This window comes from Diuraphis noxia, unplaced genomic scaffold (assembly GCF_037042655.1).
Source record: "Diuraphis noxia isolate RWA-SAM2 unplaced genomic scaffold, SU_Dnox_SAM2 contig0002, whole genome shotgun sequence".
NCBI lineage: Eukaryota > Metazoa > Arthropoda > Insecta > Hemiptera > Aphididae > Diuraphis > Diuraphis noxia.
The window spans coordinates 42,291,328-42,435,506 of record NW_028301712.1 but is presented as its reverse complement, the minus strand read 5'-3'; the positions used below and the strand labels follow the sequence as shown (position 1 = coordinate 42,435,506).

At 28.5% G+C, this 144,179-nt stretch overlaps 7 protein-coding genes and 1 pseudogene across 9 annotated transcripts in view; 5 read left to right on the top strand and 3 right to left on the bottom strand.

Moving 5' to 3' along the window:
* Positions 1-31,250: 31,250 nt before the first annotated feature.
* Positions 31,251-39,293, bottom strand: LOC107167828 (putative peptidase C1-like protein F26E4.3). Of its 2 annotated transcripts, XM_089220860.1 has the most exons (9): positions 39,221-39,293; positions 39,030-39,066; positions 38,173-38,497; positions 37,657-37,720; positions 37,283-37,481; positions 33,144-33,442; positions 32,881-33,080; positions 32,562-32,713; positions 31,251-32,207 (listed from the first exon to the last, which is right to left on the bottom strand). In XM_089220860.1, the coding sequence occupies exons 2-9, from the start codon at positions 39,063-39,065 to the stop codon at positions 32,010-32,012; spliced, it is 1,473 nt and encodes a 490-aa protein (XP_089076986.1). In that variant the 5' UTR covers position 39,066; positions 39,221-39,293; the 3' UTR covers positions 31,251-32,009. The 2 variants fall into 2 exon arrangements, with proteins under 2 accessions (XP_089076986.1, XP_089076985.1); XM_089220859.1 differs by having other exon boundaries at positions 39,030-39,256.
* An 853-nt stretch (positions 39,294-40,146) lies between these two features.
* Positions 40,147-44,340, top strand: LOC149058477 (uncharacterized). Its single transcript, XM_089218378.1, has 4 exons — positions 40,147-40,195; positions 41,594-41,725; positions 42,224-42,361; positions 43,210-44,340. The coding sequence occupies exons 1-4, from the start codon at positions 40,147-40,149 to the stop codon at positions 43,383-43,385; spliced, it is 495 nt and encodes a 164-aa protein (XP_089074504.1). The 3' UTR covers positions 43,386-44,340.
* A 582-nt stretch (positions 44,341-44,922) lies between these two features.
* On the bottom strand, positions 44,923-46,756 carry LOC149058476 (methyl-CpG-binding domain protein 4-like). Its single transcript, XM_089220445.1, has 5 exons — positions 46,457-46,756; positions 46,280-46,379; positions 45,836-46,129; positions 45,299-45,448; positions 44,923-45,226 (listed from the first exon to the last, which is right to left on the bottom strand). The coding sequence occupies exons 3-5, from the start codon at positions 46,125-46,127 to the stop codon at positions 45,048-45,050; spliced, it is 621 nt and encodes a 206-aa protein (XP_089076571.1). The 5' UTR covers positions 46,128-46,129; positions 46,280-46,379; positions 46,457-46,756; the 3' UTR covers positions 44,923-45,047.
* A 2,780-nt stretch (positions 46,757-49,536) lies between these two features.
* On the bottom strand, positions 49,537-57,602 carry LOC149058475 (fanconi-associated nuclease 1-like). The gene is made up of 12 exons (XM_089220539.1): positions 56,106-57,602; positions 55,844-56,039; positions 55,113-55,340; positions 53,754-53,885; positions 53,386-53,620; positions 52,487-52,698; positions 51,993-52,108; positions 51,724-51,890; positions 51,505-51,642; positions 51,304-51,426; positions 49,947-50,058; positions 49,537-49,867 (listed from the first exon to the last, which is right to left on the bottom strand). Exons 1-12 carry the CDS (start codon positions 57,352-57,354, stop codon positions 49,806-49,808), a joined length of 2,970 nt encoding a protein of 989 aa, XP_089076665.1. The 5' UTR covers positions 57,355-57,602; the 3' UTR covers positions 49,537-49,805.
* Positions 57,603-59,573: 1,971 nt separating this feature from the next.
* LOC107167829 (dynein axonemal intermediate chain 1-like) lies at positions 59,574-68,453 on the top strand. Its single transcript, XM_089220444.1, has 11 exons — positions 59,574-59,686; positions 59,752-59,892; positions 61,916-62,072; positions 62,417-62,802; positions 62,864-63,143; positions 63,400-63,561; positions 64,322-64,584; positions 65,650-65,827; positions 65,916-66,144; positions 66,966-67,199; positions 67,284-68,453. Exons 1-11 carry the CDS (start codon positions 59,636-59,638, stop codon positions 67,462-67,464), a joined length of 2,262 nt encoding a protein of 753 aa, XP_089076570.1. The 5' UTR covers positions 59,574-59,635; the 3' UTR covers positions 67,465-68,453.
* Positions 68,454-72,791: 4,338 nt separating this feature from the next.
* On the top strand, positions 72,792-96,639 carry LOC107167833 (putative NADPH-dependent quinone oxidoreductase VAT1L). Its single transcript, XM_015517031.2, has 9 exons — positions 72,792-73,369; positions 82,512-82,641; positions 86,197-86,412; positions 91,700-91,839; positions 91,905-92,008; positions 92,101-92,156; positions 92,243-92,437; positions 92,535-92,730; positions 95,556-96,639. The coding sequence occupies exons 1-9, from the start codon at positions 73,104-73,106 to the stop codon at positions 95,588-95,590; spliced, it is 1,338 nt and encodes a 445-aa protein (XP_015372517.1). The 5' UTR covers positions 72,792-73,103; the 3' UTR covers positions 95,591-96,639.
* Positions 96,640-107,997: 11,358 nt separating this feature from the next.
* Positions 107,998-108,543, top strand: LOC149058474 (uncharacterized; annotated as a pseudogene).
* Positions 108,544-136,696: 28,153 nt separating this feature from the next.
* Positions 136,697-144,179, top strand: part of Dab (DAB adaptor protein) — a 10,794-nt gene continuing 3,311 nt past the window's right edge. Inside the window, exons 1-6 of one of the 2 annotated variants that reach the window (XM_015517032.2) lie at positions 136,697-137,044; positions 139,395-139,612; positions 139,668-139,811; positions 139,870-140,013; positions 140,104-140,493; positions 143,032-144,179. The exon at positions 143,032-144,179 is cut by the window's right edge and continues 3,311 nt beyond it. In XM_015517032.2, coding sequence (XP_015372518.2) covers positions 136,870-137,044; positions 139,395-139,612; positions 139,668-139,811; positions 139,870-140,013; positions 140,104-140,493; positions 143,032-144,179 — 2,219 coding nt within the window. In that variant the 5' untranslated portion in view covers positions 136,697-136,869. Of the gene's footprint in view, positions 137,045-138,796; positions 139,168-139,394; positions 139,613-139,667; positions 139,812-139,869; positions 140,014-140,103; positions 140,494-143,031 lie in introns of those variants that run through there. The other variant, XM_015517033.2, reaches the window with a different exon arrangement.

Below are 144,179 nucleotides of genomic sequence, written 5' to 3'. Positions count from 1 at the left end.
CACTATCGATTCGTTAAATACTTAGTGATTGTTCTTGTAATCTGGTATAAGTTTAACTCTATTAAACAATTAATACATTTTTAAACTGATAGCGCATTATAATTGGAATATTAGTTTGGAGTATTGTTTTTGAGCAGTTGATTATGATGACTGTTGCAAATTTTATATGCCATGGCAAAGAATAACCTAACCTAACCTAACTAAAATTTAATCGAGCATTCTGAGTATTCTGACCTTAAAATCGTATGCATGACATTCGGCCAACAGTTTAGCAGATTTATTAAATTACTTTTCAAGACGACTATTGATTAGGTGGAAAAAAATGAAATCAAGTAAAATGTATGTAAAATTAATTAACCATTGCTATAATAATTAATATATTCCATATATTAAAATGTAGAAAATGTGTACAATTTAATTATTCACTGGCTCAAAAACTAATTGGATGGCTATACTTATTTTTTTTTACACTTATTAGAATATATAAGTATACAACCTGTAAACATAATAATTACAATAAGTGTATGAGTGTAAGTGTAAAGATGTATTGGCAGTGAATGCTTGAGGGGAGTAGTTACCCAGCTGTAACACTCAACGAGATAAGGCTATTTTACAAATAAAATACATAAGTATTTTATTTTATTTTTTTGTTTTTTTAATTATTTTTTTTAAGTTACCAGATTGGCTTGTTAAGTACGACACCATCGCTTTGTCTTCTTAGTGGATTACTGTAAATGTTTACTGAGTTAAGTGCAAGAATAAGTAGATTCGGGTGTTTGTAAGGCGATAGGTAGCGGATACGCTTGTAAAAGGATGTGACCGCATTGATAACAGTCAGTAACTATTTTCTTCTAAGAATGATATTATTATGCATAATGTTTACAATCATAAAAATATGCAAAACGAATTTTAACCTCCCTAGATGCTTATAGTTTGAACTCCAAAATCGTTGTTTGTATATACTTAAATCGTCAAATTTTATGACGGAGCATTGTTGATTTTATTATTTTTTATATCTATTTCTTTGCACACATATATCGCCGCTAATCACTACGGATATGGGGTAAATTTACATTATAGTAAAACTGTGTGTACATTATACGAGTTATAGAATTAAAGTTAAGTTTAAAATTTTATTTTATTTTACTATTTAACTAAACTAATTTCTTTTGAGTTTTCGTTGATTTAACTACTAATTTAACTTTATTAAATTGTTTTTTATTTAACGTGAAATCGACTTAATTTTTCATTTTAAGCTAATTTATTTTATTTTATTACATTTAAATCAATTTCGTTTTCATGTTAAAAAAGAATTGGGTAATGTTTGAAGTGAATTGTTTTTTTAGTGATAAAAGTTTATGTTTTAGAAATAAATATTTATAATTACTGAATTAACTCTTAATAGTTTTACGTTGGTAAAAAATAAAGTGGGCTATTTTTATAAACAAAAAAAAGTTACTTTTTTCTAAACTTAAAAATAAGTTTCAAAAAATAGCGTTGTAACTTCTAACTAAACTAAGTTCACCAAAAATTTAATTCACTATTAACCTATACTTGATAAACTTAGCTGTTTTAAAAAAATCTTTAACTTAAGACATATAGTCATTCTCATTATAATATATAATTAACCAAATTCCAACTGCTACTGTTCACTGCTTTGGAAGAATCGTCATTTAAATATATATTACATAATAATTTACATATTTAAACACAAGTACGGACATTTTATTATTAATATCTATCATTTTAAAACCTATACGGCTATACGTTTCATCACTAATAGAATAACTGTGATGAAAAAATACTTCGATTTGCAACTGACAAATTCACAACCAATGTATTTGTACAAGATGGTGTCTACAAAATGTATACTACACCTTAAAAAATTTAAATACATTTGTCCGAAGAATATTTGGCGAACTCGCCAATGTGCGATGTAGTTTTAAAAAACCCAACCCTAGTCCATATTTATAATAAATTAAACAAAATAAATATCCAACGATCTCCGTCCGCAATAACACGTTTATTATTATTATTATGACATATCAATAGAGCGAGAAATACGCCACAGAATCATCAATGCGATCAGGACAATCAGTAAAAAAATACATTTCAGGCTGTTTGCATATACGACTACCGTATATTATGATGGCGGCGGTTTTAGCTACTCTTGACGCCAAACGTGACATACATTCACATAGTTTTCTTTTACTGCACCGGTCGACAATGGCTTTTTAATGGTCTTTAATAATAGTTATGATAGTTTTACTTAACACTCGTTGCAATTGAACAGTAAGTGTGACACTTTATTACTGTAATATTTGATAAACAATTATAAGTCCATTTATTTTAATTTTACCCTGCCGCGGATAGTAAATTCAAATACATTTTGTAATAATTTATGTTACTGTATACGTTGTTATATACTGCACATGATACGTATAATATTTATGTTATGACTAGTGAGTATGTGTTTTTTTTATTATTATTATTATTACAATGGCTCGTGGCAAATACAATTGTGAAATGAGAATATGAATATTATTATAATTAATTTAACAATATGCTAATTACGATTGAGCATTGCGCAGCCTCGTTTCATATAAAAGAAAAAAATAACAAATAAATAATAAACATATGCTCGTGATGTGATGTGTACATCGGTAGCACACGCTATATGCGTATAATTTTCTACACTTTTATTGTTTATAAATAAAGATCCCATGAACAAAATATAAAACCACTTGAACCCAATAAGACATATTTTTTAATGTTATTATATAACCTAAAGTATAAAATAATACTTTATTGTGGATTCAATAATATGATAGATTTCTATTCCAATTTCCAATCATTTAATTTACTTTTATTATTTTATAGACTTTACGTTTGCGAAACTATTATTATTTTTATCATCTCAAAAATAGTTCTATTCAACGACATATATTACACTTAGTAACCACATTGCACCGTAACAATGGTATAATATGTATCCTATTTTTATAGTAGGAGGTACTAACTATAATATTTTTATGGTGATTGGTTTTGAAACTTACAAGACTTTCAGCGATTCAAAACACTTTTGATGCATTTTTCACCAATTAGAAATTAATACTCATACTAACATATCAGCCAACTTCTTACTTTCTTAGAATTAATTTTAAACATAATATCGTTTTTCCTCGATATCGAAATATATATATTAATTCATCGTTATATCATAAAAATATATAACTGAATTATATAATTTTGTTCGTCATCCGCCAGTTGAAGAGCTCTGATGACCTGATATAAAATACAAGTATATTTTAGATATATCAAATTATTCGTATTATAATAGTATGGTCTACTTAATACCTATTATTATATAGCTAGCGTTGTACATTTTGGCACTTTGGCAGCGTCAACCAAAGATTGCAGTTTCCCGCATGAACAGTGTCCGGAATAATATGTCGCACCGCGACGACGTGCCTTCATAATTTACAACGTTCAGCCGGTCCAATAATATTGTTACATATTATTATAAATAATGTCATGCTATTAAAATCATGTAAATATTTGAACTCAAATCGTTAAATTTAAAAATTGCTGAGATATAATCGGGGTTTTTCAAATTTTAAATAATTCTACCACGGATCCGTAACTCGAGTTACGAGAATATAAAATTATACAAAGTGTATTTTATGTTAATATACGAGTGGTTTTAATGATTATGGGTAATAATAATATAGAATTTAAAAAAAAAACCGAAAAAATACGTATTTTATATATATATAGCTATAAATATTTTTACCAAAAATTCAAATTTTTTAAATGCGCAGTTATACCAACAACAAAATCAAGTTCCTTTTTTAAATTATGGTAACAATTAGGTATATTTTTAATAAATTCTGGAAAAAAATTTTTCTGTGAAAATATAAGAGGTTAAATTTTAGATTGAAAATTAACTCTGACGATCAAAAGAAATATATTATTGTCTCAATCTAATATTTTTCTCTAGTCTCTATGGTCAAACAAATAGTAATATAATTATTTATTACCAGTTTATAGGTTTGTGAATAAACGCGTGTTTTTGTTCATTACTGTCCATTTTTACGGTTCTTCGTCAGCAACAGTTACACTCTATACACTATACAGTTCATACAATATATATATCTCCGTCCACGGGATCAATATATAAGTATCATTTACTATTCTTATTTTGATTATTTGCAGATTCTGGCACGGTCACGCCAGTGAAAAAAAAGTTGTGTGTTTTAGATTTTTATTTCTTTGAGTAACATGATGATGACTAGTATTTTTTTTTTTATATATATATTGATCTGAAATATACATTGACAACTAGGCCATTAGTACACGAATTTTTGATTAAATTGTTAGTATTTTAGTATTTAAATAATTGCATTAAATTAATTTGTACAATTTTGTTTTTTTTAAGAATAAGATTAAGCTTTTAACGTCCTGTGGGTTTGGTCCTAGTGCTTGACAAATTTGTTCTGAGATGTGGTATTGATTTATTATTTTATTAATTGCATATAATATTATTATTACTAATATTTGTATTTTTATGGTCATTTCTATTAGAGTCAAAAATGTTGAAGTAATATATTATATTATTCTATTACTTAAAAAATCTTATCTAAGTATAATATTATTATCATTAAATTATTAATTATTAATAATATAATCATTGGTTACAAATTGTATAAATTGTTTTAGATTTTTCAATTTATTTTTTATTTTTTTTGTGCATGCATAATATTCTATTCAATATTTTTACCCCAGTTGATGTACTTTACGTTTGACATGCCTGCGTAGTATGTAGGCATAATAAAATAATTATTTTGGTATGCGTAATAAACTAATAACATATTTTATATCCCCGACTCTCACAAGTGTGTACTTGAAACTCGTTATCATTTGCAGTGTCTTGACAATCTTTTCAAAAATAAATATGCAAACTAATTGAAATCCTGACTCTAACAATTATGTTAATATTGACATGTTGTTATATATTCTATTTATATAAAACTTAATGATATACGTTTAGATGAGGACGGTGAGGTTATCTATAGACTTGGAAACTACTGAGCCAAATGGCTACCATTTGTAGCTTATAGATTTAAAAACCACCCAATTAATTTTGACGAAAATTTCAGAAACCGTTATTAGAAATATCAGAAAACTTAAAGTTAAGAGCGGAGATCGGAAACTAGTTTCGAAGGTGATAATATGAGAAAATAACTTTTAACTTAAACATTTTTCTTTTGTTTCACGAGTTATTTTAAGCTTATAGAGAGATAGGTACATAATAAATAAAAATCAGCATTGAATAAAAATATTTGTAATTACTATTATAAGTGATTTACCACTATCCGAAATTTAAGTTTAGACCATAGCCAGTTAATTATGGTCCCTAGATCTTGGATACCTATAGTTTGAACTACGATTGCAAATATACCAAGTCCTATATCCAGTCCAACACAATATGCAAACCACCCATGTCGATTGAATAAGTTCACATAGTGAAGTAGGTACATAAACGCCGATTTTCTCTAGAACGTATCTAAGATACACTAATATAGCATCCAGTTTTTTATTTATTAATTTTTTCCAGATGAAGTATAAAGAAGTAAGTAAGTATCCGGTTATCTAAAAGTCTACCGTATTAGAATTTCCATTATTCGACGCGATCACTGCGGGTTAGGTCAGAGCCCTCATAAGAGGGTCTGTGAGACCTGGAGTATACATATAATATAACCACGAAATTTAAGAGGCACGTTATCATCAATTGAAAATTTTTAAAATTTTGAAGTTTGTTTGGAATACTTTTGATATAAATGTATATTTTAGTATATTAAGTAGAAATCGTGTATCAGACACTCGTATTTTTTGTAATGGGTTGTATTTTATTGGAAGTTTTGTATAAGGTCCACGAAAAAATTTAGTGCAGGGTCCTAAAATTTGATGCGGGAAGATTGGGTTAGCGTTAGGTACAACTAAGATAGATGGTAAAAAGTTAGGTATATGACTATTATTTTATTTAGTACTAAATCATAGAAGAAAATTCCAAAATCCCAGCGAAAAAAAATAAATAACAATATAATTACAATTGGTAGGAATACAAGTGATCGGGCTGAGACAAAGTCGAAAGAGAGGATATAATACTATCAGTAGTAAAATATATCATCGTTGACGTTGTCGTTGTCGCCGTCGCCGAACAATAAACCAATCAAGCAAACACGACTTCACCCGTGGAAATGTGGAATGTATACGTTTACAATATACACTATTATAATAATATTATATATCTATGACAGTTGGTATACGTCGGTAATTTTAAAATATAGTATTATGATAATAATATGACATTTAGAAATTTATGGATATAATAATATACGAAATATACATTTTTTCAAAAATAATTTTGTTACAGCGTATAGAAACCGAAACACTGCAAGGTACAATATAGATATTATTGCTGCTACATTTTTTTTTACTGTCGTATCGCATTCGATGATGTCCAATTGTTTATTTTTTTCTTTTTAGCCAAAAAGCGCAAAATCGATTTGTTTACCTTAGTAATGCAAAATAAAAGCTTAAAATACATTTTGTAGCCTGGTACAATATCTCAATACTATATACATGATTGTACTTTATAGATTTCATTAGTTTCAGTTTAAATTTGATGAACGTATGGTATTTAGTTCTTAAATTTAATGTAATCCAAGCAATCAGTTTAAATTTAGTTTTATTACATCGTATTTTATCGTAACAAATTACGATGACGGTTGATAATCATTTAAGAAACGTAACTATACACTTTATCATGTAGTTTATTTCTACTTACGGTACCTATGAACTGTAAACTTACATTAAATGGGATTTTTGACAACTATAGTCATAAAACTGTATTGAAAATTACAACAGACATCCTATACACCTCTGGACTGAGTCACTTTCGAAAGAATGAAGGAATACCAAGGTGCAAAATAATACCACCGTCACCTGAAATATAAATTTATATTTTTATTAAATTGCTTAAAGAACACCAGATGTTAATTTACTTAAAACTGCAATCATAAATAGATGAGAAATGATGAAAGTTTATAAAGTTATCTTATATTATCAAAAGTTATTTCCAATATTACGGAATAATTTATATTATGCTTTCATGTATTGATGAGATCTAATCAGATTTTAAAAATAAAATTCTTAGATACCATTATTCAATTTTAATTTATAGATTTTATACCCACTTATTGGACTATAATTATTTATAACATTAATATTTAAAAACGACAACAATCTTTTTAAATTTATTTATCATCATATTTTAAAAATCAATAACAATTTTTCTCTCACGGTAAAGTAAAATTTGTATTTATGATATTACTAGCTGAACCCGTGCATTTCGTAGTCCGTTAAAAATCCTACCTATATATATGTCTCAAACTGTGTGTTAAATTCGTTTCCTGTGATTATGCTAGTAGTATATTTTCATACATATAGATATATAAAGGTTAAAATATACTAAGTAATAATCTTACAACGATATTCAATTTAGTTTATCATTATGTAATTTTATTCATTTTATCGAGAACAGTCTGACAATTCAAATCACTTTTTAATTTAGCCTATTTTCTGCCCATAGGTAATATATATCTCTGTACCAAATTTAATCGTAATCGGTCCAGTCGTTTAGGAATGCATAAAGGACAAACAGACAGAAATTCATTTATATATGTGTAGAAGATATTATAATTTAAATAAATACGTAATACCTACGAACAAATCATATAAATAAATAATTTCTAATAATTTTAATCTTGTTTTTTTCTCGTATTATTTTATATATTAATAATTCAAGATACATTGGTCAGTTGTTATATCTGATATAAAATTATTGTAATTGTTTACCACAGTGCCCTTACTTTTAATAAGGAAAATAATTATAAAAATAATTCATGTACCCTAGCTACAAATATTATTTATACCTCCTAACTTTTTAATGTACTTATAGTTTATAATGTTTGAGTAGTATGTTTTATAATATTACAAGACATACTATCAACATATTTTTATTGTATTTAAAACTTAAATTAGTGATAGCGAAACCTATTGGCTATAATAAGAAATTAATATTATATATAGATACTTTTTCAATTTTGTTTTTAATAAATTACGTTTCATAATGATTTAATTGATTAAAATTATACTGTGGTATTCAACCCTTTTATTTCACATTAATTATTTTCAAATTAAGATACGGATAAATGATTATTTTCAAACAATAATAATTAGATAATAACTACATTCAAGACCGCAATTCCATTGCTAATCAAACCTATTACTAATTTATTGGTTATTACTTATTTATTACTAGAATAAAAATGCACCACACCTACGCTACCTATACGTAATGGAATTTATTTTATAACACGATCATGTAGGTAGTGTAATAACAATAAATTCATCAAACTTGTAGGTATAGATGTTCGTATTTCGTAGGTATATAATATGACTAATATACGTTTAAATTGTATGTTAGAATGTCAAAGAGAAACTATAAAGTATCATTATCATTCAGATGACTCAATGCGATATTTAGCAGTTATAAGTATGTGTATACAAAGCCCACCTTATCGATAATATTACAATGGTTTTTTATCACTTTTATATCAGTTAATTTCAAAAAAAGAAGTAATATATTATACTTTATAGTCTCAACAGTACCTACTACTAGTTCCTAAATCCACCCCTGATAACTATCTTAACAAAGATATCGTTTCGTGGTTCGATTGATATAGTTTTTCAGGTAACGATCGTCATCTCGCAATCTCGTGAATCATCATTCTTCTGGGTGCTTTATTTTTCGGGTCCTGGCAAATAAACTTAGAGTACCTAATACAATAGTTCAAACTTCAAACGCGGTCGTCATATGTCGTCGTATGTAGATACATACCTTTTGCCTTATCTATTTATTAATTTAAATGGACAAACTTACAAACGTACATCCTAACGTATTTACTATTACGTATTTATTATTAGGTAACTAAAGCTTATAAGAACTTGAACGTTAATCTGCAATCCATATAATTGCAAAAAGAATGATTTGCCAAAATAATGCACTATATATTATCACACATCACAGATATTGGCAATAACTTATAAATGTTTATGTATATTTTTTAAGTATAACATGACGTGGTTCACTCACATTTAATTTGTTTATGTTCACATACGAATCTTCAATCATCACTATAAATTAAAGTGGTAATTAGCTGTTTGTTTGAAAAAAAAAAAATAAGTACCTTGTAATTTTAAAAACATTTCGTACATAATATTATACTGTGTAAAATGTGTAAAATCACATAACTAGTATAAATAATAAGCATAATCAGGGGGTCATTTTTTTCAAAGGCGGGTTTGCACTCCATAAATTCTTTAGGAACAGGAATTATTCTCGAGCACCCCCGGTCATGAGAACGAAATCGTTCCTAGAATACAAATCAAATTAAAACTATATTTTTATCAGTAGTATTATTTTATAGTTTATAATTTTCATTTAAATGATATCTATTTATTATAATAAAGTAACAGTATCTGTACTGAAATAAATTATTAGTAAGTACATAGCAAATAATGTGAATCGTTTCAATATTATATGGCTTAACTATTATTCTTGAACCATGTTCACTTACACTTACACTCTTATATATTTAATTTTTATGATAGGTAGTATGTAGGTACTTACAACGCTGTATACTGAATAACCGTTTAATATAATTTAACAGCTGTGATAAACACCACGTGAATATTGTAATTAACCATTTACCAATAATTAACTAGACATTTTTATTAGGTCTCTCGTTTCAACTTGTTATTGTATATTTAATTTACTAAATACTAAATCCCATACATCATACTTCATAGGAAAATATGTCCATCGTCCATTCTTTATATAGTTTCCACAGTGTAATCTATATATTAAATTGATTATTTTTATATATTTTATCATTTATAAGAATAATACTATAAAAAAAATTAAAACTTTTTAATGAATAAATATATTTTAGTAAAAACTATTTATTATTGAGATACACGATGGAAAACAAAACCATTAATAAGTACAAATTTATTATTGTGCATTTTTCAATATTCCCTGTTATACCTATCTGACATCCTCTGAAATTTTCACAAGGTTTCGTTACCGGAAATTATCAAACCCTTATAATTGTTCCACAGTTAGTAGTTACAAGTGTAATGGAAATTATGGATTTTCTAAATACTATTAAGTAAATAAATTCAACACAATTTAGATCCCCTCCATGCTATTTTCTTTCCTATAAAAGCGCATAACTAGGTCACAAAAATATTAGCTTTCATAAATTATTACATACTATGTTATTTAGATCACAAGAACACAAAGTATCTACGATCTGCCAAATTATATACAATGTTGTACCAAAGTGTGAGTGTGTGAATTCAAACATAAGTAAACAAGTTACCTATATAAGGCGCAAAAAAATTATGTCACCGATTAGGTGATATATCTTCCTCAATATGTAATTTATGTGTTAAAAAAATCCAATATTGCCAATAGTTATATTTAATACCACATACATATATTTATATTCATATTTGTATTCATAGACGTAGGTACGGTCGTCTGCAGTTGTAATTATTATTTAACCTATCAATAGAATAATTTCATATAATATATATATATATATATAAAGTATGACATTTTAAACAATATTTACAAAAACAGGTGTGAAAATAAAATAATGTAAAATCTTATTTAAATAAATCGGGCTGGTTTACTATTTACATTTTTACTGAATTAATTTTAATATATTATTAGAATATTATTGACACGATATTCATTCGAATATCTATTTTAATATTTAATATTGGAAATAAATACACGTAATATGAGCTTCTTTTTACTTTTTGCCTTCTTTAACATGTGTTTATATGTTGAAAAGTTGAATAGTTTTATGAGGAGAGAATTTTTTATTATATCCGTTTCGCTGATTAAATCTAATAAGACAGGTTCAAAACCAAAATTTAAAAAAAAACTAGTTTATAAAATGTTAATATTATATGTTTATTCAGTTTATTGTGTTATGTATTTATTATATACAAAAATATACTTCAAAGGTATTATACACGCAGTATAGTGTATTATTCATGATCGACGAGAAATTATATAAATTAGTTATGTATATAGTAATTCAATATAGGTGTTGAATATATTAAATAGTTACTATCAGGTTCGGGATACAGTTACATTACTTTGTTGAGGTGAAATATTTGGCATCTACGCCTAATAAACCTAATTTTCCGAATTTAATCACATTTTAGATTCTAAATAGAGCGATAATGAATTATATTGTATTGATTTTTCAATTATGCGAAGTGTTTTCCCCTGATTGTTATTACGTACACATTTCATAATAGAAAAAAGTTTCGATTTTAAATTTTGGCTAGTTTCAAATATGATCTGGTAGGTATTTTTGAGAGTCAATATTATTTTAATATTAATAAATTTATGTTTCAACAATTGTATTTGAAATACTATGAATAAAACGTATCTTTATTTTATATTATTGATTACAGTTTACGTTAAGTTCTTATGTCTTAAATACGTCTTTTCTTGTCATTTTTACTTATAATTTCCGACCAAACTTTACGGATTTAACGGTGGCTACATATATTATTAAGAATCGAGAGGAGCTATCCATAAAGACTGATTTTTAACCAATTAATATTTCACCTTCTGCCGTAAACGGTTATTTACCTATATATTTGTTTTTTTTTTTTTTTAATAATCTACTGGGCTGAAATATAACATTGTAAATACGTGTTCAAGTTGACGCACGTCTAATAAATAATAACATAACATAAATAATTATATACTTTTAAGTTCCAAGTCGTTTAAACATCATCAATCTTTTGAACGTAAAAACTAGGTTAATGTTGCATATTATTATAGCGCATTTGAACAAATTCAAAAATTATAGCGATACAACATTATCACAGCATATTTTTGGTCTTTGGACAAAATCCACTATATTATTATGTAAAATATTTTGATACATAAATAATACAATACGAGAAAAATATTTTGTCTCCGTAATACGGCCATCTGATCAAGTATTGAGGTATGTACCTATATATGTTTCTCTTGAAAGTTCATACCGATGTATTTAATCCCATATGGTGATGAGGTAAATCCACATTGTAATTACGTCGTACAAAACAGACGTTGCAATTATCTAAAAAGGCGTAACCCTTTTTCTTGTTTGATTTAGTTTTAAACATTTTTTTTTCTGATTTATGATTATCATTCATTAATATCTCGTAAAAATATCTTTGCTGGTCCGTTTCCTTCGGAATAAATTCAACAGACATTAATTCAAACGTCTTTGTAAATCAACGAAAAACATTAATTAATAATGTTGTGCGTATTACGAACTAAGTTCGTCGAACTTTATGAATAAAATGCGTTTATTCTCGTTCATACTTCATAGTTCATACTCTCTGCGTTTTCGACATTTCTTGCAGTGCGCAAAACAACATTCCGATACCGTCCATAAGTGTATTGCGTTGAGTATAATATGCAACTCGACGTGTTTACGAGTTTACGACCCATTAAAAACCATAAAAAACATCCTCATCAAAACACGCACGGAAACGGGACTGTTTCGACGAAACTTTTGCTCTTGAAAAGGTTCCGACTGAGACAAATTCTGTATTTTTACAAGGTACCGCGCCCTATGCCCTTATGGCTTATAGAATTTTGTGGTGTAATACGCATATGCCTAAGCTGCTCCTATAGTGAACTGCGATGAATATTAAATAGTAATGCACAACGTGTATAATTAAGCTATATAAGTAGTTAAGTTTGTTTTATCTATTTATTATGATTGTCAATTATTTCGTACGTAAAAACAAACCTGGCACTGACGGCACTATACGATATTATTCTAATACCGATGGTTGTAAAAATTTCAATTTGGCAAAAAAAATGGATTTCTTCAAATTTTCTGTTATGGCAGTTTTAAGTTTGGCAGCAACAATTATGATACCTAATCGTAAGACCGCAACGAATTCATCGGGTATACTAGATAGGCTGTAGTGTTATCTCATTTTCCCTGGTGCTCACACATGAAATTATAAGTACATAGTGATTCACTATCTCAAATAGATTTTGAGGGTGTAATTACTGTGAGTAGTAATTATCTCTTCTGGTCGATAACTCAGGGCAGCACTAACGATTCGATTTCTTAAATTTAATTCATTTATCCATACTCTAACTATATATAATAACATCTATAACCGAGAATAATATAGCCTATAGGAGACATGAAAATTGCGTGTCGTTTACAACTGAGACTTCGGTTTTGATGGATGGTGACTTGGCCGTTGAGTCTCCTGTGTACTGTATTAATAAGTTAACGTTGAAAAGTTATAATATTGTTTTCTGTGGTGGGCGTGGGACTGAGAGAAAGAGAGACTGGCGGATATAATAATATGTATCGCGTAAAAAGATTATTACGATGCAGCTACCACCTTTGGACGACATCCAAAAGTCGAATAGAGTTATGCGGTACAATATATTTTGTATTAAAATTATTGTTATTATGATCCGTTATAATATGGTTTGAGATATTTTTTTCTTACCGGTATAGACACTAATTTTAATGTTTATTATTATATTATGTGAAGTGGGATTTACATACACCAATGCACAATGCAATTTTGCTTCATTCATCTGAATATAACTTATATAAATCGTAGCCTTAATACATATTAAATTATTAGCTCAATATATCAACATTTTCTAAAAAAATTATTTTAAACACGTGGATTTTAAAATAAATATTATATTCATAAGTAAATAAAAAAAATATGAGGTGACTGAAATTATTTATAAAACATGTGATATCGTCATACAGATACAAACACAAATACAAATTATAATTTGATTTAATGCAAAATACTGTTTAAAATTGAAATTCATGTATTTTACTTGAACGTTCAATATAATATGATTAACAAGAATAAAGTTTTAAATAATGCGATAGTGATTATCATTGTTTTAAATTTTACAATTTTTATACATACATACACCACTTAGATGAGTAAAACGTATTTGTTAACTGCCAGTTACCACTAAGACCTATTTAGATTATTTCCTTACAATGTGTTTAATCTACTTGATCGAAATTAATGAATTTATGGTTTTAATTTTAATTTTTCGTTAACACGTTAACAAATATGCTTTCTCTTGATACTGTTTATACTGTTCATAGTTTATACTTAATGCAACTTAAACAGTTAAACGGTAGTTTTTGATAGTATTATATATTTATATAATACATTCTATATATTTCATAATTATTTTTTCTGTGTATAATAAATTAATAAGTACCTATAGTAGTATTTTATCAGTACTCCTTCGTCATTATTCATTTGGAGAATATTATTTATCCCTCGGGTGCCCGTTGTTTACAAGTTCATCTATATATATATTATGATGTTTACGCGATATCAAACTGAACTCTCTAATTTTAGATAAAAGTATAAAACGCCTTAACATTAACTAGTTTAAATTTACTGAACTAGGGTGTTAATTAGATACGCTTAACTAATAAGTACTCTTATACAGTTACACACGCCAGCGTCAACCTTTTCCTACGGTAACAAAACTATAAAATTATGTTCCACTGTTAATAATATATCTCATTAATATATTTATTATAGGTATGCCAAACGTATTATAATATTATAGTCTAATCTTCATTATATTTATAAATCAAACATGTAAACCATTGTAGGCTAATAAACCTTTGTATTTGAAGCCTTTAATTATTAATAAAAAAAAATTATAGTCAATGTTGTATTATAATTTCATATATAAATATAGAATAGTGATCAAAAGTAAAAACAAATCAAACTTAAGTAAACTACATAAACAATGTTATCTTAGTAATTTTACTGCTGAAATTGTGAAATCATAAGATTTTATGAGTACGTATATGTTAGTAGGTATCTGATAAAAGGTATCTGGTATAATATGTTGTATATTATTATAATATTGTGAAAACATTCAACCTCGAGAGAGAGAGAGAGAGAGAGAGGGCGGAGGAGTTAAGACAAATTGCTGATCCTTAACTTATTACCATTGTTTTATGTTTTAACTACTTATGTATAAAAATTTCCACATATATATTATAAGCAAACTAAAAATCATTTACAAAATACCATCATAGGTAAATAATATTGTAGTCGTAAGCCCGTAAACCGAAAATAATCTATGATTGTGATTTTCATATTATAATTAGTATAATTAATAATTATTATTACAAACTGTGCAGTATACATTATTATGACGTACAGGAATAATGTTTATAAAAGGCATCGATCCTGTCATTTTTATATTATTATACCGACGCAGCATTACAAATATCAATTAAAAGCAGATTATATTTTAAAATTACATTATTATTACGATTTGCAAGACAGTTTAATATAAAATAAAGCCGTAAATCATAATATAAGTATTATGATGATTGTGTAATAATGCATAGTTATCAATACATATTATATTGGCACGTAACATTTCAAATTTAATAATCAATATCAATAGCAAAATATTTCAATCTTTACAATAAAAAAGAAAATTTGTGTCAATAAAGCGTCTGCATGATGCACATTGCACAAATCATTAAAACGATAAGGGATAATTATATTATATATACCTAGTATAATATACTTTCACCGTTTTTCATATGCAACCTGTGGAGTTAACCAGTTGGCAGTAACCATAATATTGTATAATACCAAAAGGTGAAGAATATTAAAACTCCTTAATTGTGTCATTAGTGAATAATAAAATCGTAGTTTTAACTAAACATTATTTAGTTTGGCGAACATGAAGAAAATTCTGAACACTGACCACATCATAGGCGCACATAGGGGGGTGCTTGGGGGTGCTTAGCACTCCCAGGTTTAAAATTAGCACCGCATAAACTATTTAAAATATTAATTACATAGTCATATCTTTTGAAATATTATTATATAAATCTGTTTATGTATATCAGGATATTTTGAAAATATCAACAGTTAGTTTATCAGCAGAAATGATGGTTTTAATGAATAGTCTACCAGCCAGCTTTATATATGAAGGCATGAAAAATCAATGTTATAAAAGTTCGTTTCCAAATGACAGTAAGCTATTGGGAATAACAATTCCAATTTCTTCGTCAACGTGTGAACGCTCCTTCTCAGCTATGCGTAGATTGAAAAACTGGTTACGCACCAATATGGGCCAAGAAAGATAGAAAGATTTACCAAGCTATCTACGCTTAGCATTGAGAGTGATCTTACCAATAAAATAGAAGGGGAAATTATATTGCAAACATTTGCAATATCAAACAGAAAATTAAATCTTGTCTAACATTAATAATTAATGATTACCTACATGTTATTATAACTTGTAATATAATTACAAAATATTTATTTTTATTTTTAATAAAATTTATAATTATTGCAATGCAATTATTATAGTATTAGGGTGGTGTAGTGGGGGGCTTCGCTCCCCACGGGTATGTGTACTATAAATTATTTCAGCACCCCCTAAATTCACACCCTATGTGCGCCTATGGACCACATACGATTATAGGTACACAATACGATGACAGCATTACCTAACAGTGCCTTTATTACTGTATAGGATACAGTGTCATAGCCAGGACGGTTTCGGGTATTTAACTCCCTCCCGCCATATTGCTTCTCTTGATAAATGTATTATTGCTGTGCGAAAACTGTAAAAATGTATTTATACTTATCCACCAACCCCCCACTTTCAAATCACCATCGATGCGCCACTGACAACAAAATATTTCGTTTGAGCGTCATTCGAACGATAAACGATTGTTTTTAAAAACAACAATACACGATTACCCTAACCCAAATGTATGAGAAATTCGCCGTCAACCACCTATAATATCTCTTATGATTATTGCAGGTTATTCCGGTTTCACACAGCGCATACTGCAACAGTGCAACAGACGCCGTTTTAAACAATGACATCATTGTGTGCCTACGCGCGAGCATCAATAATAATAGTATTTAATCGCATTCAGTCACGCGGGTGTGAACCTACAACTTTTCAGTGCCCAGAGATACGAAACATTGTTGAGTGGATAATGTTAGTGTGAAGATTTGAAGGCTATTTTTAGATAGTAGCTAATAGCAATATACGATATTTTGAGACTTGTAATTTGAGAGCTCTGTACCTACTTACCTATAATTATTATTTGAAAATGCTAATAAACTATATCAATAAATCAAAACAAAACGATGACTTTTCAATAATATTTCTCAGTGCTGTCGTATTCGGTTCTTATTGTTCTTAATGAAAAAAGAATCGCTATCACAGAGTGCAAGATGTCATACCGTGTATTTGACGGGAGGTGTTATTTTTAAGCAGGATATTTTAATGTCCATCTAGCTCTCCTCAACCGTCTTTATGGTTATTTTTTTTTTTTTATAAGGACATCGAAAAAAGGTCTGCAAGCCACAAACCTTATACAACATTTAAATACAGTGGTTGAAAACAATAAAGTCAACCAAATCCCACAACAGATGCTAGTTAGCGCAATATTCGAAGCTTTATTAAAAGAAGCGTCCTTATAAGGACTACCCACTAAGCCACAGTGTACACAATAAATATAATTGATTTACATTGTGTTTATGTATGTATGTTTAATACTTGAATGTAATGTTTAAGTGATACTTTTCAAAAACATTTCTTGGAACACTGACATTCCTCTAGTACTTATGCAACATCGTGCAGTTAAGTACTTACAGCTACCTACCAAATGAATGTGTGGGTCACAACCGGACTGACATTAAAATAGTGTAAGCCCTATGAACATTACATATTATGACTTTTTATAATCCTAGAATATTCTAATTTTGGAGAATCATGGCAAGATTTTTTTGAGATTTCCAGCCTTTTTTAATTAAGGAGTAAAATGTATTGAAAGTATTTTTAGGTGTAAAATATAAAACTTGACATTCAATGATTAAATTGATAAGTATTCGTATCTCCTGTGGAGAGTAAGAAATATGTGAATAAAAAAAGTGAAAAAATGGCCATCTACCTCAGTTTGACGACCACTTAAGGATGTAAGTGTCAAAAAAAAGAAATCGGTGCACTCATCATTGCTGAAGTTTGTCGATCGCCAAACGAAATACATAACTATTTCTGAAGGTCGCGTGCCGACGATCACACCTACAACTGAGGGCACGTCATCGAAATACTCGACATTTTTACACCAGAGTTTTACGTGTACCAAGGTGGATTTATAAATAAATTGATTAAAATCCACCTTGACTATTACAAGATAATATTTCTCTGTGTTAGACCCGTCCGGGCGTATGATTATGATATTATATTTATGATCGGCAGAAAATCAATTTTTCACGACAATATAAAGCCGTCATAGGACAATCGTTGATTATTATTCCATCTATTTGCATACGAATATATTATGCGTCAACGTACAATTTATTGTGGCACCGAGTTATGTGAAAATTTCAATGAAACGCACGCGATAGCCGAGGATGACAATATTGAGACAACGATGGCGATTGATTTATTGTTTCCGTGTTCTGTCTGCATAACATTACTATCTAAATTTTACATACATAACAATAAAGTTAATAATTAATACCATTGAACGCAACACTTTATCATACAATGGAAAACTAAACATTTTTCAAATAATTTCGTTTCGATGAATTTATTATTTATATACTGACGGAATTTTAAGCATTTCTGAATTTTACAACGCAAAACTTTTTCACTGTTCTTTGTTTATATTTTGTTTTACTTTTAAGTAAAACCGTGCACTTGTATAAATTGTGTCTATATTATTATTTTATTAATACTTGTCAATTATATAAATGTATAAAAGATATAGAATTGATTTTTGTTATTTTTTTATATTTTTGCATATGGCATGATACCTATTGGTGTTTTCAGTGGCGTAATTATGGGAGGGGGGTATGGAGATATATCCTCTCCAGACCCTTTTTTTTTTTTAAATAACCATAATTTAATTTCCATAAGCACTTGGTTTTAAAACATTTTAAAATAAAAATAAAAATTCATGGAAATTATTAAAATTGAGGTTTTTTTTATTTTACTAATAAAACTACTATACCTCACTAGCCACCCACTAAGACGATGGTATAAAATTATATCCCACGCCAGAACCAATTACAAATTATGCCACTGGGTGATTTTATATAAAAAATTAAAAACGATAATAATCATCGACTTTTGTCTCTTTTTTACTTTTAAATCGTATAATATATAAATAGCATAATAGCACCTCACAGTTATTATTATTAAGTACTTTTTTTTATCACATTAAAAATCTTTAATTATATGCTTGAATTTAACAATAAAAATGTTTGAATAGTGAAATAACGTGAACGTTTAAAATACCTTGAAAAATGACATGCTATAATATAATGTTATCTAAGAATTTTTTTCTTACCAGTTTTATTATTTCTATATATTCTTATATTTATATAAATTAAAAATATTGCAAGGATACCAAATGCGATAGGCATTCAATGTGTTAATGAAATATTACATGTTTAGGTTAGTGCATAGTGTAGATTTAAAGTGTACCTGGTTCAAGTATGCACATTTTAGAATTCGGAGGTACTACATGAGAATATGCATTGCCAACATTTGACTCAGCTAACCATGCATGACTTAATCGCAATGTGCCAAGTCTTGTTGTCACTATTATTTGTGTGAAATTACGTTCAGAAAGGTGCCAAATATTTTAAATATTATCAAGTTGTTAATATTATGCTTAAACTCGGAAATATAAGTTATGAAGTTGATGGAGGAAGCAATTATATGTATACGAGTTATGAGTTACGACAAAAATGTAACTTTAACTTAATAATCAATAATATAAATATCAGTTTTTATCTTTAATCAAAAGATTATTAATACACTATATAATAATATGTATACCATTCATACGATTTTATTGACCATCATCAATTGCGACAGATCAAAATAAGATAATATTATTTAATTTCCAGAATACCTGATTATGTTGTATAGGTACCTAATGTATATAGAAACGTTTACGGATATCAAATATGTGAGAAAATTAAATTGGGCTTTATCAAAGAACTTCAAGAAATGTTTCACATTATCACACGAGTATAGGTGCTAAAAATTAATCGTCTCAAAAATACTGCAAGGAAGACTTAAGTATTATAACGTTATTTCAGTATATAAAGTGATCAAAAATAAATGCTCATAACGATATTATATTTCATAATTTCAGATGTTTCGCCTAGAGATACTTTTCAAAGTTTGACTTTTTTGTGTGGGTTTTCTAGGTCAACGTTTTGCCTTCTTTTCATACTCTCCAATTTTGTTTCTTGTGGTATGCCCGTGTATTTCCCGCAAAACCTTTTCTTCTAAACGGCTGTAGCCTTTTAATCTACTTGATATATTTTTTAAAAGCTATTGCTATTGTGTATATAATAGTATATACATTATATACGTAAAAATTTCAAATCCACAAAAAATATAGTTTTTGTTACAACACGCATTGGCTCCGAAAATGTAATTTTTGATTTGGTTAAAGAGTTTAAAAATGACCAGTTTCCGTATAGTGGCTAGCAGAGGGTAAATTATTTGTTCCTGACTGACAGTTGATAAGTGGGGATACCTAATACGCAGCGGCCTTAGTGTTTTTCTGTCCAAATCAGGTTAGAAAATATAAGTGTAAGGTACTAGTTGGTAAGTGGGTAATACTCTTACGCTGTTTTATATAATATGAAACAGAGGCGTGACAAATATAGTATGCGCGGATCATGCTAGAGTACAATAATTTTAATCTTTGGTGAATTTCAGCCTTCACCAGCGCAGCGACTCGTACCACAATCCTCGCCCGTAACTGAAATAGCTTCTATTTCACTTCTACCCTTGCCACACTATATATACTATTGAATTTCAACAAAATAAATAAAATCGATATTCGTCGTTTAAATACCTAATTTCTTCCAAATTTGAACTTTAACGTCTACCTGTAAAAAAATTGTATTAATAACTTGCATTTGATATATATTTGATTCCAGTATTAAGTATTAACTACTTACGAGGAACCTTAACTTTTAACTGAGCAAAAATGTTTCTATCGACCGTTAAAGAAAAAAAAATACAAAAATACAAAACAATGATAATAGATCAAAAAGAGTAAAACATTTTTTTTTTTTTTAATTATTCTACTTACAGAAAAATACTTATACAAAAATTTGAAACATTTAAAGGTAAACATTTCAATTTTCTACGGTTATTCGTTTTAAATTACAAGAAAATAAGAATATTGATTTTGTCAAAAACTTTTTTACGTAAAAATCCCGTGATCTTTACCTGATACATTTTCCTACAAATAAAAAAAAAAAAATAGAAATTATTTGAATAAATGGATAAATACCTACGATTAAAGGATTAAAGAATAAAATGGAGTAAAACATGCCTGGAGAATCACCATATTTATTGTGTTATACACGCACGTGTGCTCGTGTGTGTATGTGTATGGTGTGTGGGAACGGTTGAGGATAGGATATAACGCAAAATACAGTATTGATATAATCCGTCACGTTTGATTGCGTGCCAAAAGTATGGAAAGCAATCATTTAAGATTTATTCACTATTGTGTTATAGATTACTATTAGTGTCATCGTTATACATTTTAGATAACCTACCAGTGAATAACAAATAACAAAGCATAAATATAGGCATATTATAATAAATTACCATCATCATATGTAATATTATGCTCAATATGTCACACGCGAGAGAATGTTATAATAATTATAATTTATTTTGTAGGCCTATAATAGTGGTGGCAGATGATATCATACGATTGGAGACGAGAAGAATATCAAGTAATGATTTTTGACAGGGCGCTGCAATATAATAGTTTATGTGTATATAGTCGTCAAAGTGGCATATGCATAATATTATTATGTATTTTAAATACACAGGTATTATTATATTGAACGGCATGATCAGCGTGTATATTGTTGACGGCAAGGCGCCTACGTATAATAATAAGGATATATGTTTTAGAATAATAATTTATTATTTTATCGATTAAAAAATTAAAACTTTGTCAAAACCTTTTAACTCTAAATTTTAATTCGTATATATTCCCGTTAGGTATGAGTTAAGAATTTTTGAACCACGGCGCTCATTTGTCAGCCATCCATGGCTCCTTATAAAAATAAATTATACGTTTATTTCACGGCTGGTAAATAAAAGGGAAAATACCTCATGGAGAATTAATTATGGGGAGAGTGTATATCTCCTATGAAGCATACATATGACCAATTTTTATTTTTTTCAAAGCTTAACAAAACACTCGAGTAGGCATAATTTTTGTCGCAGGCCACTCAGAAGCCCTATCTTCATTTTTTTTACACTGGGCCTCTAAAATAATTTAATACCAGCACTGAGAAAACCTGCATTAGCGATGTCGAATTTTTGTTGACTATCAATGTCTCCGAAACCCGGATACATCATTTTAAGTACCTTTGCGGATGATTGTTTTCGTCGTCACTTTAGTGTCGTGTATGCACTGATTAAATTTTACCGCTCCGCGAGAATGTCATCGGATGGCACGGAAGAACGGCCACATAGCCCAAATATATTATACGCGTGCAGTACATCCTTCAACTCGAAATTAATTTATGCTATGATATATTATAGGGTTATAGAGATATAATAGTCCGGTAAGTATGAAAAGCGTGCCACTCGCCCACTTCTCGTATAGGTATATAATATAGTTACAACGTTTCGGATGGCTATTTTATTTATTATACCTACATATTCGATTAAAGCTTGCGGCCAATAATGCTAAATTATTACCATTATACTCAGCCGTGTTAATCGTATATATAAGCGTTACGTTTTTAGCGTAGAATTAATAACAAAAAAAAAAACAAAACAAAACCCCGGAGCTTGTAATATTACAATTATATACGCATAATATTAGGTATACATATATTTTACTATAATAAAAGGTATATTAATATATTATTATTATACGTTCGTATACGCGTGCATTACCACTGTCAAAAGTTATAAGAATACGGTAAATATAAATCACACTGTGAAACATGATAACGTCATTTTAATACTATATAATGTGCGAATGTTGTACGGCTTGTACAATATTATTGCGGTAATATTATATAAGTAATAGACAATTTACCTACCCGCTGGGGCTTTACAGTCATAATATCATATTAATATTATTATTATACATAAATATTGTTAATTCCTAAAATACATACTACGGCGTGTCGTCAATGTATGTACTTATATCTACATCATAGGTATTATCTGCATGATAAAAAATAATACTTTTATTATACGTATATATACTGGCTGACGGGTGAGAAGCAACGTGTGCGTGAAAAATTCAATCACACCATATAAATTATGTACAATTTACGTATTATCATTGTATATATATCGGTGAATTTTCTACACTTGTATTTTTCAACCCGAATAACCTCCCCCCACCAAATTTCGAGTCGTCCATAAGACTGACAATAGTATAATTCGAGTGTCCCATATATTAATGTGTCTAATCGTTGCTTGGTCAATATTATAAGAAAGATACACACGTGCATAGATTCATCTCTCATTATGTATTTTGTGGTTCTTTAAAAAAAAAAACAACCATCTATTAAGAGGACGATGTGACAAGTGCGGCGTAACATAACAAATTTATACTTAGCAGATTAAGTTAAGCTCCGTTAGTTTAAAAATAAGAATTAACACCGACTGACTACGAAATTTGACGGTAAAGACATTATCTATGTCTGTATGAGGGTTTTTACGATGATTCAGTGTTTATAAGTGAGCTATGAGCGTTTTTATTTTACGTTATATTATATACGCATATAACTTGCCAAAAGATTTAACAATCGTAAAAAAACCCATCATCGTACAAATACAGATAATGTTGCTATACCTACCATAAAGTTTCATACAGATCAATTCATTCTAATTTTTAAGCTAATGAAAGTAAACGTTATCTGCTGAGTGTAAATTTTTATGTTACGTACTTGTAAGACAAACAAAATAAATGATTGCAGTGTAGTGTCCTCTTAAGTCATTTTAATTCCATCTAGTATGTTGTAGGTGATTTAATATTATGTTATAATTTTTTATTTGTAAAATTATAAGCCTGTGAAACCAAATACATTTAAACCTATAAATCTGTTATTTATTATTGATGTATAATAATAATGTGTATATATTTAATTATAAATTATATATAATGCATTTTCTATAAGGTAATCAAAATTCAGAACGTAAATTTGTACAGATCTATATGATGTTTTCTCAACACACAAGCAATACGTCACAGTAATATTATAATATACATTAATGTTTTGTTTTGTTTAAATTCATAAATAAAACATACTTTACACTGTTTCCCGTTTACATAGTGCACGTGATAACTATAGTGCACTTTTAAACTAACTGTATAACTGCTATAACAACGATTTATAACTTTCAGAAATCATTCATGCCAGAGAATTTGATAAACAAAACATATTGTCAATGAAGAAAAATTAAATATAAATTATACTGCGAAAAGCTGTCGATTCAATCAAGTTTAACGTTATAGCTGGCAAGTTTTGAATTCCACTATACTGTAGTATGCTACGTTTTTTCCGAGAAAATTCATCATTAATCATTTAACGTCATATTGTGAATTGTGATGATGTGATATAGATATTTTATATTTATAGAATAATACAATAATATACGTAATCACAATTGAATTTTAATATTTGATCTACAACACTATACAATTTTGTTGGCAGTAAAAATAATACATTTATAGCACCTATGAGACTATGACGATTGTTTAATGTTGCGTTTAAAATGTTGCCACTTTAAACAACCATCGGCACTCCGCTGCAGTAACCACGCGTTCGCAATAATGCTTATCCTCTCTTTCTAATGCTAAAAAGCTTTTACTGTAGCCTTGCTATATATCATGATTATTACGTGGTAAACATTAAACACAACCAGACGTTTAGCACACTTGAGACATTTTGATAAAATAAAATTCCAATGTGGCAATAATAAAAACAACAAAACGATTCGCGTGCATACCAATCCCGATAAACAATTAATAATGTATTTTAATGCCAAAATAAAATGTTGAAACTCTCCTGGTGGACACGTGATATCGCAATGCCATAATTTATAAGCTATAATTTATAAAATAAAGTATCGAGTGTACAGTTATGCTGAAATTTAATCGACACTTACACATCGAAAAATTGAATTTTGCATTTCCGATGTTACGGCCAGTTACAGGTCACGATTGGTTATTGCACTCGGTTATTTGCGCTACAGAGCATTATTCTTGGTATCTATATTTTATTCGATCAATTAATCATTATATTATTATCGTGTATGCAAATCACAAACTACGTCAAACTCAAAATCGTATCGGTTCAAAAATATACAAAACACATTAAAATATTTTACTGGCACAAACATTATATATATATATGACCAGATAGTTTTTTAAATGCTATATCATATTATATTTAGCTATGTAGTCACTATAATTTAGACACAACTCAATATAATACACTTAGTATTAATAATTATTGTAATCGAAACGGGAACACTAAAATATAAGAATTGGAACATGACTGTAACGTGGTTATTTTTGTTATTCAGGCGGTTCTATAATTTAGTCCCTCTAGAATTTGTTTGATAATTAACGCTAAATGTTTTCATTCGGAATTCTCACTGTTTAATGTATCTATAATTTTTACGGTTTCGTAATACGGAAATAAAATACGTTGTTACACGAAATCGACAATGTCATATATAATTATAGACAAGTAGACAACTGTTATGCAGTACACTATATACATCATACCATTATCATACATACGTCGTTTGTATGCACTCAATTAACACGTTCAATAATTTATGTTTGCAATATCAATATATATTCCACTTGGTAATTCTACGAATAAAACTACGCTCGGACTTTTTTATTAACGTTTAGCTTCACCAATAATTTTCATAATATTGTTTAGCTTGCAGTCAGATTTTAAATTCAACTACAATTTAACGCCCCCCAAGGTTATAAGTTTCATAATTTTATAATTGATTTTCGACCTAAATTCTAAACACTTTTAATTCATTTACCGCACACTACAGGCGTCTAAATGTATTATATTGCGCTAGGTAATCAATATTTATACCTATAAATATAAAAATTTTCTTGAGCTTTAATCACCTATATTATAGATATGAAATAATATAGTAGGTATTTTTAAGATAATTAATAAACGATAAACAGCACTATATATTTATATAATAGGCGTTTTCACTCGAGAATAAAAATAATAACATTTTAAATGTGTTTGAGATGAAAATTAGAACATGTAAACAGAGTTACAATATTTGTAGTTTATTTCTAAAATTTAATACGTCGATAAATAATTTATTGGCAATTTGTATGAAATATTTGATTTTGGTTTTATTTTTAACATTTAAGTTATGCTTGAATCGATAGAATACACTTTTGACGAAATTATTTTGGACTACGTACTTTTTTGAAATTTATTTTTTATTTTTCTTAATTTATAAATTATAAACATGTACCTATATAAGCAGCTCAAACAAATGTTATGAAACACAATGAAATATATGAAAACTCACGAGTTTAATAAATGAATCACTATTTTTTTTATACATATAGCTTGTAATCAACATTCAAGTGTACGTGTTTGCCCGACCAAACGAAACTAAGAGTTATACTAATTTGAAATAGCCCATTTCTCTTGAGGCGTCAAGCATATAATATTATAGGTAATGATTAATACCGGGTATAATTTATTATTGGCTAATTAACATTGGGATAAATCTATAAAAATGACTAGATACGGCTATAGGTACTTATGTAATCTACATTTATTCTTAATTGTAAATCATTTTTTATAATATCCATTGACACCTTGCATAATACATATTTAACTGTTAAACTATAAATAATAGTAATACTATCTATATCTATTATACATTATACCTATACGTATTATTCGGGTCTTTGAATCCTTTTTTAGTATAAATCAATAAGACGAAACGAAACGAAACAAAACATCGCAAATGATGACAAGCGCGGCGATTTATCATTTCTGAAGTCATAGACATGTATTTTAGTCAGAACACGTGCAATATGTTGCACAAAAAACTAGCATGGACGTACCTATGGTACGCATTATTGTTACATGATGGAGACGAAATTAATTTGTACTATTCGTAATACAAAAATTCCGACGTTTTAATAACTGCGTGAAATTTGTTTATGTAAATACTGTATCTTAAGAAATTGTTAACCTTAAGACTCCTAGTATGCCATTGGCCATAGTCACCGAGAATTTTTTATTTAAATACAAAACAACTACGTGAAACCGTTACAAAAATGGGTCAAACGTGATACAATATTACATTATCAGCACATAGCGTGGTTAGAGAGAAGTTTATTGGAAACCACAAGCGACTATAATAGACTTTATAGTTTATAGTATACAGGCAACCTTAGATCATATAAAGTGATATCTGATTCCTCAGCTGATAAATATGCGACGGCCGACGAGTAACTTCGCGAATGTGCATATCGAGCACCTAATCAAGAGACTCGTCGACAATATCGGCAACAAAAAAAATACGCCATGGTTCCATCCATAGTATTTGATCTAAGGAGGCAACAATAGTGGAGTCATTTATGTGACCGGTTATACTTATAATAATACACTGTAAAGTTGTGCGTGGACGGGATTTTTCGCATTTATGTGAATATTTAATATTAGACTATAATTGTAATAAATGGATACACACGAACACGTACCGTGGTAAAAATGTCATAAAATTATCTAAACTACAGATGAACGGATGCGTAACACGAGTAGGTAAGCATAGGTACCTACCTATAATATATGTGCCTATATAATTAGGTGATGAATTTGATCGACCGAAACGGCTATTGTATTTAATTATGAAAATGCAAGACGTGTACTACTCACTATACTTGCATCTTAAAATTGCATATGCATAATATCATTATACCCGCACAGCACTCTGCAAATAGGATTTACGTAATGCTATGTAAAAATAGAAAAATAGCTATATTAATTAAATAAAATGTGCTTTGACATGATAGGGCAAAGTACAGATACTATTAACAATAATACGACTTGCGCGAGAGGACAATCATCGTATTAATATAATATTATGTAAAAAATAATGAGCTTAAACTTGAATATTCCATGGAAAATTGAAAATAACGCGCCTTATTATTCACGGAGCAATCAACCTAAGTTGCACGAGTGCAACGCAAAACGTAATCGTCTTACTAATTTAGTATATTATACTATTATGGTATGTAACGGAACTTTTTTTAATTAAATCCAATCCTCTCGAATTCTCAAATAATTATGACATTATGATTGCAACTGAATCAAAAGCAAACCTAAAAGCGACAACACTAAACCTGATATATTAGCTAAAGAAAGCAAAACAAAGTACTTATTAATATTATCTCGTCCTATTCACGTACGTTACCCCAGCCACTCCCCCCCCCATATACATTTTCACGGATTTAGAAATAGAATAAATGAGATTTGAGAAGGTGGAAACGTTTAAGTATATTAGATTAGAAATAGGCATAATTATGTGGTGGATATGATAAGATACAAAGAATGGTAAGTACAGCAAATAAATGCTTTAGACATACACACACATACACCTTTGAATTTATAGATAGATTTATTGGGTACTATCATCCAAAAACCTCTGATATTGAGAAGGTGTTTAAGTTTGTTTTTAAGTTTTTTTAAATCAAAATTCGGAAAAAATTAAATGTTTAAGAATTTTTAGTAATTTTGTTATACATACGAATATTTAAAAATTTCATGAATCAGGTTTTGAATAATTATATGTAGAACTATTATAAAAAAAATATTGGTTGAAATTCTTGTTGAATATCTCTTTGTACCTATAGTGTATATTATATTATAATAGAACAATATTTTTATACTTTTGACCACGGCGAATAAGCGAATTGACCTGCGAAGAGAAATCGTTTGTCGTCGTAGATGATAATATACCCAGGCGTAATAATAAATCGCAAAAAACATAACAACAATATACCTATGAATAACACAGAATATTATTATTTATCGTTGTAATGTATATTATAATTAATGTGCATGGAAAAAAAATATGCGCTCTGAAAGTATGATACGATACCATAGTGATACTACCATACTGAAGTTATAGAATATTATACAAAATATTATAATTTATAATTTATAATAAATAAACGTCGAGGCGACGGACGCCCGTGGCGCTCTTGCAGGTCGCGATTTTACAACGATACTGCAGCAAGTGCACATTACAATAATATGTATTATATACGTGAGATCCACAATAATAATATATAGCTACGAATTGTTCGCAATTTTTTTTCACGATTTTTATTATTATTATTTCCGCCGACTGTACGCGCTGCATAATAATATTATTATGCGTACGATTACGTTCACATTGTGTTTTATGCGCGCCATCCCGCAAATATTATAATAATTCAATATATTATTGTTATTATTATTATTTTAAATTATATTCAATAACTGCTTTAGTGTACGTATGACTTCTGAGTTCGAACCCATATCGCAATGAATTAAATTTTAAAACATCCCACGGCCAACGCGTTAGATTAAAACAAAACATCCTCTGAATAAATTAAACCATTTAAACCTACACATTATACAATTTTATATGTTAGTTCCTACTCATAACTTAAATAAGAGAAGTAAGTTCCTACACAACAATAAGTTCTATGTAAGTTCTTATTATTATAGGTACATTTGTTTACACACTTATGATATATGTATTTAATATAACAGATTATGATAGAATAAAAAGTGATTTATATTAATAATAATATTTAAAATAAGAATAATTATACGTTATCTACTTACCTAAAAGTTACATACAGTCGTTTATTTAGAGTTATTTATACTCTGGTGTTAAAAATAGTAATAAATATAGAATGAACGTTAAAAATTTAGTTCAAATTCGCATGATAATTCAGCAACACTGATAATAAACAGAAAATGGTTAAAAAAAATTGTCTTTATGTTTTCGGGAAACAGAAGACACGGAATAAAGCGCAACTTTAAGATAATATATTCAAGTAGGACTAGTACTAAAAATAGTGTTGGATTAATATTGGACGAAGAGATGAAAACTAAAGATAGTCAACGTAAGGAGAAAATGTGATGGAATTATTATATAATATATATAAGTAGGATGTGAAGAAATAGAAAATGAAGAGTTTTGGCGAGAGGTGGATGAGATGATGCAAGGAATACCAGGTGATGATGATGCTGTGATTGGTGGTGATATGAATGGACATGTAAATAGTGATAGGGTAGAGTATGAAAAATCATGGTTTTAGCAAGATAAATTAGGCTGGAGAAAAAGTTTTGTATTTTGCAGCATCGTGTGATATTGCAATAATCAATACGTATTTTAGAAAAAAAGAACATCATATAAGAAATAGCTTATTTTATGTGGTGATATAAAAATATTAAAAGATTGTAAAATAATTCTTAGAGAGAGTGTATTAACACAGTATAGATTGATGATAATGAAAGTATGGTGTAGTGGAAAGAGAGTGAGTGTATTAAATTTTAAAAAAGAAGACCGAAAAGGAGAGCAGAATTAGGTGGTGGAAATCAATACTAAATAAAGAAAAAAACATTTACAAAGAAAGTAAAATAAAAAGCTGGGTGAAATGTTGAGAGAGATATAAATGAGATTTGGAGATGGAAGGATGGCCACTTGTGTTGAAAATATCGGGTCACCTTAGTTGCGTCCCGTTAAAAAGGTATACATGAATATAGCAAAAAACAAAAATGGTTGTTGGTGAAATCAAAAATAGTTTACCAGAAAACAAAGAAACGTGGTGGGTGGGTGAAATGGAGAAAAATATCAGGCGTCTTATGTGATAAGAGAATTCCTATGAGGCTGAAAGCTAAATTTTAAAAAAGTTAGGCTAATATAATTTTTGAAAATCACTTGCGAGCCGCTTACATATTTTTTATTTTTGTCATACTTATTTTAATTAGTACAATCTTTATAAAATATTTGTATAATAAGCACAATAGATAGAGGGGTACATAAGAGGGATTGGTTGGCTTGGTTGAAAAAAACTATAGTAAAAACAATAAATAATAATAATAAAATGAGACAGAATATTTTGTTAAGAAAGGGTATTGTAGGAAAAGTTCATGAATGACACAAACGTTTTTTCTTGGAATTGGATTGGACTTGGGATTTTAGATTTTAGAATGTATAATTTAATTTTATAATTTTAGTGCTGGCCCCATTAAATTTGTTTAAGGGCCGCGTATTGGGGACCACTGCGTTAGAAGTAGTAATGGTGTAGCGTCGAAACTGGACAAGATGAGAAAAAATAGATTGAGATGGTTTGAGTATGTAATGAGGCAAGAGGAAACAAGACGGTATAATAGTAGTTATGAAAATGAACATTAAAAGGTAAAGAGGAAGAAGAAGACCAATAAATAGATGGGTAGATACTATTGAGAATGATGTGTGTGCATAGAGAATGTAGAAAATTGAAAAAAGTGGAGATGTAAGACAAAGATAGCCGACCCCAAATATTTAAGAGGAAGGCGAAGTTGCAGAAAAATAAGATATATATTTCGATAATATAATATTATGAATAATTGTTATTCCATTGTTCCATTTTTCCTGCTTTATGAATTTATTGAACTACTTTTTATGTATAAATTTATTCTTAAGAAATATCGATTTTGGTGCCATTTAATGTGTATGAAGCGTTTTCTCTGAATGGCCAATCCGCAACGTTACAGAAATTCCCGATGTCTGCCATCGCGGCTACAACAAAGTCTTCAATCTGACACTCGTTGGTTCCTTTCAGTATCCTGAAGTACCCATTTTCACCCCACCAAAGTCCCCATGAATTTGCAACGATCTAAATAATAAAAACAAGGACAACTTTTATTGGTAGGTAGTAACACATTTTAGTGTATACAATATACATGTAACTCATTTTTTTTTTTTAAGACAATGTAATGGATTTTTCGGTACAATTGTACCATAATTTTCGCGCCATTAAATTTTTTTCAAAAACAAAACTAAAATCTACTAGTGAAATATTGCTTTAACATGATAATATTTTGTCAGCCAACAAAATATAATGTTTTCATGTCAATTTATAATTAATTCTGTACACTCACATGATAAATGACAATGCAGATAATATTATTATAATCATGTGCCAATTTGACTATCATCATTATATCAGTATAATATATTATGTACCTACCCAATATTTGACTGTTTTTCCATTCTGTTGTTCTTCACCCCAACCAACAATCCTTACAGCATGGTATCCTGTTCTCGATCCTGAAGCCAACTTTGAACACTTGTATACTCCCGATTCGTACATGAAAAATTCTTTGGACACTTTTATCATGGCTATAAACATAACAATAATAATATTACTGTGAACTTAATAAGTACAAGGTTGCATGTACACATACGAATTCTAGTAAGCGTTTGATTGTGTCGGTTAATAATTTAAAATACGCAATAAAGTATGAAACTATCGTTATAAAAATGGCAAAATCAATTACAGTACGCACCTTGAACTGATCCCCAATTCATGATCTCATACATAATACCCTCTTCTGTGGCCACCCTGTACATCAGACCAACTCGTCTGAGTTGCGCAGTTTTGGCCGAACGTGGACATGACACGATCAAGTTATTGTTATTCCTTTGATTAGACACCGCACAACCTGTCGCCCTACCATCCCACGGATAACATTCTTCTGTGACAAGTCTACAAATCACATTTGTAACGAATAAATATAGGCATGTTATACACACTTTTCTTTTCACTCACCCAAATTTCCTAATCCAATTCCAAGCACTGGTTAAATGGCCGCCTTGGCATCCTCGTTGTAGGTCAAGATTGTTACAGGACAACAGGTGTTTCGGTGACAGCGCGTCGCCCATCAGTCCTTTTGTCATTATAACAAAACGGTCGGTGGCCACTTGAGCAGTACTAATAGCCCAGGACGCACCACACCAACCCTGATCGACAGGATCGGTAATATTATCACCAAAAACTTTGCGGAGATCGAAAGATGACTTTGGATATTCTCGGTGAAACACAGCTTTCAAAGGTATAATTTGTAAGATCTGAATAAAAAAACATTTAAAAATCACAATATAAAAACAATCTTTAGAAAAAAACTCAAGCCTACAATGATTGTATTATTTATTGTTTAATTAACAATCCTATCGTAATTTATTATTCAGCAAAATAACGTTTCAAAAAGTTTATTAAAATAGTTGTGATACTAACATATTGATACAATGTACATAGTTAAATAATATATGTTTTAAAAATATTTTATTATTTTACCGCCATAATGTAATTATTCTTAAAATATTTATATAGAACATAGTAATAATATGTAGGTAGTAACTACTAACTGCAGTCAAATTAAAAATTTTAATGGAAGTTCAATAATTTATATACAGGACGATCTTTTAACGTAAGACATTTATAATTTTAAAAACTATTAACATTTTTGAAAATACTTATTTAGCATATATATAATTTTTAGTCATTGAAAAACAACATTTTCTAAAATAAATATACAGGATAATTCACCAAGCATGCTCACTTCTTTTAGATTCTGAGCGGAGCGATGAATGTATTGATTTTACCATGATGTGTATTTTTTTTTTTTATTTTTTTTTTTGTGTCTGTCATCACGTTTTGGGGCAGTAAAAATTCTTCGATTTTTGACTTCAGTACCTCGTTCGATCAGAAAGTGAATCTAGTTGGTACTTTGGGGGGTCAAAAGTAAAAAATTCTTAATACTTTTCTAAATAATTGAGAAAAAAAAACTAAAAATTAAGGGAAAAACGGGAAATTTTACGCAAACTCATTTTTCGACAAAATCGATTTTGGTTTTTGATGTAACTTTAAAACAAAAGACCATAGATACATGAAATTTTCACCTAATGTTTATATAAGTATATTCTATCCACCATGCAATTTTCAAAAAATTTCGACTTAAGTTGAACTATTCATAGGCATTTCAAATTTTCGATCATTATTAGTTTTTTTTAAATTAATATCGATAAAAATTTATTTGTTGGGTAGAAAAGCTTGAAAATTTAATACAAGGCTCTTAACATATTGTTTCAATAGCAGTTGAAAAATAAAAGAAATTCATAGTCACAATTTTTTTTTATAAGCATTCAAAGTTTGAATTTTGACAAAATACGTAAAAATCACGAAAATTCACAAATTATTTTAAGCTAGAAATTCATAAAAAATTTTCTTTTTAAATCTAAGATTTAAAAATTTAATACAAGATTCCTTACAAGTTTTTCAATCTTTATCACAAATAAAAATTCCACCTGAAATTCAAATTAAATTTTTATGAGCATTTGAAATTTAAATTTTTACAACATTGGATTTTCACTTTTAGCGATTTCCTTATTTTGGTGTAACTCTAAAACAAATTACCACAGATACTTGAAATTTTGACTGAATGTTTATATAGGCGTGTTATATATTTGATAGAATTTTCAAAATATTTAGATTTGTTTTGAGCTGTTAATGGACATTTTAATTTTTCAACTTTATTAGTTTTTTTTTCTATAAATATCGATAAAAATTTATTTGTTCGGTAGAAAAGCTTGAAAATTTATTACAAAGCTTCTAATACATTGTAACAATAGAAGTTAAAAAATATTAAAACTTCGTAGGCACAATTTTTTTTTATAAGCATTTAAAGTTCAAATTTTGACTAAATACGTAAAAATCACGAAAATTCGCAAATTATTTCAAACTAGAAATTCATAAAAATTTTTCTTTTTAAAACTAAGATTTGAAAATTTTTAATAATCTATAATATATCCTAGACAGATAAACCGTCTTCGCTCAGAATCGTTTTTCGTATACAATGATATAATATCATTGGATTCAAATTTAATTCCATCCATTACAGTAACCCACTTGTAACCTACTGTACAGCAGAGCGACATACACGACTTACCCGCTTTTTTTTTTAATGATGAAGTTATTCAAAATCTGGTTTTTGTAATCTTTAAATATAGGTACTCAAAGACAATATTTTCAAATCATGGAAATCTTTTGTACCACTTAAGAGTCTTAAGAAGTGTCCTGTAGCGATGCAAACTTTCGTTTTTTCAAATTATAACCCTCCTTTTTTACTACAAATTATTTAGGAGATAATTTTTTTGAGAATTTTAATGTATTGAAATTAAAATTCTAATGATTACTGTTTGAGTTATTTAAATTTGTGTTCTAAGGATAAAAAATCCACGGTTCAGGTTTATAAAATATGTGATATATGGTGGATTTGAAAATATTAGTCATTAATATTAATCTATCAACATAAATAATTTGTAAAAAAAGACCTAAATATCATAAATACTAGTTCCAATAGTACGTGTATTTTATACTTTTGTAAAACGATTTTTAAAGACTAATATCCTCAGTACAAACATTTTAATAACTAGGAAATTACTAGTTCAAAATTTGATTTCGATACATTAAAATTCTCAACAAAAAAATATCCGCTCAATAATTTACAGTAAAAAAGGGGATATTCATTTGAAAAAAGTTTGTATCGCCATCACCTGACACTCCTTAAATGATACAAAAAATCTCGACAATTTCAAAATATGGTCTTCGAGTGTATTTAAAGATTCCAAAAATCAGACTTCAAACAACTTCAATATTAAAGAAAAAAGGGGATAAGCATGCTTGATGAATCTCTTGTTCCAAATTAGAATAGTTGAACATTCCGATTAAGTGACGGCGCTAGGGATAGGGCACTCTGTATAAATGTTTGGGCCTCATGTCTACTTATAGGTAAACAAATCATTAAAATTATGGAATGCAACTTTAGAAACAAATTTTGGACCTTATAAAAATGAGTTAAGTTTACTATTTAGAATTGGAAAATTGACCAAAATTGTCAAAACAGATCTTATGGGTATTATTTTATTTTATAACTGTAAAAAGTTAAATTATTAAAATTATTTTGTTTTGTATGATTTATATTTTGCTATAAGCTTCTTTTTTTAAAAAAAAACCAATTATATTCAATCACTTATTATTTTTAAAATATACTTAATTATGTATGTAATTCATGTAAAAAATCTATTTTATAAGCTGAAAAGTGGTAACGTCAATATAATTATGATAAAAAAATGTATTAATTGCAATAACTTCCAATAAGTATGTTTTAATTTTAATGATATGTAATAATTTAAATCTATTTAAATAAATTATCAATTAATAAAATATATAACTACTGTTAACTGGTAAATGAAATCTAAAAATTATCAGTTATTATATAAAACAAAATAACAAGTGTAAGCATTTACCATCTAGTTCTATAATCGTCAAAGGTTGTACCAAAAATATATCCCAAAATATGTAATGCTGTCACAACTTCGATTAATAAAAATCAAATTATTGGCAATATAGTTTATGCGTTACTTACAAGTTTTTAAAGTTTAAACTAATGGAGTGGTACAGAGGGATACCCCACGAAATTTTAACTACTCCATTCATCTAAACTTTAAACACTTATAATTCTAATAAATTACTTATCCAAAGTTTGATTTTTATAGATCGGTATACTCCAAATAATACTCTCAATTCTGCTTCAGAATATATAATTAAAAATGTATTTCATCATTCAAAAAGAAGTGAAAATGATACCAATAAAAAATATTAAAAAATATAATATTTTTTTCCAAAAAGTGTTTTATGCAATAATAAATGTTTTGCGTTATATAGATCACTCCGTTTAATAGGTAACAATCATATGTATATAGATTGGTTTTGCTTCTAAAAGTATTATATGAAACAAATATACTTCTCGAATTTTGACAATAACTTATACAGTTAAAAATTATACATAGGTACTTATATACTTATATACATCAGTGCCAAAATAAAATCGTGAATATAATTACACACACCTTTTCCGGTGATTGCAGTGTACCTAGCCGCCACTTAAGTCCATCGTCATACGTCTTACCCCAAAATTCACTGTAATTTTTGGCAGACCACCCTAGTTGACGACTTTGGTTTTTAATCACGTCCAAGAGTGAAGGATCGATAAGACATTCATTATGGTTACATATCAGCGTCGGGTTTTCATTGGTTTTTCGACATCGGCTACCATTAATAACAATATTTAAAACAATTAATATTGTAATATTACAAGAAAGTTTTTGTGAGTATAAATTTCAAATTATATGTTTTTTTTATTTCAACACTTTAAAAAAAAAAATTCTAAATATTAAACCATGTTTATTAAATTGTTAGGTAATGTTTATAAAAATATGCTCACCATTCATTGCAGTTTATATTCACCACTTCTCCGTGATTACAATTCGGTTTTTCAGTATATTTTGCTAGAAATAAAAGATAAGTAAAAAAATACGATTTTGGTTATAGGTATAACATAACTAATAGGTAAAGTTATGAATTCCTAAATCCTCTCTCTGACCTACAAATAACATGGGAAATTTGCATTCAATAGAACCAACCTATTGTGTTATTATAAGCTTTAAAAAATGCTATTAAAGTGAATTGACTTATCATCAAACTTAAAGTTAAGAACATTATCTTTGTCCATGTGTTGACTTTTTACGACATGTTTGGAGTTAAATGCTAGTTACGAGCATTTTAAATACAGTTACATTATCTTTAAGATTGATGCAGTAGGTCAAATCTCTCTAATACTAAAACTAACCACACATGATGGCTGTAGTACTTAGGTTCTGTTGATCGAACATTTTCGCGTGGGTCAGAATAAAAAAAAATTAGTACACAAACATCGTCTTATAAGGCGAAAACCTCTTACGTTTGGGGTTGTTTAGCAGTGGTTCCGGCGGAGGTGATTCGACGCCTTTGCAGAACGACATAAAGTCCGGACAACAGTCATTGGACCCGGTGCGGTTAAAGTAACAGAAATCGTCGCAATAGCACATCGTGCCCAATATTGGCGCAGAACAACCCTCGTCCCGCCTCTCAGTACAACATCCAACTTTTGCGCAATAATCTCCGGCTAAGTCGTCTGCGATGCCTTCGTTGGCCGCCACGATTTTCAGGGTGCTTGCCAACGTTACCATCGCTGCTGCAGCAACCACTACGGTCAGCTGACTGCAATTCTGGTGACTCTCCTTCATCTGATAAATAAAAAAGCGTAATTCAACGTTTTTGAAACGACACTGGATAAGAAGATATTTCAATAAAATTCCATACATTTTTGCAACTGATAAAATTGAAAACTACATGTTAAAATGATCGACTGCGTAGAGGGGATAGACTCCATTTCCGGTAGATAAAAGATATTTATCCGGATTTATAAAAGATAATATTTCATTGTTCAGTGAAATAAGTTTAAAAAAAAAAAACAAAATAAAAATTGTATAATATTCAAAGAAAAAATCATCAGAAGTTATATTATATTTTATACTTTTATAGTGCAAACCATCAAACTTCAAATAAAATTTAAAATAATACATTTCTATTTCATATTTGAAATCATTCGAATAATTCGTTAAAATTATTAAAAAATATTTTTACTCTACATTGATGTTTAGAGTGATGCAAACACTTGTGTTGCGACTTACGAATTCTAAAATAAAAATGTCTAAAATCTAAATAACACATCAAATATTTACTACGATATTATTAGGCACATATAATGTTACTTACATTATACTCAAAGTGAAACGTCCATCGATTCCACATGCTGCAAAATATATATTTCTAAATAATACTCTATGAGGGTATCTATTCTCTGAATCATGAACAAAATTATTTTTAAAATAGCATAATATAACGTCCGTCGAAAAATTTGTAATTATACGTTCTGCTCGTTATCATAGTGTTGATTTTAGACTTACCAACATCGACGATATACTTGTATCTACTGGACTACCTGAAGCAGTAGATCAACAGATTATATCATACAACCATTTAATATTCAACATATTTGTTTTGAAATTTTATTATATTATGCTAATAAAGTAATAAAACAGGTAATATAAATCAGACACTGCCACACTGGTGAATAATAATATAGTTATAATGCTCGTTATTAGGTGGGTAATGCGGGTATATAGAATCTCCCTCTGGCCTCGTTTGTTCAATTACGATGAGGATTTGATTTTTTTTAAATACCTAGAAAGAGTTTTTTTATTGCAATTTTATTACTATTCAATATTTATACGAAATAAATCGATAGGATTTTTGGCTCAGTACCTATTTTTAACATTACCATATTATATTTTATCCATTGAATAATAATAGGTAGATATTAGGTACAATAAATATATTAATATTCTGATAATAATCTACGATATTTTTTAGATTGTACAGGATAATTCATTTTTACTTTAAAACGTTGAGGCATCTTGTGAAATTTATATAGGTTAATCGGTTTAAAATCGCATGTAACTAAGTATTAAGGTTATCTGAATATTTCATATTTCTATTCTGTAACTCATAGTTATTACTTATTATTAATTGTTAACATTATTTTAATAACGTTTAAACGTTTTTAGAAAATATTGGCAGCTAATTTGATGTGAAGATATATAGAAGGACTTTTTTCGTATAAAATAAACCAACAAATTATGAAACCTTTTCGACGATTTCCGAAAACCCGCAATGAACAACTTTGGATAATTTTTAAAGTGTTGTTCGTTGGATGGACTTAACCTCGACGTTAAACGAGGACTTACGTCTTACTACTTAATTATATTATTTTGTTTTCATAATTGCATTATTTAATGAAAATATGAATATCTACCTACCTACTTTTGTTGCGATGAACTACGAAAATGATGGTATTGAGCATAGTGCATACAAAGTTGAAAGTATTTCAATTGTCGGAAACCGGAATTATACATTGTGTACATTTTTAATAATAATAATATATGGGTAGATAATAGTCAATTAATATATGGAAAGTATAAGCGCCAGGATGAGACCAGCTATACCTACCAAGGTGGTAAGATGGCACGTAGCCCCTCAATTCTCCCTTCTACATTATGTCCGTAAGCACTTATTTTTGTAATAAATGATTTCACTCTAACTTCTAAGATTACTCAAAAATTCAAAAAAATTTTTAAAAAAAACAAAAATTTCACGCGAGTACCTACGTTTGATTTTTTGATCCGTGTGGTTTTATGACTGTGAGAGAAAACAAATACTGCACTGACATCAACTTATTAACGTTTCGAAAAAATGGACCAACAGTAGTATGAAAAGTACAGTTCTGGACCTCCTCCCCCTTGAATTTTACATGTAAAAGCATAATATATAGACTCCTTTGTATAGGCAATTCGTAGTACAGGCTCCTCCGAATCTTATATAAATTACCAAGTAGGTATAGGCAACCCGCAACAAAAATATTATACCTGCCTACTATTTCCAGATTATAATCACATTCGAATACACATCTGGCTAAATCATACGTTCTACATCGAAATGTATCACACATACACACACAAGATTCCAGTATTCCATATAGTATTCAAATAAGCCGACCAGGCTTTTGTTCATTAAATTACATACAGACTCATACATAGTCACAATTATTATAAACATTGAAACATTCCAATCCAACAGAGTACCACCCTAAATTATATTTGATACCCTGCCACCCGTCCTCGGGCCCTAACAACATCATCCGACTACAGACCTGTATACAAGCCTGTAGTGTCACGTCCGAGTATTGTCGATGAATTCCAGCCATAAAGTATAGTGTACAGAGCAATATAATATCAGGCTGTTACTACCGTTCAAGTGTATACAAATATTTTACAAGTATTATAAAAATCAAATTATTTATTTTACTTTAATGAACACTGTAGTTCATTTTTCCACCACCACTAGTTTGATATTAACGCATTCGTCAATAATTCGCTTAGATAAAACCAGGGGCGAACGCAGGAAAAAATTTCGGTGGGGAGGGGGGGGGGGGGTTGAATTTTTTTTTTTTATTAAGAAAGACAATTTCTCTTAGACTTCGCTTAATCCGGACAGTTATGTAATATTACGAAAAATACGCAATATATTATGCCGTAAACTAAAATAAACATAATAGCTATCATATTTTAACAGAAGAAGAGATTTTTGAAAGCCTCATCGCTGCAGAAAACTCTGAAACGGATGAATATACGTACAAGATGAAGTAGATGATAGTATCAAGTCTAAGCTAAAACTTAGTGAAATTAAAGACTATTTGAATATTGTCCTTAAATATGTTGAAGATAACGACGATGAAAATATATCTGCATATTATTACGAATATTTGAGGCATCTACGTGAGTTATTAATACGAGAAATAAATGCAAAAGGATCACAACAAAAGACTAGCAGTTTTTTCAAACCAGTTAATGAAAGTGTGCCTAAATATATAATAATTATGATTATATACATTACGTTAATATGTAATGTTTTTGCTGGATCTAATTTTATGTTGCAATATATCATAATATATAGTAATTAGTTTAATATAATATTCATAAATCTATAATAGGGATATGTTTTTGTCCCTAACCGGACTTTCATTAAATCGGACAACCTAGCTAGAGCCCATATTAGTCCGGTTTAATAAGGTTCTACTGTGTTTCATTACTCATCTATTCGTTGAAGTGTGAAGTTTTGTTTCGCGAGTTCGACTAGTGTTTTATCAAAATCATGCTTTCGTGCAGTGTATGCGATAAAACCTTTGCATTGATTAAAAATCTACACAGACATGTAAAGTCACATAATATATCCACTAAAATCGTATGCAGTATATGCTCAGAAATATTCTGCAGACGAAGAGATAACCTCATCAGACATAGCAAAGAAAAACATCGTAAGTATTATTTTTTCACAATATAAAAATGTATTAGATAAAATATTCATAAACAAATTAATAATAATAATACTATTTTCCGGTTCAAATATTATAATCCAACAACAACCAACCATAACCAAGCGAGAACTTCAAGATTTTTTGAAACCGAATGAACAAATTTACAATTATGAAGGTAAATATCTTATTCATACTTTATAACTTACTTATATTACTCTGTAGAAACTAATAAAACACTTCGTGTAGGAATATAACTTTATCGACAAATTATTAAAACAAAATATTGCTGTAGGTATACAAAAATATTTTAAATAAAAATGATATTATCTTTTGTGTTCAAACCGTTAGGATACAATCCTTATACTATTAAAAGTATCTCAGTGTTTATACATAAAAATCATCACGTGTTAGTAAAAAATAGGAAAAAATAACCTAAATTGTATAAAATTATGGCAAAATATCATAATTTAGATAAAATCTTGTACAACTAGCATAGTTGGCCTCGTTAATAATATACCTACATACATATTAAAAATATTAGTAAAATAAATTGTTAAATAATTTCTGATAAACTTGTGTAATAATATATTAAAATAATTTTAATTTATTATATATATTCTTAAGTACAGACATAGATGTTTTGATAAATATATTTGATCTTATACATATTTAATAATGCAATAGGAATTTCTTATTTTTCTATGAAAACATATATACATTTAATATTATTCCTAATGAAAACATATTTGGGTAGTTATAATGGGTACATATTTAAAAATCTTGATAAAAATTACATAATTCAGACAAGAACATAAGTAAATATTAAACATTGCTATAAAATGATTTCATAAACCTATATTCTCATAGGTATCAGTTGTGTAAGACATATTATAATTTCATGTAACGTACTCAACTAATTATAATATTTGCATGTAGACATCGATGTTCAAGCCAAATAAAATACGAATTTATTTTTCCTAAACACTTTTTTTTTTTAATAGTAAAACATTTATCTGATTTCAGTTCCAGCTGATTCAAATCGCGATAGTCTTAAGCGTGGACATCATGTGGGAAATTCAAACGAAGCAGTAAATGTTAAAAAAACACGCATGGACATCGTCAATACCCGTGGTTTTGTTAAGCAGGCACATCGCTCTCAAATAAACTCAATTGGTATATTACATGAAAAATACAGATAATTTGACCAACTACAGCAGTTTTCTAGAAACATCAAAAAGAGACTTAATACAATTACTCAAATTGCTATCAACTAAACACCCAATTAAATATAATCTAAAATTGGAAGCTACATACAATAGACCACATGTCGACAATTCTGCAGAGAATAGTGCATTTAAAACCTCGGCCAAGGAAATTTTCATGGATACCAAATATCGAAGACAAGATTGATATAGATTTAGCCAATCTTATGTCCGAGGAAGACGAATATACTTCGAAAGGAAGTGGATTTACTTTACAATCTATAGATGGCTTGTTGTTAGGCGTATATAAATATACACCTATGGGTGGCTCGTCATATATTCCGTTACCAAATTACATTAAAAATAAAAAGCCGTAATCAACCCACAAACACAGACCAACAATGCTTCAAGTATCAAGTGGGCAATTCTAGCGAAATACGTTTTTGGTAATACCAAAAATCAAGTAGCCGAAAATTATAAGTCGCTCGAAGAAAAATACAATTTTAACGATTTAACGTTCCCAATACCCGTTACAGAAATAAAAATATTGATATCAAAATTGTTTTTTTCTCAATATTATAAATAATAACTATATAAATATCGATTTTAAAATTTTAATTTTCAAGTTAAAAACCTCGAAGTTATATTTTGACCTTGGTATAGGGGAGGCTGTTAGTCATAAATTTACTTTAAAAAATTGCACTAGAAAAACTAAATCTGCATTGCATTTTGAATTGGAGCTACTGACTTTCGAATTGATCAACATACCTATTGTATAATAGGTACCTATTATTAGAAGGCAATCTTGTTATTACAAGTAATTTATACTCTGTGGTAATTGGAACTTACTCTATTTTTATCTACTTATTGTAAAACTTAAATTAATACACTGCTGATTTAATTAGGTTAGAGTGAGTTGAAAAATACTGTTGTTATAACACATTAATCCTTTGTTTAGGTAGCCAGAAGTTATCTATATAATAATTATAAAGTTTATATTTTAATTATAAGTATGATAAATTGTAACAATATACCTATAAACAAAAAAAATATACCTATTATCAAAATAGAAAATATCATTATTTTAAATAACAGAAGAATTTAGGCATTAAGCTGTATAAATTTTGAGGGTATCTAATCATTGAGTTGATTGCTGTGATTACCAATACTATGGATGATAAAATTGGAATATTGTTGGGCATATACATATACAAGATACAATTCTAAAAACTTACTTTTGCCGAGTATTGGATAGTAGGTTTCAAATACAGCTCATTGATGAGTAGGAATATGACTTATGAGTATTATATTTGAGTAGATGTATAATAATTAATGGATGTATTAAATTTAAATTAAATTATCATAAGGTACCTACAAAAATCAAATCTAAACAAAGGTTACAAAGGATTTTTACTTAAAATCTCAAACCAGATATAAAATTTAAGTAGGTATGTAAAAACATTCTGATAATATTACATTTTAATACAGCACCAAATTATAGATAGAAAAAAATATGACATAAAAACGCGTAAAATTTAATAACTATACAAAAGTATTTAATGGTTACTATAAATGCAAGAACAAATCATTTATAATTCAATATACACAGTAGTAGTAGTATTAGTAGAAAAAAAAAAAAATTACACAATAATAAGAATTTTAAATTCCAAGTTGTTTCTCATTCAACGTTAGCCAGTCTTTATATTTTGATAGCAGAATATCATCAGGTTGTACATTTCTCCATTCATTCACACAAAATAGTCTGTATGAATCATTTCCATACTTGCCAATTCCATACAATTCTATTGGGTACTTCCAATTTTTGAATAAGAAATCCTCTGTAAATACAATATTTGTGTTGAGTGATGCAAAAAAAAAAAATATTTTTTTTGATTTATAATAATTATTACCTGTAAATCTTTTTATAGTTTTAACACGAGTATTTTCTAATCCTAAATTTTCTACAGAACAAAGTAAATCTTTGGGATCTGCTTTAATCACATCCTCTGGTGTTGGCCATTTTAGTAGAAATGTATGAATTTTTGGAACAGCGAGTTTTGCTGAAAATATTTAATAAATGATTAAGAAAAGTGTTATAAAAATGATCCAATATCAACAATTAAAAAATTTCTTGACACTAACACATTTTAGAAAAATATGAGAATAGTATTTATTTTCAATCTCAAAATAAAAACATGATAAAAATATAATATTTTATAGAAATACTGGTAAATCTAGTTCACAGTACTGGATATTTGGTAAATTAATTTAAACGAAATCTCGAATAAAATATAAAATTCAAAGAGCCATAAATAGTAGACCTATATGAGCCTAAATTCTAAAATCATACTGTGACAAATTTCTTTGTCTAACACCTATTTTATATTATTAAATATTAATTATTATGTTATTATTATTCTCAATTGACCAATCCAATAATAATTTACCCGTTACTTTGGTTAAAAATATAGTAGCAATCAACAGTTGCCAAGGATTGTGAAACAAGTCTTCTTGTATAAGAGCATAAGGAGATCTAGGTGGAACCCATTGACCACCACTTGTTGATTCAAAATAGTGACTGGTTTGTACAGCATTTTGGTTTTTTATATGACTCTTGTAAACCAAACCGGGACGCTTACAATAACTTGTCTTGCGGACATTCTTCTTTGGATATGGTGATGTACACTTCAGTTTGGAAGATTTATCTGTACTTTTCAGTTTTTCATGGTCTGTTTCCATATCTGCAGATAAAAATGAATTTCATATAATAGATATTTAAATCAGGTGGATTTAAAAAACTAATGATAACAATTAGATATTACTGAAAAGCAAATATAAATAAACTAAGAAACTATTTAAAATAACAAAAGATATTAAAATATAGTACTTACTAAGTTATTATAGTCAATTTGACACATGGGTGTAATGGCAATGTAGCAGTTTTAGAAATCACTTATATCAAAAAGAATAAGATCAATGATCATAATATATCTAAAGAAATACAAAATTGATATAATAATAACATATAAGATTATGATCGGTCGTGGCTGTTTACATCGAGTACTTACAGAACAACTAAATAGGGATGGAACTATTGACAATATTACGTTCCGCGATTCCCACAGTTCCGATACCACTGAATTAAAAACATTTTTTTCAGAGAAGGTTCAAGTCTTCAAGGTACCAAGAACATAACGTAGTCACCAGCCTAACCATTTTAATATATTATTATTATAAAATTGCAGTGTTTGAAAACTACAAAAAAAAAAAACCATTAAGTACTAGAACTTCTTAGGTTTACTGCAACCGCACAAAATTGAAAATACGAAATACGAATTAATGAATTATTATTTGAAATCGTGCGGCTTATTATTATGCGTAGATAACGTAATCACTATAATCACTGTTATCATAGCAATATAAAAAAGTGGAAGATGAGCAGCACAATATAGTAGACATAATATAAAACAATAACAATTTAAATTACAAATAACAACAATTTTTGTATGTGTATGGAGCAGCATGAGCGCACACCTGTAAGATAGGTATAAGGTATATTACAATCACTATGTACAGACTACCTATTAAAGTCTTTCTTAAATCGTAGTTACAATAATTAATTATTTATTTATTTTTATTGTTACATATATAGATACCTGCTTTATATTATTGTCATGTGCTTATATGTAAAATGGATTAGCCGGGTTCCACGTTCCAGTATATTAATATACTAGTTATAATTACACACTCACTTATTTAAAAATATCGGACAATATTATAATATAATACAACTTTGCAAAATCAGACAGGTCTGTCCAGTCTGTGTTTATACGATTTGTTCGTTGCAATAATAAAATGTAGGTAATATAACAATAACCAAAATTTATAATTTTTTATTTGAATTATAACAATATACCCATAAAGTATTATTTTTATAATTTTTTTTTATTTGATTATTAATTAAGATGGTATTTAAATATTAGAAGCACACATATATTTTTATAATACTTTTTTTATGAATTATTAAATATAAAATAATATTAGTATGTGTCAGTGGCGGTTATAAGGGGGAGCGATAGGTGGATCGCCCCCCCTGGTCCGTGTTTTTTTATAATAAATTATAATTGAAATTTTATAGTAAATTATTGAAAGAACTATTAATCATGGTACTATTTTTTTGTGTTTCTAATTTATAGAAATAGTATCAGCAATTTGTAAAGTTGTCTTGCGTAATATAATTAATATACAGTATATTTTTAAATAATTGTAGTACATTTTATTAATTTTTGTTATTATAGTATATGTACGTACTACCTAGTACCTACGTAATATGTTATTCGGAAAGTTGTGTGCCATTGTTTATATATGTATATATATATATATATGGCTGCTAGGAATAATCTCAATAATGTAATAGATTTCCCATTCTGATATTACGATAATTTTAAGAGGACGCTACACCCGTATGTGTTGTCTCCGTCTTACAAGTGCGTAACATTGCAAAAACTGTTTCGCGGGGTAAAGAACCGAGAAAGATACAATTATTATAACTAAGAAACGATATGTTCACCACATAAAAAGGAGAATTTTGACTGTGCAATATGGTTTTTATTTTTTCGATATCATTTATACAAAAAAAAATTCTTATTGTTTTATAATATATTAATTTTGTGTTTTTAAGCATGAATAACTTTTTTGTAGTTCGGATATCGAAAAAATAAAAACGATATTGCACAGACACAATCCTCCTTTTTATGTGGTGAAAATTTCGTTTCTTAGTTATAAGTTATAACTATATCTTTCTCGGTTCTTTCCCGTGTGAAACAGTTTTTGCAATGTTACGCACTTGTAAGACGGAGACAACACATGCGGGTGTAGCGTCCTCTTAACATAAATCTAAAAATATAATAAACGCTATATACTCATAAACTCACATATATTATTACACGTTTTGCTGAACAAAAAAAAAGACATAATATGCTTGTATTTTAGATTTTTATTATTACAATGGTTGATTAACTGTGCGTCTGTGATTATACTTTTTTTTATTTAATTGTAAGTACAAGGTGAACCTATTTTGGATTATTTCAAAATATTGGGGAAAAATTCCAACAACTCATTATTGTCCTATGAATTTTATAATTTCCGCCCCCCCCTTAAAAGTCAGTTATAACAGCCACTGGTATGTGTAGATAAATGTGATTAGTGCTTTTCGTGTACATATAGATATAGTGCCGAGTGCTGAGTAAACATATATGTTAACTAGGTATGTCTTATTCCACAAGACGTAGTGAAATAGTAAATTTACAGTTTCAACTATAACCTACAAGTTGGTTAAATTCAGACAAACATATTCTTTTATTGTTGTGCACAAAAATAATAATCAATATTTAACATGTTAATTTTAGTTGTACCTATTGGGTATAAAATAAATTTAAAATTTTTGATTTTTGATTTTAAACAATTCAAGGATTATTTAAATTTTAAATTTATTGTGTTGAATTTCTATAGATATATGCACTCTGCGTGTAAAAATAAACCTTTTAAATTTAATGGAAGCTTATTCATAATATGTTTGTTTATTATTTGTTTAAGTACACAAATGCAATTTTAAACATATTTAAGCTAATTTTTAATTTGCATTCAATGGTGCTTTCATTGCTCGTTACAATTCATTTTAGATATTTTTTTTAAAGGCTTGTTGTAAAATTAATAGTTTTAAAAAATGTTGACTCACTGCATAGTGTTGAGAAATGACAATAATTCATAATAACACCCAAAATTATATAGTTGAATTTATAGGAAGCTGTAAATAATAGATATTCAATATAGGTAATTTAAATTATAATACTGATTGCTGATTTGAAAAATAGAGAATGTTGTTTAAATACATGAACTCGATTCATTATGAACTTATTTTATTGTTGATTCTATTCCAAATTAGTATTGAAATTAACCATTCGGAGTGTTATTATTCTAAAGCCGAATAAACCCGAATATTTATGCCATAACAACATAACTTATACCCTTTATTATTTATATATTAAAATTAATAATAGTAATGTGTTCTTTAATAACATATTTAGGCCTTCGTGGTAAGTACCTATTGTAGCTATTGGGCTTTATTAAACACATAGAACACAGAAGGTACAGAAGACATATATGATGAATATTTATTTTATTAAATGGCAATTAAATACAATTTAATACTCAAAATAAAAACAAATTTATGTCTGATACATGATTTGATAATTAAAATAAATATACTTATAAATGGCAGTAATAATAATAACATAAAAATATAAAATACATATAACCTAATTAACACAATGTATGATCTGGTTAACTTAAAATATGGAATAAATAAATTTATTCAATGTTCAAACAAAACAAATTAATAATAGAATATCTTCAATATCAGTTAATATCTTCGCAGGTTTGGTTACTGGTTTGAAAGTTATTATTTTTGCCTCCAGTTCCTAAAAAAAATGATGACATTCAAGTTATATTAAAAACCAATAAAAAAAAAAATTAGTTATTGAGATATCAAGTACAAACCAACAACATGGCAGACTTCAACATTAGCTCCAAACTCCATTAGTTTAAGTAACCAAGAATATTGCTTTTCTGACAATTTATCGTTTGGTCCTTTTACTTCAACAAATATGCACTAATAATAAAATTAACAATAAATGCTTAAGCTTATTAATGCCAATAAGGCTCAAATTCTACAGCATTTGTTATTTATTTTAAAGATATATCTAAAAACAGCATAATGGTTTTAAGCTTTAGAGATTTACAGTATAACAATTTAATTATGTTACAATTTTTTTAACATTTAAAATTTTTAATCCCATTTCTTAAGTTTTGATAAAAATGTATGCTTAAAATCCGATTTATTTGATGTTTTTCATTAAGTTCAATAAGGGAAGTTACAAAGAAAAAAGTGAACCGATAAAAAGCTTACAGTATTCTGTTATTCAGATAATTTTAAATAGAATTGCTTTAAAGATCAACTTAATTTGAGATCATTAAATCATTCATAAATTAATTAATTTATAACAATTTAAATCTAAAATTGAATAATGAATAATGGATTCCATTTAAAGAAATACAATATCTATACAATTGGCATAATAAGTAAATATGAGATGAAAAAAAAACTATTTGGATTGCATGAATAAGGAGCTCACTAACAGCACTTAACTCGGAATTCAGATTATAGAGTTATCATTTATTAAGTTTAAAGTGAACCATTATTTTATTTTTTGAGCCAATATATTGGTAGAATATCATGATTCTGATTAATCTAATTCTCTTGCTAGTATATTACACATTCAAGTCTCGATAACTTATAAACCATATTAGTTCAAAGTTTTTCTTGCCTCTTGAATTATTAATAAGAATTGAGCAAAACTAATGAGTTAATGTATTTATATATCGATAATGCTAAGTCCTATATAATACTAGATGAAACATACATCTATTTCAAGATGTCTCTATTAAAAATGAGAAATTATATTTTTTATATCTGGAGGTATTTGGTTATCTATCATGATTAGCATATATTATTATGAATTTTTCTATTTTATGGCATATAATTGATATTTTATAGCAGTACAAATTATAAGTTATAATTGAGGTATTTATCCGAGAAAATCAAAAGTTGAATTTATTTTTATCCCCATTGAGATTCAAGCTATCAAGACTTGACTGTATTTTGAAGCCTAATGCGTAATAAATAATGATAAATATATTTTTTTTTAATGTTGTTTTTAATGGATTATTATTGCATGTAGCAAATATTTCAAGATTTGTTGTTATAATTTAAATAAAATAACTTTCAATGCTTTAAAATCTGAAACCGATTTATTAATAAAATAATAAATAATATTTGTATTTAATAACACATTACTTTATGCATAGAAACATCCCAAACAACAAGGTCTGGCATACCATGTAAATAAATTCTGCCATCTTTCAATATTTGGTCACCAATTGCAAGGAACACTTCTATTCCAACACACTCTAACAATGTCTAAAACCAATAATATTATATAAATATTAAATATAATTTACAAAATTCTAAAACACATTCCATAAGTAATAAGCTTACCCTGCATAGATGTAAGTTATCAACATTCATATATTTCCAATTTACTACAGATTGAGTATCAAAGTATTTATCACAACTCTCTTTCAACATATCACATATTTGATTAACATTCATTTGCTTCAGTTCTGCCATTCTATCCTAAAATAATTTTTTGTTTTTTGTTACTTTTAAATAGTAATTTTAAAACTATCAAATCCAAATATTTATTTTTGAATTTACTTTAATTTGTTGCTCTCTAATTTCATAGAAATGACGAGTTCGCCAATCTAAAGGGCAATCTTGATAAGGGCTAATAAAAAGAACATACGGTGTATAACTACCATATATTATTTCCCAAAAACATAATAAGAACATTGACTTTATAAGCTGGCCCTCATCATGCAATCCTGTAAATATAAATATGCAATATTATAAATGATACATTGGATATATATGAAACATAAATACACTCAAAAATATATAACTACTACAAATAATTGAATAATTACCATTCATAAATCCTTGACTTTTATAGTGTGATATGGCTAGTTCTTCAACAGACATGTACAGTAAGTCACCATTCTCAGTCTTCTTTGAATAAACTTGCTTACGGCCAGATGAACCTCTAAACCAAAATATTTTAATTTATTGATTAAATGGGGTGAATAAATTTGTTTCATTTTTATTTTGTTAAAGATACCTACAGTTAGGCTTATTTTATTTCTTTGATGGTTTTTGTATTTGAAATTTAATATTATTTAATAAATATAAAATTGTATAAAAGTTCAGTTTTTGATTAATGGTTGTAAATACTTAAATTTCATATATTAAACTAGTTAACTTGCTAAAATATTATTTTTAAATAATGCAAATAATAATATGATAGAGGATAGTAGCATCATAGTATTACGAGTATTTTTTATAAATTATATTATATTTGTCTTAATACTCTTGCTAAAATAAAATTAATAGTTATTTAGAAAATAAATAATGTTTACTATACTTTTCTTTAATAGAAATTATTTGTCCGCTAATTGTTGTACTAGGTAGTTGTTTTTCTGTCTTTGAAGTAACACTTAATAATTTATTTTTTAATTCATCATTTAACTTCCTAGTTTTTCGATTTGCATACATCACTGCTCTTTTTGACAACATTTGACGACCCAATTCAGTCATATTATCATCCTTGAGGCCTTTAAGTATCACATTTGCAGCCTAAAAAAAATATAGTTTTAATTGAGTAAAAAGATGGGAATATAATGATTTTAAAATGTTATGCTTCTGCGAATACTATTTAGTATAAAAACAAATTAAGTATCTAAGAAACTTCCAGTATCAATGTATAAAAAATTTGAATTTGGGTAAAAGTAGAAAACAAAATTTTTGATTCTCTGAACAATTTATCCATAAACATTTTTCCAATAAGTTCACTGATAACTCTCTTAACTATATAATTATAGAGCTTATTAGCTTATTTGATAAACTTATCATAGATCAGGATAATTTATCATTGATTTCAAATTTATCATAGTTAACACGTTGAACACCAATGTCAATTTTATACGTGTCTTCTAGCACTCACTTATAAAGTTTGTAAATTTACCCTACAGTCAATACAAAATGAATGACCTATAGAAATTTAAAATTTGTTCAAATACAGCAACTAAAAAACACTTAATACTAAATGGGTGACTGTATGTCTATGAGACATTGACATCTGCCACAGGCAACCATTTACACATGTCAACTATGCATTGACACCGGTATTCTACGTGTTACACTCCACAACCCCTGAATTGAGAAAATTAAGCAAAAGATAACCATTCAAGAGAAAGCTATCAAAAATGATCTCTATATTTTTAGTGGTATTTTTGTGTACTTAAATAACCTTGATATACTTACAAGATCTAATTGCTTATATTGTAATTCAAAAACTTTGGCTAATTCAATATGTAATTCAGCTTGCTTGGACATAGAAAATTCCTTATGTTTTAATAAAAATTCCAATACTTCTTTGGCCAGGTCTGCATTACTGGTACATTTTTTTAATATTGTTATATTTTTTAACAATGTATGGGCATATACAGATATTGCAGAGTATTTTCGCAAATAGGTAGGTATATTTAATAGTGATTCTCTAAATAAAAGAAAAGAAAAACAAATATGAATATAAAATATAAAATATACACATTATATACTAAAAAATATAGTTTTAATAATGTTTAGTTATCATTAAGTCATGTTATTATATGTTTGAAAATATTACTCACACAATAGATGTATCACATACAGCAGATTTGAATTTATTAAACATAATACACAATACTAAAATTGCATTTTCATGATCTTTTTGTTCTAAAAGTAATTGAACTTCATGGCGTAGATTCAAAGCAATTTTGTACCTAAAATCAATAATATTATGTTAAATCTATAATTTAAATAAAATAAATATATAGTATATTATATTATATTAGAAGATACTATCTATCAATATGTTTAAATACATTTTTACACTGTGTAATCGTTAAAAATCAAATTATTGTGATATTTTTACATAAAAAGAACACCAAATAAATAAAACATTTTCTTGATTTTATCAAGAAATTGAAAGTACAGAATTTAAAAAAAATTTCACATGCGTTTCACTAATTAATACTTTGGGAATGACAAACATATATAAAATATCAAAAAAATAAGAAAAGATTGGAATTGTATGAAAGAGAAGATAATGGAATATTTCAGAAATCCATAATCCTGATTGCTGAAGTCCCCATAATAAATTGTAGATTTGTATTGAAATATAATGTGACAATTTTTTTGATGGGTACCCTTTTTTATATATAATATGAAATTCACACCTCTCGGTGGGTAACGCCAAAGGTATATCTTTTGAATTAATTGACCCTACCCTCCATCTACATCCCATCTGATTTTTTTTTTTTATCAGATCTAGATACCTACTAATAAGTAATAATAAGCAACTGAATAAATAAAGATTGTTAATTAATAAATAATAGTGACCTTAACAGTACCATATCAAGTGAAGAAATAGAATAAAAAAGTATTATTTTTTTATTAAAGTTAAATTTTATTAAAATTTGCGTAGTAAAATTATATACATTATTTTTTAAATATTTGTTTTTTAAGAACAGATGTTAGAAAAATAAAATTAATGTAGACAATTACAATTTTAAAATATGCATTTAAAAGATAATAATAATAATACAATCTGTCAAAAACAAAAATGATCAACAAATATACTTAAATTTCTACATTTGAACTAGCTTTCAAATTGTTTAACTGGTTAATTAGTAGGTACAGACATTTTTCAATTACCTTCAACTGTTAGCATTTCTACACTCTGTCTCATGAAAGAACGGAACTGTATCTCGACCAAATTCGGTCATTCTTGCGCATCCCCCCCACACCGCACTGCAGCGCTACAACGACGACGGTCGTCACTGGTAGTCGCCGGCGGTCGTGGTGAGGAGTAAACGGTGAGCGCTCATTCTATATGCGCGAAACAGTCCCATTCTTTCGTGAGACAGACTATACTATATTAATATAAATAATTTAATGTACAATACTTTTACTAATAAGTGAAATAATTTTAATAAGTGACCACTTACATTTCAAAGCTATCTTTTGAACTAAAATTAATTGAAACTCGTTTTGCTTCAAATGTAGGAAATTTTAGTAATTTTTTTTCAACCATATGAAATTTACTAAAACAATCGCGAAACCTATCCTTTTCATCTCCAATGAAATAAGGGTACGATTCATAGATTAAGCAGCTCATTATATCATCTCTTGATGTATCTGATACTTTCAAACAATAGCCTATTATTTTTTTGACTCTGAAATGAAAAAATAACAATTAGAATATACTTAAAATTTATAATCAAGTAAATTATGCAAAATAGTAAATAGCCCCTTAAGAGGATGTGACATCCGCATGTATTATCTCCGCATTAAAATTGCGTAACATGACAAATTTCACGCTGAGCAGATCACGTTTAGCTCCGTTTTTCCTCATATAAAAATTAAAGGTAACATTATAATCGAGGGCTTCTCATAGAATTTTTATTTAATTTTAATTTTAAAGCGAGTTATGAGTGTTTTAAAATTTAAAATTGTTAGTATATCTTAAAATACTCAAAACCCACTTCAAAATTAAAATATAATAAAAAGCCTATGAGAAACTCTCATTATGTTAACTTTAATTTTTATGATATGTGAATTCACTCTAAATTTTAAATTAACAGAGCAAAAGGTGATCTGCTAACTTAAAATTTGCATATTACGCACTTGTAAGACAGAGACAACACATCATGAGGGTGTAGTGTCTTCTTAAACCAACCGTTCTTTTAAATTACTAGTTGAATTTCCACAAAATGTTCTTTGATTCTTTACAAGGTCAATAAATGATTTTATCATTGCAGGTTTAGTCAGACTTTTACTGGAACTTAATTTGATATTGAATACTTTTTGTAATTCTTTAAGTTCTTGAGATTTTAAAATATTTAATAGGCAATCGAGTTCACAAGAAATAACATCTGAAAACCAAAAAATATAATGCCTCGTAAATCAATTAAATAATAAACAATGTGTGGGCTGCATACCTGTATTTATTAATTGTTTGGTTGCTAATGATTCTAAAACACTATCAAAATTATCACATAGATTTAAATCTCTATACTTTTGAAGTCCATCAGGTCCATCTGAACGAATCCACCCATGTTTTCTAGATATCAATCTCCCAAAAATCTTAAGTTCATCATTAGTTGCAACCTCAATTTTTTTCATTATGTCTTCTTTGCCAAAACAAAAGATTTCAGCTTTGAGAACAATTAACTTAATAAATCTACTGTATGTATCGCCACCAGAGATATCAACTTTATTATCTAAGTATTCCATAATTCTTGGACTTGTAGAAGGAGTATTATTTATACTTCCATTTTTACTAGGAGTAACTTGTCCTGCAATATTTAACTCTTTTTTTAATGTTTTATTTGAAAGTGGACTCACAGCTTTTCTTTTTGGGTTTGTTTTTTTATCGTTTGGAAGGCTTAAGTTAACACTATTTAATTTTGGTGATTGATCTTCAATGCCATTAATATTAATATTTTTATTTGAGGTAATTTGTCTCTCAATAATGTTTTCCTTTAGTTTGTCATTTTTATAATTTAAATTTTGTTCACTTGTGTTTTTTGATGATTGAATTTTACCAGATATTTTATTTTGATAATTGTCTTTAATGTCAGTCACAAACTCAGATTTAACACAGTTTTCAACAGTAGGATTCATATTTTCTTCATTGGATTTGTCCTTATCTGGCGAAAAATGATTACCAACATTATTCATAACTAAGTCCGTTCTTTTTAGTGTGGGTTTGAAATAAGAAGTTATTTTTTTACAATCTTTAATTGCATTTAACCTTTTTAATTTTTTAGATGGTGTAGAGTTATTTGAACCACTTCTTTTATTTGGAGACGATGTGACAATATTTTTATCTTGTTCAGAAATATTAAATCGTTTAGGATGAACCTTAATACTTGGGGATAATAAAATGTTATTTTTCTCCAAATTTGATTGTTCTATTTTAACAGGTGTTGTCTGTTCAGATTGAATAAGTACTTTTTCACTAATTATAAACGACTGCTGACTAAATGATACATAATCTAATTTCCTTCTAGTAGGCGAGCAGGTATTGGATTCATCAAATGCTAAGATCCTGGATACAGAGTTATGTTCTTCATTACTAATTTTCTTAATTCTACTTCTTTTTGGTGTAAATGGTGAAGATGAACCACTGGATGGTAACATTTGAGATACTGGTAACTTTGATGGAGTTTTAAATGGAGAATCCATGTTAGGTATCTAAAAGTTAATTTATTTAAGAAACAGAAGATGTAATAAAACAAAAACTGAAGCAATCAAAATTAAATTAAATTAAACTGGCGTTTATAATGATTTAGTCTTGGGTATATACTATATATTAAAAATAAAAAATATTTGTCATGATAATAAAATGACAATAGAAATAGGTATAAGATATAACAATAATAAATAATGAAGTTAAAACATAAGAAATATAATCGGCATTACAGCAAACCGAAAATATTATTGTATCAAGTTAATTGATATAATATTATCTACCACCACTTTTGCACAAAATATGTTTAAGACCGTATACAGCTGATAAGCAATAACAAAAAGTTATGGCGATAATCATAGTACTAAAATTGGCGGGAATTATATCTGAGGTCTTTGGATTATATCATTAAATAAATTGTCTTGGTTAAAAAAATCCTTAGTTGATATAATATAAATTATAATAGTATTACACTGTTTCTATAGTTTACCCTTGATTTTACCCACGGGGTAGGATTATATCTTAATATATCTTAGATATTACCTAGTGCCACTAGGCTAGTGGCTCTTACCATAGGCTTAGAATGGGGTTTGGGGGTCTGAGGGGGGCTAAACCCCCTTGGAATTTTGACTAGCCCCCCCCCCAAACCTGTACATTTTTTTAGTTACATTTTTAAATACATGTTGAATAGGTACCAGAAATATCTATTGTGCACCTTAATTTTCACGAAATAGATAGGAATTATTTATTTTTTGTTATTTTAATAGTTATTCATTGTTTACTTATAAAATTAATAATAAACTCAATATTATATTTTAGCCGTAGGTATATGTATATAATATTTTAGCAGGTGTAACCCTAAATTTATTGCGTAAGTAGTTACTCCAGTTGTTGAAGATCATTATGATTACCCAAGTTACATACTTACATATTATAACGAAATACAGTGGAGGAACTACGATCAATGAGGCCCGTGGATACAATTTTTTGGAGGCCCTATATCTAGCTGTAATTTAAATTTCTAAACATTGGGCTGTTTATTTGTATACAATTAAAAAAATATATATTTATAGTAAATTAATAATTTACTGAATTATAATTTCGGAAACAGTAATAATAATATTTTATTTACAATGAAAAATTTTTTTTTTTTGCTATACGGTCTTGAGCAAACGTATTCCCCAATAACGATAAATTCAATTTTTTAGCACGCTCATTTTCTATCGAAATCATCGCAAGACCACTAAACCGTGTTTGGAACATGATGTTTCTTAGATAATTTTTAATTAGTTTTTAAGTTTTGAGAATGTCCTTTCTACACTCGCCACAGTAACCGGTAATGTAACAAGTAAAATGCCGTTAATAACTCAGGGAAACTAGTAATTAAATTATTGTTTAATGTTTTCAATTATTAGTAATTTAGTCATACCAAAAACGCTGTTACAAGACTTCAGTTCAGAAGCAAACAGACATTTAAATGACTCAATTTGTGTGGTAACTTCTGCTGGATTAAAGTCCTGAAATTCATCCGCCAACTTTTTTGTACTCTCACTGATCTCGTAATCTGATATTACAGGCAGTCTTAAAATACAACTGAATAAATTACTTATTTCACAAAGATCTTCAAACCTTGTTTTCAATAATTGTGTAACTACAGTGTCGATACAGTGATATAAAACTTACGTTTCAAAATAACGGTTTCCTTGTGAATTCGTCGAAATATATTTTTGAAAAATAATATCAATAAATTGATTATAAAAAAACTAAAAATTAAAACTGTAAAATGGTAATTTAATATTATCACTAATCAGTAAGTACATATTTTGCTTGTTTTATGTACCTAATGGCTAATGAAAAACTTATTTTCATTTTCACAAAACAGAAATTCAGCGACGATTTTACCTGAGTAAGAAAAACTCTTTAAACAATAGTCAATCTAATTTCATTACTACTTAGTACTTACTACTTACATAGGTATATAATTTATCTCTATAGTAAATATTAAATACCAACTTGCTATATTTTATAAAATATACAACTACACTTTTAAGTATCTAATGTCTATATATTTATTGTTGTAAAACTAAAATAATACTGCCATAGTATGATACCAACGTTGAATCAATAAATATAGTTTCTATGGTTATTATACAACCTATACTACATTTTTCTTACAAGTCAGTGTATTTATAAATCTAGAGAAGAATAATTTATAATGAAAGTATAGTGTTTCAGTTTTATAATTATAATAACTATAATTTTATTTTAATAAAAATAATGCCTCCAAAATTAGATCAAACGGCTAAAAGAGCTACAAGACTATCATTAGTAAGGTAAACATGGACTTGTAATTTACATTTTGTTTCTAAATTACTATTATTTGTGCGAAATAGTCTCAACCCGGTCAGAAAAAACCATTCAACAAAGAACCTTCCAGACGTCAAGTTAAGATAGCTAAACCTGTAGACGATGTTAATGGAGTTCAATCAAACGAATCTATAAGGCCGGATGATCAATTAAAATTAACTGAAGAAGTATCAAACCATCATTCATAGTTCAATTATTTAGTTATATTTTATAAATATTTATATATTATATATTTATATCACAATTATAAATTTATTTCTTAAAAATTATTGCAAGATAATAAATTACTATATGAAATATAGTAATTTCTTTAAAAAAAAAAATGTCAGGTAAAAAAGATAATTTTTAAATCAATAGGCGTATTATCTACATCTAACATTTTATATAAATATAATATTTTATAAAAAAAAGTATTCTCTTTATAAAATACTTCTCATAAATGACAGTATATGTGTGTAACATGACAAAAATTGATTTATTTAACAGTGTGACACAATAAAAAATAATTATAATCTATATTAGGAATACATATTTATTGTGCACACTCTTAAGTTAAAATATGTTTGTACCTATTTAATCTCGTTAACTAAAATTAATTAGCTTAAATATTTACTTAAATGTTGTTAAATTAAGCAAAACTTCTACTAGAAAAGCAAAAAGCAGTAGAAAGGATACTTTATAATGCATGGTAGTATCAACTATCAATTGGGAGATTTCATTCCAAATTTCGTTAAAAATGTTGTAATGTTGTATGATTGATAATGAGATATAATAAAACTTATATATATATTATTTATTTATAAAATATGACCTATAGAAAGAATAAATTATATCATTATCAAATTATATACAAATATGTTTAATGTTATGTCAATACTACCACGGATGTAGATACAGCAGTGCATACTACTATTTTTATAACAATAGTCAATAATACATTATGTTCTAACCTCGTGTAATATGTTAATAATTGTATGGTCTCTAGATTTAGCATACATATATTCTTCTTAATTTTAAAATTGTTATTATTTAGCAAAAATTGTAGGTTATTATGAGCTAAACATATTGTACAATTTTAAAACTCGTATTATTAAACAGCAATTAGTTTCTACTTTAAATATCACGCACAAATTAATAATAATAATAATTCATTCATTAGAAATCACATTCCTCGTCGATTATTGAAAGCACTAAGCAGTATTAATATTATTATCTGATGAATGTTAAATATAATGAAATAATAAATCAAGGAAATATTTGTTTTTTAAATAACTCCATAGTTATGCCTAGGTATCTACCTATGTTATTGATTGATATATTATTTAATTTTACTTAAAATTAAATATATTTTTTATAATTTTATCTATACCCACCATACAGTAACAAACAATATTGTGTAGGAAGACTAGTTTGACATTAAGCTAAAAATAGTGATTTAACTTTTTTTATTGTTTAATATTACTGACACAGTGACACATAAGACATAATAATAGTATTTCTTAAATTACACATGCCATTTATTAATAAATATATATTATTTTTTATTGAGCTTAAAAACATCAACAGCAAAGTTTTTTATTTAATACATAATGAGTGATTTATAGAATTAATATGGTGTTAATTTTGTGTGATTTCCACTAACATTAATAGTATGGTTATCGTTAGCACTGTTAGCAGAAGGTTTAAATTGTATTGTACAGGTAGGTAGGTTTTGCTAAGGAAAGCTAACATATTTGCGATGTTTTTGATGACTGCTCCTAATAAATAAAATTCTTTTAACATAAATTATTAATATTAAATTTATAAAAATAATGATTAGAAATATTATTACAGCTTATTAAAAAAATATTATAATAATAAATAAATATTATACCTACTGTTTCTATATTTTATATTCTAATTTCTAATTGTTTAGGTACTATATAGATATTTTAGTCATTTTAATTACCTATTGCACAGTGCACACATTAGACATGATATTATACTGAATAAGTAGGTTTATTATGTTATATATAATATATATTCTATTTCCGTTGGATCGTTTGCCACATTCCATTCCTTAGACCATATTCAGTGGTGTAAATTTACCAATATCTAAAGGGAGGGGTAGAGAATGAACTCGATATACATATACTACAAACTAAAAACAATTATAGATAATACTATTTATATTTTTATGTTATATTTTAGGAATTAGATGAAGCAATAAGCAATGTATTACAAGTTACAGAACCACCGGAATTAACTGCTCGAGTATCCTATAGTTATAAAGATGGATCATTTGTACCATATAAAAATGTTCTTCCGTTTATCACATTGATTGAATTGAAGTCTACGTTAATTCATAGTAAATTAAAAATACTAATATAATATATTATGTAGTATATTTTACACTACAGTATACGAGTAGATCATTTGCTGACTGCTGTGTAGGTACAATAATATCTCTAAATTAATATCTACTTCGATAGACAATAATTCTCGTACAGGCCAGGACTTGGTGTGGCGCTGTTGTTATCCACAGTCGCTAACGTGTGCTGCGTTCAAATATAGTTCGGTATCGCCAAATTCCGATGCTTTAAAAACTAATAAAAAAAATATAAATACTCGTACAGTCGTACCTATTCAATGTTACATATAAATTATAAATATACAATAATTAATATTCTTTATTTATTGTGGAAACAACAGGACAGTTTGCAGAAAACGATAATGAAACTGCGCTCGAAGAAGTAAAAGAAGAAATTGACCATAATAAAGAAGATCTTGTGATTGACACAGATGAAAATGTTGATGGGCGAGTACAAGAAGAAGTGGAGGAAGGAGAAAGCGAAAGTGAGGGGGATTTCCCTAGTGCAGAAGGTGACAAAGGAGAAGGAGGTGAAGAAGTGGACGAAGAAAAAACTTCAAAACCTAAAGCTACATCGGACTCAGACGAAGAAGCACCAATAGCTATACAAGAAGAATCTGTTTCTAATATAAATTCATCAGCAAAAAAAAGAAATGCACCAAAAAAACTAATGAATCAATTTAATTTTTTCGAGAGATGTGCACTTACAGAAGAAATAGTTTTAAGAGTAATATATAATTAGATATTATACTTTTGCTATATTAAATTATAATAGTGGTATATTTTAGGATAAAGAAGTTCAAACTACACCACCAACGAAAAATGATTTTTGTACATACGTGACACAATGGATTATTTATGATGCCTATAATGAAGATTTCCTGAAGCAGCAAGAAGAAAAAGAAAAAGAAAAAAAAGATAAAATAGCTGTCCATGGAAGTAAGAAGAGTGCTAGTAAAAAGAAACAAAATGATTTAACTGAAGATCAAACTGAAAAAAATATGTTAATCGCTGCTAAATTTTTGGAAAGAATTATAAACTTAAGTACAATGGATGCCATCGCACAAGGTACATACTGTGTGATACATAATATTATACAACTTAAATATAATCCATAATCAATTCATTTTTAACATAAACATCGTAATTCATTGATTTAATTTATAAATTTATATTAAATACTGACAAGTTGTAAGTTACTATACTTAATAGTAACATTGTAAAAATATAATACAATCGTATAAAAGAATGACTAAAACTTAAACAGAAATATAATTTTTCCCTAGGTACCTACTAATGTACTATAACCACAAATTACTTTTAGATTTCCGATATTATGAGGATCCATCTGATCAATTTAGGGGTAGAGATGGCACTTTACTCCCATTGTGGACAATGACATATGATAAAGCTGATAATTTGTATGTGACTGATATAAGTTGGAGCCCAGATTATTTCGACATGTTTGCTGTTACACTAGGAACTTGTGAGAATTACAATTAAGTACAAACTATTATACTGAAATACATTTATGAAAATATTTAATTAAGTAAATTTTTTTTTTTAATTTTACCATAAATTTATTACTTTTAGATATTTAATCTTATAATCACTTAAATTAACAAAATTCAATTCTTTGCTAAATTATCTATGAATATAAAAATGTATCTAAAATAAAATAAGATGGCATTTAAATTTTTTCATCACATTAACTCTCTTATATTCCACCTATTTTAATAAAATGATAATGCTTTCTATTTACTTACTAGGTATTATAATTTTATAATTTATAACATATATTTTTAATTTTAATAAACATGTTTACATATTATTAAATTTTAAACTAGATTCTATGTTTGAGTATGTTAAATCTTGATTTTGTTTTATTTTTGCTTTTTTATTTGTACTTCAAAAGTTTCGCACATAATTTATTAATTGATAAATGATGATTATTTGCAACAACAGGCTACCAACCCTTAGGGCTAATACAAAACAGCACCCTAGCCTATAGTTTAAGAAATAAGAAGTATCCTCAACACAAACCGTGTTTTCATCCTATTTCACGCATGTGCATCACCTTTCAGTCTTACGCATACTGCATTGAATGAAACATTGAGTTTATTGTTGGTTGCCTATATAAATTATACACTGTCCCTTAAATAATTGCGTAGTCTTTTCATTGTACATATTTCTCATATTTTATACATTGCCCTACCTATTTATGAAGAATATTTATTTTATAATAGCTCAAGGGCATTTACCATTAACCGACAGTCCAGATGTGGGCTATGTATGCTTATGGTCTCTGAAAAATCCATCATACCCCGAATACATAAACCAGACGCATTGTGGAGCGATGTGTTTAGATTTCCATCGAAACCATGGGTTTCTCTTGGCTGTTGGATTTCATGATGGTCATTTGGCTGTATATAACGTTAGCTTGCCAACAAAAGAAGCTCAGTACATGACAGACGCAGTAAATACTAAACATATGGCTTGTGTGAGACAGGTGAATTTTTATGTATTTTTAATTCTGGCTTACTCTTAATATTATGGTATGTCCAATTATATTTTAGGGTTTAAGCGTTTTGATGAATTTATTAGTTTTTTACAATTTTTGTACTCAAAAGTAAAAATTATCTTTCGAAGCACATAATCATATAAATATTATAGATATTCATACACTCACACTTTATATATGATTTCTCTACCAACGATAATTGATAGTATCAATTTGATAGGTACCTATTTTGTTGTATATATTAAAAAATAAAGCATTTGAAAGTTTTTGAATTATTATGGTTTTTTTTTTTTAAATATTGATAAAAAAATGTTTTATTTGACCAAAAGATTAGAAAAATAAACATCTTATCTAAAAAACTATCCTTAACTACTTATACAACAATTAAAAAATATCGTAAAAATTAATTTACACATTTTTAATAAAATCGCTTAAAAAATTCGTCAAAATCACTAAACTATGAAAAATATTTTGTAGTTAAAAATGTAATTTTTTATTTTTATAATTTAAACTAAACTAAAGCTTGTAAATGTTGTAATACAAGGTTATTCCTTTATTCTTGAAGAAACGAAAATATCTCATATAGGTAATATATATATATAGTTGTATTAACTAAAAAGTATTACTATTGTAGAGACTTGGAACTTTTTTCCTATATATTATTATTATTATTTATACACAAATATACAATAAAATAAAGTTTTAGAAATATTTAAGTTAATTTAAGGCTATTTGTATATTATAAGAATCTATTATTCACGCCGTTCAATGGTATGTCACAGTCGCGGTATTGATTAATATATTTATATATTTATAACTTAAACAATGAATTAAAAATAACGACGCATGTAATATATATTTAATTTTAAGTCTATATTGTCTGTGCATAACTAGTAACTACGTTGTATATATACACTATACAGTGATATATACTTTATAGTAAATCAATTTGATAATAGTTAGTAGTTTTTTAATTATTAAAAATGTAGGATACATACCTACATGGCAACATCTATTAAATAGGTATTTAAGTTATTTCAGAATGTTATTTAGGTAATTTGGGTGAAAGATTTGCCCGACGGCGAATTAAATTTTTATTCCATATCTGAAGATGGAACAGTTTGTAATTGGTTACTAATGCAAAGTGAAATGTCAAAAACTATTATAGTTACATTAGTTTTAGACATTGAACCTCAAATAACACTTGGTGGAATTAGTGAAACATTAATTGGTAAGCTAATTAGTTTACGTATTAAAATATTTCATTTTTTTTGTTTCATCATATCCTATAAAGACTTTACATAAATACAATGTTTTAGGTAGAGGCACAACCATTGCATTCCATCCCGAAAATAGTGGAATATATTTGGTTGGAACTAATGAAGGCTATATATTTAAATGTAACACGGAATGGAGCTCATATTTTATGCAAAAATTTAAAGCTCATGAAATGTCAGTTTACAGAATTGATTATAACAAATATGATCCAAATATTTATTTATCATGTAGCGGTGATTGTACGGTTAAAATATGGGAAGATAAATCTGAGTAAGTGTGATTATTGTTTGATTTAAATTTAAAAGTAAAAAATATAGGTAGATAAATGTAGAAAAATTACCATAAAACCACAAGTTTAGGAATTAAATTACAGCAACAATTTTTGCACTAATAAACACTAATACTTGTATGTATTGTATGCCAACTAATTTTAGATAAACATTAAAATTTAATATACCATAAACCTACACAGTGGCGTACGCGGGATTTTTCAATGGAGGGGGGCTTGAAAATAAATAATTAACTATTCAGTTATCACAGGTTAACTCGGGCATTAGAATAACGAATAACGATGCTTAGATAGACGGATAGTGTTGCAAATATCAGTTCAATTGTTGTCATAGATTATAGATTTATATGGACTGTGGCACGACTAAAGATAGTATCTTTAATCATGACTACTGTCTATGGAATGTGTAAAAATATCATCTATAAACCTTAGGAGTTTAGCTAGTTTAGGGCATATAGCCTTTGCAATTGTTAGAAAATAAATAGGTAAACACACGATTTAAGAAACTATATTAAATCGAGGTAAATATAAAAACAAAAAACAATAATACATTTAATGTGGGGGGATTCAGCCCGTTAGCCCCCCCCCCCCTGCGGACGCCACTGAACCTAAGTTATGCCACGAATTATATATTTAGCTAACTTTTCCTATTGATATTACATTATAAGTACGTTATAATTACGATGTTCATTATATGTGTAAAATAAAAAAAATTGTTGTGTGATATTCAAGGTTTATTATGGATTAAAAATATATATTTTAATATTTTTAATCTAACGTCTTGTTTTTTGTTTCATAAAAGTATACCACTTTTGATATTTGATCTTATGTGGAGTGTGTCTGACGCTCTTTGGTCACCATTCTCGAGCACAGTTTTTGGAGTCATCACCGAAGACTGTGATGTAGTATTTTATGACTTGGACGCAGATAAGTATAAAAATATTTGCTGTCAACCTATACAACCAGAAAGTCAATACCAGCTTACTAAGTTAGCATTTAATTGGCGGATGCCTGTAATAATCGTTGGTAGTTCAAAGTAATCATCAAACTTTATTATTTTTAAATAGTAGGTATCTACTTAAATGCTTAATAATACAGTTAAATTGTATTTGCATTTTAGAAGTACAATCGTTGCATTAAAAATGTCACCTAACCTTCGATTGATAATGAAACCACCGAAGAAGGGTAAACACTATACTACGCAAATGTTGGAGTTAGAAAAATTACACAAAGCTTTGGATTCAACTCGAGAACCAGATACATTAGTCGTACCTGCTGATGATGACACTACAGATTCATAAATTAGATTTCTATAAACGCGTAGTTGCACATAATACCAGAGGCGGTTTGAATGTATTATACTTAGTGGTGCAAGACAATACATATACACCCACCCATCCCCCCTTCATAATAGAAATTACAAATAAATATTTTTTTATAAGCTTATAGTTTATAGTATATAGTTTATAATTATATATATTCTTAACTCTACGCTTTCAACAGTTTCAGCCACGATTATCATTTATCAAATGTATGATGAGGTACTTTATTACTTTATTCATTTATTGAACATTAAAATTAAACATTTCGGTCAGCACATACTCAACCAAGACCACCCCCCCCCCCAACATTGGTGGTGCAGTGCACCAAAAACAGTATACTCAAACCGCTTCTGCATAATACCTACCTATATAATATATATATATATATATAATATTAATAGTGTCTACAATAGCATAATCTTATACAAAAAAAAAGTACTTTGAACAGTCTAAGAACTATGATTGTTATACAATTTCACTCTTTAGTTTTCAAAATGTTATAATATGTGACGTACTGCCGTATGAAAAAAAAATATATTAGTACCTGCCTATACAAAGAAATAGTTTGGGTAGGCACATAATATGAAGCTTAAAATTTCATTGTCTAAATTTTTATTTCGAAGTATCAAACTAAGTCGTCAGTTTTTTTCAATAGGTACATTACCTTATTATAATGGTTAGTATTAAAGTTATTATTAGTATTATACTAATACTATAATACTGTAGTAGTAGTCAATAATGTATGGTATACTCAATAGTCAATACTCGTTCGAAACAGATATGGAATTTTCTAATATTAATATAAGACTAATAATTCTCGTCGTGGACATTGTCAGTCGTCACAGCCATCATATTACTGCAACGAGTACCTACCTAAAATTATCCTCATTCTTAAGGCTTATTTATGTATAAATGTATAAAATATGTATAGGATATTGAATATAAATTATAATATAATATTAGCTATATTTTGTGTTAAAGATAAATATTTTATTTTAAATTCACTTGGCATTGTTAGCGCAATATTTGTGTCTTCTTACAGATCCACGTGCAACATAAGTAAAATGCTTTCACCTATAAAATACCCTTTATGATTTTTGAGTAATCTTAGAATAAAATCACCTATCATGAAAATTATAGAGGTTAATAGTTTTGAAGATAAGACATATCGATTGTATCTTTTATTATTATTTGACTTTAGGCCCTATTGACTATTATTTGTAAAATTTTGGACTGCACTCTTAATTTTACTGCTTTAAACAGAAATTTACTCTTGCTACTGTCTTAGAAAAAGCAATGTATTACACATAGGTATATATGTGTATAATAATTTAATGATGCAATTAAATGAAACAACAAAATTCAGGATATACTCATATTTCCTGTCATTTTATATTTAATTTTTGTTTTGTATAGACCATAGTGCACACACATTAAAATCGTAGTGATGCACACTTACCTTGTACATTCGTGGTGCACATTTGTATGTTGTGGTGCATATAAAAATAGGGCTCATAAAATTAAATTGACTTTGTATTTGACTTTCAAAATAAGAAACATTTTTTTGTAAATTTAAATGATGTTTAAATTGTTTTGAGACAATATTTAGACAAAATCAATATGTCATACTCTGATAATTAATATTCTCTATTGTTTTTGTGATGTGTATTGTGTGGTATGGTGTGATTTTTTGTGACTTTTCTCAAAAATTAGTAAAATTACTCAACAACATTACAAAATGGTTCTACGTAAACGCATTTTGTCTATAATGCGCGTACATCAAAGAGAGAAAACAAACAGTGCGGTGACATTATTTTATTATTGCAGTTATAGTAACTTTATTTTATTACAAAGCATTTATAACTAGTGTACTGTTTATTTAAAATTACCTATCATTCTCGCAAACGTCTAAAGGTCATTAGGAACGTGGGTACGTGATAATATACTGATATGTTGTTAAAACAATTATATATACATGAATGAACGGAATTTCCTGCATACTGATCAATGATCACTGCAGAGTATTGACACTGGCCTGGTGTTCAATATTTATATTTCGATTTTAAATAGTTTGTGATTACTGATTAGAAATATAATGAAAAGTTACATCTACTATAACCAATATATAGGTATAAACTATAAGTTAGTTTTTTGGTTTTTGTTATTTCTTCTAGTAAATATTTATTTAAAAGTTGTATAGTGCCTACCTAGCTTCCTATAATATAATTATATATAACTCGATCATATAACATTTTTCATTATTTACTAATTAATATTATACATTTATATTAATAGGTCATCATTGATGACTCATAAGTATATATCGGGTGATCCATTTAACACAAGATACTCATTATTTCAAAAACTATTAACGTAAAATATATAAAAATATTCTTTTTACATAATTTTTAATCGAATATTTAACGAGTACTTTCGAATTATAATAACTTAAAATTTGATGGACGATGCGGAATTCAACATCTATTCTGTACCTCTCAAAATGTTGGTCCACTTACTACTCCGCTCATCTACTTGTTCGGAATTAGATTTTTATAGATCGAAATACCCTGAATAATATTTTGCTTCAGAATATGAAATTAAAAATATTGTCATTTAAAAGTGAAAAAAAATTTTAAAATCAGAAGAAATATAACTTTTTTCCAAAAATGTTCATAAGTTTTCTGTTTTATGATATATTATATAATTTATTTAAATTTTAAACTTTTATAAAATTATGACCAACAATGGCAAAAATAAACCTGTGATACAATAATACCCATGTGGCAATGTCCGTATATTATACTAGTTGTACATGGTACCTTTCTATAATATTAGAGTTAACTCGACGTAATCAATGACTTTTTCAATTTCACACCTTAACATTCAGTATATTATATAAATATTAAATCATAAGAAATACCATGAATCACAGACATAATCTAAAATTTTTGTAACACATTGTAAACTTCAAAAAAATTGTAAAAAATGTAATTAGTATTTAAGAGATTAACTAATGGCCTTTGCTGTCGAGTTATATAATATATTAAGATCAATAGAAAAAAAGATCTAAACTTTATTTCTTATAACCTTTATAAGGTAGATAGGTGCCTAATATTATGATTCAATTTATTTAATTGGTTACATTATTGGACTAAATGTCTTCATGTATGTAAGACTATTCAATATCATCAGAATATACTTTAGGAATTCGACTGAGAAGTTAGTACGACAAACAATGATGTTCTTCTGTCTATAATATAAGTATAATTTATTTCATTCATCATATTGATTTTTTCAACATTTTGTGTTTGAGGACTGTTGAACTACTTCAAATATTCTATTGTCTACAAATAAGAGCCTGTTGCTATCGTTACGCCACGTGCAAGTTATCACTTCAAATATATATATATATATATATATATATATATATAATAGTAACTACCTTTTGTGTAGACGTATAATAATTATTGTATTATAAGATCCCTATAAATTCAATATAAACATACCTATAATACAAATACAATAACCAGGGAGATAAATATTTAAAGTAAATATTTTTGTGAAATTCAATAATAGACAAGTATGAAGACTTATAAAAATATTTTACTGACTTATCTTTGTAGTTACTAGTTTAAACATCTGTTATAGTTTATTTTTAGTAATTTAATTTAAACATTTTTAATTGCCACGATAATTTTGATGTGTTGGATGAATAAGTTAGTTATGAATAGACAGAGTATATTATATAACATATATTTAATATATTATGATGTCTCAATCGTAAAATTGACTAAATCATGAATTCTGTTTTTAATTAAATTGAAATAACTATGTAATTGTTAATATATTTGCTTAATTATAAAATTATACTTAAATGAAAGTACGTAATTTAAATTCAAGATTTCATATCACCGAATTAAAAATAATTAAAATATTTATGATCAAAATTAAAGATGTATTATGAATAGCTATAGCCATAATCTATATAACCTACGACTATACGTACAACGTACAATATGCAAAGACAATTTAATTTTGTATCATAGTATAAAACTATTGACTATTTAACATGGATTCAAATTTTAAACTACATAAAATACATGCAACATTTCAATTTTTTTAATTTTTAACGTTATTTTACTATTATCTCTCCTTGCATATGCGTAATATTCATGTATTATAGGCATAGTTTATATATTTAATATTTATATATCTAGGTAAAACATTAAAACACCTCCAAACTATGCAACTGTATAAGCAGTCAGACATAACATTGATCTTATTTCTTATGTAACTAAATACAATAAATACATATCATAATTCATAACTTATTAGGTATAAGTACAACAAGTTTATCACTAAGAATTTTATTTTTAAAATAATAATTTATAATACCTCCTATATAACTGCTTTAAAACTACAATATACAATATAGATATTATATATTATAATCATTTGGTAGTGACGATCTAAAAAAAATATTGGAAAGGGGGGAGTGTAGGTAATCTTTAAAATTACTGACTAGATTTTGAAATGTCAAATTTTAAAATTTCGAATAAATTTACTACTTGTCGACTTAAAGTCTAATATTGCCACCAATAACCGTTTGACTTGTTTCTGACAGTTAGGATTGTCTCCTATTGACTTTAAAATTGAAGGAAATATGAAACATTTTAAAAATTATATGATCTATGAATAATAATGTGAATTAAATATCAAATAAATTAACTATAATACATAGCTATATGCTTTTTTTTTCAAATTCTAAATGACATCGTAATATATAATACCTATTTGATTGTTATATCCTCATCGAACTCATCGAAAATTGATTGATTTAGAATAATAAAATTTGAGAAATTGCTCCCAATAAAAAATGTAATTATTGGGTATTCGAGTTCCTCAGTAACTAGTTTGGAAGAAAAATAAAAGCTGAACGCAAAAGCTTGGAGTAATAATATTAGAGGGTACCTCCGTACCGGTACTACTAGGTGCTACGATAGTGCATGGGTGATGGGCGGCGGGCGCCAAACTTCCGTACAGAAAAGTATAGCCAATAAGTAAACGCCCAAACGTCGCTAGATAATAATAATAATAACGAACTTCCTTTTCGCCGACCGCATAATTACCGTATTTCGGTTATGTCGACGTACGGTAACTGTACAACGGACGCGTGGCCACACTGCGGCTCCCAGTACGTGTATAGAAAATTAGAAAAGAGAAGGCATTTTATTTCACGAGAGGGTGTGCAACTTACTGCCGCCGCCGCCCCGACGCCACCAGCACTCAGCACCACGACTGCCGCCGGACGAATCATCGACGCCGCCGCCACAATCCGCGCTCTTTCGGCAACGCTGTCGGCGCTATTACTCACATAGTCACATAGCGACCATAGCGTCCACGGTTCACTCGAACGGCACTCGCCACTCACCGTAGTAACGCGGACTCAGACGGTTGTTATTTCTGTCGACACTCGCTGACATACGAAATCCAGCACGTACGCCGGCTATATTATCCATACGCGTTTTACATACATTTTTTTTCGTCACAGAAAAATCCTTTGGACCATTTTTTTTCTCGCACACATTTTTGACATTTTAATATCCACATCGAACGACATGGCCGAAGAAAATACACCAGTGGCGGCAGCAGCAGCAGCTGTAGGCGACCAATTGCAGGAGAAACCGGCGTCCGAGACGGCCGTTGAACAGCCGAAAGCCGAGGGCAATGGCAAAGCTGCGGTGGCCGCAGTCGAGGAACCACCAAAGGCCGAGATGAGAGCCGTTGTGCTCACCGGGTTCGGCGGTCTCAAGTCCGTCAAGATCCTGAAGAAGCCCGAACCGACCATGGGCGAGGGTGAAGTCGTGATCAGGGTGAAGGCGTGGTGAGTAATCTTTTATCACAACATTAACGTTTTAAGTTTGTTTCCCTTACGTGTACCATCATTCGATAATTGTGCTACCAATCCGTCGTTGACGACGCCGATTCTAACATATGGTGGTTGCGTATTGCGTTAAACAGTTCGAAACCGCTCCCTCTCGAGTTTGTGCGTAAAAATAGATCTCCGTGGGGACACGTTGTTATTAATTATTATTGTTCATTATGCTTTTCATCATGATTGTGGTGGATTGGTTGTAAAACGGAATATAAGAAATAAGTACAGCGCTGAGGTTGTCTGAAAAGAAATAAGTGAAATAATAATTATATTATAAATATTAGTGTAGTGGTGCTGCCACCGTCAAGGGCGTTTTTATTTTTCGTTTTTTGCTCCGAATACTTTATTTAGTCACCACCTCGTAAATCTGTTGTATAATCCTATAATACACTATCCATACGTAAATGAGAAACGACCTAAACCTGTTGTCGTCCCACGATTTCTCTCTCATCGATCGCCGGCGACCCATTCGTTGTTGGGCGGGTAGAGATTATACCACGTCAGCTCGCACCTACCGGCTACCTGTTTGTCGTAATCTCTCGCTGAGTCCTAAGCTCACGAACGAGGGAAAACGATAATAATAAGTAATAATGTTCTGTATCAGTTTTCGCACGAGTGTTACGAAGCGGTGGAGACAACGACAATCCATCTTTTCAGCCATAAATCGTTACCCACGGCCGCCGCGGCAACGGGACCCCTCCCGAACGACGTACACATGGTAGCAGCTGTCCCGCCGTTCCCACCTGTTTATTTGTGTCCAAATCTCCTTCTATACATTGTCGTCGTTATAATAATTTTTAATATTATTTTTTCAATACGTTCGACGTTCGTGTGTACACAAACACCGAACGGGGATTAAATGGACGTCTCGGGTGGATTTTTTTCTCCCCTTTTCGCCGCGATCATTCTCCGTAGTAACCGGACCCGTAGTAGACTGACTACTCGTTCGACGGGTGCAAACACTGGGGTTTGGTATTCCGTTGTTCGGCGGTCGTCGCGCCGACAACGTGTTGCGTTTTCGCCCGAGTTCGCGCACAACAATAGTCATCTGACGGGCGGGTGCTTGCGAGAAAACGAAACATATGGACAAACAAATATCGTTAAATCATTTTCATTTTTCTATTTCAAAAACGATTTTATTTTTTGTATTTCTACTAAAAGTTATTGTTGATAACCATACCATCACGGCATTCGAAAATCTGTCATCATTGAACATTCGATTTGTACACTTAAACGTATAACAGCTCTTCAAACATTAAACAAAATATATGTGCATACCGTATTCGATGATGACAGATTATAATGTCGGAAACATAAAAAAAATAATCTGTTGTTTGTGTTACCCGTTCGCGGTGTGGAAATAGAAATTAACGAAATTTTCAGAATTGTTGTATGTTGTGGCAGTGATTCTACGAAAAAAAAAATTAAAGTGATTATTATCACCGGGCCCCGACGGTATTTGTAGGACGACAAAATGATGACCGAATCATTTGAATATTATCTATGTTTCTAAGCCCGACTGGTTTTTTATTTTTATAACGGTCGGATTTTGTTCAATTACCAGAACGAACAGAATAAAATAATAATAGCTTAGTGAAAAAGGAATTGGATAACCTTGGCCTGAGAAGCGCGCGCAGCCGTCTGGACTATCGAAATACAAAAACTACATTTCAACAATGTGTATATCATATAATATATTATGTAATAACTTGCGCTCGTTTCGTGCGAAGGCGGGTTTTACTACTTGTTCGTTTGCCCAAAAACCCGTTGAATGTGACTGACCTAACATTCGCGAAAATTTAACGTCCTCCGTCCGCAAGTCCGTCGTTTACCACCAGACACTAACCCCCGACCTGGTTGGTAAGGCAGTTGAACATTTAAAACGAAATTCCATTAGCTGTTCATGTTTTGGTGATATAAAATATTGTTATGCTCGATCTCGTTATAATCTAGATGGTTTTTATTGATTGTTATTTTTCTTTTTTATGTCGTTGAAATCATTCCAATTATAATATATATAATATATTATATTATATGTCGATTGTTGTTATTATTATACTTGTTCCTCCCTTTATTACTGTCATAGAATTTACGGTTCTTATCTGTTTTTGCTTGGTAGGTGAAAACTCGAGTGGCGATCGTTATTCGCAGTCGTCGTTATTATCGATGAGTATTGTATGCCACTTCGGAATATGTGCTATTTACAATACTCCTGTAGTAGTCCTATCCCTTAGTTTTATAATAGAACCGGACAATAAATAATAAATAATGATAATATTCGTGGAGCATCCCCACGTGTTTTAAAAATAATAGAATATCGATAAATAAAAATCGTTAAAAATATTTATAAAAAAGCCGCCAAATAATCATAAATTTTTACTTTTAATGTGACTTTTGAAATAGTCACCGGAATAAGACCGAAAAAAAATATTCATCGAGCGGTTACATAATAAAATACTTAAAATAAGAAATAAAACACTTGTATTTCCGCCATCGAGGAACAACATTTTGAACGAATGTCAAAAAAAAAATGTATAGTAGGAGGTACACCTATACAAATAAAATCCGGTTTCTTTTGAAGCATAACAATTGGGATGTGCTCGCATATACAAAATCGTATCAAGATTCGTAACAACATAATATGACCATGCATGACGTGCATTTTTTCGCGATCTGGACGATTTGGGCGTGGGTTGCACTATCATAACATAATATATATATGTAACGTACGGGGCTCAGCTCGCGGTGGTGCCACGGCAGGGATGTTTTGACCAAACCTGGCAACGCCGCGCCCCGACGCGGCGGCCACCGCTGAAGGCACGAACACATGTTGCAATCTTTTCGACGACGCCGATGGGTTCAACGGTTTGCTCTGCTTTTCGTCCCCCTACACCCATCTTGGCTATTATACACGCGCTCGTTATCACAATATTACGAAGTGATCAACAAGTCCAGTGTAATATCATACATTATTACAACGAATAGCATTATAGTGTGCTGCAATGGTGGCTTACAAGTCGTCACTCTTTCGGCGCATATTACTCCGTCAACTTCTACTACGGCACGACTTAAATCTGTCACCGTACCATTAATCTTATTTTGCGTTCTCTTTCGTTTCGTGCATCGCACTATTAAAAAAAAAGAAAAATTACTGTTTAAAGAGAACGTCAGCGCAATTATTTTGTTTTCTGTTTCAGACCCACGATCAGCGTATTTGTCAAATGCATTTGCATAAAATCGTTTTTTTTTGTTGTGATTTTCTAGTTAAATCACTTATTACAAAAATAATTTTTGTAATAAAATTATTAATAAAACATTATTCCATATAATTATTGTATAGAATTATGTTTTTTAGGGTTTTACATGTGGGTTTTAAATTGTATTATTTTGACTTTAAAAAATTAATATATTGTGCATTTAAATGAGTAAATTAAATTGTATTGATACAATATTTTGACGTACCTAACCTTAAAAGTATTCTCTATAATTTATGTTATAGGTAATATTACTTTTAAGCCCAACTCAAAGACATAAAAAAAATTTTTGCTTAAATGCTTATTGCTTATGTTACGCTTGTGCCAGAGAGAGACAACTAACAATGAGTTGGCTTCCTCTTAACTTTTTGCTCGTATCACTTCAAATGCTCAAAACTCGTTATCGTGGTGCTGTTTGGCCGTGAAAGGATGCATTGAGGAAATTATAATTTTGTAGCAAGTTCAGAGTGGATAGACGTGTGTGCGTACGCTTGTAATCGATCGGTTGATGCGAAAAACGCTCTCACCCCGGTTCGTGATGAGTCATTCGGGCCGATCCCATTATTTTATATTACTTACCTACGGAATTCGAAGACTAATGTGTAAACTGATTAATTTTAATACCTATACGTATATAATTAGTATCGAACACTTAATAGAACGATTTATTAGTATCTATTCCTACATCAGGGAAAATATATGCCATCAATAAATAACACGCGAAGGCATTCCATATCATTATAATAAGATAAAAAACGGATTAAAAAAAAACAAATAGTTGACTTATTGTCTAAACAATTAATTATTGAGTGTGTTGTTAAAAATATTGATTTGGCAGTTAATATTTTATCCGACATTTTTTACTTATTTTATTGTTTTATTATATAATATTTTGTGGACTTAACTATCAGTAAATAGGTTATATCATCGACAATAAACAACTAATTTCGTATCTATAAGTGTTTCAAATTTTTCAACAACTTAACCATGTTTTTGTAGAACTATTGTTTTTTGTTTGTAAAAATGTGTGGAAAAACTATAGCAATTATATAACACCATAATAAATTATAGCATCAGACTTCAGACTATATTTTTGCCTATTGCTTTTTTCAATATTGAATATGTGTATAGCCTAAACCAAACTACCCGAGAATAAAAATTATCTTCGATCTCTAAATCCAATGTAGGGGTTGAAAAACGCGAAATGTATAACAAAGGATTTATGATATAAAAATTCGTTTGGACGATGCCCATATATTTTAACGGAAGAAAATGATAACATTCCTTGACGCAGGGGTGTGTTATTAGGAATCGTGCAGGAATTTCTCGTTTAAATACCTTAAATATTTTTCATTCATCGAATAAAATACTTTTTAATGTGTTGATATTTAATTTGTTGATATAGGTACCTACTAATGACATTTTTATAGTATAGTGCATTGAATAAAATGAGCTTTTAATTAATATATCATTAAAAATTTACATTAGTCACAAATATTTTATTAATTTATTTAAAGTTTTTTTCACTGTAAATGTGAAAAAAAACTTTTCCTGAAACTGATAAACTTAAAATTACTAAAGGCTGGAGAACTTCCTTTGCTGTATAGACGTATATCAGATTTTCCTAAATAGTGTATTTCGTCATTAAGTAGGTAACAGTAATGGAAGTGTTGAATTTGGATTTAATGATGAATCATTATATATGAAAATGATTATGAGCTAAAGAATCTGAAATATATTTCTAAGGATATACATATAATACCTTTATATGTATAGTAGATTTCATATTATATTTATAGCTTAGCATTATCGTACAAGTATTTTCTTAATTCATGAGATTAAACAAATGTTTGCTGAAGACAACGCATATAAGTCAATATCCGTAAATCGTTGAATGCTGTGAATACCATAAATTCATTTTACAAATATACATTTCTTATCTATTATTTAATTTATTTAATTTTGTTTATTTAGTATTGGTGGTTTCACATTTTTGATATATTATATTGATTAAATATTATAAGAAAAAAATATTCCGAAAATAAAAACCGTTATATGTTGCCAACATTGTATACTCAAATGCTTAAATTTAACATGACAAAAACAATATGACGAAAGACTATCGTTATTTTAACGACGGGTGCGATAAATGATAACTTATACCTAATAATAGTAATAATTTTGACTTTTGACCGAGATAAATTTTTTAATACGGATCAAATATTTGGAATTACTTGTTAACTCAACAACTGATGTGTCATCGTACTTCGATAACAATATTATACAATGATAATGTTAATTATTAGCTATGTTAGTCGAAACGCTGGCACCCGCATGTTTGAACTTTAGCTCCAGTAATAATTGTTATATAGTTTGTTCAAATTTGTAACTACCATTTCAAAATGTTGTATACCCCCACGGCACCACATCACTTGTAAAAACTATGTATATATGTATAATACGTTACGAGTACCGATGTCACGTTCACCAGCACCTGCATTTCATATATTTGGCCAATCGGTTAAAAAACTAAACCAAGACACATTGTAATAAAATGTGTTTACCCCTCTTCCGTTACTCGTACAATAAATTAATTTTTTGGTTGGTTGCTGTGTAAAAAATGATTTCGGTTATGTCTTTTATATTATTTTTTTTTCGGTATCATCAAAGAACTTATTAGTATACATATTTTTTCTAGTAGGTATCTATTTAGGCTATAAGATATACTTGTATAGCGTCGTATCAGATAATATTATTCGAAGGGTTCAGTTGATTACGGTATCGAATGGAATGAAATATTCAATAATTTTATTCATGCTTATTCATACAGTGTTATATTTTAATTGTTGACTGTATTTTGTATACTACTTATATAATGTTTATTGTCAAACACTGAACTTTATATGCATATTGCAATTGCATTTTAATATTAATACATATGTATACTGTCATTGCCACAGAATTTTCCTTTTAGAAATTTCAAATCGGAGACATCGATCCTTGTTGTTTTTATGATTAAAACCATAATATCTTATATAGTTATATCATAGAAAATAATTAGGTTTATGACCCCAGTACGAATTTCAATAACTATTTTTTTTATTTTCTGTAGTTACTTATACAATAAACTATCCTCGATACTATCATATTATATTATAATGATTTAGGTTGATGATGTCGGGATTACCAACAGATGATTTATATTGTGTCATGTCACCACGTGTATAAACACAATGAGTATTTTTTTTCATTATATAATTTAGTACCTATATCAACCTAATAAACAATATTGTCGACGTAGAAAAAATAAATAAAATGAGGTCGGATTCTATGAACAACAATCAACAGTATTGTGGATAAAATCATAATAAACCAGTATAAGCACATCATATCAGGACATATAGCGTTGAATCATAGCAAACTAAACACTAAAAACAAAAAGTTATTAAAATAATAGTAGTTTTCGTGTTTTCGAACCGGCAATGAAACACACCGATACGGTTTGACCTTATCTGTTTACTTGAGTGTCCAAATAATGATAAAAGTCGTTATTTTTATTTATTTATTTTTTCGAGTGAATCAGTGAATCTTGCGTCAAGTAGTGATATAAACTATAGTACTATAGGTGTGGGAGGAGGGTTGGAAAAGAAAAGTTTGTTCCGGTACGATTGTCGTTAACCGTCGACAAGGAGAAATCTGAATTCGTCGTACGCTGGCACAGTAGCACGATTAAGTAGGTTACTATATCTATCTTTTTTATTATATACAAAAAAAGTGTTTATAAGTCCCATGGTCGACTGATTTCCGCAGTTTTCCAATCGTGCCTAGTATTTGACGTACCTACCGCCAGAACAGAATATTATTTATTTTATTTAGAATTTCCTGAGATTGATGGGGTGATATTATGAAAACGAACTCGTCACATCCGAAGTTTTCAACTAAACTCTTTTCAGTGTTTTCTGACGTATAAAGAAGTGTTTGGGGACCGAGATGGGGACGCAAAATAAAACCGCGAGTTATCAAAATGATTTACGTCATACGCCTAACACAATATGAAATGTTACGGTACGCTGGCAGATTAGAAGTAGCTCTGACTCTATGAGGAAACTCATTAAATTACTTCTAATGAAGTGGTGGTTGTTATTGCTTATTATGCGTGGGTAGTCGTTGGAGTAAATTGATAATCCAAAGGGATAAAAATTAAGACCGCTGTTGCGATTTTTATTTATCGTTTCGACAACGGACTTCATTTTAACGAACGCGCATCTCCGCTGCGACCGCCTGCACGTATTCATATTGCTCGACTTAATTTATTTTATTATTATTAAAAATTCTACCGGTTATGTATTATTATAGTTATTACTATTATTATACATCATATACGTGCGTTTTATTTAATGTAGATACCTCGTAATAATAAAAACGTATGGCCGCACGCCCGTACGTAGTAATAGTAGCAGTATATAAATATTATAAAAACTACGTCGTCGTTACAAATAATACACCTATATAATATAATATAATGGATGACGTGCAGTGTCGCGGCGGCGGCCCAACGGCTGGCGGCAACCACGTTACATGACTGCACAACATGTCTAGACATGTCGGCGTCACTGACAAATACTGTTTTTTCTCCCCTTTTCTACCCTCATGCTAACCACCGCCCCCATCATACGAATGCGCGTGACTACACCCCGCGAATTCTACAAAGTACAAACCACGATGACGACTATGCCACCAAACCGTCCGACCACACCAAACATAATATATTATACTCATATAACATACTTAACTATGCAGTACCTACTCACGGCTGCCGCCACTCCGCTATCTCTCCAGGGGTTACTCTACTCGACTACGATATATATAATATCACTTGTACTGTTTAACTACCGTCGGTCACGCAACGGATGCCGTCATCGTCGTCGCCACTGTTACCGACGCCGTCGTGCTCCGTTTACATTACGATATAATTATTGTACTAGATCGTGTCTCATAATAAAATAAAAATCGGGCCAATTGGGGTGTGCAACGGCCAATAATAGCAACGTTTTCGGTGTACGCAGTAATAACCGCCCCCTCGATTTGGCGCACCGGCCCAGCGGCGGGCTAAAAATGCTTTTTAAACTCGATTATGGTATACCTACTGTCGTTCTGAATTACCTCGTTGCCCATGTTCCATGTTCTATTATAACGGTCTATATATACATATATTATAGGTAAAATGTAGTATGTATATACGACATACGTATATGTGGCGCCACCCGTCCAACGGTGTTGGTGACACGATAAGTGGATTACGTTTTTCGATTGTACAAATTGAAAAAAAAATTACACAAAATTCATTTTCGTGTACAACGACGATGAGATTGTTATGCGGAAATGTGAAAGTGTATCGTGTGTCATATCAACAGTTTTATGTTGAAGAAGACACCTGTATTATTATCCATTGTTATTAATATCGATTCATATTTTTATTTTTATTTTTTAAAATAATATTTAGGTAGCCCCACCCTCACGATTTCGAACTTCTTCTTCGTTTATCGTGGTAATCTTGTATTTTTGAAACGAGATGAATATTGATATAATATAACCATATACCGATATACCTTATCGTTAATATATAGTATACGCATATGTGTTTTTTGATATCGACCAATCGGTTAGGAAGCCATAATATTATAAACTTAATATACTCTATAAACTATTTCAGGATGGGTTTATGTTTTTCTATCTAACATTTAAAAAAGAAATATACATTTATTATTAATTATTATATATATATATATATTTATTTAAAGCATTTTTATTAATTATTCTGATGATTTTTTTTCTAGTGGTTTAAATTTCCAAGATCTAATGGCTCGACAAGGCGTGATTGAATCTTTACCTAAAGCTCCGTTCATATTGGGTTTTGAATGCTCCGGCGTCATTGAACAGGTCGCAGAAGGTGTTGAAAAGTTCAAGGTGAGAAATATCTGTTATATATATTATTTATGACACGGAAAATTACTTTTACATGTTATACTAAATTACAGTGATATAAATTCCTGACCAACAACCGTCTGTGATATATGACATCCTATATAGGATGTTGTTATTATTATTATTATTGTGTTCATCGGTAGTATCGAGTTTTGATACGTAGGCGTATCAATTTTCCAGCCGCTCTTGATTTTTACTTCGTGTATCTTAATATTATATACGCGATTCCCCGGTGTCAAATTCTTTTAATAGACAAATGAATAACGAAACGAAAATAATATTCGCGTATTGTTGCCCACGCGAGTGTTTGACGGAGATTAATAATGATATATCTTATGTACATTCGAGTCACTTGATACACGAGAAAAGCGCATGTGTGCGTTTAACAGCCCGGCTTAATTTAAACTATTCCGTCAGACGAATCGTTGGTTTGCATCCGGCGCTCGCGTGTACATTGCGAGCGCGGTATCTCGTATATAGAGTGGTGTGTATATAGAATATTATGTATACATGGTATCCATACAGTCGTCGCCTCTTCTGGGGTTAAAGACACGATTAAGAATCAAATATGTGAAGGAATTTAGAAATTTATATTATTTACGATCGACAGGGATAAATTTCGATTGCAATCCCATCACACTCATCACAGCCTGCCACCATTATCGCAGTCCAGTTAAACACGTTTCTTTTATCTACATTAATATCGTATCTGTATATATTCACAGAAAGGGACAAGTCACAAGTTTTTATTCGTTCGTGCGAACCACGTGCGGCTCAAATAAGCGCAGAGGTGAAGAAGGTGTGGCAGCCGTGGCGTCCTTACTCTTTACACTTACAATAGAATCGTCTGTGGTTGATTTTAGTATAATACAATGTTATCATCTAGACCGGAATGGAGACGGGGCTACGGTTATTTTCTTAAGTGACGGGACGTATTATTACTCTGTTCAATGTCATAGGAGGGTCCGGCGTGTACATAATATAAATATATAATACTGCAGCGGTGTGTTGTATATACAGACGATAATAATAAATAATAATAATAATTATTATTAATTAAACTATAACCCGCATAGGGAAGCTATAAGGATTACTAACCTCATGGTATGCAAACGTTGTCGTCTTGGTCAATATGATTAAGTAAAAAAAAATTTAATAGACCGTTTTTTATATACGTGTGTCTGAGAGAGAAGTGAAGACGCGCCATTTGCTGCCGACACTTATTCGTGTATTATTATAATGTCATAGATACGTATAGACACTCGACGGGTGCTCTCACACGTGCGGGACACAGACTGAAGAATGTGCTGCGATGTCGTGTGAAACGTGAATAATGACGATAATTGATCCTCATTGAATCTAATTATTGAATAATCGAATACTGCAATATACACATACCACACACCTATTTAATGGCCGACATCTTTGGTGATCATCATTCATCATAGTGCTCGATGGGAAGGGTGGATTAACGGTTAATTCGATCATATTTTTTGTGCCCGCCGCCCGCGTGTGCGTATACGTCACAATGTCACATCATAATTCACAGTGGTCATCACTATTCACAACTAATGTTTCGGAAGTTTAGTTTTTGAAAATTTTTCGTGGAATTTCCTCGTACCACACGCCCGATCACTAATAATGTCGGTGGCCTTACGATGATTGTATAGACAAATGTTAATTATGCACTCAGTAGGATTTATGTTTTCGACCGAGGGTAACCAGCGAAAAAAAGTACCGAAAACGTTATATCGCTGCTTTATGATGATTATACATTATCGCAATCTCTACAGTAATCACTATAAATACGTCAACACATTTATTATTTTTTTCATCCCTTATGATATAGTGATAACATGAATTGTGTTACACCAGATACAGATCGTTAACAAGAAAATTACGAGGGCTGTGGAGAGATATACGTTATATACCTAGTAGAAAAAATTCCGGATGTGAATATATATTATATATATATTACGTATATCACCGAAAAAAAACTTACAATTTTTAAACAAAAAAAAATTAATTTATTGTCTGATTAAAATATGAATAAATGTTATGTTGTTTGCAATAACATTATTGATGATTTTTTTAATAAAAAAAAAACGGGTGAATATCAGATATAAAGATTTAAAAAAAAAATATATATATTACATTTATCATTATTGTGCTCACTTATTATAGTGCATTCTAAAAGTAAGCTCTTTTTTCATGAGTTATCAAAGTAATTAAACTAAACTATTAGAAAAATGATCGGATTAAACTCAAGAGCATTCTTTACAAAGTTTTGTTTTCAAATACAATAAATAAGTATGATTTTTTTTTTAATATAATTACATATTCCGACCTATTTTTAATAATTATTGTGATTATTATAATATTATTTAATAGTTGGTGTACACACAATATCATCAAACTATCCAATTAATGTCTCTGATATTTAATCATATCATGTGATCACTTGTGATCGATGTACTAATATTGTCTATATTTTTAGTGTATAATACTGAAGTGTCAAACTCGCGTGTATATTTAGAGTACTACACATTGATCCGTATTAATGATACGTTTTCAAACTTAAAATGGTTTCGGGAGTCGCAGCCCGGAGATTACATCTTCAGTCCCCTATTATTATTATTAGCCCCCAGTGTTCGTAAAAACTATAAATAGTAACTTTTTTTTATCGCTCGTGACCCAAAACCAGTTTGCTCGATGGTTATTATGAAAAACTAAAAAACAGACTTCGTTCTCCCACGTGCAAATTGATTACCATAATAATTATTAATTCTCCTTCAGTTGGTATAAATCTGTGTTACGACCAAACCGTCGATCATTTAGCTTAAACAATTTGAGTATGTTTATGGTATCTCATTGCTTTCAAGATTAAGATTAAGGTGAATAAATAAATTAGATAACAATGTCTTTTATAAAGCATTTTTTTATATTTTTCTGTAATTTTTTTGTATTCCATATTTTCATTTTTTAATCACATATATAAAGTGATTTTTTATTACATATATATTTACATATTATGGTATTTTTATTACATATAAATCCGAGCCCTAATAATTAATAATATTATCAATAACCACCATGATATTATTATTATTATTATTATTATTATCACGAATTGCATATTATAGCCGTATATACGATAGCTCGATAGCAGACTTCATAAATAGTAAATACATGATACGATATAAATCGTACAACGCGTTTAGTCATTCGGGATATTTAAGACTTTAAGAAACGAATTATGTAAATGATTCATCACCCATAATATATTATATATTATATAATACAAACATAATATAGGTATTATAGATATTATAATAAGGTTTGTTGTATTTTTTCTAATATAGAATAAGAAATGAATAAATTAATCTGTTCAAATTTTGAAATATATATTATTGATACAATAATATTGTGAAATTATGTTGTAGTCAAATCAATACAAATCGCTATTTTTCAATTTGTATTTAAATTTTATGTTTTTATTATATAATGTTGTAATAATCTCACATATTTTATCTTCAGGTTGGTGATCGCGTCGTTGCGCTCCCTGAATGGCGCGCGTGGTCCGAGCTTGTATCCGTACCGGCCAAGAACGTGTTTGCCATACCGGATGGCCTGAACTACGCAGACGCCGCGGCCTTGGCCACCAACTACATCGTTGCCTACGTGTTGCTGTTCGAGCTGGGCGCCGTCAAGCCCGGCAGCAGCCTGATCCTGCATTCGGCTGGTGGTGGGGTGGTAAGTGGTGTATATTTTAATTATATGTTTTATTTTAATAAAATATAATATGATTTATTGAGTAGCAACTGTGTCCGAGTGACTAAGTAGTCAAAGTTAGAAACTAACCTGTAGCAGTTATATGATATAGTTACACAACAATGTAGGTACTAACTTTAAGCCGTGAACCCCAACTAAGTTGGAAAAAAATTACCAAGTCACTAACATAATGAGTAACTCCTAACTTTTGACTAATTAATGAGTAATGACCCAGACTCGAAGGCAACATCATAATGTCGAAACTATACCTATAATAATTATAACTTATACCACTAAAGTAGTGTTGTACATTTATACAGTGTTGTTGTATTTATATATTTATCGTTTGCTTTGTTATTGGTTTTGTACAACTTTTTTAAATATTTTTTTCTCAAGTTGTTTGACAATACTCGAACTCTATTATGTTTGATTTGGATCAGGTTTCAGGGCTGTAGGTATACAATTATGATGTAATTGTAGAGACGGATTGAGATCGCATTTTTCTTTCTCTTTTCCTTTGATGAAATTTAATGAAATAATAATATTTTTTTTTTTTAGAAAAAGCCGTACATTTTAAATTATCATAATATTATTGTTCTTCGTATTCATAAAATATAATTTCTTCACTATAATTTAACATAATGGCAATTAACAAATTTGTCATTTGATATAAATAACTTACTATATTATATAGTACAGTATATTATATACACATAGTTATACAAGATAAAGATAATAGCCGTTGTTATAATAGTATATTGCAGGAGATCTAATTGTCGATCACTTATTGTTAAGCCAGTTTACAATTTTGAAACGAAGTGTTAAAATATGTATTTTATTTTTATAACAAACCATACGTAATTTAAATAGTTTTATGCATTATAAAATATATTATGCTCCATAAGCATGCAGGCATTAGTAGGCCTTTAAATGGGGAGGAGGGCTTGAATTTCATCTAAAAATATTTTTTCCTATATTATTATATGTTTTTAGAAATATCAACAAATGCCTATTTTTGCACATAAGAAAAGGTTTCTCCACAGAAGAAAAACTGAATCTAATTCATACATTTTTTTTAAATGATAAAAAATCGTTCCAATGTTACAAACTATAAAATAATACCTAACGTACCTAATACATTTTTTCTTTTTTTTTTCTTTTGGTGGAGGGAATTATTTGAGCGGGCTAATCCCCTGTTACTATTGATTACACCCGTTACTTTTCACTATTGATCAATGGCAATGTTGGGAATTTTGGATCAATGGAAATCGAAAAATAAACCATAGGCCGGTAGACTAACACGTTATAAACTTGAAAATCCAAAACCTGCATACGACAAAAGTTGACACTGTACAAATGGTACAAGCACCATCATAGTCCATAGACCATAGTTCATTATAAGATACATTTATTGTAAATATTTAAATACTATATAAATTTATATAAATATGATTAAACTTATACAATATAGTATAGTTACTTATAATAAAACTTTAAAAGTATGCTTAATCCTACGCGACGATCGAATATATTACGTGTACATAATAATTATTTGAAATGTCGGAAATTCACATGCGAATAATCACTGCGGAATGTGATACAAGTATAATAAAACTATACAAGATACAATATGACACATAATTCAATTGAGCAATAAGTTGACTTCTTTCCTTTCCTGCCGCAGAGAGATAAGATACTGACTTGAGTCTGTAAAAAAAATACCGATTGGCTTAGGAAAACGCTCACGTGTTTACTCAGCGCGGCAGCAGTATAATAAATATCAATTGTTTTTCACCGCGATCAATCGATTATGGACGCTCTCTCTTCCGCGATTTTCTCCTAGTCTTTAGCTGCTATATACAATCGTACATTTCAGCGATTAGAAATCTTATGACATTGTAAATTATTATTATTTATCGCAAACCCGGGAGATAACCTTTTGATCAAAAGTCGTACAAAATAATTAAAGTGAAGAATTTGAACGTTATATGAATTCTTTTAGGTTTGCCCCGTTGTTTGTCATATTTATTAATTATTATTATAATTTATAGCAATTATATTTCGTATCCGTATAAGGTTCTAGATCACTCAAACTCATATTGATTTAAATCATTAAATATTTATAATATTTACATGACACATTTGTCATTTATACATATCATATTATGCATCTTTAAAATTTACTATAAGTGATCAAATATCCAAATTAGTCAAAACTCTAGAATTAGGAAGGTGTTTGAATTTAGTATTATAGTCTATTGTGTAATTCACCGTAATTGGTGAAAACCCGGAAAAATATTAGTTATCAAAAATATAAAAATTTGCTCCTTTCATCTATACCTACAATTAAAATATTTCAATAACTATAAAAAAAATAAAAATATCCTTTTTACGACGTTCATGAGACTTTTTAGTTATTACTATGGATGCAGTACCTATTTGTTAGTATTAAAAAATGTATGCTAATGTTAAGAATTAAGAGGATGTCATCGTAATATTTGTTTACTCTCTCAGACCCATGTACAACATGGATGGGATAAAACGCTTCACGTAAAATCAGTTTTTTATGATTTTCAAGTAATCTAAGAGTTAAATCAATTATTTCAAAAACATTGAGAATAATATTTCTGTGGTTTAGTATATTGAATTTATAATTATTATTTGACTTTGTATTCAACTTTGAAAAATAAAAATGTAATCATAAAAATAATTTTTAAATTGTTTTGAGATAATATTCAGATATATCCGTCATATCGATATGTCATACTCTCAAAAATATTATTCTCAATAACTTTTGAAATGGGTGATTTTACTCTAAGATTATTCGAAAAAAAAATTATACGTTTATTCGTTTTGTTTTTGTTGCGCGTGGACCGAAGAAAAAAACTAACGTGATGAAGTGCTCAGAAATCCTAACAGTACTTTTTTATTGAATTCAATAATTACTATAATTAAAATGCTTATTAAAAATCTTTACTTTATAATGTTTCTGTGTACAAGTATAGCCAATTAAAACATGAAATCGTCTAATGACCAATGTAGTAATGTCTGATATTTATTAAACGATAACGAATATAAAATATTATAAAACCCGCAATATAAATATATGCTTTTAATATCGTTATTCGATAGTTTACAATTTTAAATATTTACAAAGTTATCAGGATAACTTTATTATTATTCTTAATTGTTGCTTGAACAGAATCATATTTTGTTTGTTATCTATTGTTTTATTTTTATTTCATATAATAATTATGTTAAATTTACTAACGAGTTTAATATTTTAATTTGTATTTGTCGTTCGTTTTAGATTTTATTGAATTTAAAAGTAAATTTTATTACAAATGTACCAATGGAGGGTTAAACTCGTCCATTGTAAGTAATTTCTGTCTTTAGTACAACATTTTATAGTCGTAGTCATAAAAATATAAACGTCTACCATTATCAAATTAAATCAGTATTCAGTACCTAGTAAATACCTTCTAATATTTTAATGTTTTGTAGTAAAAGGTATAACATTATCTTATTGTACCTATTCGACGCTATCTTTACTTTAAAAAAAAAACATTTATTTTACATAGAGAATAGTTTATAAAATCCCTTAAACCCAGTTAGAGTTGAGTTTTTATTTTTTAAGTCGCAAGACACAACTTTTTGAAATGTAATATATTAAAAACTTGGATTATGATTGAGTGTGATAGTAGCATACCCAATGTGCAGTTTATAATTATTTACATTTTTAAATATAATTTATAACTTAATATCTATAATTAAATTTTGTGTGGAACGCGATAAATGTATTGATTGCGTAATTCCACTTTAATTTTTTATGAGCTTTTGAGTTCTGACGTTAGAATTTCGATAAAATTCATCAAAATTTTCGTCAGTTAATTAACAAATTCTCATTTATATGAGTGGTTTTCTTATTTTGTTATTCAAAAACTATTATTAACCGTCAATATACTTAACATTTCTGCCAAATATTTATCTTACCAATTTCCATACAATATGATACAATTTGAACATATTTTAACTTCATATAGGTACCTAAGCTATTTATAGATATTTGAAATTAATTCATTTAGTTTTTTTTTCTTCGACTGTCAATAAAAAATAAATTTTTGAGTCAAAATGATTGAAAATTCAATACAAGGTTTATCATAACTCATATGTTTTAATAGTTGTTGTGATAATATGAAATATGATATAATGAATTTACTATACTATGGTATTAATGATTAATAATAACATAAATAACAACATAATATTATTACGATAAGTCATAATTATATGTATATAATTGTATACACTTATTAGATTCTGAGCGGAGCGAGAAACGTATTGGTTTTACAATGATGTTTATTACTTTTTTTTATTCTGTAAACACTTTTTCTCCCCTTAAACTTGTTCAAAAGTATCAAGTGTAGCATCTTGTCTGAAAGATAATGTTTTTGAGCTGGTACTTTAGAGAGGTCATTCTTCGATTTTCGAAACTGTACTCGAAATAAAAGCGGTTAAAGTAGAAAAAACGTACGATTTCACGATTTCACGATTTTATAATATTAAATAGTTAGGTACTGACAACGTGTTTTTTGAAATTTTAACGATATAATTAATATAGTATAACATATTCTAGACTGATAAACCGTCTCCACTCAGAATCGTTTTTCGTATACAATGATATTACATCATTGAATTCAAATTTAATACCATTCATTACAGTAACCTACTGTACTACAGAGCGACATCCACTTACTTGCCCGTTTTTTTCAATTGCATTAAATTTGTAGGTATACGGTATAATTAGGCATTTTTATTTTTTTTGCTGACCCAGGGCGACAAATTCTTGAAATTCTTTCATACGGTTCTGACCATAACTCATAAGTCTGTAACATTGGTAGTATACATAGCTGTGATTATGTTTGTAAAATTATTGATATTGATGTGATAGTTACCTAATTTTCCACCAGACAACCAAAGTAATTGGTTAAAGATAAAGATAAAGATAAAAAAATTCAATTTTTTGAAATAATTAATATTTAATTTTACTTTTGTCTTTGATTAATCTTGAAGGTATTTAGGTATATGTGCGTATCTCATCTAATAATTGTTTGAAGAATACACTAAATAGTGTACTAGTAATGAGTCGTAAGTCCTCCAAAACATCACTACTTAAATTTAACAAATAGATAATAAAAAACAATACTTTTTAAGTCATTTAAAAGTAATATTAAAAATAAAACTTATTATAAAATTATTTTATGTTCAGGGTCAAGCAGTGGCTCAACTTTGCAAAACTGTAGATGTCACTGTATTTGGTGTAGCTTCAAAAACTAAACATGAAGCTTTAAAAGGAACTATTGATCATCTTTTGGAACGTGGTAGTGATTATGCAGCTGAAGTTAGGAAGTAATTTACACAATTTCGAAAAGTAGTGAATTTATGTTATTAAAATTTATAATTGATTTATTTAGGGTTTCTCCAGAGGGAGTGGATCTCTTTTTGGATTGTGTTTGTGGTGAAGAATGTAGCCGTGGATATTCCCTTTTGAAACCTATGGGAAAATATATTTTGTATGGTAAATATAAATTTTCTACTTTAATATTTTACTACTTTGTAAAATTAATTAAATGTTTTGTTAACATTCTATAATGTAAAAAAATATTTTAGGTTCATCCAACATTGTCACGGGAGAAACAAAAAGTTTCTTTAGTGCTGCTAAATCTGTAAGTTTTGATTATCTAATTAATATTAAAAATGAAATACGATTTCTTGGTTTACTGATAATCATTTTTTATTTTAAATTTTGTAGTGGTGGCAAGTGGATAAAATTTCTCCATTGAAATTGTTTGATGACAGTAAAACTCTAATGGGATTCAACTTAAGGCGAGTGTTGTTCCACCAAAACCAATCTGAATATGTGGCAAAAATTTTTGACAAAGTGATTGGATTATGGAAGGATGGAAAGGTTAAACCAGTTATTGATTCTACTTGGGCTTTTGAAGACGTTAGTATTTATCTATATTTTAATATTAAGTATTTAAGCATATAAAATATACAATATAGTTAATAATATAATCATTAATGTTGATAATACATTTTAGGTTGGCGAGGCTATGCAAAAAATGCACGATAGGAAAAACATTGGAAAAATTGTGTTAGATCCAAGCTTGGAACCTAAACCAAAGCCAGCTACACCTGTTAAAGGAAAATCAAAGAATGCTGATAAAGAAAAGGAAAAGAAAGAAGAAGATTCTTCTGCTAATGGCACAACCACTCCTGAAGCTTCAAGTCCTACAAGTATGTTCCTACTTCCTATTACCTATAAAAATAACTAAAAGTAAACTCTTATAAAATGTATTAAATATATTATAAGCAGTACTGGTTCTAAGAGGTTATGAATATCACTTTATTTTTAAACAAACATAATAATATTGCCCTAATAGTACGGAATAGCGACCTGTATGACTATGTGGTTTTCTTAGGAAACTAGTTATTATACATGGTTATGCAGTTTTATTTTTTATTTAAATAAATATCAATCTATATTCTATACATATTCTTTGTACAATGAGTAGGTTTGATAAGTGACAACCAGTAGTAACACCCTATAAAGTTTCAGTAATGACCAGTGGCGCACAACTCCTATGAAATATATGGTTCAAATAGTTAAATCAATAGCCACCCACCTACCTGTTAAATCTGTAAATATTGATAACATACATTTAACATTTTTACCTGTACCAAAGGCGCTCGCTTCGCTCGCAAATAGCGTCTCCCATCACAAAAATACCTTTAAAATCTATCTTTCAAGTGTTTTAATCTAAACAGACATTTTAGTCAATTATTTAATAAAATGGATTGATGAACTTAAAAATAATAATCTAACTTTGAGGTACAGTATTATTTAAAAATTATATTATTTTTTTATTCACTTTTAATAACACATCAATATATTGTACTATATACAAGTTACAAAATAATTTATGGATGTATATTGATTTTACATTAAATATTTTTTTAAAACAGTGCTAAATTCAGAAAAATATTTTATGACCTGTTCATTATTAATATTTATATCAGATTCACAAGATATGAGCATCAAATCTTCCAAGCGCTCTTGTGATATTGTAGTTCTCAACCTGTTTTTAATAATTTTTAGTTTTGAAAACGTTCTTTCCGGTGTAGTACTTGTTACTGGTAATGTACTCGCAATATGCAATGCATCATACAAACATGGAAAAACAATTTTCAAGCCTGATTTATGACAAACTTGGAATAAATGAAGTAATGTTCCCACATTTTGTAAATGTTGTTTATCACCAACTATTGTTTCTCCTGCATCTTCTCCAGAACTGTCTTCTTCTTCATTGTCTCCACTTATTTCACTTTCATCTTTTTCTTCATGTATATAAGTTTTGTGAAAACCTACAGATTCTTCAAATTCAAAAAATGAGTTTGAATATTGGATGTATTCTCTCTTCAAATCAGAGCTATTGATAAAATTACAATAAACTTCACAAAATGTATTAAAGGCATCTTTAGGTAACGAAAAATTATCTTTCTTTGTTTGACGGAGACGAGAAATTGAAAAAAGCGAAATATCTCTAAGTAAATGTTGTCCTGTTGAATGAAATCTTTCTTCAATTGCAATAATAGCGGCATCAACTGTTGAAAAATACGTATTAACTTTATATTCTAATTTAGGATCAGTGATAACATGATCAGGATTAATTTCGTCCGACATCATTTTTTTCCGTCTACATCGTTTATTAGACAAAGGAGTAAATTCAAACTCTGATTTGTTTACAAAATCAACTGCTTTGTCGTAGAGTTTAGTAAACACATTGTCTGATCGCATATTTTTAATTTTATCTAGAGTCACTTGAATACAATTTGCTGCCCCTAATAGATCTATATCAGATGATTGTAGCATTTTGGTTGGTGGGTCTAGTATTTCAAATAATTTACTGTAACAAATTGCTGTTACAACAAGTTGCTGTCTCTTCTACAGTACCACTACTATCACTATTTAGAACAACTATAGAATGTAAACACATTGTGCCTGTCGTCTGTGTTGTAGTTTAATGTTTATAACCACAACATTGTAATTTGTACTCGATGATATTCACTTCACATGCTAAAACATGTTGTGATGTTTCCTAACTTAAGGACACCCCACCCTAAATATACCTGGTTCAATTGAACCACCTTGACCCCCCCTTGGGCGCCACTGGTAATGACAATGATAATTTTTAAATTTTGAAAGGTGTTACCTGGTAGCAACATCCAGTACTTATTCAGCTCGCTTACTGAAGAATAAGATGTTACACTATTGCCTTTTAAGTCTACGGCGTAGGTTACCAGGAAGTTTGTTGATAATTTAAAGATTAGTCGATTAGTGGATTTTTATGTTGTTGAAGTTTATTGTGGAATCTGGTGTTATTTAATTTGGAGATGTGGTTAATTTTTTGGATTTTAAGATTTTTATGGAGGTTTTTGTTGGTTAGATACCAAGATGCAGATGAAATAAAAGAAGGCATATTGACTGAAAGGCATGGATTGCACTGGTGTTAAAAAGTTTAGTGGCGCCCCATAATTGTATGCCATAGGTCCATAGTGGCCTGAGTAAGGACTTGTAAGATAGTAACTTGGTGTTAATATTCATTTTAGATTTCAGTAGTGGTCTCAGAAGGCGGAGACAGGTATTCAGGGCATTTCGTTTGGCTTTTAGGATAGGATTCCAGGTTATTTTATTGTTGAGGATGAGACCAAGATATTTGACTTCTGACTAGGAGGGGATTGGGATGTTATTCATTGTGACTAATGGGCAAAATCCTTTTTTCTTAGAGTGAATATAATGAAGGAGGACTTGGATTCGATAATAATTTTAATTTTCAACTATTATTATTAAATAAAGGATTTGAATGAATCAATATTAAAAAAAGAAATGCTCTAGTTGTTGTTGATTAATTATAATTATATGCCTTTTTTAGTAACAATCACAATATTATTTAAAACACATGTACGAAAGACAAATAAACACATTTTTGAGTAGCATCACTAGCATCCACCCGATAATTATTGAATATATTCTGATAATTAATTGAATTTATAATTTGCAGCTAAAGAAAAGGAGAAGGAAAAAGAATCAAGTTGAATGCACTAGTGAAAACATCATCCTCAAAAATTACTACCTACTTATTTAATAATAATAATAATAAAATAAATTTCTCATTAGCGCTTTTTTCCAGTCTTATATTACACTAAACAATGAAATATCAATTTTAGCCTTTTTAGCAATATTTTAAATATTTATTTCAATCATTTAAGTATTGACAAACTACCTTCATTTATACTTGGTCAAATAATATTATATAAAATACCTACAATATTATGGTTTTGATTAATGATATAAATTGTTTTACCTAATCAACAATTTATTACACTAGGCTAATTTATTACTAGTAGACATGTACCAAATATTATGTATACTTATATGTTAAATTTTATATAATTGTTTTGGTTCATTTTGCTCGTACATCTATATGCATTTTCTATTATTATTATTATTTATATTTTTTTTTAGCTTAAATTTTAAGTTTTATATTATACTAAAACATGAAATGATTTATTTTTCCATCATTTTTTTATATACAATTTCTAAATAAAAACATGTGGGAGCTACATAACAATATATTTTTAATTTAAACACATATTCTATAAATGTATTATGATTTATGTAGATTGGATGAATTCCGTTTGAAAAAAAAAATTATGAATGTGTATGCACAATTGTGTATAATTTATATTTTATCTATACACATACACATATATATATTTATTTATTTATATGAGTATTATTATTACTATTATTATTATTATTATATATTATTTATTGTGCTGTTTTAAACTATTAAAAAAATATATAATTATAATATATTTATATATGTATATTAGTATATTCAATAACTACTATAAGTGATCATTAATCAAAAAATTAAAGAAAAAATAATTAAAAATGTCTACAATAATATAAAATATAATAGGTTTAAGGATTTTTATGATAATAATATATTAGATGTGACTATGCAAGCTTGTGATTGAATACATACTACCTATCTTAAATTATACACAACTATCACATCAGCTGTACTATTCTGATGACAATTGTTTAAGAATTAAAACTTAATATAAACTATGATTACACTTGAATGTTTTTATTTGTTTGAAATGATAAGTGTGGGAGAAGGGTAATGGGGCATAATGTTACAACTTCCAGAACTAGAAACTGGTGTAACAAAACATCAGTCTATCAAAACGACACATAATGCTTAACTTCAGAAGTGTATAATTTTAAAAATGTGTTTAACAAAAGATGATTTTCATTATTGATAACATTTTGCCGTTTAAATTTTAGATGGGATTTTCTTTTTCTATAATTCATTAACCTTAGCAACTTAAACATTATAGTTCCTCTTCCCAGTACTTACCTATATGTTTTTTTTTTGTTTAACATTCTGAGTGAATCAATTAATATATTGAACTAAGATGATGGGTATTTTTTTACCATCACATTTTGGGACAGTAATAACTAATAATGTTTAAATTTTTAATTTAAAGAGTGGTTTCTGGTCAAAAATTGGATTTAGTTGGTAGGTATTTAAGAAGGTCAAAAGTAAAAAATTCGATTTTTTTATGTTTGTCGACAAACACATTCCAAAATAAACAGAAAAAAAGGAAAAACGTGAATTTTTATGCAAAATCTGTTTTTGAAAAACTCAATTTGATTGTACACGGTGTTTCAAAAGTCTTCATCCGATTACGAACTGATATAGTTCGGCGACGGTTAATCGCAGGTTAATGGCCAATGTATTAATGGAAAGATTAGATAATCAAGTTTATTTTAAGTTATCTAGTTGATAAATTTGGCACCGTAATGGTTAGTGAACTAGGAATCGTTAGTTTGTTTCGTTATGGCGACTCCGCAACAGAAAGCATTTTGCGTCTTACGTTTCAATAAGTGCGAGTCGGTGATAACCGTTCAACGTGATTTTCGAAGAACTTATGGAACTGAAGCTCCTACTGCTCAAAGCATTCGACGTTGGCACCAAACTTTCCAAGAAAGTGGTTGTCTGTGTGCACAGAAACGCTCAGGTCGACCTCGTACCTCTGACGAAAACATCGAGCGAGTTCGACAAAGTTTCGTTCGAAGTCCACAGAAGTCTACACGTCGTGCAGGCCTAGAGCTAGATCTCCCACATTCGACCGTTTGGCGTGTTCTACGACGTCGTTTGACATTGAAGGCATACCGAATACAACTGTTACAAGCCCTCCTACCGGATGACAAACAAAAAAGGATTGATTTTTGCAATTTCATATGGGAAGAATTTGATTACCGTATAGATGTGTGTCGGGCGGCCGGTGGGGGTCATATTGAACATTTGTAACCAAAGTAAATAAAACTTGACTATTTTAAGAATATATTTTACTTTATTTAACCCTTATATCTTCATTTTTAATATAAATATAATATTCTGAAATCGGATGAAGACTTTTGATACACCCTGTATTATAATGCAAAAACAAATAACCATAGATCCATGAAATTTAACTAAAGTTTAATATATGTGTAGGACGTCGTGCAAATGATAAAAAAAATATTTTTCATATGTCTGCACTACTGTGTTTACTGGTTAATTGCACATATCGAGGGCATTCTTCTTCTTCATCAGCTTGTCAGCCCATTAAGAGCCATCGCTGCCATTACATAACCTCTCAGTCCTCTCCATTTCTCCCTATCACACATATATATATATATATATCATCGTTGTCAAAAACCGACATCTTTGATGTCTTGAGTCACGACATCCACCCATCGTGTCCTTATTGATCTTCCTAAAGGACGTGTTTTGTTTATTTTGTTAACTAGAACTTCTTTCAACACTCGTCCGTCTGCCCAACATCATACGTGACCAAACTATTCTAGAGTTTGATTTTTATAAATGAAATAATAATTGGCCTATTATATAGCTCCTGTAGTTCTTGATTTTTTCTCCTCTCATATGTTTGTGACTGCATTATATATTGGGCCGTATATGTTCCTCAGTACCTTTCTTTCGAAGGTAATTAGGCGTTTGATATCTCCTTTGGTCAGTGGTCAAGTTTCACTCATTTATGTAACTATTGGTCATAAATAGCTGTGATGTTAGTGGTGGTAAAATAATATCTTTGAATTATGGCAAATTATATTACACAAAAACTTGTTCAGTGCAGTCGAGCTTACTGCTTATATAGTATCACGTGGAATATGATTATGAATTAATATGATGGTATATATACATTATTTAATTTTTGATAATTTAAGATGGGCCCCAAGATATCTTTAAGACTGCAGTAGACTGCGGCCTTCTTCTTTTGAAACAGTGCAATCATAATTATAGTATCTACCTTCAACTTTTCAATTTAATACTTTTTGCATTCAAAAAGCATTTACCTGTCATCAGGTTAGGTAAAATAGAAATTATTATTTTGAACAAAATTAATTAAATAATTGCATAGGTGGTCCCAGGAATTTACATCAGGTGCAGCACATTTAATTATAGTTTACACATAGGTATGTACTTATATCCCAAATTCCCTATATCATTATCACACATATAAATACATACATACTCATACACAAATAAACATTTTATTCCATTTTTCTACTTGAAATTTTAAATCTTATTTAATTTTATAAAGAGTTATGAATAATTATAATTAATATTATTATGTCAACTGATAAAAAAAAAAACGTGGAGGGCGGTTGAAATGTCAGGTGCAGCACAGGCTGCAGTGGCTGCACCTGTAGGACCGCCTATGAATAATTGTTATTTGTAAGCATGTTATAAATAAAATAATCAATTTTGCAATTGACTTTCGTTGTTAAAAAAATAAGGTTTAATACCTATATTTACGTATTTTTATCAGGAATAATATATATATGTATGTATTTGTATTAGATCTAATACCTACAAGTTAAAGCACAGTAATAAGTTACCTACTTATATATTAATTTTCTTCAAATTTTATTTGAAATAATTTAAACACTGCAAAAATGCAGCTTATCGATGTTCTAAACTAGGTATTTAGCTAGAATCTAGATTACCTACCTCCGAAATCCGCTCGAAAATATTTCCACCAAAAATTCAAAAACATGTAATCCAATGTACTATTGGTATATTATATTATTGCGGTACTAATGGCGTGAGTTTTGTTGCTGGCCGCCCATTTGCCAGAAGCTACGTCGGTACCCAACAATGTATTTAATTAAAGAACATACCTAATAAAAAGCGTTTAATTAATCATTAGATAACGAATTATTCATGTTACTTTAGTTTAAACTCAAAGTTCTCAAGAATTCAAGACAATAAAGCATAAAGAAAAAAGCGCATTATACTATGTACAATGATAATCTAACCTATAATAGTAACTATTATACATAATAAGCTGCACAAAAAAAAAACCTTTTCATGTTCACGAAATGAATCAAGAACATTTTTACAATTTTGAAAAATTGTTGAAAGGACCTTTGGTAGTGCGCAAAAAAAATGAAGATAGAAATAAATTCATTTGGCATGATGTTGCATGGTTGCAATATAGAAGTAGTAATATTGGTTTTCTGTACTACAAGACAAGTTTATGTGAAAATGAACCTTTTAAAGTACTAAATCTAAAAAGAAGAGGCCGGATCCATAATTTTTCATTGCATAAAATGTACAATGCACCAGTACCAATATTTAAAGAAAAAAAAGAGACTTACTCCAACTTCTCACATTAGTGCCTAATATTTATCATGATTTTTACAAGAATTTGGTTGACGATAGTACTGAGAACCAGTCATATGATTCAGATCTCGATGAAACTATAACCATTGATGATGAGTAGATTGTTTATTTTGTTGGTATTTTTTTTTATTATACTTGGATGTATTTTATTTGTTTAAAGTTTAAACATACAAAGGTATTATATTTTATTTTTATTTTTTATAATATTTGGTTATTTGTTATAATTTTTTGATAATTATTATTAAAGTAAGTTCTATTAAAGAAATTAATCATTCATTCTATGTGATATAAGTTCATAAAGGCTATTAATATTTAGTTGTATCAATAGTATTATTAATATTAGTATTTCTATTTTCTATGTAGTATAAAACAAAGATTATTAATATTGTACAAGTATGTGATAAAAGTAAACATTCAATAATAAATAAAAAAGTTTTAAGCATTATAAACCTTGTAATTAATCCATTTAAATTAAGAGTTAAGTCAAAATGTAAAGATTCTAAAAGGCATAAGTCATGGTCATAAAAACTTAAGTCAATAGTCATGAAATAGAAATGGCTTAACTACAATTATCTTGTAAGTCCTTAATATTTTCAAAATTAAATTACTACATATTTGTTTGGCATGGAAAACTAATATAGAAAGTATTAGAAGTGGGAATAAAAACATTTAATTTTCACTTGTAGCAATTTTCAAAATTTGATTTACTTGTTTTGAAAAATTTTCAAAATTGACTTAAGCCCTTCTTCCTAGGAACCAAAGAGTTAACAAAAGTAAAACATAATTTATTTAAATAACAAAACCTAACAATTTTGTGAATCTAGATATTTATGGTACTTTTATATCGAACCATTTCTAATGAAACCGTGACGTTATCATCTACATATAAAATTATAAACAAAGCCCAGAGTGGCTTAAATATGACATTTTAAGTCTCTTAGTTAAATGAAAAATTAGGAGAAAGTAGTAATGTGTGCTGAAACTAGAAGCTGTGTCGAGTGTAATATTTACAAAAGTACCTACATGCACAAATTTTAAAGGTTTCCTATTTCCTAGAATCCCAGACTTTTAAAACTGTACACGTCATGTTAACAATAATTTCAAATATATATTTATGTACTACATTTTAATATTTAAATATTAGCGAGGCACTATTTCAGTAACAGATAAAAAAAAATGAAATTGTCAAAAATATATTTTAAGACAAATAAAAATTAATTTACAATGGTTGACTTATGTATAATATTATCACAATTCACAGCTAAAAGAAAAAGATAAAACTGATAGAAACTTATAACTCTCGACTTCTGTTATTATTTTCAATCGTCTAAAATGTATATTTTATTAGTATAAACACAATATAAAATGAAAACTGTGATATTCATAATAATTTTTATTTTTGTAAATTACACAATACTAAGATGCACTATGTAATGCGCTAAAAAATGCATTTCATTTTTTTTTTATAATTCTTTTATAAATTCTAATATAAATTTGACATATCTAATGGATTATAAATATTTCAAAGTATATTAAAATAGTTTTGGAGACAGAAATGATCATTTTTAATCCGGAAAAGAATTACTTCAATACGTAGTTATTAATATTTTTTATACAGATTTATTAGTTTGTTCAATGTATACAAAAATCATGTAAAACCTTGTAATAATCTTAAAATAAAATTTAGGATTCTAATTTTGGATTTAAATACTATAAAATACCTTAAAAATAAAATATACAAAAAATTATATATAAATGAATAAATAACTTTAAAATTTAAAATATTGTCAAATAATGCAAACTAAAACTCTTGTAGTAATCTGATTATTATCATCATTTTTGTCAACGGCGATAAGTGCGGACCGGACCGAACGACGTGATCGTCGATCGTGCTGGTGACTAATTAGTAATTAGTGTAGTCGCGACCGTCGACCGTGCCGTATGACGATCGGCATTTACGTAACCGAATATCATTTGTTGTAATTCTTCATATAATATGTTAAATTATAGTATAAAAATTAAAAGTGTTAATTCCGTGACCCATAAATAAGAGGGGTTGAGATTAAACGTTTGTAGTTCTTTTATTTATTCTCACCTTTTATTTCGTACGCTCAGGTACATTATTGTATATCTAACGTTGTACCACACTCTGATTCAAAAATAGGTATATAAAAAGTGTATTTGCAATAAAAGTCCGAGCTGCCCTGTCACCGTATTCTTCGTGTGCTATACACACTGACCGATCTGTTTGTATGTGTGTATGTTATGTATGTGAACGGGTTCGCCGATCAAAACTTGGAGTGCTAGTATGCGGGTAGTGTGTATAAATTATGTAGGTGTGACAGGTGTGTACATGAAGCTAATGAATGAAAGGATAACTCTAGATTTATTATAAGACGAAAATTTGGTTTTGAATTGCTGGTTTAATACAATATAATATTATAAATACGACATACTATGATAAATAATAATTCACACTGAACTTATACTTTCTTAGTTATAAAATGATTAAATTACAAACATAAAAAACAAATATCAGACAAAACACAAATTACATTTTACTTGATGTTTTTTATAGTATGTCGAAGTTTTAAGAGGACGTCTCATCCGCAAGTGTTGCCTTCGTCTTACAATCTACTATATAGATATCAAAGTTTCGTTTATTAGTTTCAATAGTGTACTGTAATTTTGATATTATGAGTTATGAGTACCTACCTATGTAAAGCAAAAATATTAAAAAATTGCACATTAGTTCCGTAACTCTTTTAAAAATGTACATATCGTAAAAAAAAACGAGAGAAACTATAGATAAGTTTCTTACATAAGAGTTCAATAATGAGTCAATTCGTTCTAATATCAAAATTAACAGAACACTATTGAAACTAGTGAATGAAAATTTGATATGTAGTACGTGTGCAAAACGGAGACAACACATGCGATTGAGACATTTCCTTGATAAAAAAAAGCAAAGATTTTTAGTTAATTACATGTGATAATTGATTGCCCATCTTCTTAAATGGGAATTTTTGATTTATACGAGCATCATAATAAATTTAGGTATTCGTTATATTTAATTTTTATTAATTTAAAAAAAATGTTTTACATTCTTTTCTAAGTATTTAAGACGTGTGTTATCAATAGGGATCGGCTTTTACAGCACTAAAAATAACTGAAATATGCACTGTAAAATGCCCTAAAGACATGAAAACAATTGAAAATAAGTCAAATATTTATTGATAATAAACAGTTACTACAGACCATAAATTAAAAATTGTAATTATAAAATAGAGAAAATTGACTCTTAACTCGTGCGTACTTTTACCTTGGCTACATACACAGGCATATAATATACATGCCTGGATTTCATTCATCACTGATGGTTCATAGAAGATAGAACCTATACCATATAAATATAATATCATTATTATTAGCTGCGTCAAAAACATAGCGATCCAGGGATATTCATTGGAAACGAAAATACAAATATCGTGTGTTTATTTCAAATGAAAATTTGCGGAAAACGACGTTCGCCATAAATCATTATAACTACTGGTGCATATAGGGTCCTATTCGTACATAAAGCACTATAGTACTATTGCTTATTATTAATATTAATTATGATGGCATTTTATTTTACGATCTATTGTAGTAATAACTATGATAATCTATCAAGTATATTGGTAAGTTCAATGCGACGTTGCGCTATTAACGTCAAGGCTGTAATGATCTATTTTTACGAATCGGATATTGATGCATGGACGCATCTAATTGCTAAATCATAGAAAAACAAAAATCAATCAATATATTTTTATTTAATTCAAAGTAAATTCGCGCTAGGCAGTATACAAAATAACAAAATATATTTAGTTATAACTACATTAAAAAGTTTAAAAATTATTGAAAAGCTTAAGAAAATTAGATACAAAAATATAAAACGTGTTAAAATGTATAAGAGTTTTAGTTTATTGCATTGTATAATATTAAAATATAGGAACATCTGGGAATTTGGGACGCTATTGCAGAGTGTGCGTTTTCCTAACTTATTCCTCGATACAAAATTTTAAAATTAACGTGATATTAAATAATAATTTCACAGGGGTATATAGACACCGTGTTTATTGGCGAAATCTTGACTTTGGCCAAGAACATGGTCTCTAGGTGATGGGCGTTGCATACGACCTTATCACTTAAATAAATCATTTCATCATTATCACAGAACAATATATTATTATAAAATTTCCACTGGCCACGTTGATAACATTCTATCAGATTACGGATACGGTAAAACTAGGTATTATACGCATACTTTTACTCAGTAAAATTTACTGCAACTAGAATAGGATACAGAAACACAAGTGTCTATTTTTATATTATTCTTTAATATAATAATAAGCTATAGTATTTAAAGCTAATAAATAAATAACAATCTTGTTGCCATAGCAAAAATAAGTGTTGAAAAATATATTATCGTGATATATTATTTCATACTTAATTTACTATTTGAAACGGTCACATATTATACTTCGTTAATTTGTTATTAAAAGTTATTAAGTATATTTGTATTCTTGTACCTATAGAATTGTTGAGATATATTAAGTGTTACTTAATTTTATTAATCAAAACAACCGTAATATTTAACGATCATGTCAATTATCCGCGATGAATTGAAGATGTCAAAAGGTGATAATACGCAGAATGCGTCGTCCAAAAATGATCTGAGCGTTTTCAACGATATTCAGGGAAGTACGTTGCAGGTTTTATCTGATCTCCGTACGAATCAGCCAAAAGATCTGGAAAGTCATGGGCCCGTGGATTTATCGCTGAGCAGAAGATATCATTCAATGCCCAATATGGCATTGCTTCAGACATCTTCTGTCGCCGAGAACTGCCCCGAAGAGTCGAATGTCACGATGATGGATACACTGTCCAGTGACTCATCAAAGCTAGAGGATTCAGTGATGGTGACTCCAGACGAACGTAGTGCAGGACCAATCCCTACAATTATAGCGGCTTATGAGAGTCCGACATTTTGTTATCATATTGGATTCATGAGTGCAGCGGCACCAGTGATGCCTGCCATTACAGCATCTGAAATTCATGTCGAGAATTCGCTACCACACAGACGAGCAGTATCGATGCCCAACATTTCAATACAGTTTGGTGAGGTCGAATCTGGAGGCGGCTTGACAAAATGTCCAGAATCAGTTGATTTCCTGGAACCGACAATCGACGTCGGCTGTAGTGACGATGCAGAGCCGACGATAACCCCAGTTATTGCAAAGCGACGTAAATCATTTTGGAGTAGGACAAAGAAATTCTTCCTGCTAATGATTTGTTGCGGCTCTAGTAACATGCCAATCGATTAAATGTTAATTATTTTACAATATATAATATATGATGCAATGCGTATAATTAAATAATATTATCTATTTAATCGTGTTGTATATTAACGAAACTTTTCAAATTAATTTAAGTTGAAAATAAAATATTTATTTTTGCATCCAAAATTTTAATATTGAATATCAGATACCTTAAAAGCTTATATAAATATATATCTATTGTCTACTTTAAACAATTTGAATGTTTTGACAGTCGACACGAACAATATGTATTTTCCAAATTTTTATTTGATTTTTAAATCATTACATTTAGTTTACATTATCTATACATACGACTACTATCAAAGTTTTAATATTATGGTAGGTAATTAAAAATAAAATTTGTTTTTATATGAACACTTTACTTGAAAAGGATTTGTATCAATGATATATACTTGTCTAGGATTTCGGTGGCATATTCTTCATTCATTTATTTTTAATGCTAACTTAGTGGCCAAATTCTAAACATATCAAAATCATCAATTTCTAAATGTACGCAAGGGCAATGTTTTTAAAAACTAATTGTCATACAAATGATTCTCGTTACACTCAGTTATGCATAGATTTTAACTAATATTTCTTTTGTTGTAGTTTATACGAAAACCGTGACTTTCACAAACCCTGTACTATCCATACGTTGCAATTATCACCATCATAGGTACGTATGACTGTTTGAGTGGTTATAACTGTAATGTATGAATAGCACAGGGTTTGTGAAAGTCACGGTTTTCGTATAAACTACAACAAAAGAAATATTACTTAAAATCTATGCATAACTGAGTGTAATGAGAATTATTTGTATGACAATTAGTTTTTAAAAGCATTGCCCTTGCGTACATTTAGAAATTGATGATTTTGATATGTTTAGAATTTGGCCACTAAGTTAGCATTAAAAATAAATTAATGAAGAATATGTCACCGAAATTCTAGACATTAGACAAGTATACATCGATACAAATCCTTTTCAAGTGAAGTCTTCTTATAAAAACAAATTTTATTTTTAAGTACCTACCATCATACTAAAAAAACTTTGATAATAGACGTATGTATAGATAATGTAAACTAAATGTAATGATTTAAAAATCATATAGAATTTTCGAAAATACATATTGTACGTCTCGACTGTCAAAACATTCAAATATTGCTTGGTTAAAGTAGACGACAGATATATATTTATATGAGCTTTTAAAGTTTCTAATATTGAAAATTAAAATTTTAGATATAATGAGAAATATATTAATATATATAAATTAATTTGAAAATTTTCGTGATTATGTCGATTTTTTTCAAAATCCTAACTTACTCATAAAAATATATTCTGAATTTTCGCTATATATATTTTTTTTAATTACATTAAGAACAACCGCCTTATTAGACTTTGTATTACATTTTCATGTTTATTCAAATATTGAAAGATTATTTATTGATGAAAAAAAATTATTATTCAAAGTTCCTAATTTAATAAAAAAATAAACTATAGCTATAAATTATGGCGCCGAAGTCCTATAAATCTATAATAGGGCGAAAAACAATTCAAGATATGTAGGTAGGTAGTTTATTTAAGTATGTAAATTATAGTTTTTTTTTTTATTCTTTGTGGTCGAAAAACTAACTGATGTTCTGTATTAATATTGTTGTTTTAAAATTTTATAGAATATTATTATAAAGGTTTAATGTGAATAATACACTTTTAAATTTCGTACTACACACAATTTTAGGGTCTGTTTCTTACATTATAATGTAAGCGCCTGTTGTGACCGTATAAACAAGGCTTTACCTTTCATGTGTTCGACGTACAATGTACTTATACAAAAAAAAATTTAAATTAATAATACTATTTGTACGTAATTCTCACGCAGCGACCCTTGTTGCTGGCAATTTCCACACAAACTTTATATGTTTTTCAATTTTCTGGTGGAATTATTTGTGAACGGACTTCAAATTTATTCAGCTAGATAGTTTAAAGGATCCTTTACTGGAGTGCTAAGCTACATTTTTGCAAAACAAAATTTGCCAAAATGTTTGATTTAAGTAGTTTAATTAGGGTAAATACATTTTTCATTGTAAAATATATTTCTTACATTATAATGTAGAAGGAGCATGTTTTGACTGTTCAAACAGTATATATATATGACAGGCAATAACGCACGTCGCCGCCGACAACCATATAATATAATATTATATGCTCATAATCATAATAATTAATAATATATTAGTTACGGTGAATGATGTAAACGTGGTAAAAGACGTAATTCCCCGATAAATGACATCATTTACCTAAAAATTGGTAAACGTTGTAAATGCAGACATTCTCCAGTTATTGTCGTCAATCACCAGTTTAATTGGAGAATGATGTTTAAAAAAAATTGTCTAAGCTTGATGGCGGTACAACTGTTCGTGTCCCAATACCAGATGTTGATAGAGCTCAATGTTCTCCGCGTAATTTACTTATTTCTGTTATTATTTCATGCGGAGATGACATGTATAAATTACCTATGTAAGGCAATTTTAATTTGATAATGTTTATTTAATTTAAATAAAATAAATACCCGAATGTTTGAACCAGGTACAGAATATGGGGTGTTGAAACACAAATATACACGAGCACAAATTTCTCCGTGTAAAGAAAAATTTCTAGAGCTTGATAAAGCCATGAAATAAATTAAAGACAGGGAAATAACATTAAGAGAAGCAGCAGGACATGGAATAGCTGGTCATCAAGGATTTAATCGATGCAACTGCAAAACTGGTTGTGGTACTAAAAAATGTGCTTGCAATGCAGCGGAAATGTTGTGCAGTTCAAAATGTCATGGTAACCAAAATTGTACAAATAAATTATTTGTAATATGCACGTATTTTACTATTTTATTATTTTTTTATTTTTTTATTTTAGCAACAAATCATAATTATAAATAGTACCTATTGTAAAAAAATCCGTGTATTATTTGAGATTTATCATAATTTACCATACTAGTTTTGGTAAATGGCATAAATGACTGGTGAAAGATGTACATTTGAATTTAAAATTTGGTTTGTTACATCATTTATCTACATAATCGAATCATTTTGGTAAAAGACGTTATTCACCGGAGAATGACGACATTCACGAATATTCATCTTTTACCGTAACATATATATATATATAGGATGTCCTGCGAGGTTAGGTTATTACAAATAATTAAAAAATAATATACAATGATATATAATCATTAACTCGAGAAAACCAAAAAAGTATGTGTTACGTCTATAAATTGTATCCAAATAAGTTTTGCAATCCTTTACCTATCCATAAATAAAATAATTTTAAACAAAATATGTACCCAGGTAAGTATAAAAAGTATTAAATGTATTATGGAGCATTTGATTAAGGGCGCCTTTCAAAAAATTGCCCTGGGCGTCAAAATACCTTGGGCATGCCTTGACTTGACTATACTGTATGTGTTATGACTGTTATGTTAATATTATGTTATAGTGTTAAACGATCATATCGCCGATTAAGAACGTTGCGAATACACGCCGTGTCAATGCCGGAACTATTAACGCACTTTGAGACTCAAAAGGGTCACCGACCACCGTTATTATTAATATGCAAAAAGTGATCGAATATCCGAAATAATCGAAACACTCGGATTTTGAAATTTATTTATTTATTCAAACAAGACTGGTTTTATATTATGAATACTTTGTTTTTAATGTAAAATATTAAAAATATCTACACATTTTTGTTGTTTTTGATACTACATATTACTTAAAAATTAAAATAGTAGCTAAGTAAGAATTGTTTTTGAATAATTATTCTATTCAATTAAGTGCAATTTAAAATAGTTTCAATTCAGGGAGTTTTATTATGTTATATTTTAACAACTATAATATATTATATTACACGGTTATCTCAGTTTAGACTGCTTATAGTAAATTGTTTTGCTTATTATTTTTCTCTATGGTTGCGTTCTTTGCATCACATACAAAATGTATTCTACACTCAACGAAAAATAACGATCAATTTTAATAAATTATATTTATCAATCTTCAATAAACCACCTTTATTAATAAGAAAAAATAAATTGTCAAGGTAATAAAAAAAAATATTATGTCAATAGAAATTTTATTAAATTAATAAATAGAGAAATATACGTTTTGTTGATTTTATAAATTTGATTTATTAAAATGATAATTTTGTTTTCAGTAATTTGATTAAATTGTTTATTGAACGAATAAATCGTTTGTAAAATTGACAAAATATTTTATACTAAAAATCTTAGAATGTCCAAATTTTGCGTATTTCAACCGCCGGTTCTCGCGACACTGATTACATTGAGTAATTAGTATTATACAGAGTGAGTTAGTGAGTCATAGTGTTTTCCAGTTTTTGAATAGTAACTGTACAGAAAAATAAGGAAACACGATGATCCACCTATATATACGCAACATATTAACACGTTTGTATACCTATAGTCATTAGTCCTATATTTGAATTTCAAAGAATCTAATACGATTTTCCCATTTTTACATTTTCTTATAAAAGCAGTACATTGTACTGTGAGCACAAAGAAAATTATTAGCAATGATTATTACTTAATACCTACTAACAATATTTTGCCACTGTCATTTGTCACAACTCACAACGCTTACAACTCGAAAATTCGCATCTTCGAGAGCTCAAACTGTTTTTTGTTATTTGACAATTTTGTTTAGTTAATAGATTATTATTTGTTTTAAAATATACATTATTTCAACGCTTCAACTTACTATAGTCACTAGGTAAGTACCTTATTATTTTATTTTTAGAAACATAGGTCATAGTGACATCATTTTGTAAGAATGCATTTTTATTTTATTTAGCTTTCAGCCAATATATAGTATAAGTTTTAAATTATACACATTTAAAAATACAAAACTAATTTTTCTTTAACTAAATTGTTAAACAAATTAAAATAATATAGTTAAGCAATTTTATACCACAATAACAATTTTTTTTTACTAATTACAAGGTATACATACAAGTTTAATATAAAATACTACCAAATATACATTTATCTACAAGGAAAATGATTTGTTTTATTTGTAAAATTAATGTCAAAAATCTCTCCTCTCTTGTTGTACATTTTAAAGTGTTTCATTCATTAACTCCTTATAGTACTTATGAATGCTGTGAAAGTCCTTGTTCACATATTTTTTCATCATTAGCAAAATTTAAAAGACATGTTAATAATAAGCATGAAAAACAAAATACAATTTCTATTACTAATCCCTCATCAAGTTCTCAATGCTTATTGGAACAGTTTACCAGTAATAATGATGTTCAAAACCCTGTGGACATTGTAGATATTGAAAATAATTCTGAACAAGAAATAATAGAAAATGATTTTAATTATAATGAATCTATTAATAATATTTATAAACTAGCTATTAATTTTGTAATGGGTTTACACAACAACAACAATTTTAATTTTAAAGACATTATTATAATTCAAAGTGAACTTAAAGAAAAAATACTAAAACCAATGTCCCTTATGCTTAGTGAAATAATTCAAATTAATATTCAAGAACCAATAATAAAAGGTAAATTTCATACTTTTTCTGAACTTTTATCAGATCCGTTTATTCACTGCAGTAATAAATATAATTTGAATAAGTGGTTGATGCAAAATGATTATTTAGATAATTTGAAACAATTAACTATTAACAATGAGGTTCGTGTGGTCCAACATGATGGTATAGTAACTTATGACGAAGCAATTACAAAGGGGGTGTTATTACCATTGAGATTTCAGTTTCGAAAGTTTTTTGAACACGGTGACAATTTTAAAAATATGCATGAAAAAACTATAGCTTTAAACCAAAATAATTTAAACACTATTTCCAATTTTATTCAATGTGATTTATGGAAAAATAAAATATCTCAAAACAATCAAAAACTTACATTTCCTTTTTTTTTGTATATTGATGATCTAGAAATTAACAACCCATTAGGTTCCCATGCTAATTACCAATCAATATCAGCAATATACTATAATTTCCCATTGAATGAAAATAATTCTTTGTTATCTCATATATTCTTAGCGTCATTAATAAAATCAAAAGATTTCAAAGAATTTGGAAATGACGTATGTTTGAAAAATCTCATAGATGAAATTAATTACTTAGAAAAAGAGGGCATACAAATTAAAACTAAAAGTGGAATTTTTCAAATTTATTTTGGACTTGGATTAGTATTAGGTGATAATTTAGGTGTGAATACAATTTTAGAATTTAGCAAATCGTTTTCAGCTAACTATTTTTGCCGTTTTTGTAAAGCTCATAGATCAATAACCCAATCAATGACAACCGAGGATAGTACTTTAATGCGTACAAATGAAAATTATTCATTAGATATATTACAATCTGATTTTAGACAAACTGGTATTTATCAAGAATCCATTCTAAATAATATAACTAATTTTCATGTAACTAAAAATTATAGTGTTGATATTATGCATGATTTATTCGAAGGAGTTTGTCATTATAATATTTGTCACATAATTAATTACTATATAGAAACAATACAATTATTCACTTTAAAAGAACTTAATAATAGAAAGAGTACATTTAATTATGGGTCATTAGAAATTGGAAATTGTTCACCACCAATACTCGATGTACACTTAAAAAAATTTCGATTAAAAATGTCTGCTCGTGAAATGTGGACATTTATTCATTACTTTTCATTAATGATAGGAGATCTAATACCCCTAGACGATGAAGTATGGATATTCTTTATAAATTTTCTAAAACTAATTGATTTGCTATTAGCCTACTCTTTTACTGAAAATAAAGTTTTACAACTTCAACAATTAATAAAAATAAACAATGATAATTATGTTAAATTATTTAATGATACCCTTAAACCAAAACACCACTTACTAGTACATTATCCAACAGTTATACGACAATCTGGTCCTCCAAGACAATTTTGGTGTTTTCGATTTGAAGGGAAACATAAGGAGATGAAAACATATGCACGAGTTACATCATCTCGAAAAAATATAACATTAACATTAGCTAAAAAATTCCAATTAAAATATTCTTATTTTCTTATGAAAAGTCCAAAGTCTGAACTAATTTTTTTTGATAAAAATGAGATCACTATAAATGAAACAGAACAAAATATAATATTTAACAGAACTAATTTGCAGATAGTTCAATATAAAATATACAAAGAAATACATTATCGTGGCACAACGTATAAAGAAAATTTATATTTAATTCAGCCAATTCAGGGTGCTAATCAATATTTTATTTTTGAAATAAGTGCTGTTCTTTTAGTAATCAAAAATAATAAAATTATGATATTAGCTAAAAAGTATTTATTAAATAATTTAAATGAACATTATCTGGCTTACGAAATACCTAATGAGCCACAAATATATGATGAACTATCGATAAACAATATTGATGCATTCAGTGGTCCACCCTTGAATATAATTAAAATATCAAATGGACAAATATTTGTACGATTAAAAGAATTTTTTGAATAGTTATGTAGGTAGCTATAATATAGTTAACTTTCACAAATGTGTATACTAAACTTGTATAATTACCTTAATATTAGTTTTTTTTTTTTAAATCTTTTTTAAATGTTTATTCTAAAATTGTATAATTAACTTAAATATCAAGTTTCTTTTTATTATAATTTTTTACAATTAACATAACAAAAATTTGTCAACAAATATATTATTATAAAAAAATATTTACTTAAATTTAATTTTTAAAATACTAAGTAGCAAAAAGTACAGTTAAATATGTCCACTCAAGAAATTATATGGCCAGAAAATAGTATTGATTCTGAATTCGATTTTGAAGATAGTGATATAAATTTTAATTTGACTAATATGGACAATGTAATTCCTGTTATTAATGAAGAAAATATACAAAACCGATCACCAACACAACTGGTATGAATAATTTGAATTGTTTATGTTTTATTTAACAAAACTGAAGCAAAATATTTTACTTGAATAATTATTTTACAGGATATTGCTGATTGGAATACTCAATCTTCATTTATGGTGATACCTAATGAAGAAAAAACTCAACTAAGATCAATATTTGAAAATTGGAATTTAGGTTTTCTTACTGAAACATGTTTAGGTATGTTTATAATAAATAATTAAAAATATAATTGTTTAAGTGTTTAAAATTTAAATAAATTTAATTGTGAAACTAAAATATTAAAAATACTTATAGATAATGGGCAAATACCCAAAAATCTTTGGTATTCAACCCTAATATTGTTGAGTTAACAGCATTCTTCCGATTTCCCTTCAAATATATACTACTTATACAATAAAAAAAGATTTGTGTAAATAAAATTAAAAGTAATGTATATTATAGATCAAACAATTACCATTGAGGTGTTAAAGTATATGAAACCAATACACATTGAAAAATTGTTGAAAAATTATACTTTGGGTGTGCAATTAAAATTTGAAAAAGAATTGATTACATGGCAACAATTACAAATACAAACAGATCCGACTACAATATTACCTGAAAAAGATCAAAAATCCAAAACTTCACCAGTTGAATCAACAATTAAAGTATTCAATGTAGTGAAAGATTCTTCCAATGGGAAATTGGTGCTTGATTATTTTAACGTTTATAAAAAATTAAATGACTCAATTAGATGCAAATTAGTAGATATGATAATACATTACATAATTTCTTCTAAAATGCCGATGACTATTAAATTGGCTGATAGCATAGCTGATCAAATCGTCTGTATGTTTTCATCAGAAGTAAAGGTACCTATAAATGTAATATTTAAGTAACCTATATGTTACTATTGATAGCTTCATGCATTTATATATTATTATGATCTTGATGCATTCATTTAAAACATTGATTGAAAAAAAATTATTTTTAAACTGTTGTATTTATATAATATTATAAAAGTATTGATTGAAATATGATTTTAATATATAATTTTAGGATACATATTTTATGCGTCACGGCCCAACAAATGCACCACGAGGTAAATTGTATGCAAAATATTATAATTGTATGCGGTCGTTAAAAACAAGTGGTTTACTTGACAAAAGTGTTAAAAAAACAAAACTAAATACAATTATCACATCAAGGAATATTACTTTCAGTTAGTACCTACAATTCAATCAGTTTATTAAAAAATCTAAATTATGTGCCTAACTGTTAAATAATTAAAAACATGAGTTAAATATTTATTTTTATCTAAAACTAGCACCAGAAACTGATATTAATGACATGTTGGATTTAATCAAATATGGTAACAGTTCTTTTCCTGAGTTACAAGAGCAATGGAAAGCTACTGTACAGTATAGACTACAGAGAATAAGCTTATCAAATTCAACTACAGATATAATAAATGAATGGAAGAATTATACAATTCCGTTAGGGTACAAACTTGTAAGTATAAAACCAAAAAATACTAATTTCAAGTTCATTTATCATTTATCCACCTAAAAAATATGAAAGTTAAAATTATTTAGTTAATTTATTTGAAGTATAAGTTATTTAATATCATTGTTTTACTACACCTAGATGGATATTGATTTTAATGAGCTATTTACAACAAAGAGTAATATTATAGCTGAATTCGAAAAATATTCTGAAGATTTATTAAAAATAATAGATTCAAATATTAAGGATCATGATGGAAAAATACTCATTGAATCAATTAAACAAGAGTCAGATAACATATCACAAAGTAATTTAAGTATATATTATAATTATAACATAAAATAAAGCAAAATGTTATATTATATTATATTAAGTAGGTAGATAGATAGGCCTAGTCTGGTCCAAGAATATTTTTTAAAAGACTGGTCAAACAGCACAAAACACTTTTGATAAAAAGGCCAGTCCAGTTCATCAAAACATTTTGTAAAGACACATTTAAATATATTATATTAAAATACAAAGATAATTTTAAAAAAATTTACCATAAAATATTAATTCAAACAAACAAAATATGTAGGTACACAAAATACGTACACCAATTAATACACCACTAACACTAGAGCACTATAGAGCCTTACTAACAGTACTATCACAGTAACACTAACCAACGAGGCATTATAGACGACAGAAGTCTGAAACCGGCAAATGGCAATAGTACCCACACAGATGTAGCGGTGTCAATATTTAGTCAAACGCAATGAATTTTCTAAAAATACTTCAAATTACCATTTCTATTTTATATTGGTAGTTGTTATTGTGACACTATAGTAATAATAAACCCATGAATAATAATAATAATCTAGCTAAAGCTATATATTTTAATAATGCTGTTAATGACATATTTCTAAATTAAATATAAATAACTGTATTACCCCATTACCCACGTTCCACGATTCACGAATTACACGATATACCTAATTATACCAACATCGATCTGATGTGAACTTATCATTTTTATTTGAGATTATGATTACTAATATAAATATTTTACTATGATGGAAATTTATAAAATTATTATTAAAGCAAGCATATTATATATTTTAATAGTAAATACACATTTTTCTGTATAGTTTGAATACCTAATTTGATTAGTTTATGTTTAAGATCTTACACTTACATATCTATTTATTTAATAGATAAACTTACTTACGTAAATCTTCTGCTATTTATAAATTTATAAATTCATTCAAAAAATATTTTACAATAATACAATGTAATAATAAAATATAGCATAAAGGAATAAATGTATAATATTCTAATGTACTACTTGTTAATATTTATTACTATATAATGATACAATATTTTTTTAGATGGTCAAAACACAGTCATCTTTCATCTACTTAGTTCCTTATTTGTCCCTACAACAAGAAAAGTGACTAGAGATGAAAATGGAAAAAAAAACGTAACAAAATATTCTATAAAAGATTCTCAAAATAGTTTTATTACGTTTCACAATACCATAACCGAATCAGAATCATACATTAATAATTTAAAAAATAAAAATTTACCAATTCAACCATTTATTGTTGTAATTGGTGTACCATTAAAGCCAGAACAAATATATTTATTTTTTGATTCTATTAAATATAAATTTTTCTGTATAGTAAGAGCTATAGATGTATGTTTCAAAATTATTCATTTATTTAACTTACAATACACTTTACAATCTTCTGCTGTATGGATGTTTATACAAAAATTTTTTTATAATTTAACTACACAATTTGATACATCACACCCAATTATTACACAAATTATGCACGAATTAAAAAAGTAATGTTGTTGGTTATTAGTTATTACTTATGTGTGTTGTTACAATTTATTATACTTGTTTACTTTAGCCTAGGCTAATTATACTTTATTTATTTACATCTAAAATTATATTTATATTTTTATGTTGCTTGTAACTAATAACACAATAATTAGAATATTAACATGTATTATAATATTATATGTATAGCATTTCTATTCCATATTTCTTCATCTTTTTTATATATTATTAAATAATATTAATATAAAATTAAAATAATTATGTTTTATAATCATTTATGTATTATTATATATTTTGCTTATATATTTTTTATGATTATGTACTTTATATGAATAAATGATATTTATATCATTAAAACACGAGTACCTATATATATATTTTTTTAGTAAATTATGAATAATATTCATTTTAGTTATTAGGCTGATAATAATTTTATATAAGTAACAAATTATTATATTTAAATCAATAAATTATTTTATTGTATAGAATAAAATCACTATTAATTTTAAAACGATAATTGTTATTTTGACAAATATCATTATTCAATATAATAATAATTTTATTATGATAATAAAAAGTTTTATCAATCGATTACTGGTTTGTTGAGAAATGATAAAATAAATGTTGATTGTATAAATTATTTATTATTTTTATAAAACATTTTTTGGTATCGTAATAATAATCTTTATCATAATAATACAATTTTTATCAAATAATTATCAATTCCATATCCACCAAAATTATTTTATCAAATTAATAAATACTTTATGGGGTCATTATTAATAAATATTTTATTAAATCAATCTATTTTTTTTTTGAATTTATTGATATTTTTCGTTGAGTGTAGATTGTAAATAAAATGTAATAATATTTTTAGTTAATGTTTTGCATGTTTACTACACCCGAGTAAGTTAATATTACATTTTTTGTCTATATCTATAACTCGCGACTTAAAAATATATAAGGAGGCTGGGAAACATTTCTCCAGCTCCCCTTATACATTTTTGAATTATGGGTTAAACCAGTATCGCACAAATTTTGAAATTAGTCACACAAATTCACACTAATAGCACACTAAAGTTTAGCAAAAAAAAAAATTCAAAAATCATACTTGGGGCGGGGGCTGGCGAAATGTACGTTTATAATTATTGTACGAGTATTAAAGTTTTAAATCCTACAAGTATTATACCAGGTGATTCTTTTATCATTGAACACTCATTTTTTTCAAAAATTATTAATGTTTTAGAAAATATTATTTTACATAACCCTCAACTGTCAAAACATAATAGTACAATCAGGTGCCACCAGCGGCATACCTGAAGCGTATCCCGATTGTTATATATTATTATATTATTGTCACCAAATGACATATTATATAACGGCCATTTTACGACCGATCCACTTAATTGCAGGCTTGTTGCACGTTATCGTTTCTGATGCCCAACCCCGACGAACGCCAGTTGTCAACCAGTTGCACACCAGCGACACACAACTCTGAAGTCGACTCAATGACCAACCGACGAATACCCCACGCCGATTAGGACTTGTCTCCGTGAAACCAAGATTGTCCTTTTCAGGACAACAGCCTCTATATATTGTTTAGGTCACACTTATCCGAATGAGACTCACGGAACGGATGCCACTTTCATAAGCGGCCCCAACGTGATCAGATCTCGTTCCCCACCCAATTTATGTACATACTATACGAGTTAGTATTTATTATATTATATTGAAACACGTTGTTTTCATGTTTGTTCAAGGTTTCGAAGACCGCTACGCCATCGGTCCCCGATCCCTCATTTTTGTATACAATATTATATTTACACAGAAATAAAAGGATTATTATTTACCAAATACCAACGAGTTCATTTTTATGAGGCAGCAGCGCATTTAGCGTGCGTGCCGTATCAGTGTTTTAAATATATATTATTGATTATTATAAGGTATTCACAGCATGTGCAATTTAATTTAATTAGATAAAATAGATAGTTTGGTGAATGATATAAATGAATGTAACCAGGCTGTTCCGTTAAGATTTGGCACCCAGGGCAAAATTAAACCGTTAATACGGTAAGCACGGTAAGTACGGTACATAAAAAAGCTTTTGTTGCACGAGGTAATTTTTTATATTGTAACATACTTCTATTAACAACTAATATTTTAATACTTTTTTTCATTCATTTAAATATTTTTACACACTTTTCTTAAGGTCGCTTTCACGTCTCAACGTCTGTTTGTCTGTTTGTTTGTCTGTAATCAAATCTTGCGCGCTCGATTTGAGGCACTTTTTGACAATGAAAAATTCTGAAAATTGGTATAGACCTTGGTCTTGGATGACAATACAATAATTCGTTGTCATTTTGGGACACAGACCTCCAGGTAGGCGATGACGGGTGTGTAAAGGGAGCTAGGTAAATTGGGTCCGCGATAATTTGGGTTCGTTTTGAAAGCGGTAAGTTGAGTCCCGGGTATAAAAAGGTAATAGGTAAATTGGGTCCCGGCTATAAATCATTGGCGCAATTAGGTCTAAAATATTTAAAACTTAAAACTTAAATATTTCATACTTATGTAATTTACTTTTGAATAATTATGTTACAATAATACGTCATATTGCGTACACCGCCTGGACACCAATTAATTGTACGCATGATGTTAATGTGTGTATTACACTGGCCGTAGCCACTTTTCTCCAAAAATTAAATACCGTAATGTTGTAAACTCGTAACGAGTATATTTATCAGTATATTTGTATCGGTTAGTAGTTATTATCGATTTTGATGATGATTACGTACAGATACACGTACGATATCTGGGGTATTTCATTATATTTTTAGTCGCCTGCTGAACGTCAACTTGTGACTATATCGTGTCTTACAGCTATATACAGTTACACAATTTTACAGTTATTGTTTTTTTTATAAATCTTGAAAATGGAAATAATGACTAGCGAAAAAAACAAAACTGTTATTATAAAATATGGTCATAAGTTTAGGTTTCACAAAATGTTGAAAAATGAAGTACAGAGATGGACCTGCTGTAACAGTACATGTAAGTGTTTTTTAAAACTTATAATGGTGTTGATACTGAGATTTTTAATGATCACAATCACAATAAACCTAGCGAACAAGACATCAACCGGCAAAAATTAAGTAATAATCTCAAGAGAAAAGCGGTAGAAGAGATATCGGTGTTGCCATCGAAACTTATTTGCAGAGAGTTAAAAAACTCTGATATAAATAGTTTATCTTTAAATGATACTTCTTTAATAAAAAGAAATATAAGAAATGCACGTTTATCTGTTCATCCCAACATACCAAAAAACATAACAGAAACGCATACTGCTATGAATGAAATGACATTAGTTACTAATAAAAATGAATCATTTTTATTAGTTAATGATTGCAATAATGGTATAATTGGGTTTTCAACAAAAAGTAATTTAGAAGTGTTATGCGAAATTAGTACAATATTTGTCGATGGCACTTTTAGAAGTTGTCCAAAATATTTTTACCAATTTTTTACCATTCACGGCCTTGTTGGCGAATCATATATTCCACTTGTGTTTTTTTTATTACCTAATAAAGAAACAGAAACCTACGTACGTTTATTTGAACATACTGTAAATAGTTGTGCACAATATCAATTAATATTTTCTCCTGATGTAGTATTTATAGACTTTGAGATTGCTATACATACGGCTGCAAAGCTTGTTTGGCCTAAAATCAATATAAAGACGTGCGTGAAGTTGGCCCCCCCCACCTTTGCAAATTTCTGTGAAAATTATGTAATCATTTTGCAAATAATTTGCAAATATTTGCAAATTGGTTTTCAGAATTTGCAAATAAATTCCCCACCCACAATAAAAAAAATAAGATAGGGGGGGCCAACTTCACGCAGCCCCCCCTATATGTAGATAGTGGATCCAAGATACTACCAACATTTTGCAAATCATTTGCAAATATTTGCAAATTGGTTTTCAGAATTTGCAAATAAATTCCCCGCCCGGTATAAAAAAAATAAGATGGGGGGGCCAACTTCACGCAGCCCCCCCTTTTGAGCAACGAACTTCAAAATGCTACCAACATTTTGCAAATCATTTGCAAATATTTGCAAATTGGTTTTCAGAATTTGCAAATAAATTCCCCGCCCGGTATAAAAAAAATAAGATGGCAGCTACGAATTGTGCTGACATTTTGTAAACAGCCCGCTAACTTTTTTATAATTTCGAGTTCAAACTCATACCAATCGTTGGTGTTTATACGTATGTATAGTTTATAGTATAGTATAAAATTATATTATATAATACACAATTGAAATAATATACTAGGTACTTATAGAAGTATTTTACATAATAATATATCGGGCTACTATTTAATATAAGTTTAATAAATTGAGCATAAACATAAAAGTAATTGTTTCTTACATACCCTTATAGTCTTAATACATGATACTATTATAACATTAAATATATATATTAATTAATTATGACATTTTTCAGATCTACATCCTATCTACCTACCTATAAAATAACAATACGAATCAACCACAAATTTTAAAGAGTATTAATAATTTAATATTTTTAAATCAATAAATTATGCTTATCAGATCTTCAAATTTTATTCATTTTAAATTTAGGTTGTTAATTTTTAATTATTGAAGTTAGAAAACGTTGTTCCTAGTTTTTGCCATTTATTATAAAACGTCAGGTCCATACATCAAAACAAATTAACACCACCGGCAATTTTCTCATTTTGATGCAGGATCCTGGAGTCATGTCACTATCATAGAATTGGTAAAAGGAAAATTAAAAAGACAATTTTTTTACTTAATTATTAATAGGTTTTGTTATTACACGATAGGTGTCCCTAGATAAAAATATGAACCTATCACAAATTTTAAAAGGTATTAGTAATTTAATTGTTTTAAATTTATTTAATTTAATTAATCACTATTCATTAGTCCGCGTGGCATGATCCTTTACCTATGTGAAGTTAGCATTACAATGTTAGCAGAACTAACCTTTCAACAATGTTCAAACGGACTTGTTGAACATTTGTTGGAATTTGTTGGAGCCTGTCCTCCTCCCACCATATAGTTATTCAATTTCATAAAAAATATATAAAAAAAAAATATTTATAAAAATCGATTTTTTAATAAATAATGCAAATTATAAAAAAATATATTTAATAAAAACCTAACCTTTAGGGTGTTGGCGATCGGAAAGAGTAGGAGACACAGCCCTCTTTAAATATAACATATAATAACTATAAATGCAATGTGGATACATCATATTCGAGCTCTAATTAATAATACATATTAATAAAATATTTATGTAAATATCCTGTTTATGTATAAAAAATTATTTAAAAGCTATGATTTTCATAAAACGTGGTTGCCAGTGGGCTGTATGGTCTTTAAACTGTGATTATTATTTTTCTTCTTGAAATCTTCACATTAAACAAAAATATTTGTTATCTTGATTTTTTATCTAAATATTTATGATTATACAAAAAAATTAGTCTAAATAATATTATTAATTATTAAATTATCAGAATTCAAAAATGTTCAGTATCATTGGGTATTTTTAATTGAAGGACTATCAATATAATTTATATTATTATATGGACGTAGTTAATGACATGTTTTGTATTTGCAGGTAATCGAATATCTGCTTATTTCTTACCAGAGTTAGCAAAAGATGTATTTCGGGTGTGTAAAGATTTTCCGCTCTGGACTAACGTAATGAGATCAAGTTTTGGGTCTCCATATAAAATTGCTTCATCGGCATCAGTTGAGGGTGATTTTAAACAATTGAAAACTCACATTTTACGGTTTGATGTGCGTCCAATGGCTCTTGATAAGTTTGTAGTTACTCACCTAAAGAGCATAGATAGTAATACAAAACTTTTTCGCAGTAAGCAACTGCGAAATGCTTGCTCAAACAATGATGTGATATCACCACATTTAGATAACCACAATATGACTTCTGCAAATATTTCTTCAGTAAATTCACCAGAGATCACTCAAAATATTCAAAATACAGAAGATTGTACTTTGAGCGATAAAAATGTAGTTGATATTCAAAAACCAGATTATGTATTATCAGATAACGATGGAAAAAGTTCAAGTGAAGAATCTAATGTATCTAAAAATTCTCTAGACGAAATTGAAAATTGGCGTGGTAAGGGATCTGAAGAAATATTAATTCCATTCAAACATACGAAGGCTAAAAAAAAGCTAAGACAAACAAAGTATATGGAATCGACACCTGAGATTGAGAAAATAATATCAAATAGATCAACACGCTCATCCAAAAATAATTTTTTAGTCAACGGAAATATGTCTACACCTATAATAATGAAAAAAAAACGTTACCTGGTACACAACACATGTCCATTTGACTCGATTTCAGTGTTAATTGCAATGGCATATATAGATATACCTGCATACAAAAGTTTCGTGGATATAAATTCAAATATTTATCTTCAATTTTGTCAAAAGTTAGCTACCAAACCGTGCTCTACAAATATATACAAAGAGCGATTAACACTTCTACAAAATGTTTTCCCAGAAGACACCGGAATAACAGATGTCAAACTTATAGACGCGAGATGTAACGTGACTTATATGATCACTAGTTTTTTGAAAAGTGTGCCATCCGCCGTTGAAAACCGACAGTGTTTCCACTGTGCTACGTCGAAATCTATACCAAGTCCAACAATAATTTTAAACTCAACATTTAACGATTTCAATGATTTGGAGGCTAGTTTGAAAGAGTACAGTGAAGAAAAAAAAACTAAATGCACAGAACTAAACTGTTTGGGATTTTTAAATGTAACCAGAGTTCTAGGAAATCATTTATTTATTGAAACAGATTTAATTGCTGAACACCATGAGTACTCACTGGCTGACTTGCAGTATAGTCTGATAATTGACAGTAACAGGTGTTGAATATAATTATTTTAAAATAATATATTATTTAATTAATTGTTTTGAATAATTTTTAGATATATATTATCCGGAGCAGTATCTTATGGACATGATCATTATGTAGCGTATGTACGCCGCGTAAATAGATGGGAGATACACAATGATTTGGCAAAAAAAATAAAAAGTACCCCATTTTCAACAAAAATAAAACCACATATAATTTTATATGTGAAAGAGTAAAAAAAAGTTATGTTTATAGGTACAAAAGTCAACTATAGTAATAAGAGAAGCTTATTTTTTTTTTTTTTTATAAAACAAAAAGACAAAATGGTTATATTTTAATAATTTTAAATTTATATTATGAGTTTGTTACAAGATAAATAAAAGTAATACGAATCAACAAACTATTAAAACAATTGTCTTTTTTTAATTTTCCTTTTACCAATTCTATGATAGTGACATGACTCCAGGATCCTGCATCAAAATGAGAAAATTGCCGGTGGTGTTAATTTGTTTTGATGTATGGACCTGACGTTTTATAATAAATGGCAAAAACTAGGAACAACGTTTTCTAACTTCAATAATTAAAAATTAACAACCTAAATTTAAAATGAATAAAATTTGAAGATCTGATAAGCATAATTTATTGATTTAAAAATATTAAATTATTAATACTCTTTAAAATTTGTGGTTGATTCGTTTTGTTATTTTATAGGTAGGTAGATAGGATGTAGATCTGAAAAATGTCATAATTAATTAATATATATATTTAATGTTATAATAGTATCATGTATTAAGACTATAAGGGTAGGTAAGAAACAATTACTTTTATGTTTATGCTCAATTTATTAAACTTATATTAAATAGTAGCCCGATATATTATTATGTAAAATACTTCTATAAGTACCTAGTATATTATTTCAATTGTGTATTATATAATATAATTTTATACTATACTATAAACTATACATACGTATAAACACCAACGATTGGTATGAGTTTGAACTCGAAATTATAAAAAAGTTAGCGGGCTGTTTACAAAATGTCAGCACAATTCGTAGCTGCCATCTTATTTTTTTTATACCGGGCGGGGAATTTATTTGCAAATTCTGAAAACCAATTTGCAAATATTTGCAAATGATTTGCAAAATGTTGGTAGCATTTTGAAGTTCGTTGCTCAAAAGGGGGGGCTGCGTGAAGTTGGCCCCCCCATCTTATTTTTTTTATACCGGGCGGGGAATTTATTTGCAAATTCTGAAAACCAATTTGCAAATATTTGCAAATGATTTGCAAAATGTTGGTAGCATTTTGAAGTTCGTTGCTCAAAAGGGGGGGCTGCGTGAAGTTGGCCCCCCCATCTTATTTTTTTTATACCGGGCGGGGAATTTATTTGCAAATTCTGAAAACCAATTTGCAAATATTTGCAAATGATTTGCAAAATGTTGGTAGTATCTTGGATCCACTATCTACATATAGGGGGGGCTGCGTGAAGTTGGCCCCCCCTATCTTATTTTTTTTATTGTGGGTGGGGAATTTATTTGCAAATTCTGAAAACCAATTTGCAAATATTTGCAAATTATTTGCAAAATGATTACATAATTTTCACAGAAATTTGCAAAGGTGGGGGGGCCAACTTCACGCACGTAATATAAAGGGATGTTTCACCTGATGCTACATTTCCCCCAGATATTTGGTCTGAATTTGCAGCCACCACTAAGCGTACAACAAATAGTTGTGAATCCTATCATGCTGTACTAAACCGAAGATTTTATAGTCCCCATCCTAATATTTTCAATTTTGTGGACGAACTATTACAAATACAGTCTGAGACACATAAAACTACGAAGTACAATACAAAAAAAGAAAATCACGCTCGGTAAAGAAAAATACTTAAGAGAACAAATGATGAAATATACTAATAATATAATAACTCGATTAGAATTTGTTAAATGTTTATCATTTAAGTTTTTACCTAAAGCATAATATTTTTAAATATTTTTTGTAAAATTTGACGTACTATATCATTTAGCGTATTAACATTTTTTCCCGGTACACAATTTTTTAATTATTTATACCATATATTGTACAATTTTACGTACTATAATATTATTTAGCGTATTGAAATTTTTTTCCCGGTACACAATTTTTTAATCATTTATACCATATATTATTTATTTAGAACATAATATTATAAAAACCACATATATTTTAATTTATATATTTTTTTCCGGGACTCAACTTACCTACAACCTTTTTTTATCCGGGACTCAACTTACCTACTACCTTTTTTTTTCCGGGACCCAATTTACCGAGATAAGGTCATATGGGACCCTGCAATTTACCAATCCCGGTGTAAAGTCATCTCCGAGGAAGTAAAGGTACGAAGGGTTTCTCTGGGTCAAGGCGGGTTAACCTAACCATTACTCGCCGAAAAAAAAAACCAGCGTTGCAGAGGAACTCCCGGCCCCCCCCTACACGGATTCTGCAGTGGTACAGCAGAATAAGACTGTACAGCTCAAGCTGCAGATCCCCGTATAGCAACGGATTGTCCGCACGACGTCGCTGTAAAAACCCCGTTTCCACTGTGTGCTTCTGCAGTGATACAGCTAACAGAATCACAGTATAGTGGGGCCCTCTTTCGGCCAAAAAAATATACTAAATATTTTTAGTTGTTAGGTTCACTGTTACCAGTGTCAGATAGCAACTACAAATTCCTGCAAATTTATTTTATGGGTAATTCACCACTAGAAATTGATTTGCTTTTTTGCACATAACAATTTAGTAAAGAGGTCGATTGTAGAACAATTACAAACTTTATTTCATGAACACAATCAATTGATTATATTGTATTATATTATATTATGCTTATATAATATATGTTTTATTTAATTATTTTTTATTCACACCACCCTATCACCAGGGTGACGGTTCTGTTCAGGAGAATTTTTTGCCCCAACAGGACGAATACGGTGACGGGGAGGTGATACAAATTAAATTAAATAACAAATAACAAATAAAATTGAATAAAGTTTGAGTCACATGGAGATGGCACATTTAACGGGCAACGAAGTGCACGGAATCAGCTAGTATATTTATATATTAGCCACCGTCGACAAGGGTTTACAATAATGTTTCAGTTTTTCCAATTTAAACCACGTGCCCAATTTCAAAGTGTCAAAATGTACAAATTGTCGACGTTTGAAACGGGAAATGTTTGAGCACCGCGTACAATCAGAATCCGTACGGCTCGACCGTGTGGGCCCGCGCGCTGACATTCGTGCGTCGCGGCCAAGACTTTGTTGGACGACACTTTGTTGAGGTTCGATATATGAGTGTTGTCGACGTTCGAAGTGTTCATTAATACTGCGGTATACAGTGGCGTGCTCAGCTTTTTTGAAAGGAGGGGGGATATTCAGTTTTGACTTGTCACAGACCCGTGGAGACTTCGCCACCCACACCCCCTTCCACTGGATTTATATTTTAATTTGCGTTATCCCCCTGAACAACTTAGAATAAACATTTTAATCTTCTACTTTAAACTTTAAACTTTTTAATAAATGTAGACTTTCAAATTGAAATATTAATAAATAAATGTTTTCCATTCGTAAATATAAATATAAATATAAACATAAACATAATATAAATGTAAGTTTAATATATTATTTTAACTATATAGTTTACTATGTCATATTTACTGTATATTAACTATATAATTTTTATTAACTAAAGGAAAATTTCTATTTTCCTTGGCTTCTTGGCCATCTCATCAAACACTCCGTTTAGGAATTAGGAATGGGTAATGAGGTATAAATCACAATGTTATATTATATACATAATACAGGTAACATATTATTCAAAATTAACATTTTATAAAATGCTACTAAACATAATTATGCAATAGACATTAGACCTTATACTAGTGCCTTAGTATACTAGTACCTACCTAGATCTATGAATTATACCGGTCTAGGACATTTCGGCGTGGCCGTTTCGGCGTATGGCCGTAAGACCATTTTAAGAAATTAGGTAGGTCACTATAAAATATAAATATAACTTTTTTTTAACTGCGTGTGCTCTTAAAATACCTCTTTGCGCCACTGCTGCAAAAGAAAGTGTTTCGACCACTTTGTATTCTCCTTACCTCCTTACCTTAACCTTACTAAAAACTTATTAAAATTTTGATTGCTTGTGCCATGGTGACTTCTAACTACTGACTACTTGACTATCTTATATTAATCAATTATCGTCTATCGATACATCGTATAGGTTAACTACCTATATCTTTATTACTTATACTAATATAGATTATGATGTGTGACAGTATAATATATATATAATATATTATTATTATTATTATTTACAGTTCATACGGAACCGACGAAAGTGAGATTAATGCTAACATTATATTATCTAAACGCGATTAAAATATTTTTATGAAAAAAATAACTATACGCCGAAATAGACCCACGCCGAGATGGCCACGCCGAAATGTCCGGATCCGGAATTATACATACTTTATAATATTATGCATGACAAAATAATTGTTTATTTTGTCATGATAACATGTATGATAATATTTAACATAACTAAAAAATTAAATTAAATTAAAACTTATTAGGTAGGTACACATAACACACTACATTTTTTTCTGAGTAAACCAAAACTATCGAAGAACTATAAATTACGCGTAAAAAAAGTTCATGGGGGGGTATGACACCCTTATCCCCCCGTGAACACGCCCCTGGCGGTATATAATATGATCATTTTCGTATGTATAGACTCGCGACGTTTTCGTTCACTCGATTTACCGTGTCGGCGTCGAACAACAGCGACTGTATCCGACACGACTACGATTGCGGTTTGAATATTGTTTTCTGAATCTCGCCCCGCCATGTTCGTATCATAACACAGGTGCAGTGGCGTAGTTATGGAGGGGGATGATGGGGATAGAACCCTCCAGAGCCTTTTATTTTTTATGTTTAATGCATCATTGACTTACATATATTTATATAAGATTATTTGGTTATAAAATTACCCATATCATGTCATAAATTATAATCACGGATATAATCCACTTATCCATTTTATATAGGATCGATTGAATGGATTAACCTTGTTAGCTGTCACAAAAATGTACACATTGACACAGAGGAAATAATTAACGAGTTAGCTAAAAACCAAGAAAATTGGATCTTATTTTATAAATTATAGTGTTATACCTAGAAGTTTTAATTTTTTAAATTTTTTTTTTTATTGATCTTAAACAAAACAACTCGGTAGCAAAGGCCATTAGTTCACAATTCTTAATAACAATTTAGGTAATATACCCTAGGGTTCATAGATACAATTATATTTTGTTAATTAAATTAGTTAGTTTAAGAAATTTAAGTGTTTTTTTTGTTCTGATCAGGTTGTGGTCCGAGAGTTGAGTCGAGGGTATCGGTAAAGTTGAGGTCCATTCGCTCCTGGTCGTAAACGTGACATTCGGTCAAGATGTGTTTGACGGTGAGATGTTGGCCGCAGGCTTCACAGAAAGGGGGTTCATCATTAGTTTTCATTTTTTATTTTGAATTACTATTTTTATTTTTTTTTAATGTATTAAGCACAATATATTTATTTTTTAAATTTCTATTGCTTATTTTATTTATGGTGAGGCGATAACAACTAAGAGTGGTGGGGAGATACTAAATTGTATACGGTGTACTGGCGGTAGTAAGTAAGTACCAATTTAACTGTGTATAGTATTATGTTTAAAAAATTAAAAGAACTGTTAGGGGGTGTTGTATGTTAAGCCAATAAATTAAGTATCCCCCCCCAGAACAAAATCATCACTACGCCACTGCATAGGTGAACTGTTCTCGCCGCCGCCGTGCATATTGTGCATTTAACATTAACAAGGTACCTTAGCCCTTAGGTAACCCAAGCGACAGTCTGTTCCGTGGTTTACTGTGGCGCGAACCAATAACCGCAATAATCGCCGTGTTTATTATTATTCAATAATTGTCCAGGCGCGAATCGTCATCAAATAATATTTTGGCGCGAATCACCACTGCACTTTGATTATGTTTATAATTGTGTCAATAATCTTTTACGAGTGCAAATCACCATAATAACATCATAATATAGTTCTTATTTACTGTATTGCAAAACGCCAATCGCCTTGTAAAGTGTACGTATGTACTTCGCGTATACGAAAATCGTCGGTTTCTTATATACTTGAATTGCGTGAACGCAAACTGCCATCTTTGAACATTTTTTTTTTACATGTGCAAATCACGATATTACTATAATAATAATAATTATTATTATTATTAGGTATAGATTATATCGTTGTGCCTGCAGTAAGCTATTAGTAATACTATACAAAATATACAACTTGTAGCTCAAAATAGCTGTATATAAACTAATTTATTCTGTTCGGCAGGGTTGAGCGGTATTATTGCATACACTTGTGTTGCTGTGAATCCGTCCCTAAAATTGTGTGAAGTACCTACGACACACATTGTGTAGTACGAAATTTAAAAGTGTGTTATTCACGTTAAACCTTTATAATAATATTCAATTAAATTTTAAAACAACAATATTAATACAGGACATCAGTAAGTTTTTCGACCACAAAGAATAAAAAGAAAAACTATAATTTACATACTTAATATAGGTAATTTAAATTTTATTTTATTGCAAATACACGTTTTATACACCTATATTTTTGAATCAGAGTTTTAGTTTGCATTATTTGAAAATATTTTAAATTTTAAAGTAAATTAATCATTTTTTAGATAATTTCTGTATATTTTATTTTTAAGGTATTTTATAGTATTTAAATCCAAAATTAGAATTCTAAATTTTATTTTAAGATTATTACAAGGTTTTACATGATTTTTGTATACATTGAACAAACTACATAAATCTGTATAAAAAATATTAATAACTACGTATTGAAGTAATTCTTTTCCGGATTAAAAATGATCATTTCTGTCTCCAAAACTATTTTACTATACTTTGAAATATTTATAATCAATTAGATATGTCAAATTTATATTAGAATTTATAGCAGAATTATATATAAAAAAAAAAAATGAAATACATTTTTTAGCGCATTATATTGTGCATTTTAGTATTGTGTAATTTACAGAAATAAAAATTATTAAGAATATCGCACAGTTTTCATTTTATATTATGTTTATACAAATACAATATAGATTTTAATAATTGAAAATAATAAGTGAATATTGCTCTTTTCGCTCTGCTGTACAGTAGGTTACAAGTAGATAGAATTAAATTTTGAATCCAATGATATTATATCATTGTATTTGAATACGAAAAACGATTCTGAGCGAAGACGATTTATCTGTTTATATGATATATTATAGATTATTATTACTCATTATTAATAATTATTAAAATATTTGACTTTCCGGGGGACATTTTTTTTTTTGATAAAGGTAGAAAAATGTATAAGGAATCTTGAATTGAATTTCCAAATCTTATATTCAAAAATCAAAATTTTTATGAATTTCTATTTAAGATAATTTGAACATTGCCGTAATTTTTACATATTTAGTCAAAATTTAAACTTTAAATGCTTATAAAAGAAAACCGTCGACAAACTTGTAAGAAATCTTGAATTAAATAGATTTGAAAAGAAAAATTTTATGAAATTGTAGCTTAACAAGATTACATAAAATATTTTAAACAACAATTATTAACATCTTATTTTATATATAGCTTAACTACCACTTACTTTTACTAATAAAAAAAATTTCTGAATATTTTTTTTGTTGAACATAGAATATTATTCAGAGGTATATATTTAGTAAATAATATTCCTAATTTTCTATTACATACACCCAATGTAATATAATGAATACCTACATTTATTATGATGCTCGTATAAATCAAAAATTCCCATTTAAGAAGATGTGCAATTTTTAAATGAATTACAGGACTCCTGTGTAATTTTCAATAATATTTTTAATTTACACACTCGTAACTCATTTAAAAATGACCAGTTCACACCATAAACAACGCATCGGATTCCTCTGGCTCCACTGGGTCTCGTGTGTAGATGCGGCGTTTAGCTCGCGACACGAACCACGGGGTGACCGAAGTTTCGATGGAGTTCTGCGATGCAGGTGTTGTAGCTGATGAGAAGACGACGTTGTATGTAGGTGTTATTTAAAAGTTTTAAATGAACAAATAAAATTATTAATGGGCGGAATGAGCTGTAAAAGAGACAAGGGAAAGTAACATGATTATGACAGGGGGAAATAACACGGTTATGACCAGTATAGCCGAACCAGTTTAGGTTACATTTTGAAAATTTAGGATAGGGCCGCTTCATATTGACACTTTCCTCTCCACGGTATTCCATTTTTACCGATATTAAGATATAAGGCATCTTGAATTGTTTTTCGCCCTATTATAGATTTATAGGACTTCGGCGCCATAATTTATAGCTAGTTTATTTTTTTATTAAATTAGGAACTTTGAATAATAATTTTTTTTCATCAATAAATAATCTTTCAATATTTGAATAAACATGAAAATGTAATACAAAGTCTCATAAGGCGGTTGTTCTTAATGTAATTAAAAAAAATATATATAGCGAAAATTCAGAATATATTTTTATGAGTAAGTTAGGATTTTGAAAAAAATCGATATAATCACGAAAATTTTCAAATTAATTTATATATATTAATATATTTCTCTTTATATCTAAAATTTTAATTTTCAATATTAGAAACTTTAAAAGCTCATATAAATATATATCTGTCGTCTACTTTAACCAAGCAATATTTGAATGTTTTGACAGTCGAGACGTACAATATGTATTTTCGAAAATTCTATATGATTTATCATTACATTTAGTTTACATTATCTATACATACGTCTATTATCAAAGTTTTTTTAGTATGATGGTAGGTACTTAAAAATAAAATTTGTTTTTATAAGAAGACTTCACTTGAAAAGGATTTGTATCGATATATACTTGTCTAATGTCTAAAATTTCGGTGGCATATTCTTCATTAATTTATTTTTAATGCTAACTTAGTGGCCAAATTCTAAACATATCAAAATCATCAATTTCTAAATGTACGCAAGGGCAATGCTTTTAAAAACTAATTGTCATACAAATAATTTTCATTACACTCAGTTATGCATAGATTTTAAGTAATATTTCTTTTGTTGTAGTTTATACGAAAACCGTGACTTTCACAAACCCTGTGCTATTCATACATTACAGTTATAACCACTCAAACAGTCATACGTACCTATGATGGTGATAATTGCAACGTATGGATAGTACAGGGTTTGTGAAAGTCACGGTTTTCGTATAAACTACAACAAAAGAAATATTAGTTAAAATCTATGCATAACTGAGTGTAACGAGAATCATTTGTATGACAATTAGTTTTTAAAAACATTGCCCTTGCGTACATTTAGAAATTGATGATTTTGATATGTTTAGAATTTGGCCACTAAGTTAGCATTAAAAATAAATGAATGAAGAATATGCCACCGAAATCCTAGACAAGTATATATCATTGATACAAATCCTTTTCAAGTAAAGGGTTCATATAAATACAAATTTTATTTTTAATTACCTACCATAATATTAAAACTTTGATAGTAGTCGTATGTATAGATAATGTAAACTAAATGTAATGATTTAAAAATCAAATAAAAATTTGGAAATTTACATATTGTTCGTGTCGACTGTCAAAACATTCAAATTGTTTAAAGTAGACAATAGATATATATTTATATAAGCTTTTAAGGTATCTGATATTCAATATTAAAATTTTAGATGCAAAAATAAATATTTTATTTTCAACTTAAATTAATTTGAAAAGTTTCGTTAATATACAACACGATTAAATAGATAATATTATTTAATTATACGCATTGCATCATATATTATATATTGTAAAATAATTAACATTTAATCGATTGGCATGTTACTAGAGCCGCAACAAATCATTAGCAGGAAGAATTTCTTTGTCCTACTCCAAAACGATTTACGTCGCTTTGCAATAACTGGGGTTATCGTCGGCTCTGCATCGTCACTACAGCCGACGTCGATTGTCGGTTCCAGGAAATCAACTGATTCTGGACATTTTGTCAAGCCGCCTCCAGATTCGACCTCACCAAACTGTATTGAAATGTTGGGCATCGATACTGCTCGTCTGTGTGGTAGCGAATTCTCGACATGAATTTCAGATGCTGTAATGGCAGGCATCACTGGTGTCGCTGCACTCATGAATCCAATATGATAACAAAATGTCGGACTCTCATAAGCCGCTATAATTGTAGGGATTGGTCCTGCACTACGTTCGTCTGGAGTCACCATCACTGAATCCTCTAGCTTTGATGAGTCACTGGACAGTGTATCCATCATCGTGACATTCGACTCTTCGGGGCAGTTCTCGGCGACAGAAGATGTCTGAAGCAATGCCATATTGGGCATTGAATGATATCTTCTGCTCAGCGATAAATCCACGGGCCCATGACTTTCCAGATCTTTTGGCTGATTCGTACGGAGATCAGATAAAACCTGCAACGTACTTCCCTGAATATCGTTGAAAACGCTCAGATCATTTTTGGACGATGCATTCTGCGTATTATCACCTTTTGACATCTTCAATTCATCGCGGATAATTGACATGATCGTTAAATATTACGGTTGTTTTGATTAATAAAATTAAGTAACACTTAATATATCTCAACAATTCTATAGGTACAAGAATACAAATATACTTAATAACTTTTAATAACAAATTAACGAAGTATAATATGTGACCGTTTCAAATAGTAAATTAAGTATGAAATAATTTATCACGATAATATATTTTTCAACACTTATTTTTGCTATGGCAACAAGATTGTTATTTATTTATTAGCTTTAAATACTATAGCTTATTATTATATTAAAGAATAATATAAAAATAGACACTTGTGTTTCTGTATCCTATTCTCAAATCAACCAAGTTCTTTATGTATTTTTATGATTATAATAAATATTGTAAAATATTTAATTACTAATAACCAAAGCTTTTTTAGCATTTGTTAATTGTAATAGGATACAGATAAAATATTAGGGTGATCTTTAAATTTGTTGTGTGCATCAGGGACTCGAATCATTAAATTTCATAACACTATTTTTGCTTAATTAAAATATTTTAAATTTTTAGTGCTATTTATCAAATTGTTGTGCTATTTGTTTTGCTATGTTGCATTATATAATTTTTTATTATTAATTATTTTCATGAATCTTTTTCATTTTTTGTGGTATGAAAAATAAAAGAGTGTCATAATATATTTTTATTTTATTTTGAATTTCATTTGAATCCATAAGTTAAATGATAAATATCACATTTTTGTTCATATTAAAATCTATTTCAGTCCGGCGAAATGACCTATCAAACATTAAACAATTTAGATGACTCCTTATCAGTTGTAAGGCTCGTATTGGTATTAATATATTTTTTCTAAAATATTCTGTCGTACGTTTTGCATATTTTTTTTAAAAACTTGACTTATTTTCAATTGTTTTCATGTCTTTAGGTAATTTTACAGTGCATATTTCAGTTATTTTTAGTGCTTTAAAAGCCGATCGCTAGTACCCTTGTGATAACACACGTCTTAAATACTTAGAAAAGAATGTAAAATTTTTTTTTTAAATTAATAAAAATTAAATATAACGAATACCTAAATTTATTATGATGCTCGTATAAATCAAAAATTCCCATTTAAGAAAAGATGTGCAATCAATTATCACATGTAAATTATACTTAAAATCTTTGCCTTATTTCATCAAGGAAATGTCTCAATCGCATGTGTTGTCTACTTGTCTCCGTTTTGCACACGTATTAAATATAAAATTTTCATTCACTAGTTTCAATAGTGTTCTGTTAATTTTGATATTAGAACGAATTGACTCATTACTGAACTCTTATGTAAGAAAATTATCTAGTTTCTCTCGTTGATTTTTTACGATATTTAAATTTTTAAATGAGTTACGAAACTAATCTGCAATTTACAAATATTTTTACTTTACACAGGTACTCATAACTCATAATATCAAAATGACAGCACACTATTGAAACTAATAAACGAAACTTTGATATCTATATAGTAGATGTGTAAGACGGAGGCAACACTTGCGGATGAGACGTCCTCTTAAAACTTCGACATACTATAAAAAACATTAAGCAAAATGTAAATTGCGTTTTGTCAGGTATTTGTTTTTTATGTTTGCATGTAATTTAATCATTTTATAACTATGAAAGTATAAGTACTAAGAAATATATTTTACAATAAAAAATCTATTTCCCCTGATTAAACCACTTAAATCAAACATTTTAGCAATAATACTTTTTTTTCCAAAAATTTAGATTTGTTCCAGAAAAATAGCCGTCAGTTTGTTACTATGTAGTGTACCTAATATAAATATATTATATATATATATAAACTTGTACAATATATACAATTGTATTATTGGTTTAGTAGAAGACAAGTAGAATCATTTGTTATAAATGCTATTAAAATTGTACCTATTTATAATCAATGGTTATAGACGTTATGGTTGTACCTTGTACACAACCCAGTAATACAGTAATAGTAGTAATACACATGTCTTTTGCAGCTGCTAATATCACCGTATGGCGAATAAATTATATATTTTGGATAATTCAAATAATATTGATAGCAGTAACACTGGTAGTAGCAGTAGTAGTGGTAGTAGTTAGGGAATACTGTTAATACTTTTTTTTAAGGTTGGCTACCCTAGTAGTGTTTATCTAATAAAACAAAGTAAATGATAACGTTCAGCTTCTGGTATAATAGTAAATAATAAATAAAATCAATAATTTCGTTTTTATTTGAATGATAATTTTTTCCCTTGTTAATGGATAATGATTTACAATATTTATGTTGACATATTTTATTATATGGTAATTTCTTTTTGAATGACAAAACTGTAACTTATCTAGAGCTAAATTGTTTTAATTATTTTTTATCAAATAACTATAATATTTTAATGTGTTAATAATAAATGGAAAACGCCAAGGGACCTACATCAACACACACAAAATCTTCGGAGAACCAGAACGATAACAAGGAAAACAAATTGCATTCATTGAAAGAAGTTCCAAAAAGAGGGTTCATCCAAATTAAAGAATCATTTAGAACATTGAAAAATGTTAATAGACAATCAGTTAAAGTTAAAGGTATAAAAATGTTTAACATAATACATGTTTACTTATCTATAATAGTATAATGTTAAGCTATAATTTGTAGGTGTTCTACACACTTACTAAAACGCAACTCTCAATGTTATATTATGTATTAAAAAACTATTATTTTTAAACCATCTTACAATCATACTTAAATAACAACACCAATGACAATTTTGACAATATTTTCAATCCATCTTATGTTTTAATTTATTTACTAGGGATTAAATTAACCAACTTAATTTTCTTAAACTATCATTTTATTTATATTTAATGTGGTATATAATAGTGTTTAAGCAAATAGTGGGATAGGTTACTTTTTCTCTTTATCATATTACATTTTTGTATTTTATCAATGGTTGAACTACATAATTTACAATTCTAATATTTTATTTATATTTATACCAGGTATTCTTCGGGTATATCCTTAATATTTTAATTATTTCAATATTAATAGTTGTAATTATAATGATATTTATGAAAATAGATAGCATAATAAAATATTATTATGCTAATTAATTAAAGAAAGTGATATCTACATAATATTACATGTATTTCATTGAATGATTTAAAAAGTAGTATCATTTTTCATTAAGTATTTAAAAAAAAACTTATGCAATTGATTTAATTTTTAAGGTTTATTATTTTTTAATTTTATTTGTGGTATGAATAAGTATGAACATTTTTTTAATAAATGAATAAGTAAAAATGTAAAATTGATCAAATTACCATATAATTATATATAAATTATAACTAACTTTAATAATATGATGAAAAGTGCATAATGTATTTAAAAGTAAATTATTTAATAGGCAGTTCATTATACTGACCTTCTGATATATTGATAAGACAAAGTTCAAAAATAAAACTGTCTACCCATAGTAATGGTAGAGTTGACTTGAGAAAAAGTTTGAAGAGGGATGCAAAAGTGTAAAAAATATGTGCATATTTCAATGTATTGTTAAACAAGGTATAAATAGTATTAGGTTTACATTTTCAATGATTTATATTATATTAAGTTGGAGTAATATTTAAAACAGAAGTATTTTTATTTATCTGTTTAATGGGGATTGAAATAATTGATCAGTATCGAAATGATTGACGTTGTATTTCAAATCTTTGATGAACCAATTCAGCCATATTCACCATAAATTTTGTACCAGTGATATTTGTTTTTAGATATCAATCTAGAATCGCACTCGCGTAATTTTAGTTTGGAAAATAAGTTAAAATAAGTCCTAAAAAATAAAAAATAACTAAAGGGGTGTCGGTGGTGGGCTACGGAAGTCTTTGAGGAAGGTGTATGACGTGTGTAGCATTGTTGTGTGTATAATATACCTACAATAGCCAATTGTTCATTAAAAACAGCACATACGAAAATACGCGCGTTGAATTTTAACAATATTTATGTTGGAGAAGCGCGACATAATATTATACGTTTTTAAATATACCTTAGTACACACTTATGCAATACACAAGTCATCGACAATATTATTATAAGTATGAATAATTGAATAATTAATAAATTGTGCTCAATCGAACAAAAATAATACGATTTTGCAATCGGACTTGGGCGATAATGCGATATCATATCGTGCGCGCTCTCGTGTTTCGTATAAAAGTAGATTATCGATATCGACGATTTCACCCGCCAACTTGTCGGAGACCTCCACAAAATGGTTATTTCCTTTACAAAATCATTTACCCCGTGTGACAGTCGTCGCGGTGGGGGTGGAACGAATCAACTTCCTTAACGCGATACGTTGATGTCTGTGGTTCGAGACTTCGATCACTTAAAAAAAAATATACCCTTAACGGGGTTGCGTGCAGTGCAACTTTTTCGCCATGTTGCCGTACAGACTGAGTAATATTGATTAATTTCGCCACTGGGTGGATGGCCCGTCAACCCCCTCCCCCATCAGCAGCCGTACGTGAGTTTTACCCGCAGTTGAAAACGTTTTCGATAGGAAAAATTTCACGGACTTCTGTCTGTCAGACAATGTACGAAATACGTATCGCACAATATTCGACGAACAGACACATTGCACGGCACTCGTAATTTTTATTCACAACCATGCAAACCCTGACTCTTAGGCGGAAAAATAGTCCGTTCAAATGTAAGTTTCCCACCATTGTTTTCGTCGTCCAGTAACCGTGTAGTTCAATTTCACTCGATTTATCGTATGAACAATATTGATAATGACATTTTGTTTTTAAAGATATAATATTATAGTGTAATGGTGTATCTACTAGACTTTAGATCTCGTTCAACAAATTCAACGATACATTGTTATTATTATCTATTATTAATAAGTTGATAATTTATTTTTATTTTTATTTATAGCCGATAAAGGTGGTGCTATACGATTTATGGGTGATGGAGTTAGTTTCAAAGCCAAACTTATTGGTATATTGGAAGTCAGTGAGGCTCGAGGGGATAGAATGTGCCAAGAAGCGTTGTTTGACTTGAAGATGGCGATAAGGGCCGCTGGAGAGCACAAGCAGCGCATTACCATAAATGTAGCAATTGATGGACTTAAATTGAGGGATGAAAAGACTGGGGTAGGTGAAAATTATGAATTACTTAGAATGTGTTTAAATGTATTCCCAATTATAGGATTGTTTATTTCACCATCCTATACATAAGATATCATTCATAGCACAAGATATGGTAGACTCTAGAGCATTTGGATATATATTTGGTTCCCCTGACACTGGCCATAGATTTTTTGGTATAAAAACAGATAAAGCTGCAAGCCAGGTAATATCTGAAACATATTTTGTTTAATTTCTGTGATTCAAGCATGTATTATTTTCAGGTTGTTATTACTATGAGAGATCTTTTTCAAACAGTTTTTGAGTTAAAAAAACAAGAAATAGAAATGACTAGGCAGCAACAAATTATGAAAGGCAGTGGACTTTATCTTGAAGCACTTGCTAGTACAGCATCAAAAGTTGATCACGTTAGTAGTTTTATATATTTAACCTGTTATCAGTCATATATACCTTTTGATATCCTTATTAATTTATAATTTACTTTTATTGTACAATAGGCTAGTTGTAATGATGATGGTTCTAAAAGATTCAATCGTGATTTGTCAAGTATAGACAAATCTGAGTTTAAAAATACAACTCCAAATGCTAATGACTTATTGAACTTGGAACTTGAACTAAATAATTTACAACAAGGGTTGTCTCAAATGGAAAGTATTACCCCACCGTCAGCTGACCCTTTTGGAGATTCCTTTATTGTTACTCCGTCTACTACGTTAACAAAATTACCACCACCGCCAAGTTCTGGAGAGCGAAGATTGCGTAATAGTTCAGCGATTTCAAGTTCAGGACAACCTGAAAAACATTGGTTTGACAAAGAAACTGAAAGTATTTTCAATATGACAAATCCTAGCGAAGTTCGTCAATCTATCCAAACATCTGAATTTAAGGTAAGTTATTATTCAATATTACCTATTTGAATATTTATTTTAAAATTATACTTTCCTTTATTAAGTCAAATATTTTTGTTTATACATTATATTACTTTCATTTTCTCCATTTTTATTAATTTCTTTAGGAAAAATTTCACAAAAGACAGGGATATTTGTTTGTTATAATACACAAGGTTATATATATTTCTCGCCACGCCACAAAACAACCCTCAATTGTATTCAGATATTTTTTATATACCTTTATAAAACTTTCAAATAAAAGTAAATTATAAAAAAACTTGTTCCACAATTAGGTAATATTGTAATATTGCTGATTAATTAATTTCATAATAATATGTAAATTAAGTTAATTGGAAAAAGGAACAAGAAATAATTAATAAAAATATGAAATCTATTAATTGACTATCACAAAATAAAAATTATTTCCTTGCATCTATTTTTATTTATTTTAATTTGTCATTAACACTGCAAACATCTAAAAAATCGAATAAGTCTAATTGTCTATATTATATTCTCATAAGCCTCTCATTGTCATTCCTATACAAAATACTTTATTAATCGTTTGGCATTTAAATATAATAATACTTCAGCTATGATATTTATTAATTATTATTATTATGTGGTTGTTGTACTATTGTTTTTAATTTTTAGGATCTCTATACTAAATTTATGCTCACGCTGAAATACTTCCAATGGGAGGTCTCTTCCTTGTGTCTTTTGTTTATTTTTTTTATCACTTATAACTTAAGCTTATTGTTCTAATTGTTACAGATATTTTAAATAGAATTTTGTTTAAAAAAAATATAATAAAAAGTTTTAAAAAATTAAATAATTTTTATCACCGATACAAGTTTTATTTTATTTTTTAAATATGCTTTCTCATTTCATTTTATGCAATTACAAAAATTGCAATTCTTTTAAATAAAATATTTTATATATTTCAATATTTTTAAAAATTTTAAAAAATTATATTTAAAATATATTTTTCTTGATATTTTTTTAATTTTAATGTATTAAAAATAAAACAATTTTCTAAAGTTCCTCAATATAACTTATTATATTAATTGTGTTAATTATATTTTTTTTTTGTAAAAATGTGTTACCTGTATTGAATATTGCAGATATGCACAGTATTTTAAAATAAGTTAATAATGTTTGTTTTATAATTAAATATTTGAAATTTCACATGCAATTAATTATAAGCTGATAATATATTAAAAGTTTTAGTCTAAAACAATTAAAATACTAAAGTATTATATGATTTATTAATCCACTTTCCATAATTAAATTTATAGATTGAATACTAGATATATATATATATAAATGTTGAGATACAGAGAAATATTAATCATGAATATCAAGTTTTTAGATTAAGGATTGCTGACATAGGTGGCCTAGTGGTGGGCTGATATTAGTATTTTAAATGATTCTAAACATAACTAATATACCTTGAATCCAATTATTAAAACGCTCATAAGCAATATTTTTTTTAAATTTAAGACACCTTTGTTTTCTTAACGATAAAAAATATAAACTATTTATTTCTATTTAGTCTTAATAGAATCTAGAATTATTTTGTAATGTTGTTTAACATTTGCTTACAATACTGAATACAATATCAAATGTAGAAAAAAATAATTAGATCAAAATTCAATATACACAAGCTATTTTGTTTAAAAGTAGTTGAAAAAAAAAGGTAGACAATTGCGTATCACTTTGCTGTACAGTAACCAAAAGGTTGGAAACCACTGATCTAATTAATGAATTCATATTAAAATTAAAATGATAGAAAAGTTAATGTAGTTTTTGCAATTTATTTTCACGGATCATTCATAAATCATAACATATTAACATGTATATATTTTTATTCAATTAAAATTGTTTTGTATTTATTATACAGTTATTATTATAAATTTAAAATTTGATGGCCTTATATTATATAGCAGGGGTCGCCAACCAGTCGATCTTTCTAGGAATATAGGTCGATCGTTATAAAAATTAATTTTACCATCATCGGTCGATCGCGTAATAATAAATAATCGGATAATGTAATTTTTTTTACTATTTTTCGTGTATTATCAATATATTAAATTATTATTATTATTATCATCATGAAGAAACAATAAATATTTATTCTTTGGAGCTTAGACCTTTTTTTTTTGCTCATAAAACAAATCTTTTCCTAAAGACCTAAATTCTCTTAGATGTCGATCACCTGGGGCTAAAAATTTCAAATGTAGCTCATTTGTTTGAAAAGGTTGGCGACCCCTGTTATATAGTATAGTTAAGTATAGTTTTTAAAATTGTAATTTTTTCAAAATTATTAATTAAAGATGTATATCCTTGATGTATATAATAATAAAATATTAAATAGTTATAATTCATAGTTTCTTTTGTATTAATAAAGAAAGTACAGTTAACTAGTTTATATTAATAATGATAGAAACAAGTTTAGAATTTTGTAGAAATATTATAAATGAAATTATTTTATAAATATTAATTCCAAATAAGTAAATTTTAATATTTTATTTTTAGGTTATTGAATCAGCTAACCGCACGAGTCCAACAATTAAGTGTGATGCATTTGATGTTTTTACTGAACTAGATCCTTTAGGGACTGGTCGTAGTAAACCTTATGTAGACAAGAAAGACTTCTTTCAAGAGCTCAAAAATCCTCCAAAGAAAATATTAAATCAACTAGCTGCATATGAAAATGAAAAATTTTCAGAGCAACAACCTCAAAGTTTGCCTTCTAAAACTGTGAGTGATTCATTTTCTTCTGATCTGTCTTTTAAAGATACTAGTGGAGTTATTGAAGATCCTTTCAAAACTGATAATCTTGAAAAATCTCATTCAAATTCTGTCGAAATGGAGTTTGCTGATTTTTCTTCTTTTGAATCTCTGAAACCAGTCTCACCACAATTGCAACACAAATCTCCTTTATTAAAAAGTGATAGTTCATCATCACAAAATTCTGTTCAAGGATTATTGAAGGTATCTCTTCCGCCAGAAACACAAAAACCATATAATATATCTACATCACCTAAGTATAACTTAATGTCCAAAAATAGAGCAAAAATAAAAATGAGAAAATCTCCAAGTCCAGATTATTATAGAAATGACAACCCAACTTCACCTGATGATGATTATGCTATTATGAAATTGATGACATTGCCACAACGGATAGACATTGCTCCTGAACCTCCACCAAGACCTTCATCTTCATTAGACCCTCCACCTTTGCCGCCTAAAAAACAGCAAATACCTTCTAAAACTGTGAAACCAATACGTACTCGCAATAGTCATTATGACTATATAGAAAATTATGTTAGTTCCTACAATTTACCATCTACACAACTAGAAAATGAAGCCCCACCATTACCATTACCATCTAGAAAACCAAAAAGTGACAGTAAAAAAAAGAAAGAAGAAGTTGATTCAGAATATTATTTAGTACCTGTTTCAGTAAGAAAAACTAGTAATGAATCAAAATCAAATGTGTCTACTTCACTTGATATAACATTAAGTCAATTAACAAAAACAGGGTTTAGTGATTTAGCAGATACCTTGAGAATATCACCCACTTCTTTATCCAAAATGACTTTAAAAGAATTGACTTTCCGTTTGTCCCAGTTAACTATCAACAGTAGTGAAGAAACACAAAGTATTCCTAAAAAGACTGA

What these genes read in the sequence shown, in the direction of transcription:
- LOC107167828 (XM_089220860.1), bottom strand. Translation starts at nt 39,065, where the DNA reads ATGTGGAATCGATGGACGTTTCACTTTGAGTATAAT. An exon ending in AATATAAACTGCAATGAATG is followed by an intron (nt 37,482 to 37,656) that starts GTGAGCATATTT and finishes TATTAATGGTAG; the next exon opens with CCGATGTCGAAAAACCAATG. An exon ending in GAAAAACAGTCAAATATTGG is followed by an intron (nt 32,208 to 32,561) that starts GTAGGTACATAA and finishes TTTATTATTTAG; the next exon opens with ATCGTTGCAAATTCATGGGG.
- LOC149058477 (XM_089218378.1), top strand. Translation starts at nt 40,147, where the DNA reads ATGAACTACGAAAATGATGGTATTGAGCATAGTGCATACAAAGTTGAA. An exon ending in TAGTGCATACAAAGTTGAAA is followed by an intron (nt 40,196 to 41,593) that starts GTATTTCAATTG and finishes AATATGTTGAAG; the next exon opens with ATAACGACGATGAAAATATA. An exon ending in ACAAATTTACAATTATGAAG is followed by an intron (nt 42,362 to 43,209) that starts GTAAATATCTTA and finishes ATCTGATTTCAG; the next exon opens with TTCCAGCTGATTCAAATCGC.
- LOC149058476 (XM_089220445.1), bottom strand. Translation starts at nt 46,127, where the DNA reads ATGGAAACAGACCATGAAAAACTGAAAAGTACAGATAAATCTTCCAAA. An exon ending in ATTTTTAACCAAAGTAACGG is followed by an intron (nt 45,449 to 45,835) that starts GTAAATTATTAT and finishes AAATATTTTCAG; the next exon opens with CAAAACTCGCTGTTCCAAAA. An exon ending in AACTATAAAAAGATTTACAG is followed by an intron (nt 45,227 to 45,298) that starts GTAATAATTATT and finishes TTGTATTTACAG; the next exon opens with AGGATTTCTTATTCAAAAAT.
- LOC149058475 (XM_089220539.1), bottom strand. Translation starts at nt 57,354, where the DNA reads ATGGATTCTCCATTTAAAACTCCATCAAAGTTACCAGTATCTCAAATG. An exon ending in ATAATTTCTATTAAAGAAAA is followed by an intron (nt 52,109 to 52,486) that starts GTATAGTAAACA and finishes ATTTTGGTTTAG; the next exon opens with AGGTTCATCTGGCCGTAAGC. An exon ending in AAGTCAAGGATTTATGAATG is followed by an intron (nt 51,891 to 51,992) that starts GTAATTATTCAA and finishes TTATATTTACAG; the next exon opens with GATTGCATGATGAGGGCCAG.
- LOC107167829 (XM_089220444.1), top strand. Translation starts at nt 59,636, where the DNA reads ATGCCTCCAAAATTAGATCAAACGGCTAAAAGAGCTACAAGACTATCA. An exon ending in TGCTGTTACACTAGGAACTT is followed by an intron (nt 63,562 to 64,321) that starts GTGAGAATTACA and finishes ATTTTATAATAG; the next exon opens with CTCAAGGGCATTTACCATTA. An exon ending in ATAATCGTTGGTAGTTCAAA is followed by an intron (nt 67,200 to 67,283) that starts GTAATCATCAAA and finishes TTTGCATTTTAG; the next exon opens with AAGTACAATCGTTGCATTAA.
- LOC107167833 (XM_015517031.2), top strand. Translation starts at nt 73,104, where the DNA reads ATGGCCGAAGAAAATACACCAGTGGCGGCAGCAGCAGCAGCTGTAGGC. An exon ending in TATGCAGCTGAAGTTAGGAA is followed by an intron (nt 91,840 to 91,904) that starts GTAATTTACACA and finishes TGATTTATTTAG; the next exon opens with GGTTTCTCCAGAGGGAGTGG. An exon ending in TGAAGCTTCAAGTCCTACAA is followed by an intron (nt 92,731 to 95,555) that starts GTATGTTCCTAC and finishes TATAATTTGCAG; the next exon opens with CTAAAGAAAAGGAGAAGGAA.